This window comes from Sphaerodactylus townsendi, linkage group LG09 (assembly GCF_021028975.2).
Source record: "Sphaerodactylus townsendi isolate TG3544 linkage group LG09, MPM_Stown_v2.3, whole genome shotgun sequence".
Classification (NCBI taxonomy): Eukaryota; Metazoa; Chordata; class Lepidosauria; order Squamata; family Sphaerodactylidae; genus Sphaerodactylus; species Sphaerodactylus townsendi.
The window spans coordinates 13,029,744-13,151,639 of NC_059433.1; the positions used below are offsets into that span (position 1 = coordinate 13,029,744).

General features: G+C 45.4%; 1 protein-coding gene across 2 annotated transcripts; it reads left to right on the plus strand.

Moving 5' to 3' along the window:
* Positions 1-55,349: 55,349 nt before the first annotated feature.
* Positions 55,350-115,346, plus strand: LOC125439157 (cadherin-6). 2 transcript variants are annotated; one of them, XM_048508082.1, is made up of 9 exons: positions 55,350-55,472; positions 62,169-62,336; positions 68,788-68,975; positions 80,087-80,340; positions 96,998-97,134; positions 104,010-104,131; positions 106,993-107,110; positions 107,661-107,912; positions 113,668-115,346. In XM_048508082.1, exons 2-9 carry the CDS (start codon positions 62,195-62,197, stop codon positions 114,156-114,158), a joined length of 1,704 nt encoding a protein of 567 aa, XP_048364039.1. In that variant the 5' UTR covers positions 55,350-55,472; positions 62,169-62,194; the 3' UTR covers positions 114,159-115,346. The 2 variants fall into 2 exon arrangements, with proteins under 2 accessions (XP_048364039.1, XP_048364041.1); XM_048508084.1 differs by having other exon boundaries at positions 113,674-115,346.
* The last annotated feature ends 6,550 nt before the right edge of the window (positions 115,347-121,896 follow it).

A 121,896-nucleotide genomic window follows, 5' to 3' on the forward strand; every position in this document is an offset into this window, starting at 1 on the left:
AGCAGTAGCGCGCAGAACTTGGAGCAGTCTAGCAGGAGGTGCACCGGCGTGAGTGGCGGCCTGCGCCTGCATGCATTCATTTCCCGCCCAAGGACTGGCGCAGTGGCTGCGTCCTTACCGCAGCCCCGCCCCCAGAATGCCTGGCCACGCCCCCGTAGTGCCCCGCCCAGCCCCATTGGTGCTATGCCACAGTTTGAATCCCCCCCACCATGGGAACCTGTTACTAAAATGTTTGGATCCCACCACTGAATATAATGATGCCCTAGGAATCCAATCAGGGTGGGTCAATTAAAATGAAGGCAAAACATCCCTCCCAGCTCCTCCAGTCCACAACATGAAACAAAGTGGAAGGGAAGGGAAGCCAGCCAAGATGGCTCAATCCCTGTTGCTCTCCTCTTCTACAAGCCTGGTGGAACAGTTCTGTCTTTCAGACCCTGCCCTCCTCCTCCTCCTCCTCCTCCTCCTCCTCCTCCTCCTCCTCCTCCTCCGCCGCCGCCTCTTCTTCTTCTTCTTCTTCTTCTTCTTCTTCTTCTTCTTCTTCTTCTTCTTCTTCTTCTTCTTCTTCTTCTTCTTCTTCTTCTTCTTCTTCTTCTTCTTCTTCTTCTTCTTCTTCTTCTTCTTCTTCTTCTTCTTCTTCTTCTTCTTCTTCTTCTTCTTCTTCAGAGCCCTGGTCTCACTGGACAGTGCATTCCTCCAGGCTGGTGGATAGCTGTACACTTTTAAGGGTCACTAGATGCTGAGGTCATTCGTGAAGCTGAAGGGTGGGAGATTCAGGACAGTCAAAAAGAAATATGTCTTCACACAGCACATAGTTAATTGGTGGGACTAGCCACTGCAGACTGCGGCCGACTTAGCAAGCTTTAAGAGGGGAGAGGACAAATTACTCATCATGATTAGTAACGGCTACTAATCGCAATGGATATCCTTTGCCTCCAGTACCAGCAGTAGTATGTCTCCTTAAATCACTTGCTGGGGAGCACATGCAAGATGATGCTGATACGGACTTCTTGTTTGTGGACTTCCTAGAGGTAGCTGGTTGGCCGTTGTGTGGGCAGAATGTTAAACAGGAGACAGGCCTTGGATCCGATCCAGCAGGGCTCTGCTTATGCCCTTGCGTTCTTATAAATCTCTCCAACAAGATGCATAACACACTACAAACTGCTTAGAAAATGGAATAAAAGGTTAGTGACTGATAGTATTTTATTTGTTCGGATGCTGGCATCACTTGTACCTGTATTTTTTTCCCCAAGCAATAAGTTCATTTTGCATTAGAGATTTATAGACTCTGCCGCCTAGCTAGGAAACAATTCAACCACATATATAATATTCCGCTCGGCAATACTCAGAAATCCTCATGGACTGAGAAACAAAAGCCATTCCTCTGCTGACCAACGTCTAGTTTTTCTCTCAAATTAATATAGTCTTTTTCTTTGATTTCTCAATGGTACCGTGCTGCTGTCGCCGAGACTTCTCTTTTATTAATCTCCATAGCCAGAAATCAATGTTTTCTGTTTAGTTTATGGAGCTGGGTTAAATGGGAGCAGGGAGGAAATCCTGAGCTAAATCAAAGAAGTTTTCTGTAGAAGGATGCTCTCACACACAGAGCGACAGGGGAGTTCATATTCACGGAATCTGATACCATAAAGGTAGTGAAATTGTTCAACATACCATTTCTTTGAATGCAAAGTGCTCTCTAAAAACGGAGGGTAAAAATTCCATCAGATTCCCTCCTGTCTATGTAGATCTCTCCAATAAGCTTTTCCCTTACCTGATTATCTTAACTTTCTCTTCCTTTCTTGCCTTCACCGCATTCGCTTACAAAACACTCAGAATGTAAACAGGATAATTAAAGCTGGGTCTCTAACTGTTCTCTTCTGGAAAGAGTTCAGACTGATGGTGGTACAAAAATGTCAGCAAGAAAGCATATGCAATTATGGTTATTATTTACCTACTGAAATTATGAATATTCTGCTCGTTTGACTGATAATTCCTATGGCAATGCTTGAAGGAATCCAAAGAGGAATGGCTAGGTCAGCTGGCAAATCTTCTGCTGTTGATCGGACCTTCCTAAAATGCCTTATAAACTGGAGATTCTAAGTGCAACATGAACAGTAACCATGAAACTGTTCTAGGAATGCTGATGAGGTGATTTGCTCCTGTGTGAAAAACTTACACAGTTTTCATGATCTGGTCCTACTGTGGCCCGATCCTGACATATCTTCTGACCAGAGGTGGGATCCAGCAGGTTCTCACCAGTTCCCGAGAGTGGGTTATTAATTATTTGTGTGTGCCGAGAGGGCGTTACTAATTGGGTCTGCTTTTCCATTAGAAATTCCATTAGGTCCAAAAATCATAATGTCCTGTTGTTTCCTATGTGGCCAGTTAGCGAAGGTAGAAAACGGGATAATTCTCCCTGTTGGGCTGTTTTAAAAACATGTTTTAGAAATATGGTAAAGTTCCTTGTTTAAGGAAAGTATCCTTCTTTGGATTTCTAGAAACAAAATTAAGTATTTGAAAGTATTAAGTATTTGACAGGCAGTCAATTAGAGGAGAAGTAGTTGTTTCTGTTGGCAGTAGATGATAGGACTTGCTATAATGAGTTTAAATTATAGACTGAAAGATACCAGCTGGAAAATAGGAACTTTTTTTTTACAGCAAGAGTTTTTTACAGTAACAGAGAAATTATTAATGCCCCGCCCCCAGAATGCCCGGCCACGCCCCCGTCGTGCCCCACCCAGCCCCATTGGCGCTACGCCACTGTTTGAATCCCACCACCATGGGAACCTGTTAGTGAAATTTTTGGATCCCACCACTGCTTCTGACCCAGGATGGGATCCTGTCTTTTGAACTCCTGAACTGCTTTTCCTGGCTTGCTAGTTAGTTTCACTTTCCTGACTTATCTGGTTAGTAGACACCTTTTGAACTTCAAAGCATTGGGAAGTATGGGTTGTTTGGTTCTAGAGAAGGCTGTAGTGTCTCCTTTCCGTGAGAATATTGGGGGGGGGGGACGAGGTCCTATGGGAACTGGTGTTGAGGGGAGGTATTACGGGATGTGGAAGGGGCATGGATGGGGGTGGGGTATAATGGATGCTGTTTTGGTGCCTAATTTTCAGTTCTATCAATGGAAGTCTAAACGCCATATCCTGATGCTGTTTTCAATAAACGAAATCATCTGAACGCAAAGTCTCGTTATCGAACAATTCAGGGGCATGACAGTAGTGGATCAACTTTACTAAAGGTCAAACGATAAGAAAAAAGGTAGGAAGTCATCTCTGTGTACAATGTATTCTTTTGTAAACAGTTGAGATGGTTGTAGTTAAGGCAGAGGGATTACAAGCCAAGTAGTATTCTAGGAAAGCACTGATCTCGGTTTCATTTGTGTTAGGGACTGTGAGGGTAAAGTTCCGCAGTATGGAACTCACCTTTAAAAAACCACTTTGCCCAATTGTCAAGCCTCTCATCTCAGTTCTGGGAAAACTGTATGCAATAATACCTCTAATCCTTCCCGAGTGCTGTGTGGAACATCACAGACACTGTGTGGAACTGAGAGCCGCCTGGGAGAGCTCTCCCTGCTGGGCAGTTCCTTATCTGCGCAACATCAATATAAGAACATAAGAACAAGCCTGCTGGATCAGACCAGAGTCCATCTAGTCCAGCACTCTGCTACTCTCAGTGGCCCACCTGGTGCCTTTGGGAGCTCACATGCAGGAGGTGAAAGCAATGGCCTTCTGCTGCTGCTGCTGCTCCTGAGCACCTGGTCTGCTAAGGCATTTGCAATCTGAGATCAAGGAGGATCAAGACTGGTAGCCATAGATCAACTTCTCCTTCATAAATCTGTCCAAGCCCTTTTAAAAGCTATTCAGGTTAGTGGCACCTCCTGTGGCAACATATTCCACCTCCTGTGGCAACATATTCCAAACACCATTCACATGTTGCGTGAAAAAAAGTTTCCTTTTATTAGTCCTAATTCTTCTCCCCAGCATTTTCAATGTATGCCCCCTGGTTCTAGTATTATTCTCTCTGTCAACATTTTCTACCCCATGCATAATCTTATGGACTTCAATCATATCCTCCCTCAGATGCCTCCTCTCCAAACTAAAGAGTCTTCTCATAATGAAGGTGCTCCAATCCCTCAATCATCCTCATTGCCCTTCTCTGCACTTTTTCTATCTCTTCGATATCCTTTTTGAGACGTGGCGACAGGGGCGTACCTAGGCAAACTGGCGCCCGGGGACAAAGCCTGAGTTTGGCGCCCCCCCCCCCGGCCTGGCATATGGGCAGCCACCCTCCCCCACCATGACCAAACAATGATTTTTTGTACCAGCTCACAAAACACCTCCCACTCCCAGCAAAACATACATGGCTCTCTCCCCACCAACTCTTTTCCTAATTTCCTAATCTCAACAACCCTATGAGGTAGGTTGTTAGCCTAAGAAACAACTCCAAGCCAGTGCAAGTGGGTATTAAGCATGTAAATCTCTCACAAATCACCCCCAGCAAAACATTTACCAAACAAATGTCAGCATCATCTCTCACAAAACACTTCCAGTGGAATCCACCCTGAAACAGCATCACTTTCAATGTGGGAGCTCAGATTCTTCTTTTAAATCCACCCTAAAGGGAGAATCTGGGGTCCCCGGTTAAAACAAAATTGAAAGTGATGCTGTTTGGGGGTGGATTCTACCCCACCCTGAAACAGCATCACTTTTGAGGGTTGGAGATTCAAATGAAACAAATAGCTGATTCAGATGGAATCTGGGCAAATTTGCGCACATCTCGACAAAACGCCTCCGATTATGTCCTGCCCAAATATGAACAAAATGCTAATGCAAGGTATTTGGGTTTTGGGGGGGTATTTTGGTGTTTTTTCGGTCCTGCAAGGAGCTCATTTTAAAACTAGCTGCGCCATGATTTCAGGGCATCATCCAGAGACTGCCCTGATGATACCACCCGAGTTTGGCGATGTTTGGATCAGGGCAGCAAAGTTATGGACACCCAAATGGAATGCCCCCATCCCCATTGTGGGGATGGGGAGCTAACCTGAGATGGGGCTACCCATTTGAGGGACCATAACTTTGGTCCCCCTGAACATAACTTCACCAAACTTGGGTAGCATCATAAGAATAGTTAACAGATACCCTGAAAATTTGGTGTCACTAGCTTTAAAAAATACAACCCTTCCAGGCACCCCAAGAAATTTGGCCAAGATTCTTTGTTTTGCAGTGACTTTGCTCCATTGTAGCTAATGAGGAATTTCTGAGGCAGACTGCACATTTTTGAAGATAGAGGCTTCAGACTTTCAAGGTGGCTCCAATAGGCCTTTTGAGTAATAGAATCCAAGCTTGGTGAGCTTTGCTTCTGGAGGGGAGTTGAGAGAGTTCTGAGAGAACTTAGCCCATAGGCTTTCATATGCAGGAACAGGGAAACAAAATAAGTCTTGGGGGCACATAAAATTGAATCCAAGAAGCAAAGGTCTCTAAACCTGGATGCTATTACCAGGAGGCCCTCCTGGAGCCACCCTGAAAGTCTGGTGCCTCTATCTTCAAAAATGTGCAGCCTGCCTACACACTCAGAAATTCCCCATTGGCTACAATGGAGCAAAGTCACTGCAAAACAAAGAATCTTGGCCAAATTTCTTGGGGTGCCTGGAAGGGGTGTATTTTTAAAGCTAGTGACACCAAATTTTCAGGGTATCATCTGTTAACTATTCTTATGATGCCACCCAAGTTTGGTGAAGTTATGTTCAGGGGGACCAAAGTTATGGTCCCTCAAATGGGTAGCCCCTATCTCAGGTTAGCTCCCATTGAAAACAATGGGGATGGGGTCACCCTCTTTGGGGTCCATAACTTGCTGCCCCTGAACCAAACTTCACCAAACCTGGGTGGTATCATCAAGACAGTCTCTGGATGGTACCCTGAAATTTTGGTGCCGCTAGCCTTAAAATTGCGCCCCCTGCAGGCCGGAACGTGAAAAAACACTTTAAACATTTAAAAAGCACAAAACGACCCTAAAATGTTGGCGCCCCCCCACGTGACCAAATGGGGGGCGCCCGGGGACATAGGGTACCCCCTGTCCCTAGGCAGGAACGCCACTGCGTGGCGACCAGAACTGAACACAGTACTCCAAGTGCGGTCGCAGCACAGCTTTATATAAGGGCATGACAATCCTTGCAGTTTTATTCTCAATTCCTTTCCTAATTATCCCCTGCATAGAGTTTGCCTTTTTCACAGCTGCCGTGCATTGAGTTGACATTCTCATGGAACTATCAACTAAGATGCCCAAATCCCTTCCCTGGTCTGTGACTGATAGCCACACGGTGGTGGCCACACGGCCGCACACCCACACAACTTACTGGAATGTTGACTATATGCCAGGGATAGATTCTTTTCAGTTCTGGCTTCTTGCCTGAGTCATCCATCCCTATGAAATCTATTTGGCACTATCAGTGTAGTCATTTAGTATCCTTTTTTAAAAAAATCAGTGCCTGTTTGGTTGATTTTTTTAAATCTTGGTTTTTCTGATACTTTGCTATGCCATTTGGGTATGACACAGGAAGGGGTTTTTATTTGCTGTTGAAGTTGAACTGTTATCTGCTGCTAATCTCGGTTGGAAATGGTCCTGCGTTGTCTTTCAAAAGGATCATTTTTATTGTATCGTTTGCGTGACTTAAAATCAGGTAGGTGGCCAACAATACCATTTAAATCTTGCCCTCCATCCCTCTGATTAATCTGTCCCTTCAGAAATGGTGCCCTTGCTTGTGTTGGGAGAACCACACCTGGTGCGTGTGTTTCCCTTGCAAAAGTAGCAGAGCGGCACAGAGGCTGAACACAGGGAAGCTTACCTGGGCACACACATGTGGCTAAGCTTACTAGGGAGAACTTCAGACACAAAAGAAAGTCAGAGTCGTTTGTAGTTTCTAATCTAATAAAAAGAGTATTTATTAGTGAACTCCATTCTGGATAGAAAGATGGAGAGCTAGGTTCACTAACTATCCTATTCTAGCTGGATGGAGGCGGATGCTTGAGGCATGCATCCTCTCCCTAGCAGAGGCATTCCTCCCATTGGACAAAGTGGGCAACTGCCACATTGTGGGGGGCGCAAAAACTGCAGGTTCGTTTGTGGGATTTTTTGTATTTTCAATGTTTTTCTGTTTTCTGCCTGCAGAGGGCACAGTTTTTAGGCTAGCAGCACCAAAATTTCAGGGATGTTTTGGGAGACTCTCCTGATGCTATCACCCAGGTTTGGTGAGGTTTGGTTCAGAGAGTCCAAAGTTATGGACTCCCAAAGGGGGTGCCCTATCCCCCATTGCTTCCAATGGGAGCTAATAGGAGATGGGGGCTACACCTTTGAGGATCCATAACTTTGGACCCCCTAAATCAAACTTCACCAAACCTGGGAGGTATCATCAGGAGAGTCTCTTACTGATACCACCCAGTCTTTGTAAAGTTTGGTCAAGGAGGTCCAAAGCTATGAACTCCCAAAAGGGGTGATTCATCACCCATTGTTTCCAATGGGAGCTAACAGAAGATGGGGGCTACACCTTTGAGGGTCCATAACTTTGGACCCCCTAAATCAAACTTCACCAAACCTGGGTGGTATCATTAGGAGAGTCAAATAAAGATACCCTGAAGGTTTGGTGCTGCTAGCTTAACAATTGCACCCATGACAGCAGGCACCCCCCAAATTTCCCCAGATTTTCCTTTTAAATCCCCCCCTTTGGCATGGATTTAAAGGGAGAATGTAAGGTCTCCAGTTTAAACATTGAAAGTGATGCTGTTTCAGGGTGGGGGAGAATCAACCCCAAAATAGCATCACTTTCAATGTTGTTTAAACTGAGAACCCCAGATTCTCCCTTTAAGGTGGATTTAAAAGGAGAATCTGGGCTCCCTAGTTTAAACGCCATTGAAAATGATGCTGTTTGGGGGTGGATTCCAGCATCACTTGTTTATACTAGGGAGCCCAGATTCTCCTTAAAGGGAGAATCCTTAAAGGGAGAATCTGGGGTTCCCAGATTAAATAACATTGAAAGTGATGCTGTTTTCCCCAGTTGGGGGGACTGGATACAACACCATAAAATGTTTTCATAGCAGTAATAAAACATTTTGAAAGCATTTTGAAAATGTTTCCAATTTTTTTTATTTCTGCTGTGTGGCATGGCCTATTGCTGTGTTCAGAGTTGTGAGTTGGGGCATGTTCTATAATGTGATGGTGACTTTGAAACAACCTGGTGTAAAAAAACCACTGCTTGGTCACAGTGGGGGAGGGCGGTGCCAAACTCCAGTTTGCCTAGATATGCCACTGGGCGTAGCTACAAGGGGACAGGGGGTGTGCATTGCATTGGGCACGTGCCTGGGGGGGTGGGCATCAAACGCAGGTTTTGTCCAGGGCTACAATTTGCCTAGTTACGCCACTGCTCCCTAGGCATGGTGAAAGTAAGATGGAGAAGTTCTGAGAAGAAGGCGGAAGCAAGGGAGGAAGTCCCTAAGACTATCAGTCTACATCAAAGGGATAGAGTCAGCATGATAAAGGTGACAAATTCCTAAGTCCCTATCTAGCCACTAGCTCGCTAGTAAAAAAAAACCCCTCTGTAGGATGAGGCAGGAAACAGCGTAAAGTCCCTTTCTTCCAACAGCTTGCTTTGAAAATTTTCATGAAAACTAACAGCACTGTAAAGGCAGAAATATCCCACCCTGCCTTACGCAGAAGGTACAGAGCTGTGAGGGGGGAAAAAAGAGCTTTATAACTTAAGTCACTCCCATTACTGGGGGGAAATGGCAAATTGAAATGAATTTTAAAATTGACCTTAATGGGTAATTACTTGAGAAAGAGCATTCCACATACTGGCCAGTCATTGCCTTCATAACTATTTCCCCCTATAAAGATCCTGGATCACAGGTTTTTTTCCTCTTTGCATTCAGCTACACTCCCCACAGAACAACTGTGGATCTCGGCCATTTAAAATTCATGTACCAATTTTCTCGGCAATATTTTTCCACCCCTGTGGAATTTGTAAAAGCAGCAACCACACTATGGGTAATAAAAATGCTCTCCGTCTCTCTCTAGTCTACATATATTGGAGAGAGAGCAGTTTTCTAACAAATGTATTTCCCAGTGTATGCACCTCAGTGATCAGGAGTGAAAAGCCACATCTCCACAGACATAAAAAGCATACAAGTCATTTTCATCGAGGAAATGGGAGGAAAATGTTCCCTATAATTGAAAAACCATCCTCATAACCGAACAGTCCTACAGTACACACAAGTTAAAAGTCTTAAGTGCTAACTTGGGTTGGGGGGGATTTATATATTTTATCCTGCCCCATTCCAAATCATCATTGATTTTTTGTCATTTCCAAGACAGCACATATTTCGGTCTTCCTATTCAAGCACCAAATACAGACAACGGAAGCGCTGCGTTGTTAAAATCTACCAACAGCACTAAAGGGATGTTTTTGTATTGCTTTTGAACCTACAAAATGCCTTTGGGGAGATTTATGGTATATTAATTTCTTATTAATAACCAATTTTCAAGTTTAATATAAATAACAAACATTTGCAATTTAATTGGTGCACACGGATGGTTTGTCCCAGTGATACAATTAGCACATGAATCTCAGTTCTCCAGAACGTATCAGGCTGGGATGTTTAAGGTAGAAGGGGGAGTGATACAGGCCCTTTTCGCACATCATCTAAAACATTTGGAAAACGCTTTCAGTTTCCCTGCCTGTCTGCACTCAAGCTCTTGAAATGATTCATGGCCACCATTACAAGCCCCCCCCCCCTTTTTAGCTAGTTTAATCAATGCTTCAAAGCTGCACAGGTTCATGCTGTGATTCCCACACCTTGTATAATTGATACCCCCCCCCCCCAATGCAAATAAAAAAACCTCACAGAAATGATCAAATAAACAGGTGAGGGGAAATGGAGAGTGAGCTCAGAAAATGGCGTGTAGGAGGAAGTTTGTGGATGGCAGAGAGGTGTGGAAAACAAGACACTGCTCAGCCATGAAGACGTGTTGAAAACATTTCAGCCTCAAGAAAGAGAATTCACTGAAAACGTTTGGAGGTGGGAAATAAAACATTTTCAAAACCAAATGGGGGGAAAACAATGCGGAACTCCATGGAAGAAGTGTTTTATTTCCTGTCCCAAAACGTTGATATGGACATATAGTTGATGATGTTTTAAGCCATTGTATTTAATCATACAAGTTATATGCGAGTAATTGACTGGGCACCAAGCACTTCAGAAGCTTACTTTAGTTGGAAGAAACGAAACTCATGGGGCAGCCTGACACTGAGTTTTTCTGGTGGTTTGGGAAAACAGGGCCCCACCAAGGAGATAAGGAATTAGCAGAAGCTCACAAATACAGATAAAGGTAAAATAGAAATCAGTAGTTATAGAAACCTTTTACGCAAGGTGTTTTTGACTTAAGTTTCACCAAATATGGGAATGGGCAAGGTATGGTAAAAGGTGGGATGAGATGACCAGGTCCGTACGTCTTCTTGACTCAAACCAATGGTCAGAAGACAAGGAGGGTTGTTTGTAAGAGGGTATAAATTATGTTACGCAAGCAACAGCCCCTTGAACCTCCTCCCTGTTGCTAACAGAGGAGAGTTCCCTCTTCTGCGCAGAATTGAATGAAGACAAATCTCTGAACACTGAAGAAGCTTTTGGAGGGTTATTTTTGTAGCCGGTCAGAGCTTTTGCTCTGTGGACAGGGCCTTGCCCTGTGCCTATCAACGTTTCAAAAGGTTTGTGTGGAAATTGCCAGACATGAACTCATGAGTCAGATCACAGGTCCATCCAGGTCAATCGTGTCTACTCTGACTGACTCTCAGACAGAAGGTCTTTCATGCACTGCCTGATCTTCTCAACTGGAGATGCTGAAGGCTGAACCTGTGGTTTTCTGCATGCCAAAGAGAGCAGCTGCACCTGGTTGCCAGCTCCAGGTTGGAAAAATCCCTAAAGGTTTGTGGGTAGGGCTTGAGAAAAGTCCAGTTTTTTTGAGGGGGGGGGAGGGCATAATGGCCCAGAATCCACTTTCGAAAGTGGTTGTTTTCTTCAGGTGAACTGATCTCTGACACCTGGAGATCAGTTCTAAGCCCGCCAGCCAAAATCTGAGGGTTGGCAGTCCCTATGTACCACTGAGCTACTTGTGCCTTTGAAGCAACCAGACCCTGAGATAACTACCTGATGTAATAAGGAAACAGATAATCAAGGGTAGGATTATAGCAACAGTGGCGTAGCAGGTTAAGAGCTTGTGTATCTAATCTGGAGGAACCGGGTTTGATTCCCAGCTCTGCCGCCTGAGCTGTGGAGGCTTATCTGGGGAATTCAGATTAGCCTGTACACTCCCACACACGCCAGCTGGGTGACCTTGGGCTAGTCACAGCTTCTCGGAGCTCTCTCAGCCCCACCCACCTCACAGGGTATTTGTTGTGAGGGGCGAAGGGCAAGGAGATTGTAAGCCCCTATGAGTCTCCTGCAGGAGAGAAAGGGGGGATATAAATCCAAACTCTTCTTCTTCTCTTCTATAACCAGCTTCAAGATAGGCCCAAATGAAACAACTGGGGGGCAGGGATCGCATATAGCTCTCAGATCAAATCTGTTCAATGGGCCATTAATGACCTACAGCCAGTGGTGGGATCCAAAAATTTTAGTAACAGGTTCCCATGGTGGTGGGATTCAAACTGTGGCGTAGCGCCAATGGGGCTGGGCGGGGCATGATGGGGGTGTGGCCGGGCATTCCTGGGCGGGGCTGTGGCAAGGACGCAGCTGCTGCGCCGGTCCTTGGGCAGGAAACGAATGCACACAGGCGCAGGCTGCCATACACACCAGTGCACCTCCTGCTAGACTGCTTCAAGTTCTGCGTGCTACTGCTGAAAGGAGGGGTGTAACGAAGGCAAAAATCACGTGGCAAAATCACCCATTAGTAACCCCCTCTCGGCACACACAAATAATTAGTAACCTACTCTCCGGAACCTGTGAGAACCTGCGGGATCCCACCTCTGCCTACAGCCTATGCTGGACAATGATACTTCCCTCTCACAGGCATTGGGAGGCAAACCAGGGTCCTCACATGAAAGGCTAATAGAGCCAGACTGTCCTGCTGTTGAAAGGTCAAAAACAAACAATCCTGCTAGTCCCGTGGTGGCAAACCTTTGGCACTCCAGATGTTATGGACTACAATTCCCAGCTGCCCCTGCCAGCATGGTCAATTGGTCAAGCTGGCAGGGGCTGATGGGAATTGTAGTCCATAACATCTGGAGTGCCAAAGGTTCGCCACCACTGTGCTAGTCCTTGTGGTCTCAGTTGGATGCTTCCTTTCCTCCCTTTTTCCTCCTACAAGGCCAAGGGGTGAAACCTGACATCAGAAATATTTTAAATCTGCATACCTGCTCCTTGATTTTCTGAGGCTGGTTGGTTTTCAGCTCTATGGCCCCTTCCGCACACGCAAAATAATGCATTTTCAAACCATGTCCACAACTGTTTGCAAGTGGATTTTGCCATTCCGCACAGCTTCAAAGAGCACTGAAAGCAGTTTGAAAGTCCATTATTCTGCATGGGCGGAATGAGCCTAACGTTGGGAATATTAAGGGAGGAAACTCAGCAGGTGGTGTTTCAAGTCTTGTGAGGCCAGATATTCTGCTTCACATACAGGTCAAACACCAGCCGCTCTCATTCCTGTGATGCTGCTTGCCGGCACCAAAATTCAAATGCAGAATTAAAATTTCTTGCTTTATATCACTCAATCTGAAATACCTCTTAAAATATTCTTCGGTTTTTTTTCTCAGGGTTAAAGTGAAAAATCCTACCTCAAGACTCATAGATGGATGCCAGGCAACAAAAGTTCCATCCTTCTTTCAATCTCTATCTGGCTTATAGCCTTCAGTGTCTTTACAGGTGGCAACCAGTTTCACCTAATCTTTTTGGTATACCATAGAGCATGGTAGGGAAGAATTTACGCCACTGGGAGCTACTTAATTTTTTTTCAAGATCGTTGAGAAATACTGTAGCTCAGAAATTCAGCCCTTGACTATAAATGGAGATCAAATCGAGCGGGTGGCTAGTTTTAAATTTCTGGGCGTTACGATTAAAGAGGACTTGACCTGGGGCGTACAGACTGCCGCGGTGGTTAAGAAGGCCCAGCAAAGACTGTACTATCTGAGACTTCTAAGGAAACAACAACTGAATGGAAAACTCCTGGTGTCCTTTTACCGCTGTGCTATAGAGAGTGTCTTAACCTACTGCATCTGTGTATGGTTCTCCAGTTGCACAGTGGCAGATAGGAAGGTACTCCAAAGGGTGATCACTCCTGCACAGAGGATTATCAGCTGCCCTCTCCCCTCCTTGGTGCTGTAGGGAACTCCTACAAATTCCCCGCCTCCAAAGAAAGCCCAAAATATTCTGGAGAGATCCTCGGTCTCTATCCAGCACACTCTCTTTTGAACTGTTACCATCCGGCAGACGGTACAGGTCTATCAAAACTAGGACAAAGAGGCTTAGAGACAGCTTCTACTCTAGAGCTGTGGCGATGCTGAACTCCGCGGCTTCGTGTTGATGTGTTTGGGGCAGTGTAGGGATGGGTGGAGGAAGGGGAAAGTGAGGATGGGGTATGAGTCTGAAATTGTGTGCATTGAGGAATGCTGCTGTAAATTTTGTTGTGCGTGCACAATGACAATAAAATGCTTATGCTTATTAAGGTAGCTCTAGGAATCACTAGAAATTCTATGGTAAGCCAAAAGTTCTTACCATAGAATTTCTAGCGACTCCAACAATTACCCTTTGTTACTTCTGGGTACCTATAGGAATTCCCAAGAACTCTAATTGTAAGTACTTTCAGTAAGTAGAGGAGGACTTAGTTTGTTTGTTTATTTATTTATTTATTTATTTATCTACTTATTTATTTATCATATTTATATACCGCCCTCCCCCAAAGGCTTTCTTATTAATTTAGTTGTGAGGTACAGAAAATATATGCACACAACTGTGGATTTACTGTTCTGTGAGATCTCAGAATCAGATCACAGATTTACATACTCACTTCACCCTATCTCAGAACAAATTTATCCTGTATTACATAACTGAGGAAGGAATGCAGAAAAAATAAATATGGAAACAGAATAGTTGAAAGTATCTCCATTGTGCAAACAGTGGACCTTTTTTGCACACATCATTTAAAACGTGTGTAAAACATTTTCACACACACCCCTTACCACATTGTTTGTCAACGCTCTCCCCCTCAAAACAATTCATAGCAGCTGTACAGGGTTTTACCCCTTTTTTGGGGAGTTATTTGTTGAATTAACGCTTCAGTGCCTCAATACTTCTTAGTGCTTTGAACACCCCCCACCAAATTAAAAACACACAGAGAAATGATGAAAATAAGCAGGAGAGGGGAAAACGGAGTGAGCTCAGCAACATGATAAGATGGTGCTGCAAAGGAAGTTCGGAGGTTGCACAGAGGCATGAGAAACTTAGTAGATAGCACAGGAAGTGATAATGTTTTGAAGACATTTCAAGCTAAAGAACTGTTTTGAAAGAAGATTCATTTAAAACGTTGTGAGGCTGCAAATAAAACGTTCTTGGAATGTAAGGGGAAAAAACCAATGCGGAACTCCATGGAGAAACATTTTATTTCCTGCCTCAACACATTTTAAAAGGTTTGTGTGGATAAGGCCAGTATGTTCTTACCATAACCTTTCTGGTGATTCCTGGAGGCTCCAGGCTGGAGCTACCGTTTGTCACTTCTGGGCATGCTTATATTTGCCTGTCAGGGGGCCTTTCCCCACTTTTCCCTCGGCCGTCATCGCTGCGCGCAATTCCCAGCGCGCAGCATCCCTGGCTGGCTACTGGCATCCTTTGACGACTACTTCGCCATCAAAGGCTACCGCTTTGCAAGAGCTTGCCAGGGATGCCTCGCTTTGAGGGGGCGTGGATAGAGGCAGGCAGCGCTTGGGGCGGCTGCAATGTCGCCAGCCTCTCTCGTGTGGGAGTGCCGGGGCACCCTGGGCGCTTACTCTTCTGCGCTAAAGCGCGGGGCTTAAGGTAAGTGGGGAAAGGCCCTGGGTTGGGAGATCCCCTGCCCCAGGGTCCTATTGCCAGCCAGCACTCTTGCAGCCAGCGGAAGGGGGGGAAATCACTATCAGGTGATAGTTGTGGTACTTATGGGGTGGAGTTGGAAGTAACACAATACCCTTGCCCAACAGCATCCTTTCATGTGAAAACATTTCAGTTCCATTCCAATTCTTCACCAGAAAGAATGCCCATATAAGACAAAGAAAAGCACATCTTAAAAGGAAAAAACTCCACAAGAACCAACCAACCAACTTTGTTTCAAATACGCAGTAAGGAATCGTTCTTGCCATTAGGTTACACAACAGGCTGCTTTCTTTACAAAGAACTGATCAAAATATAATTGAAACGGATTAAAGAAACTTGTATTTACCCAACAATACCTCAGAAAAGACACCATATTATTCAGCCCAGTGGACACAATTTTGCATCAAAACTGATGAATAAAAGGCTTTAAAGATGCAAGTTGGCATTAAGTTCTGGGGTATGCATGCATAACTCCTATTAGTTTCAATGAGAGCTGGACAAAATAATTTCCCAGCGGACTGTGACTTCTTCTTTGGTGAGAAAAGTAAGTATCTTTCACACACACAACCCACTGAGTTGGAATATAAAAAGCCACATAAGAATAATGAAGAAGATGCACATCAGAAAACAGGTAAATGAGGGAAGATTAAAATTAGCTAGATTGAATGTTATGCTTTGCAGCAAATGAAACTAGTGATCCTTGGGTGATTGCCTACAGGAGGAGGAGAAGGAGGAGGAGGAGGAAGAGGAGGAAGAGGAAGAGGAAGAGGAAGAGGAAGAGGAAGAGGAAGAAGAAGAAGAAGAAGAAGAAGAAGAAGAAGAAGAAGAAGAAGAAGAAGAAGAAGAAGAAGAAGAAGAAGAAGAAGAAGAAGAAGAAGAAGAAGAAGAAGAAGAAGAAGAAGAAGAAGAGTTGTTTGGATTTATAGCCCCCCTTTCTCCAGGTAGGGAGTAATAATGCCTGAAGCTAATGTTATTTATCAATAGATTTTATAATGGATTTTAATTTATATTATATTTTTGTATAAGTGGAGTGCTATGTATTCACACGTACTCTGATTTTAAACTATTGGCTGGCCAAAAGGCCGTAATAAATATCTATTTATCTCCTGGTAGGGAGACTCAAAGGGGCTTACAATCTCCTTTCCTTCCCCCCCCCCCCGCCCCCCCAGACAAGAAACACTCTGTGAGGTGGGTGGGGCTGAGAAAGCTCCGAAAACCTGTGACTAGCCAAAGTCACCCAGCTGCTGTGTGTTGGAGTGCACAAGCTAAACTGGTTCACCAGATAAGCCTCCACAGCTCAAGTGGCAGAGAGGGGAATCAAACCCAGTTCTGCAGATAAGAGTGCACTTGCTCTTAACCACTATACCACACATAGAATCAATTACTGCAGGGCATGTATTCATGGTAGCACTTTGGGTGGAGATGGCTAAGCTAGCGGGGGGTGGGGGTTCTCCATATTACACTTCTACTCCAGGGCACTTCAATTTGACCATGGAAATCATGATGACAGCTTGTCGAGACTCCAGAAGTAGCCATTTACAAGTCCACGCATCTACATCAGGCTAAGATAGGATTGCCAGCTCTGACATAGGAAACTTGGGGAGATTTGGAGGGCAGCGCCTGGGGAGAGCACAATTTGGGGAAGGGAGGAAGCTCAGTGAGGGATGTGATGTCATATCCAGGTCAAATTGAAATTTTCCACCTCATATCATTTCCAAACAACATATATAACTTACAGGCTTTTAATGCACGTGCTCCGTACTAATCTTTTGATTCTTCCATTTTTCCTCGCTTCTAAGGTATACCATAGAGACTGATCTCCGATGCTGCCATTTCCTTTGAAGGAACTGAGCTCCATACTCTAGAGATCAGTTATAAAGCCAGGATAACCCCAGGCCCTCTTTTGAAGTCAGTATTAACTCCAGGCTTTAACTTGCTGGCAGGTTGTGTGCACCTGCAGAGGGTGAAAGACACCGAACAACAGGCAGATCTTGAGAGATTAGCATCCTTTTTGTCACCTGCAAAATCCAGATGCATGGTCTCCCCCACCGCATACCTTTCCCACTTGGATTTTGTCTGCTATAGGGAAGCTTTCACTCTCACCAGATGTCAGACACTACCATTCGGGGTACTGGAAGCAGTGGCGTACCGCTAATGGGGACATGGGGTAACCCATGTCCCCGGGCACCTGCCATGGGGGGCACTGGGCGCTGGCCGAGTCCCCCCAGTGCAGCAACCCTGCTGGCACCTGGCAGCTCTCCCATGCCAGCTGGAAGATGTCTCCAAACTTGCTGGCAGGGCTGCCAAACTTCGTCGCTCCCACCTCATCCTCCTCGGCCACCTGCAAGGTTAACTCCATAGTGGACTGCAGGACGCCAGCCACTGGGCACTCTCCCTACTTGGGCCAGCCTTGGTGTGTCGGCCCCAACCTCAGCTCCTCCCTCCAGCTGCTGCGGGAGGCTGCCCAGCCTGGCCCTGGAGCTGAGGGAGCTGCATGCTGCTCCAGGTCCGGGGACAGAAGGTCTGGCCTTTGTGGAGCTCCTACAGGGAGGTGGGGGGGGGGCTTGATGGCAGGCAGCTTGGGCTGGTCCACCACTGTGGTGCCTGCCATGGCACCCTACCCCGCCTTCTCGAGGCAGGAACCTCAGCAGTGGGTGCTGCAGCAGCGGGCTGTCCAGAGCTGCCCATCACAGAACCCCACCCCCACCTCCCTGCAGGCCGGCTCCTGCAGCTTCTAAAAGAAAGTGGTGTGTGTGGGGACATGGGAGGGGCACAGGGGTGGGGGGAGCACCTGGAGCAGATGTGCTGTGGGTGCCATTTCCCCCCTTTACACCTCTGACTGGAAGGAAAATACAAGAGCAGCCCTGTAACCAAAAGGCTCTGCCCCTGTCAGGTCAGGGGACAACCAAACTGTAAAACATGACTTGATTTGATGTTCCTTTAATCAGGAGGTCCGTACAAGGTTTCTTTCTCCTCTGATCTTGCAAAAAGAAGATTACAACAATGACATCTAACACTAACAATGAACATAAATGGGAAAAGGGCCAGGGCCAGCTGGATTTGTTGTTAGTTGAGTCGCTTTTAACAGATGAAAAGCCACAGGTCTCATTGCTGACCGCTAGTGCCTTAGCACTTAAAATACGCCGCACCTTGCCAGGTTAAGATTCAAGTCAAATATTTTAGCCTCTCAGAATGATAATGGAGTTATGTAAGTTTATGAGACATCTATACAATCTTTAATTGTTAATCTTGTACCATGTAATTGTTTCTCTTTTAATTACCTGCCTTTGCTGGCCATTGACCATAACAATAAAACTGAACCATCCTACACCTGCAGAGGATCACATGGGCTGCCCTCCAAAGAATAAGGAAGGTCTACCTAGCAGATGCACAAGAGACTTTTAGGAATGCTAGCTTTGCAGAAGTCTAACTAATTGTCTTCTATGGTTGCCAGATCCTCGCTGAGAAATTCCTGGAGATTTGGGGTAGACCCTGAGGAGGGGGACCGTGACAAGGTATAATGCCATCGAGTCCACCTTCCCAAGCAGCCATTTTTCTCAGGGGAACTCATCCCTGAGGCCTGGAGGGCGTTACAGATAGAATGGCCTTCTGCTGAACACTTTGCATTCCAAAAGGAGAAGCACAGCGTTCTCTTTAGTTCCCTACAATACAAGGCGTTTCCCCACTCAGCATGATCCCCCCTATGCCGCGCGCTGCTCCCTTTGCAAGAGCGCCAGGGATGCTGCGCGCTGAGGGGGTGCGACAGCGGTAGTGTCGGGGCGGCTGCGCTGTTGCCGCCCCTCTCATGGGGAGTGCCAGGGGACCCCACGCTACTCTCCTCAAGTAGCGCGGGGCTTAAGGTAAGTGGGGAAAGGCCCCCCTGTCAAGACTGTTATTAAGGGAATTGTTTGATTTATATATGTGTTGTGTACTTTGGTAGGGTGGAAGGTTTTGTGTTTATACTGTTCTAGATTGTTAAGGCACCTTAATTACTTTCTCACCTCACTGAGTAAATGGTTTTGTTCAACACAGGTACTGATGGATGAGTATCAATTCTAGTGGCAGTAGGACTGGCGGCGTTTTCCACATTTATAATTGCTAACTAGTATGCTAGTCCTGATCCCTAGACCCCACCTCAAAGTTGGCAACTGTCTGCATATATTTTGCTTTGCAGGCATGTTATGAGCCAATACTACTCCCTTATGCCCCACTCTTGATTATTGCAAAAAAGTGTGAGGAGAGGCAGGGCAATATGAATTTTCTTTTCCCATTTATGTTCATTGTTACTGTTAGACGTCATTGTTGTAATCTTCTTTTTTGCAAGCTACCTATTTGTTTGAAGATTTATTGGCAGGGTAGGAGTCCAGAGTGGGAGGGGACAGTGTGCTAATTATTTCAGCTAGTTTCCATACAAAGGAAGGTGCTCTCTCACTACCAGATATCGAGAACCTATGGTACTGAGCAGGGTCCAACCAAGCTGGGCCATCCATTGGTGAATGGACCTACTCACAAGGAGAGACTGTTCAAGCCCTACACTGCACCGCAAAATGACTCCAGGAAGAATCTATTGTCTCCGGGGCGGTGGACGTTGAAAGGAACTATAAATAAAAAGACATAACCGGAGTGGTGGATCTAGGATGAACTATAAATAAAAAAGCAACCTCTGGCCTAAAAATCTGCAAATATTTTCACTAGGAAGTGGCTGAATAAAACATTGTGTCCTTTCAGCAGTAGGTAGCAGATGCTCACTACTTCCTGACGGCTGCCTTTGAAAACAAACTCTCTTCCTGTGCTTATTGACAGAGGTGACCCGATGCAAGGCTGAGTGCTTGAGGCTGACAATCATGGAGATGTATGCATTACTTGTCACTGGAGAGGGAAGGGGAGGGGGAGGGGGGAATGTTGCTGGAGATTAAAAAGGAGGCAGATGTTGCAGAATAAGTCTCCGGCAAGTGAAAAATAGTTGCTTTCGCATACAGCCTTGTTCAGAAATGGCCTCCTCCCCCCCCCAAACACATATTTTCCTTTTTATTTGCAGCACAGCGTGTGATTATTCCAGGTGACATAAAAATAAGCAGTCTGAGTTGAGAGGGGGATCAGAGTTGAGTGGGGACTAGGGAGGGGGGGACATCTACAAATGCGCACATTGGCCAAGAGGAGGAGGTGGGCAATTCTAAAACATTTTCCAATGTAGGGAAAAGCACTGGCATGTCACAGAAAAAGGTATAGCGGAGCCTTACCTCCACTTTGCTGGTTTTCTACATGAAGGCAACTTTTTTAATTTTCAAAAATTTGACTCCTTGGACATTCAAAACGACAGATCCAGAATCACACCATCTTATTCCACACGACGTTGCAATGAGCCAGCATAGTGCACATCAACAGAGTTTAAAGCAGAGCTACTCTGGTAAGATGAGAAGGTCTATAGTCTTCTTGCACTCACTGGAGCCTCCCAGCTTGTCTGCCAGCCTGTTACCAAGTTTAACTGAAGGTGCTGTTATGAATCTGTGTGTTGCTCCAGACCCAGACAGCGGAGACTAGGAGCTGTTCCGGGACCAGAGCAATTCCCAGACACAGTTGCTGCTGGGCTCGGAGGCAACTGTGAAGGTTTGGAGCCATGCTTGTCTCAAAGATGGGGGGGGGGCAGAATCACTCTGGGAGTCTTGCTAACTTTGAGCCTCCTGAGCATTGCATTTTGGACTGTATTGGCTTTTTATTTTCGGAATACTGCCAGTGTTCATTATACTTGCCAGGGACTTTAGACCAATCACAATGAAGAGAGATGGTGTAACAAGACCAATCACAATGAAGAGAGATGGTGTAACAAGTAGTTTGCAATTAACACTCCTAGTTTGTCTAAGGAGTTACGACATATATCTAATTTGATGAGCTGGTATTTGATGAACTGGTATTTGATGTATCCTGCAATTCATATCACTATATCCCAGTGGCATAGCACCAATGGGGTGGGGGAGGGCGCGACATCCTGGGCAGCACTGTGGTAAGGGTATGGCTGGGCCACAGAGGGGCGTGGCAGGGGCATTCTGGGGCAGGGACGGGTGGCACTGTGGCGGGGTGCAGGAAGCACATGTCCCAGACACAGTTTTAGCTCCGCCCCTGCTATATCCTCTCTTTCTGGACAACATATTTGGTTTTCTTAATAGCACCTGACAGTATGAAATGCTCAGGCATTTTCTTTCTTTCTTTCTTTGCTCAGAATCCCCTTCCAATAATTGCTAACTTTTCAGTTGTTTGTCATTTCAAAAACTGTCTCTGCCCTGTCAAGATTAACAGACAATACAGTGAATTGACATCAACGCCTGAGATTTGGGAGAGGGAGAACAGAGGAAGTCAAATGAGTATATATGCTCAATAAAGGGAGCAGAGAAAGGTTATAGGAGTTATGGCATAGAACCATAGAATATTAGTGATATAAATAAAAGATCCCTGCTCTTTCCGCTTGCTGCCAGAAAAGCAAGCTACTCACAGTCTGCTGAAGGAAAAGAAAAAAATGTACCTCAAAAAAAACGAGGTTTATGGGAAGAAGGAAGGGGGACAAGAGGAAAAGACCAACTAACTGGCAACGTTCCTGCTTTTAAAATAGAATATATCCTACTTTAATGCACATTGTCATGACAGGCACTTGTAGTCCTCTGTGAGGACTCTTCTCATCAATTGAGCTGATAATTACTGTTTACTGTCTCAGGTGCCCTTTCTGCACAAACCTTTCGAGGCAGGAAATAAAACATTTCCTCCATGGAGTTCTGCATGGTTTGGGTCCCAAAACGTTTTATTTCCAGCCTCAAAATATTTTAAATGAATCCCCTTTTAAATGATTCTCAGGCTGAAACATTTTGAAAACATCTTCAGTTGCTGTGCAATTTATTGCCTGCATTTCCCACACTTCTCTTCTTTCCTGAACTTGCTCCTCGGTGCCATTTTCTGAGCTCACTGAGTTTGGACACCTGACCATTTGCAGCATTTCTCCGTTTCGTTCTTTTATTTAGGTGGACCAATCTTCAACCACCACCGCCGCCGCCGCCACCGCCACCGCCACCGCCACCGCCACCTTTATTAGGCATACAAAATAAGCTCTAGAATGTTTCCAGACATTTGTAATGTACCATATGAATATGATCAAAACACAGACAGAGACACTAGGATTAGATGTTATTTAGAAAGTTCCATCACTTGTAAAAGAAATTTTGCTACTTTTTCCAAGAGCATGAAGCCGATGTTGTTCAACAGAAGCCCCACAACAGAACTGTCAGAGTCTCTTTCAAATTTGCCTAGGGCCAGCCAAGGAGAGAAATTTATTTATTTATTTTATTTATACTTTGGGCTTCTAGACCGCCCCATCCCCGAGGGGCTCTGGGCGGTGTACAGCAGATAATAAATACAATTTTAAAACATCATAAATAGGCTAAAACTTATAAAAGCAGCGAAAACTAGCTAAACATTAGCATTTAAATGTAAAATAAATATAGGCATAGGTGTAGGTGGCGCCCGGTGCCTAATATTAAATTCTTCCACCCCCAGGGAGAACGGTAGGTCTAGATAGATGTTATAGGCCCAGATGTAGAGGCCGGCGGAAGGGCCAGCGAAAGGGGCCAGCGGAAGGGCTCGGAGTTCTAATTCCTAATGCCCATGTATCTCGGACAGCCGTGTATAATGTGAGCAAGAGTCTCCACTTGGTTTTTACAGTATGGACAAACCCGATCCTGGAGAAGGATAAATAGCAACCCTTTGTAATGGCAGATGGGAAAGTATTGCATCTGGCCCTTCATCTCCGGTCGAATCCCCGCTTGAAATTTGCACACAGATCCAAACCTGTTCGTTGTGAAACTGTGTCCTCTTCATCGGAGTTTCTCCCTCCCCACCGCAGCAAGCACACAGCAGACACACCCGGTTGCAGAACTCTTAGCAATCCCCACTATCAGGCGAGCTCGCTTCACCCGTCTCCTCTGATTGGCTGGTGTGCCTTGATGGGGTGGGACCTTTTCCCACTGTGGAAACGTATATTGTATGGGCGTGATCAAAAAAACCAGCGTGTAAAAGTTTAACATTTAACTGTGCAAACAGTTAATCGTTACCTGTGTAAACCATTAACAATTCAAAGTTACATGTTTGACTGTTTAACGTTTGCGTCCCCTTCTGCTGGCTGATCGCAAAATGAAACCAAAGAAAGGCTGCACATGCATCGCAGTGCTGATTGGTTGCCCGAATTCTGCATCACACTCCAGGGTGGGAAACGAGTCAGGGTTTCAACCCTTATCCCTCCCCTCGGATCAGCTCTGAACCGTGTTAATGGGGTCTATGCCACTTGCAACCAGGTCCTGCCGGAACGCAGATTAACGGGGAGAACGAGTGCCAGAAACGGCACTCTGCCACGCAAGCAATGGGGAGGTCGTCCCTCAAACCTAGTTAGTTTGTGTTCTGGCTAAGATGGTAGTGGGGATTCGACCTCTGTTGGGGTTCAGTTAATAGTTCAAGATATTTAGCTATATGCCAATCTTCAAAGCATCAAGTATACAAGGAGTACAGAGTGGACCACAAGGCTGTGAAGCACTGAAGTATCAATTCAACACAGAACTCAAAAACAGAAAAGCAAGAAATCTTGTACTGGCAGCCAGACATCCTTTCAAAGGGGTGAGTGCAGACAAAGGGGGAATTGAAAACGTTTTAGAAATGTTAGGGGATTTGTATGGAAATGGCCCGTGTCAGGCAGCAGTTTCTGACTTAATCTTTACTGCTTGGCACCGATAATACCCTGTTCAGGATAAAGATGAGAATGCACAGGAAGTGCACAGGAAGTGGTGCACAGTGGTGTACAGGAAGTGACAGGAGGCTGCTTCCACTAGAGAGAACAGGGCCAAATCTAAAGAACCATTAAAGAGTCTTTTCTATGAGCAGTGTGAAAAATGCCCTTATAAGGCATTCAGTTTCCAGGGTGAGAGTCTGCCCTGAAGGGGTTAAGCCCTGGCCAGCCCTGATTGGCTAGAGGGAAATGGCAAGAATATAAAAAGAGTCAGCCAGAGTGCTGAGGGCTTTTGGCTCTTTCTTTTGGTTCTGTGTGCCTTTTGGTACGTTTTTGGCAGAGTGAGCAGATCAAGCAGAGATCTGTCACTGCTGTTGGTCTGACAGGAGTCAGACAGTGTAATCTGAGGAAGCTTATCAGAGACATCAGGAAGCCCTGAGTTTGGTGGAGAGTGACCCGCCACTCAGGTGTTTGACAGAAAACCTCTGTCCAGACTAAAGTCTGTCCTCCACAGTACAACACCAGTCTTAGGAGGCCCAGTCCAGTGGCAGTGTGGCCAGTTTGGATGGTGGGAGAGGGAGGCTTGTGTGCCAGAATCCCACAGGGCGTAGACTGGGGTGTGTTGGTATAGTGTGGTTAGGTACAGAAGGACTAGTGTCTGACAGAAGAGGGAGTGTGAAACTCTAAAGTCAAACCTTTTACTGAAGTAAAATCTTTTCTCAAGTGACACCTGCGTGTGTCTATGAATGTTTGTAACTGAAGTGCCAACAACATCTCTGAAACCATTAAGCTCTTGAAACCAATAAGCTTTTGAAACCAACAAGCTTTAAAATCCTCTCAAGTTAACTGAGAAGCCTACATTTAAGCCAGTAATAAACTTTTCAAGTTTTGTTTTAAGTTACAACCGTTCCAGTCTATTTTTGTCTGTGTGTGTTCCTAGAAAGAGTGGTGTCCATTTATCAGTCTATGGGCTACAGTACAGATTATATTTTTGGTGGCAGCAAACTTTGAATATTTTTGTTTTTATTAAGGGAGATCCCTCCAGCTAGAGTGAAACCTGTTTCCTGAGGGAATATCTCCCTGGGGCTTGGCACTTTGAAATAGGTGTCAGGGAAAGGGGAATTTCTTTTTCTCTCCTTCTCCTTTGCCCCTGTTTGTGCTTTTGTGAATGTTCGTGACATAAGGGTGGCTTGCAAGTTTGGGACAAACGATTGCCTCAGACGTGGGCAGTGCCCTGAGTTGTCACACGCAGCTTTCCTTAAAAATATACTTTGGCACTATTAAACTTGGATTTTTGTTTTAAGAGCATTTTTATTGCCATACACAAGCACTGGCAATAAATTGCCTCTTTTCACTCGAAGACACTCCCCTCCATATAGAAAGTGACTGATTGAGCAGCAGCAGGAAAAATGGTGGTGAAAATGGCCAACAAGGAAAAGCGGGAGTTCAAATCCAGCCCCACAATTATTATCTGACGGTAGGAATGCTGTTCTATTGTTTCATTTCAGGGCTTGGCAAGGACAGCCACTGCTGCTCCATGGCTTGGGGCTTCCCTGCCCACTGGAGGCTGGGAGGGCAGCTGTTGCTGCTCTGGGTGGCTCAGGGCTTCCTCGGCCCCTCTGGAGGCCACTGAGGACAACCACTGCTTTCAAGAAGAAGAAAAAACAAATCTCAAGAGAATTCAGACACTTGCCAAAAAGTCAAATCATTGCTTTCACGTACATGGGGTCAGCAATAGACATTAAACAAAGTAGGCACTAGGACCACAGCGGAGCATTCGGCTAAGAAGTAGTTCCGGGAAGAGGCGGCAGACTGATCTACAATCAAACTGTCATCTTTATCCTGAACAGGATATAGACCCATTCCTTCTCAAAAGTGACTCATTCTGCCTAGAATCGGCTCCCCCAGTAGTTGACAGGGGCACCATCTTTGCAGATTTTTAGGAAGCACTGAAAAGTTGTTTTAATTGCAAGGGCTTTTATTGTTTAAGCCGTAGGCATTTTTTTGAGTGGTGATTGAAATGATTGAATTTTGTATATATATATGTGGCACAAGATAGCATACAGTCCCTACACACACACACACACACACACACACACACACACACTATATATATATATATATACATACACACATATACACATATATACACACACACACATATATATATACACACACACACACATATATAGTGTGTGTGTATATATATAGTGTGTGTGTGTATAGTGTGTGTATATATATATGTATATATGTGTGTATGTGTATATATATATATATATATATAGTGTGTGTGTGTGTATAGTGTGTATATATATGTGTGTGTGTGTATATAGTGTGTATATATATATGTGTGTGTGTGTATATATGTGTGTGTGTGTGTGGCACAAGATAGCATGTGTGTGTGTGTGGGGGGGGGGCACAAGATAGCACACAGTCCCAATATATATATATTTTGCTATCTTGTGCCACATGGAAAATGCAGGTATATTTAAACAAATACATTTCCCCATAAAAGTATACAAACACCATTCATTTATATGGGATAAAAAGTTTATTCTCAGGGGCACCACCAGAGCAGATGGCTGCACCTTTCCTTTGCCTCCAGTGGCCTCAGGGTGAGGAAGCAGTTTTGATTCTACTTTGTCCTTTAAAACGTACTGTAAGATGTTAAGAATTCAGTCTATGGCTTTTTCTGTACAAAGCATTTAAAACATTTGCCAAACGTTTTTGTGAGTTTTGCCAGCATAACTTGGAAAAATAAAGTGTTTCAGTTGAAAATGGTTCTTTCCTTTTTCTTTCTTAACACACAGACATATCTTCAAAGCCACAGAGACTCAAAATCTGAGCAGCCTTGTTGATTCAGACACTGCACCAAGTTTACCTCACACAAAAATTTTAAAAAGAGAAAAAACAGCACATTTACCTAACAGGTAGGCAAAAATGAATTTATTAATGCACAGCATGACGGGAATGGCAGGCAGCCACAACGCAAGATGAGAAAACATCCGTAAGAATCTTCAGAGAATGGTCGACAGAGAAAAAAAAGGTGAGAGCTTCAAAATCAGCTGGGAGAAATAAAATGTTTTCTGATCTTCACACAGCCAGTAGGAAACATTTTGAAAATGTTTTTTGGGGAAAAAAGACTGCTGGTTTACTGTATCCAAATAAAACAGTGTGAGGCAGAAATAAAATGCTTCCAAAACGTTTTGGGCTAAAGGCTGTGCAGAACTCGTCTGAGGAAAAGTTCTATATCTTTCCTCAAAATGTTTTATTTGTGTCGTGTGGAAAGGACCCATGCTTCTCTGCATACATCTCCATTAGTACAGCCCATGTCTGGGTTCAGCTTATTTATCATGCTGTGCTATGATGAAATTATACTATTATTATCATCTTACTGTGTACTCCTACATATACCAAGTCACTTGGGACAATATTCTGACATACCTGCACTTTAAAATCCAGGTGCCCATGTAGTAAAGCCCTTTAGGTGGAATGACTGCTATTCTAATAATATTAACAGATTTATTCAGAAACTGTATATGCTGCCATTCCAGAGACCTCACAAAATAAGATAATAAAAACAGTGACATGAGGATTACTGATATTAAAACCAGAGGTGGGATCCAGCAGGTTCTCGCAGGTTCCCGAGAGTAGGTTACTAATTATTTGTGTGTGCCGAGAGAGGGTTACTAATTGGTGATTTTGCCACGTGTTTTTTGCCTTAGTAACCCCCCTCCTCTCAGCAGTAGCGCTCAGAACTTGAAGCAGTCTAGCAGGAGGTGCACCGCCGTGCGTGGCAGCCTGCGCCTGCGTGCATTTGTTTCCCGCCCAAGGACCGGCGCAGCAGCTGCGTCCTTGCCCCAGCCCCACCCAGGAATGCCCCGCCCCTGGAATAACCGGCCACGCCCCTGTCATGCCTCACCCAGCCCCATTGGCGCTACGCCACAGTTTGAATCCCACCGCCATGGAAACCTGTTACTAAAATTTTTGGATCCCACCACTGATTAAAACGTGTCTGAAAATGTTACATTCAGTAATATGAAAGGACTCTGAACAGCTGGAGGAATGTTGTGAGTTTCTTGGGCTATATGGCCATGGTCTGTTGGTTTTAGCTCCTAACATTTCACCTGCATCTCTGGCTGGTTCCTTTAGAGGCCTGTCACGGTAAGAGGCATGCCATGAGGCGTGGAAAGGAAACATCTCACCATGACATATCTCTGAAGATGCAAGTCACAGATGTAGGTGAAACATTAGGAGCTAAAACATCCAGACCACAGCCACACAGTCCAGAAAAACCACAACAGCAGCTGGGATTGCAGCTGGGATAGCCTTGAACAATACACTGAATGAGAAATTGCAGCTGGGATAGCCTTGAACAATACACTGAATGAGAAAAACATAAAAACAGGGAGTATTATGATGGATTCCCACACAGAATCCATCTGAGGAGAGCTGTGACAGGTTTTACCTCTTTTCTGAGACCCCTTACATGTAACACCTGTAAAGGCACCTCTTTCTAGTGTTTTACAGCGAAGTGTATTATGCTGCCCTCTTGCATTCCTTATAATGAAGTTGCGCAAAAAAGGCACCTGAATAAAATTGTCTCATAAATCACCTTTACACATGTGTGTTTTATTTCCTAAAACTCACATTATATCACTAAATCCTAATATGCACACATAATCTCTCAATAGCACTCCACAAGCATTCAAATATGTCTGATATTAAAGTCTGCTTTCAATTTCTTGAGCTGTCTTGGGGTGGCCCCCCTGGTCCTGACCCAAGCTGGTTACTTCAGTGTTTCGCCCAAAGGCTTATTCAAGAAGCAATTTCAAATAAATGTGGATAATATCAGAAAATTGTTCTAAACTCACAAAATCTTACATGAAAAGTGTAACCTTACTTGAACGGTGCTATTAACATCGTTGTAATAGCTGTTCCTAAATTGAACTTAGACAGCCTTTGCTTTAGAATTCTTCGTTTGACCCAAAGGACAGAAGGCTTGTTTATATTTGGCAGAATGATGGAAAGCTCAGTATACGTCCATTAAAAGAGTTAAAAGGGGATCCTTTACTCTAAATATAACAGATTCCCCTTAAAAATAGGGTTAATTTAGAAGTATAAGAAGAAGAAGAGTTTGGATTTATATCCCCCCTTTCTCTCCTGCAGGAGACTCAAAGGGGCTTACAATCTCCTTGCCCTTCCCCCCTCACAACAAACACCCTGTGAGGTGGGTGGGGCTGAGAGAGCTCAGAAGAGCTGTGACTAGCCCAAGGTCACCCAGCTGGCGTGTGTGGGAGTGTGCAGGCTAATCTGAATTCCCCAGATAAGCCTCCACAGCTCAGGCGGCAGAGCTGGGAATCAAACCCGGTTCCTCCAGATTAGATACATGAGCTCTTAACCTCCTACGCCACTGAGGGTAATGATTTCATAAAGATAATAAACATAGTAGATCCATAAAGCTACAGTTCTTCTGTCTCTAAAGTTCTTCAAGTAGACCTAGACACAAAGGCTTATTTTCTCCCTTGCTACTTACAGGTTAATCACTTCCACAATAAACACATATTTCTCTCATATTCTGTAGCACCTCACTCTCTTCCTATCCATACACTGAACTAATTTTCTTTCCAGAGAAAATCTGGCCAACGCTGCCCTTTAAGGTACAGCTACTATCCAACAATAACACATTCCAATCACGCATCCAGTCCCCCTTTCTTACTCTAGACTGGAGCAAGGGCCCCTAACCTTTCTAAGGCTGTGCGCACTTTTGGAATGGCAATGGCAAAATGGCAGCAACAGCAGGCGGAGCGAACTACAAAATGACTGCTGATGGAGGCGGAGCTACACCTGGAGGAAGAACATGTGCAGCATAAAAGAGGGGCAATTAAAGAATGCACAGAGAAGACGGATGAGAGGGAATAAAACAAATAAAACAAATGATGACAGCTGCTAATGAAACAAAGGTCTGTTCTGAACAGCACAAATAAGACATCCCGAGGTCACCCAACAAGGTGTCTTAGGGAGGAACTTTGCACAGCTTTTCCCCCAAGGCATCCTCAGGACGCCTTATTTCAGCCCAAGCCACCTTATTTTGAAGACATTAGTTAGAAGAAGGACTTTTTTTCCCTTCTAGTCATCTACATGATGTCTCCTGCCTGGCCGTGCAGAGCTCAGGAGGCATCTTCTGTTTCTCGCCTGATCATTAAGCTCTCTGGTCGGTTTCCCTTCCAGCTGGTGCTCGCCATTTTGTGTGCTGCTGAAGGGATTCTCCCTGCCTCCATTTGCTGAAGGTTTCCCCAGGACCTTTGCTCTGCAGACTCCGATACTGGATGCCTTCTCAATCCAAAGAGTGCATCGCTGTACTCAGCTTGTCCTGCCAATTCTGGCAATATATAGTTTTCCAATGAAAAAAAAGTGTTTGGGAGGAGCTGGATTTAAAGATAGGCAGACATGCACACAGTAGACATGCACACAAGAATCTTAACCACTCAGAAGAATGCTCCACCACCCACTGAAAAGCACTGGGTAGACCTGTCCTCGGTGGACCGTTTTGTTTTTCTGTGCAGGAAGGTAGTAAAATAGGGAATGTCCAAAGTATATGAATTTAATACCCTTTAATACCCAGCTAAGTAGGTCTGTGTGGTTACTTTTAAAGCCTTCAACAGCTTAGTTCCTGTAACCCCACTGTAACCCCACTGAATTACTGGTTGGCCAACTAAGGCTGCATCCCTGCATGATGGAGTGTAAGTCAAGTATTACTGGCACAGTGATTACATTTCTGGGTAAAGACCCAGAAGCAACAATATTCCCTTTGTACTGCTTTAGAAATTTTCCCTATCTCTTTGGTGAAAACCACAGAGATTCGGGAAATTCCTATAGTTCTATCAGTTGTGGACACTGTGACCAGAAGTGATGTTGCCACATCTATGATGATGATGAAGAAGAAGAGTTTGGATTTATATCCCCCTTTCTCTCCTGCAGGAGACTCAAAGGGGCTTACAATCTCCTTGCCCTTCCCCCCTCACAACAAACACCCTGTGAGGTAGGTGTGGCGGAGAGAACTCCGAGAAGCTGTGACTAGCCCAAGGTCACCCAGCTGGCGTGTGTGGGAGTGCACAGGCTAATCTGAATTCCCCAGATAAGCCCCCACAGCTCAGGCGGCAGAGCTGGGAATCAAACCCGGTTCCTCCAGATTAGATACGCGAGCTCTTAACCTCCTACGCCACTGCTGCTCCTCCTCCTACGCCACTGCTGCCATCATCCACCATTTTCTGAGAGAGTTGGCAGGGATGGGAAGTCGCCCATCCCATCAAACAACCTGGTGGATAAGCCTTGCCTCAATTAATAACCTATTTAGTCCAGATGATCCCTGAGAGAGAATTTTGTCCCTGCTTTTGAAGTCCACTTAAGTGCTGTTTTTAATACTGTGATTTTATGATTAGATTGTGATCTGTCTTGGAAATGTTTAATATGCCAAAGCTGCACTAGCATGGGGATGCTAATGATAATAATGACAGTGACTGGCTGAGGCCTATAGTATTTACTCATGTTTATTTATTTCATTCATACCCACTTTTCTCCCCAAGAAGGACCCAACGAGGCTTACATCACCTTGTTCTCCTCCATTTTATCCCCACCATATACCATGGCGCAAATATATGCTTTCACCTCACAAAGAGCTAGAGGTCTTGAGCTAATCAGTTAATGGAGAATCCTGTATGACTGCCAGTGACTGGCTACACGACCTTATTCTTTCCACTTTAACAGTTCTGTGGTTCCGTAGCTTCTTGAATGATGGAATTGATGAACGATATTAAGGGGGAAAAAAGGGCTAAAGTATAAATGAGATAAACTCCATATGCTTCACTAACTTTTCATTATAACTTGTGCTTTCAAAATCACTGCAGAAGTCGCCATTCTGTAGTCTCTGAAGAAACCATGTGTACACTTTCTGGGAGCAACAACGGCAGCAGCCTACCCACTAACACAGTGATGGCGAACCTATGGCACGGGTGCCAGAGGTGGCACTCAGAGCCCTCTCTGTGGGCACACAGAGTTTGTCATGTGGGGGGTGGAAAATCACCCCCCCACACACACACACACACATCTAGGCTGACTTGGGCCACTGAGCACGTCGTGCGCGCACCACGGTGAGCAGGGAAGACTTGGCTGGCGAGCCTGGTACCTGTGCTTCAGGTGGCTGCTGCCCGAGGGGGCGGCGCAGAGGAGGCAGAGATGCTAGAGAGGCACAGAGCAGTGCACGCAGGACTTGCTGGAGGTTAGAGCAGACTAGCCCCTGCTCGAACGGGTGGGGCTGAGGAAGAGGGAGCCAACCGTTTTTTTCTAAACGAAAACATCAGCATTCAGGTTAAATTGCGGGGTTGGCACTTTGCGATAAATAAGTGGGGTTTGGGTTGCAGTTTGGGCACTCGGTCTCAAAAAGGTTCGCCATCACTGCTCTAAACAGGAACTCTACTGTGAATGGATAAAGGTGGACCAACAGGCAAGACTATCACACTTTGCTTTCAGTTTGCTTTTCCAAGTGGCAAGAACCAGCATGCCACAATGATTAGTGTGTCAGACCAGGGTCTGAAACACTGCAGTCTGAATGCCTACTAGGTCAGAGCAACTCTGTCAGGCTCTGTCCTCACCGGCGCCACTCCTTGGTCCTCAGCTGTGGTGCTGCTTTATTTCCTTGGGGGTCTCTTTAGGCCTCAGAATAGGAAAGGGGGCACAAGGTTGTACCATCCAAGTCTTTGGCTATTTATGTACTTGTAGGTTCTTTTGCATTGAGCGTATATTCCCTTCAGATTGGATTCTCAGTTACGCACATTTTCCCCTCTTCAAAACTCAGTGTGCTCCAGATCACAGAATCTCCATGGTTTCCAAAACCTACCACCCCCCCCCCCACCACCACTATCATAGGGAAAGTAAAGACCAAGGAAGCAGCTGGCGGGCAAAATGGTGGCTCAGTTGGGTTCATTTTGCTGCAGGAGCATCCTGTTTAAACAAAAAAATGCGGAAGACCCCAGTACGAGGCAGACGGCCATATGGGAAGCAGCAAGTGCACAAAAGCCCTCTGTCTCTGTCCTGGAACAGTGTTCTCGGGAAATATAGCACACTCCTTCTTTCTACTCCTCCCTAACCTGTTTATGGAGTCACCATTTATGCCTCCTTGCCTCTGCCAATAAGCTCAACCCCACCTCTCTGGTCCTGCTCCTTGGCTTGAGCCATTTTCTGGGCCAGGGGTTGGAATACCACTTGCCCACCCAGACTTTTCTTCCATCCATGCTGGCCTTCCATCTTTCTCTTACTGGCAGGTTCCCAGGAGGCCTTTAGCTAGGCCCTCCCAGGTTCTTGCATAGCTGGGCCTGTCCAGGGCCTCATGGTTGGCCTTCTGCTGCTTGCCTTCATGCCTGCTGACTGACTCTTTCCTGGCATCATCTTTGTTGTCCTGTCCCCAGGAGAGGACATCATCAGGCGCCACCATTGATATCCAAGGCCTATGCCCAGTTGCTGTGGTTAACCTGACATCTAGGGATGCATTCTGGGAATTCTAGTTCAGTCTTTCACCTGAAGAATCAATTTTTTGCCTATCCTGAATGAATTAATTATTGTGGAACTGAGGCTAAACCGATGTCTGGGCCAAAATATAAGCTCTCTTCTTGGTTTGCCCAGGAATATCATATGAGAAAAAAAGCTATTAAGGGACTTGTTAAAGGAGGCCGGTTTGAAGGAAGATTCTAGAAAGATTTTTTAAAAGTATATAGACTGTAAGATGATGAAGAAGAAGAGTTTGGATTTATATCCCCCCTTTCTCTCCTGCAGGAGACTCAAAGGGGCTTACAATCTCCTTGCCCTTCCCCCCTCACAACAAACACCCTGTGAGGTGGGTGGGGCTGAGAGAGCTCCGAGAAGTTGTGACTAGCCCAAGGTCACCCAGCTGGCGTGTGTGGGAGTGCCCAGGCTAATCTGAATTCCCCAGATAAGCCTCCACAGCTCAGGCGGCAGAGCTGGGAATCAAACCCGGTTCCTCCAGATTAGATACACGAGCTCTTAACCTCCTACGCCACTGCTGCTTGGATGAGTTTCCAAGATCTTATTTCAAAGGAAAAAAAAGATTATACTTTCAGGAAAGATGGAACCAGCTGCTATTTTCCATCAGAATTAATAACAGCAAAACATTCTGGTTGGCAATTTCAAGTCATACATGTAGCAAGCCTGCATTTTCTGAACCTTCAATCCCTCCTGCTCTGGGATATTTAAAATGCCCCTACCAATTCCCCAATTAACAAGGGTGATATTGTTCCATCAAGTATACCTAGGTGGCTACCTGTAAGTCCAGATGAAATTCTAAAGTTAATTTCTGAACTAAAATTTGGCCCCAATGGTTTACCAGCAGAGATTCTGAAAAAAAAATATGGTACCTGATGGATTCAGCTGTTGGCTAGTTTGTTCACCCTTATCCATCAGTATGGGATTGCACCAGATTCCTGGGTAAATTCAATAATCATTCGAATGTTTGAAAACAAAGGATTCAACTAGCCAGGTAATTTTTGCCCAGTTAGCCTCCTGTTCATAGTGGGCAAAATTTATGCCAACCTCTTGGAACACTCTATTGTCGAAGGCTTTCACGGCCGGATTCAACTGGTTCTGGTGGGTTTTCTGGGCTGTGTGGCCATGGTCTGGTGGAGCCTGTTCCTAACATTTCGCCTGCATCTGTGGCTGGCTGGTGATACACCTCTGAAGATGCCAGCCACAGATGCAGACAAAATGTTAGGAACAAGATCCACCAGACCACGGCCACTCAGCCCGGAAAACCCACCAGAACCAGTCTTAGAACACTGTTTAATGGACTGGCTGCATTCAAGCAACATCACTGGACTGGAACAAACTGACTTTTCAAAGGGAAAATCCACCTGAGACCATGATCTCATGCCTTTCTTCTTAGTGAATAAATATTTGAAAACTGGAAGGAATAAACTCTATGTGGCCTTTATCGATCGGCAAAGTGCGTTTGAAATCATTCCCAGTTATGGGACAGACTGGAGACCCTACGAATTGACCCCCATTTGTAATTCTTATTACGAAAAGTTCACGTTGCTACTACAGGCCAAGTTAAATATTCAGTAGACTGCTATCTGATGTCCAAAATTTCAATCACTAAGGGAGTCAAACAAAGTTGTGTTCTTGCACCACACTTTTTCAAACCTTTTTCTGAATGATCTGGCTGAATGATTTAGCTTTTATAGATGGTGGACCACCTAAATTACGATTCCCAGCGGTGCCTTCGTTGCTTTATGCTGACAATGCCACCATTCTTTCTTGTACAAGAAAGATATTAAAAACCTTTCTATCAATAATGTCAGTGTAAACTACCCAGTGGGGGGATCCAAAAAAATTAGTAACAGGTTCCCATGGTGGTGGGATTCAAACTGTGGCGTAGCGCCAATAGGGCTGGGTGGGGCACGATGGGGGCGTGGCCAGGCATTCCTGGGCGGGGCATTCCTGGGCGGGGCTGTGGCAAGGACGCAGCCGCTGCACCGGTCCTTGGGCAGGAAACGAATGCACGCAGGCGCAGGTTGCCACGCACGCCGGTGCACCTCCTGCTAGACTGCTTCAAGTTCTGCGCGCTACTGCTGAGAGGAGGGGCGTAACTAAGGCAAAAATCACGTGGCAAAATCACCAATTAGTAACCCCCTCTCGGCACACACAAATAATTAGTAACCTACTCTCAGGAACCTGTGAGAACCTGCTGGATCCCACCTCTGAACCTACCCCTAATTAATTATTCAAAATAAAAGATCTGGCAACCTCAGAAGTGGCATATTGGCAGCATGGAAATTGAACCAGTTAAGTGTTTTAAATATCTGGGCATTTCCTAACATTACAATCTTAACTGGTCATTGCATGATAGGAGAGCGATGCATTTGGCTAGATCAGGGGTCTGCAAGCTGCGGCTCTCCAGATGTTCACGGACTACAATCCCCAATTAGCCATGCTGGCAGGGGCTGATGGGATTTGTAGTCCATGAACATCTGGAGAGCTGCAGGTTGCAGACCCCTGGGCTAGATGCTCCTCCGCCCAAATTAGGCAATTCTACTTTTCTTAGAGGTAATCAATATGTCCAGGCTGCTGCTGGAACTTTCAATGCCAAAACCTTGCCACTAATATTATACATTATCTTCTTATAGATAGAGGCATTTAACGTTAACACGGAGATACCAAGGCACAGTTGATAACTTTCAAGCAATGGCTAAAGATACACTTTAAAGCTGAGTCGAGAATATCTTCAATATCTAACTTGATATCTAATATCTAACTTAAAAAGTGACCCTTATAATGCTGCTTGGTCTTCTGCAATTATATTAAAGCTTCACCAAATTGGGTTAGATCGAGACTCTCTTTTGCTATCTGATGAGTCATACATTTTTCATGTTATTAAACAGAGGCTTTCAGATCACGAACTCCATAAACTTTTTTCCCATGTAGCGATACTTGTGCTCATCCGCTAAATTAGGTATACAAAATCAGTTTGGGAAGCTGGCTCATTACTTTTATGATCTTGACATCCTCCTTCAACAAAGGCAGAGGTGGGATCCAGCAGGTTCTCACAGGTTCCCGAGAGTAGGTTCCTAATTATTTGTGAGTGCCGAGAGGGGGTTACTAATTGGTGATTTTGCCACGTGATTTTTGCCTTAGTTACGCCCCTCCTCTCAGCAGTAGCGCGCAGAACTTGAAGCAGTCTAGCGTGGCAGCCTGCGCCTGCGTGCATTCGTTTCCCACCCAAGGACCGGCGCAGCGGCTGCGTCCTTGCCACAGCCCCGCCCAGGAATGCCCTGCCCAGGAATGCCTGGCCACGCCCCCGTCGTGCCCCGCCCCGCCCCATTGGCGCTACGCCACAGTTTGAATCCCACCACCATGGGAACCTGTTACTAAATTTTTTGGATCCCACCACTGAACAAAGGGCCTCCATGTTGGCCAGACTAAATGTATTTCTCTCAAGCATATTGTTGGGGAGATATTATTGAGTTCCCTTTTCGGGAAAGACTCTGCCCTTGTGGATTGAATGTGCCTGATTCAATTAATCATATAGTTTTAGATTGTCACATCCTTGAGGGTCCCTGGAGAGAATTTCTTCCCCCCTACTCCAGTTTAAAGGATCTGTAAACAAGGAGTCTATGGCGGATTCCGCATTGGCCAAAAACAGCGGTGTGAAAATGGTGTAAACCCTTTCACACTGTTTTAAACCATTTTACACAGTTTTCACTCTGCTGTTTTTGGCCCATGCGGAATCTGCCTATCATTCAGTACATATTGAACGTTCATGTCCCTAAAACCACCACAGCAGTGGCAAAGTTTCTGGCAGGGGTCTATAAAGTCCTTGTAAGTATACTGTCTTGTATTTATTAGTATCTTGTTCATTATTTAATTGCTATCTCTGTGCATATTTGATTAAGAATGCCATATTTTAATTTCTTGTTGCTATACCTGTTGCTATACCTGTTGTTGTACCTTGTATCATGTGGTTCAGTGGTGGGATCCAAAAATTTTAGTAACAGGTTCCCATGGTGGTGGGATTCAAACTGTGGCGTAGCACCAATGGGGCTGGGCGGGGCACGACGGGGGCATGGCCGGGCATTCTGGGGCAAAGCATTCCTGGGTGGGGCTGTGGCAAGGACGCAGCCACTGTGCTGGTCCTTGGGCGCGAAACGAATGCACGCAGGCGCAGGCTGCCACCTCCTGCTAGACTGCTTCAAGTTCTGCGCGCTACTGCTGAGAGGAGGGGCGTAACTAAGGCAAAAATCACGTGGCAAACTCACCAATTAGTAACCCCCTCTCGGCACACACAAATAATTAGTAACCTACTCTCGGGAACCTGTGAGAACCTGCTGGATCCCACCTCTGATGTGGTTAATCTGTCTTGATGTTCAGCAAGAAAGGCAGGCTATAATGTAAATAAACAAATGCAACATTTCCTACACATTCAGTAGAATTTTGGGACGATATGCCAGAACTGAGCCCCGTGGTACAGAGTGGTCAGCTGCAGTATTGCAGTCAAAGCTCTGCCCCTGACCTCAGTTCGATCCCAACAGAAGTCAGTTTCAAGTAGCCAGCTCAAAGTTGACTCAGCCTTCCATCCTTCTGAGGTGGATAAAATGAGATCCAGCTTGCTGGCGACAAAGTGTAGATGACTGGGGAAGGCAATCGGTAAACAAAGTCTGTCTAGTAAACATCGTGATATGATGTCACCCCATGGGCCGACAATGACTCGATATTTGCACAGTGGAGTACCTTCACCTTTTAACTATTCCTGAATTATTTTGTTCCCTTTTTCTAAAGAAGTAGTAGCGGTTCCAATGTAGGACCAGATTTGAATCCCCTCTCTGCTATGGAGGTTCATTGATGACCTTGAGCAGCCACACTTTCAGTCGCTTACAGGTTTTTTGTGTGGATAACATGGTGGAGGAGAGAATGATATAAGCCGCTTTGGGGGAGAAATGTGGTACACAAATAAAGTAAATAAAAATACAGTAAGGCCCTTTCCGCACGGGCCTTTTACAGCGCACTAGGGATGACAAAAACACCGTCCCTAGGGAGCTGTTCGCACAGGGGGCGCTGCTGCATCGCAGCCGCGCCGCCCTTGCTCCCCCCCAGCGGCACGAAGTCGCTGTTTCCAAACCTCGCTCCCTGACCTAGGTTTTCTGGAAACAGCAGCTTTCAGCCACTGCTGTGCGAACGGCAGCGGCTGGAAGGCACCATCCCCCCTTTTCTGATCGACTTACCTTCCCTGCAACCTTCCGGCATGTCGCCGAAGCCTGGGAACATGCCAAACCTGCCCTGCGACTCCGGAGCAGTCACGCAGGGCAGGGGGGGCGTGTCCCCTGGCCTTGGCAACTCACCGGAAGGTCACAGGGAAGGTAAGTTGATCGGGCGACGCCGCAGCACTGTGCTGTCTTCCCTGTCTTTACCAGGACCGTTCGTGCGAACGGTCCCGGGGATGTGTGTTGGCATCGTATACGCGGACACACACCCCAGCGTGGCCGTGCGGAAGCGGCTTAAGTCTGTGTTAGGCATAAGGCACTCTGGGATGGTTTGTGCAGGTCCTGTTCTGGAAGCATCCACACTGAACAAACACTTCAGGAATATTTGAGTTGTTTAATGAAGTAATTAAATTTTGGTGGCCCAACCCAATTAACGACAAGACACAGAAAAATTCAATACTCAGTCAAAGAGATGCAGTAATTTAACTCTCATAGTGAGAATTGAAAGCAGATAAGTCTCATTGATAGTGTGTGATAATGAACTGGGTACTAATAAATAAGAGTTTTGATTCAGCATTATGCTACCTTCTATCTGTCATGTCAACCTGATAGACAATATGGATCCCCGCCATCCATGTGTTCAGGATATATGGTGTACCATGACATGGGAAAATACCGATATTTTAAAAACTTTTCCAAGTATTTTTTCTGAAATAACCATTGTGAAATATTGTGCTTTGAATCAAAACAGAAGACATTTGGGAGGTAAGAGGTTATTCCATGTTCACCAGTCATTCTGGGGATTGACTCTGAAGATAGAAGAAGAAGAGAAGAATTTGGATTTATATCCCCCCTTTCTCTTCTGTAGGAGATTCAAAGGGGCTTACAATCTCCTTGCCCTTCCCCCCTCACAACAAACACCCTGTGAGGTAGGTGGGGCTGAGAGAGCTCTGAGAAGCTGTGACTAGCCCAAGGTCACCCAGCTGGCATGTGTGGGAGTGTACAGGCTAATCTGAATTCCCCAGATAAGCCTCCATAGCTCAGGCGGCAGAGCTGGGAATGAAACCCGGTTCCTTCAGGTTAGATACACGCGCTCTTAACCTCCTACGCCACTGCTGCTCAATAACATCAGCTCAAAAATTTTTCAAACTGGTAAATAGTATGTGGAGGTCTGTGGTTGATGCCTGACTATGGCTCAATCAATACAGCAAAATGGTAATTTCCAAATATCCAGTGTGAATATCTGCCCCCCGCCCCCCACTGCAACCGACAGCTCCTCTGAAGAAGCCCCTGCTGCTCACATGAGAAAGGGTTAATGGAGGCTTGCAGAGAGATGCCAGATGAACTAGTAAAGCCTAAACCCACACAGGCTTCTGGCTCAGAACTAATCAGCAGGCCTAAAGACAATGCTAGCAGCTGTGAGTCTCCAGATGCAAGTCTGAGGTGCAGACCAAGAATGAGACTGACCTTAGAGATGCTGCTCAGCAAGACTACAGGCTAGGCATTACCGAGAGCCTTTGCAGGAGCAGCCCCAGGAAAGTGGCTCTTAGGAATAAAAAGCCTTGGGCAGGAACTGCAATTGTGTTTGCAAAGTGGATTCTACCTGACCTTGTCTGCACACCTCTGCTGTATCCAGACCTGACTGACAACAGACAGGTTTCCTGGATTCTCCTGGTTGCTGCAAGTATCCCTGGCAATTGACTCCTAGCATGATTGACTTCTCTTTGGATTCTCCCATGGACTTGGTAGTCTTGGACTTTATTCTTTGTCAAACTGCCAGCAGCCCAGCCCTCAGCCTCCTCAGTACTGTGTGTTGCTGTGGCAGCACATCAGCTCTGCCCAGCCAGCACAGTGAGTATCTGGGCCAGCATTTCCAAAACGTTTTGTCTAGAAGTGAAAATCACCTCCTGAGCAGTTACTATTGTAACTGCTCTCTTCCAACAACCGCAGGGACTCACGCAACCTTCCGTGATTTTGGGGAACCAGGTTTGTTTCAAACTATATGCTTCCCCCTCAATACCCAGGTGTTCTTATGATAGCAAGTGTGTAGGAATGGGTTTGGTGCCATGAGCTACATTTTGTGGGGTACAAGTAGAACACAGAGATCACTGAGGCAGGAAGAGTACATTTTTTTTTAAAAAAATGAAGATTTATTGGTGTGTTTCAAAGAGCAGATCAGCAGCACAAGTCTCCAGAAGGAGGAGAAACCTGGGTGAGGCACATAAATTTGAGCTAGTTATGGCTTCAGAGTGTCGCTTAAATTTTCTTTGGTGCTGCCACAAGACGTGTTTTTGCTGACGAGCTACTGGGTTAGATCCTCTTGTATACGCACAGGATGCCACCCACGTTGGCACGCCCTTTCCCAAGAGTCAGACAAAATGGCACAAGGTCTGCTCACTAGCATAGACAGACCTAACAACTGGGTACTCTATTCTCACCCAGAAAGAGAGTTAAATCACTCTCCTGCAATAGCAGGCAAAGCGTCCCTTCAAACAGTCTGTTCTTTTGCTGAGCTAGACAGCTATTCTCCTTTCTCTTCCTGAGGCTGACCTGAACTTTCTTCTCCGGTCTTCCCACCAACATTTCTTCTTCTGAACATTCCCTCTTATGACAGGAGAGCGGATGTTAGAGCAGGACTCTTGTGGGATCAGCTGAGTGGCTCTTCTCTCCTTCAGGGATAAGACAGGTGCCAATCCTTACAAAAAATCCTAAGCAGGGGCTCTGTAAGAATCTATTTGACCAATACAGGGGTCCCCAAACTATGGCCCGGGGGCCAAATGTGCTCCCCTGAAGGCATTTATCCGGCCCGCCAGGCATGGCAGTGATGGCTCCATTCATGTGCAGTGGGGGCTCGAGGGAGAGGAGGAACTGGCCCCAACGGCCGTTGATTGCAGTTACATGATGGCACCCCCAAATCTCCATGCATTTTCTGACCCAGAGTTGGAAACCTTACATGTGGCAACGCCTGCTCCGCCCTTCCCTCTCGGCTACTCCATGTGTTGCTCTCAGGCTTTCTGTTCCACCTCACTCCCATTGGCATCAGCCAGGCTGGCAAATCGCTCGCTGGCTGCTAGGGAGGAAAGAACCCAGGAAGATACCTGGAATGCTTCATTGGGAAAGTTCTGCTTTTTTTTTTTACAGGGGAAGGTATTCCACAGCCTCCCCAACAATATTTGGAGCCCACCTGTACTTGACATACTTTGGTCACTGTTCTAAAAATAGACCATGACAGAAAGGCTGAAAGGTGAAATCAAACATTTTACAATCATTTGTGCATAGGAATTTGTTCATAGTTTTTTTTAGTCCGGCCCTCCAACAGTCTGAGGGACAGTGAACTGCCCCCCTTTTTAAAAAGTTTGGGAACCCCTGGACCAATACATTCAATAATTATATGAAAACAAGCATGGGGCCATGAGATTTGTGTGTGTGTGTGGGGGGGGGACTCCCAATTCCACCATCTCTCTACACCAGCATGGCTTCTGGACTCTTCCAACTACTATAGGAGCAGCATTCTCAGCACTAACACAGAGAAAGTTATTTTACTTTGGGGAGAATCCCCCGCTCCCAACTATTCAGATATATTTTAAGATTTTTTCTGCAACCTTGAGAAGGTCCCTCAAGATTGCAGAAAAATCTGTTTTGTGTAAGTGTGCCCCCAATCTGTGGCTTTAGGTATCCGCAGATGGGGATCACACTTGAGAAACAGATGTATTGATGACCAACTACACTGAGCTATAGGTTGTATGCTGTAGGTTGCAGGGTGAGGCAAAAGTTTTATCACACACTTGCAACCATGCCTGGAATGAGGTAACAAACCAGAAATCTGATAGTTTAGTGCTGGACAAGGACCAATGAGACCTGGGTTCAAATTCCACTCTACCAAGAAGTTTACTGGAGGACCTTGGACCAGTCACTCTCTTGAAGCCTAACTTATCTCACAGGGATGAAGAGAAGAAGAAGAGTTTGGATTTATATCCCCCCTTTCTCTCCTGCAGGAGACTCAAAGGGGCTGACAATCTCCTTGCCCTTCCCCCCTCACAACAAACACCCTGTGAGGTAGGTGGGGCTGAGAGAGCTCCGAGAAGCTGTGACTAACCCAAGGTCACCCAGCTGGCATGTGTGGGAGTGTACAGGCTAATCTGAATTCCCCAGATAAGCTTCCACAGCTCAGGCGGCAGAGCTGGGAATCAAACCCGGTTCCTCCAGATTAGATACACGAGCTCTTAACCTCCTACGCCACTGCTGCTCATCAGGCTTCCCCAATTAAACCCTTTCTCAGTGTTGCTTTACTGCTGCCATATCACACACCTTTGCGTCTTTTGCAGAAGAGAGAGAAAAAGTTCCTGGTGTTATATGGAGGAAATCTCAAATTTTTAAAAAGATGTTTACACTATGCAAATGCAATTGCTTTTAAGACTACTTTTCAATCACCTGGGCTCATTCCGCACATGCAGAATAATGCACTTTCAAACTGCTTTCAGTGCTCTTTGAAGCTGTGCGGAATAGCAAAATCCACTTGCAAACAGTTGTGAAAGTGGTTTGAAAACGCATTATTTTGCATGTGCAAAAGGGGCCCTGGATGAATGATGGGTCGGTATAAGCAAAGTCAGTTCTAAACCACATTCTTGCTTGGCTCATAATCAGATTAGCTAAACTGGATTAAATCAATGAGATATTCACATACTGCATCGTCTTCCTAACACTTCACCCATATCCAGTAAAACACACATTTGTCTTTCACACCCTGTGGCTAATTGCTCATCTACAAGGATGTGAGAAACTCTGACACCTTCAAAGGCACCGAAGGCCAGTTGTGAGGTGCTCAAGGCTGTGGAATCAATGACATTTATCTACCATGTGTCCTCTTCGTACTTTGCAAAGTAACGTGCCATTCACACTCAGAAAAGGGACATTAAAATTAATTTCATGGCCTGTCACTTTTTTTTTAAACTGTGTCCTTCCAGTTCAGTCAGCTATCTCATTCATCCAACCTTTAGCTGGAAGGTTCTCCTAATGGTTTATGGAATTAAAACTTGTGCTGGGGACGATTTAGCTACACACTGAAATAAATGTGTTACAAATGCAGAGGTACCTTGAAGAACCATGTGAAGAATACTTTCCATGTAATAAGCGTCTCTGAACAGACCTGAGTAGGATTCAGAGACACCTTGAGAAAGAAAGAAACAAACTTTCCTGGGAGACACCCCACAGAAAAACCTGAGAAGGTTCAGAGCTTAGAACTGCTTTCATGCTGTGCCTCAACTCAAATTAACCTTGGTTGGGTCAGTGCAGGCCTGACAGTGGCTGCCAGTCTCCAGGTGGTGGCTGGAGATCTCTCAGAATTACAACTGGATTAAATCAATGAGATATTCACATACAAATACCTCACAAATGAGATATTCACATAAATCAATGAGATATTCACATTCACTCTATGGCCTCTTCTGCACGGACCAATAAACGTGGGCTAACCATGGTATAAAACCCATGTTGGGGGGGGGGACTTCACATGGATCCTGATCCTAACGTGAGTCTGCTCCGTGTCCAAAGACCAACTCTCACCAGGCTCAGTGAGCCTATACAAGATACACACCCTGCCTGCTACCGCAAACTTAAGTTAGTCACTCATGGCACCAAAGCCACAGAGCCAACACCAGACTTTTCTAAAGGTTTTCATCAAGATTTGGAATGACAAGGATAATGGCAAATACGGAGCACTGAAGAAGGCATCGAAAAGCTTTAGTTACGCAACTAGCTTCTGCTTGCTGAACTTTTTGCTTGCTGAATTTTTCTCCGCATTGCAACAAGGCTCCTTTAAATGGACTCCAGCAGGAGCTCACGTAAGATTTCAGCCACGTATCCAGAATAACAACATACTCTTGAAGAATAAGAACTTTGTAAATGTCAGGATAATATCCTATGACTATGGTTTTGGATACAAATATATGAAGAGCAGGACTAATACGTTGGACTGTTTTGAGTGTGCAGTACTCAAACTGAGAGTGAATCCTTCGTTTCAGCATCGCTGCGGAGAAAATCCCCTTCTTCGCCTCCTTCCAAGGAGGTCCACTTGGAATAGAAATACAAATAAGCATTGTTGCACTTGTATTTTATGTATGATTAGAAATATAAGAGGGTAATACATTGAATGCCACTTTAGCAGCATACGTGTGTCTTGTATAATTTTTCCGGTCCGTTTTTTGACAAACAGGGGAGAGCCCCAGAAGGCAGTGTGGCAGCCTCCTGCGCTGCCGTACTGCCTTCTGGGGCGCTCTCTGGTTTCCCTGGGGCACCCTGTTACAGGGTGGGAAACCAGGGAGCATCCCAAAAGGTAGTGTGCTCCTGCAGTTGCGCGTGCGCGCGCCCCACTTTAAAAAGGTAAAAATCTGGTCACCTTAACCAAGCACGTACTAGATTTGCAAGAAATTCTGCAATTTAATTATTAACATTTACAACTTGAAATACATTTTGCTGACTCCTGGCATCAAAAAAGCAAAGAAAGAAAAATAGAAATGTCTCACTATTAAAGCATAAGATCACCAAACAGCATATTAGATACAACATTGTCACAGAAGCAGAGCCTGAACGGATGCAAATCAGTGTCTCTCTATTGACATCAAGGGGTAGATGTTAATTTTTTTTTGCCTCCACATCACCAAAGAATTCCTTCATGGCACCGGATGACCTCCCTACTTTAAAGGCCAAGAACAGATCTAATTGCAGATTTTACTGTTGTTATGTAAATCAGACTATTCCCCGCTCCCTCCTGTTGTTAGTGCAGCTGCTGAATTTCACTCTGTAATTGTCTCACTGGAAGGAGCTATTTATTTATTTATTTATTTATTTATTTATTTATTTATTTATTTATTTATTTATTTATTTATTTATTTATTTATATTTTAGATTTTAGATGAGAAATCACTTCTCTCCCTCAAGGGCCTCGAGGCGGCTCAACAACATGGCTGTTATTAACAGCAACTCAACAACATAACGTAAACATTAAAACCCCGCAGCAATTACATATAATTAAACAATCCAAGCCATTCAACCCGTGATAAAAACAGTGTTCAAACAGGCTCTCGTTCCTAAGGCTAAAAACAAGGGAAAAGAGGAAAGAAGAAAGGGAGGGAACAGGTGGGCCCAGATGGAGTCACAGCAGGCCCAACCGAGATGACAAAGATGGAAATTCGGCAGAGTTTCAGTGGGGGGCAGTAGAACAGCGGCCAGCCTCTCCAAAGGCCCGGTGGAATAATTCTGTCTTACAGGCCCTGCGGAACTCACCAAGATCCCGCAGGGCCCGGACTGATGGGGGTAAGGTATTCCACCAGGCTGGGGCCAGAGCCGTAAAGGCCCTGGCCCGGGTCGAGGCCAGCCGCATCGTCGCGGGGCTAGGGGTCGCCAGCAATTCTGCCACTGCCGAGCGCAGTGGCCTATGTGGGACATAAGGGGTGATTTAGCACAACACCCTGATAAGAGACAGCCTTGGTAAAGAATGACCGTACTATTTGACTTACGCATAGCAGGGGACTCGAGAACCAGAAGTAACGGAGGGGCATCCTACCTTGCCAACATACTGATAGTCAGTTCCTGTGTACTCCTCTAAGAGGAAGAACTGGTTCCACATCCAACTTCTTTTGGAACGACTGAGCACTTTCCCGTTGTTTCTAGATAGATCCAACACCTTTGGATTTTCTGGAAAGCCATAAGTCCTTTCGGATAATGGAGCGGAGGAGCTTTGGTGGGGATGACCAACCCAGAAGAGAAGCCAGAAGCAATGGTAAGTTCTCATCCTGACTGTACAAAGCAAGGTTGAAGCAATGGTTTTGTTCTTCACCTTAATACGAGGTCTTTTTCTGTACTGAAGTCACTCTCATACCTCTGTCTTTCCTTCCTTAACGCCCTTGGTTTAGGTCTCTGTCGATCTCTGAAATGGAAAAGAAATGACAGTTTACCATGTGTTTTACTTAGCATGCATTGTAACAGAAAATATTACAAAAAAAGAGACATAATTGCCCCCATAAAAATAAAAATCCTACGAGGCTCTCTGTTCTTGAATGATGCAAGTGCCCTTTGCATAAAGTCAGCGCAATATCTATCATGAGTGGGAGGAATAACGACATTTCCATTTATTTTTACTCCTGATGCCACTTACTTAAAAATACTAGTTTGATTTTTAAAAATAATTTTACAGGGTTTTTTTTTAAAAAAAGTTTACAATATTTGTACTGTGGATAATTCTGCTTATTTTGTCAAAAATGTTGCTGTTTTTAACTCTAGGATTTTCCATGGTTATTTAAGACCACATGCACAGAAGCAAAGGACTTTATCTGCGGTTGCCTCCTAGCACGGCGACACAAATGTTTACTGCCTCGGAATCGCTGCAGTCACTCTGGTTAGTGGCCATTTTTGTCCCATGTTAAAGGCGCATGTAAACACACGACAATGTTTCATCCTGAGTCAAACTATTGGCCTACCAAGGTCAGTATCGTCTACTCTGACTGGCAGCAGCTCTCCAGTATCTCAACTGGAGCTCTTTCACATCAGCTGCTACCTAAACCCAACGGAAAGAGCTGGGGATCAAACCTGGGACCTTATGAATCCAAAACACAGGCTCCAGCCAGTGGCAAAATGCCATTGGGGATATCCGGGGCGGCTTGTCCCGGGCGCGCCCCTGCCAGGTCACGTGGGGGGGGCACAAAAATGCCCCCCACGCATGGGCAGGGAAACCCCTCTGCCCCAGGGAGCAGGCTCCGTAGGGCAGAGGGAGAAAGGAACTGGCGCCCTGCTTGATGCCACCAGCTCTCACGCCATGGGATCTGGGGGCGCCGAACAGGGAACCCCCTCTGCACCACGGAGGAGGTGGCTGCCTCCTCCGTAGGGCAGAGGGGGGGATGGAAAGGGTGCCTTGCTTGGTGACGGCGCCAAGCGGGAACCCCCCTCTGCCCTACGGAGGAGGAGGCTGCCTCCTCCGTAGGGCAGAGGGAGGAGTGGAAACCCCCACTCACCATCATACAGGATAAGATAAGTGGTGATGCAGGGCCAACGCGGGGGCCATGGGGGGGGGTTGCGGAAAACGCAGAGGCTGTCCCGGGTGCAGCTTTGCCCAGCTACGCCTCTGGCTCCACCACTCAGCCATGGCACTTCCTCATTTGCTGGAAGTACGGGGGTGGGGAAACACATTTACAGTTGAACCAGCATTAAATTTTCTGCCACGGCTGTCACTCTGTATGAGAAATTAAGAGGAAGTCAACCTCACACCTCATATGGAGAACTCAAAAATGGGTCCTCTTTTAATAATTCCGTCTGTCTTCATTCTTAGCAATATATTTCACAAGGTACGTTTCTCTTTTATGAGAAGTGATTTTAGTGGCAGTATAGGAAAAAAAAACCTCCTCAGCGTTGTGTTATGAAATTAATTTGTCATCAAAGGAAAAAAAAACCCCACAACTGAGATCCTTCAGACAAAATGAAGGGGGGGAAATAATGTAATAAGACTATTCTTTCAACAATAATGCACGATAAGAGACGACAAACAGCAACCTCTTTTTCTTGTCATCTATGTTGAATTAATTCATTTTTAACCGAAAGAAATGCAAAGGGCACTTTTTGATTGTGACGTGCAGAAAGTATCCTTCAAGCCGAGGCACTAAGAATAAGCGTATTAAACTCTTTTTCACATTAATGAGGCTTTCATGGGAAAAAAAAAGAAGCACAATACTGCTATAATTGGAGGGAATGGCATGCAGTGTGGCGGAGGGCAAAATTAATCCATAAATCATGTATGATATGCTAGAAGTAGAATGCAGTGAATGTGAGATCCTGGGGATTGAATTTGGGACATTCCACATGCAGAGCAGATACCTGGCCAAAGATACATGGCCCCTCCCCATGTGTACTCAACGGTCATCAATTTGGATGACTCTGGTTAGCCCTGATTCAGATATACGCATGAACTTAAGAAACTCTAAGTATTATTAGAGCACAAAAAACACTGTCGCCTTAACCATCCTGAAAAATCTGAAGTTGCAGAACACGTCTTAAACAAAACTGGACATAACATTTTATTTGAAAAGACTGAAATTCTGGACAACTTCTGGACTGCACAGGGAAACCATTGAAATTCACAAACACCAAGACAACTTCAACGGGAAAGAAGAGACTCTGGGAATTAACAAAGCTTGGCTACCAGTACTTAAAAACACCAAAAGCAAACCCCAAGAACATGCTAAGTTCACGAACAATGGACTCCACCCAAACACAGGATTTGCATTCACCAATACTGCTGCTGCAGCAGGACATGAAAATGTGAATCGTTCCCTGGACTGATAAACCCCACTCGCAATACAATACTATCAACCGCATCTTTGCAGAACAAGTTCCACCCAAACACTTACTGATTGGTTCCCCACCCTGGGACATGGACAATATATACCCCACTAAACATTCCCTTCTCTCTGGACACAGTGTGTAATAGACTTCACTCTGTGATACACCTCTGAAGATGCCAGCCAGAGATGCAGGCAAAACGTTAGGAACAAGATCCACAAGGCTACGACAACACAGCCTGGAAAACCCACCACAACCAGTCTAAGAATTATTATTTTTTATTTTATCATTATCATCAAACTTATATGCCCCTCTCCCAGTGGTGGGATCCAAAAATTTTAGTAACAGGTTCCCATGGTGGTGGGATTCAAACTGTGGCGTAGCGCCAATGGGGATGGGCGGGACACGATGGGGGTGAGGTCGGGCATTCCAGGGGCGGGGCTGTGGCAAGGACGCAGCTGCTGCACCGGTCCTTGGGCAGGAAACGAATGCACGCAGGCGCAGGCTGCCACACATGCCGGTGCACCTCCTGCTAGACTGCTTCTAGTTCTGCGCGCTACTGCTGAGAGGAGGGGCGTAACTAAGGCAAAAATCACGTGGCAAAATCACCAATTAGTAACCCCCTCTCGGCACACGCAAATAATTAGTAACCTACTCGCGGGAACCTGTGAGAACCTGCTGGATCCCACCTCTGCGCTCTCCCCCTTGGGGCTCAGAATGGCTATCTAGTTAGCTTTCCTATATAAGACCATTTAATTATTTAATTCCTAGCTGGAGGTGTGTTTCGGGTCCTTTCCGCACAACTGACCTAAATTTTTTTAAAATAATCACCCCTTTTACAACATCATATGTCTACAATCGCACCCTCAAAACAATTCATGGCTGCCATTACGTGATTTCCCCCCTCTTTTAGTTCTGTGATGAACTAATGCTTCAAGCCTATTCCTGTTATACTCAATGCTTCAAAGATTGCTTTCCCCACAAAATAGAACAAACAGAAATGATGCAAATAAGGATGTTTCATGTGGAGGAAGGTGGAATTGAACCCAGTTCTCCAGGTTAGGGTCTGCCACTCTTAACTGCTATCATAAACAACACACCAAAGTCCGTGCAGACACAAAATTACTACACCTTAATTATAGCAAATGCAACAATCGTTTGAATAGAAGTTACATACAGTATTGAGCCGCAAAGTAATGCCACTGTTCAAAGGACTCTAATGCAGAAAAACCAGACCCTAAAGGCAGATAAAACAATGTGAACAAATGCAAAACAATGTAAAACAAATGAAAAACAACTCCAAGAACAGTCCTCACGGGAGTCATGAAAATGCTAGTGATCCATTTCGCAAAACATGTCTGCTTTGACAAACTTTTCCCCTAAAGTCAACACGGTTACATATAAGGGAAGGGGGGGGGGGGGAGAGAATAGAGTGTTTCCTGTGTGCCATAGTTCGCACAAGCAAGAAGGAAGTGTCTGAAACCTGGGTTAAAGGGAAAATGTCACTAATTTAATGACTTTCATTTAACCTGGGTTCAGCCTAGTATAACAAGTTTGAAGCATTTGGGGGCAAGTTCTGTAGGAACTTCTCCCACGTAACCAGAGGTGGGGTCCAGCAGGTTCTCACCGGTTCCCGAGAGTAGGTTACTAATTATTTGTGTGTGCCGAGAGGGGGTTACTAATTGGTGATTTTGCCACGTGATTTTTGCCTTAGTGACGCCCCTCCTCTCAGCAGTAGCGCGCAGAACTTGAAGCAGTCTAGCAGGAGGTGCACCGGCGTGCGTGGCAGCCTGCGCCTGCGTGCATTCCTTTCCCACCCAAGGACCGCCGCAGTGGCTGCATCCTTGCCACAGTGCCGCCCAGGAATGCCCTGCCCCCGGAATGTCTGGCCACGCCCCCCTCATGCCCTGCCCAGCCCCATTGGTGCTACGCCACAGTTTGAATCCCACCACCATGGGAACCCGTTACTAAAATTTTTGGATCCCACCACTGCCCATAACATGTTTTTCATACCCCAAACCCATTATATTTGATCTATGCGGAATCCCCCATAGGGAACTAAGAATGTTCCCAGCATTTTCCAGCGATGTTGTACTGCAGAGGAATGGGATTGCTTATCTGACAGAGTTTTATAATAATCTGTGGTGTTTAATAGGTAAGAACTTCTGACATGCAGTGGTAATTCCTGATAATATACAGTAGCTGTCAGCTCATGAGAATCATTTTGAAAGCCTGCAAAATCTAACTAACCAAGAATTGGCCTAAAGTATTTAAATTCCAAAGCCTTATGAAAACATTTTCATATTCAGAGTAGGGATTTCTCATTCACAATCTGTATGGTGAAACTGGGAAATGGACTGAATCATACAGATTTGCAAATATTTAATTTGGCTCATAGGGACACAGAAATTCTTGACCCTTACACAGTGACCAGACAGTGTTTTGGTGAAAAAATTTTATTTCTCAAGAATGAAAGGAATTTACTAGCAGTTTGACTGAGTAAATAGAACAGAGAGCCAGCATAGTGTAATGGTTAAGAGCAGCAGACTCTAGGGCTCATTCCACACATACAGAATAATGCACTTTTAAACTGCTTTCAGTGCTCTTTGAAGCTGTGCAGAATGGCAAAATCCACTTGCAAACAGTTGTGAAAGTGGTTTGAAAATGCATTATTTTGCATGTGCGGAAAGGGCCTAACCTGGAGAACTGGGTTCAATTCTCCACTCCTCCACTTAAACAGCAGACTCTAAGCTGGAGAACTGCGTTTGATTCCCCACTCCACCACATGAAGCCTGCTGCATGACCTTAGGCCAGTCACAGTTCTTTCAGAACTCTCTCAGACCCACCTTCCTCACAGAAGGCCTGTTGTGGGGAGAGGAAGGGAAGGTGATTGTCAGCTGTGTTGAGACTCCTTATAGTAGAGAAAAGCAGGGTGTCAAGATACAACTCTTCTTTTTTAAAATCTACCAAACCCAGGACTGTTCCTGAAGGGGGATGGAGAATTCTATGGTATAGCTCAGGAAAGATTCAGAATTGCTACTGGAAGAGGAAACTTTTGGTGTATCACCAGAAATGGGATCCAGCAGGTTCTCACAGCCCCGCCCAGGAATGCCCTGCCCCCAGAATGCCTGGCCACGCCCCCGTCGCACCCCGCCCAGCCCCATTGGCGCCATGCCACAGTTTGAATCTCACCACCATGGGAACCGGTTACTAAATTTTTTGGATCCCACCACTGTGTATCACAAACCACATCCCATGCCATTCCAAAGAGCTTCTCTGCCTTCAAGAGGAGTGCCACAGCTTGGATGGGAAGATGGGAACTTCACGGCGCTGAATGCATAAACTGGAGCCACGAGAAAACCAATTACAAGCACACCCAGTTCATCTCTCACTGTGGACCACCTGATGCCAATTCATGTCTCACACACATACGCCCCACCCCGCAAGAATTCTGGACGTTTTAACCATGAGCTGCCATACAGAAAACATAAAGTAGTAACTTCTTCTTTGAGTAGTATGAGAGAACTTGACTGAGTTGACTAGATACGGTTGCCAGGAGAGGAAGGGAAAGGAGCTTGTGACCCACCTTGAGTCTCCTTACAAGCAGCAGTGGCGTAGTGGCTAAGAGCAGGTGCACACTGATCTGGAGGAACCGGGTTTGATTCCCAGCTCTGCCGCTTGAGCTGTGGAGGCTTATCTGGGGAATTCAGATTAGCCTGCGCACTCCCACACATGCCAGCTGGGTGACCTTGGGCTAGTCACAGCTTTCCAGAGCTCTCTCAGCCCCACCCACCTCACAAGGTGGTTGTTGTGAGGGGGGGAAGGGAAAGGAGATTGTCAGCCCTGAAGAAGAAGAAAGAAGAAGAAGAAGAAGAAGAAGAAGAAGAAGAAGAGTAGGAGTTTGGATTTATATCCCCCCTTTCTCTCCTGCAGGAGACTCAAAGGGGCTTACAATCTCCTTGCCCTTCCCCCCTCACAACAAACACCCTGTGAGGTAGGTGTTTGAGTCTCCTACAGGAGAGAAAGGAGGGATATAAATCCAAACTCTTCTTCTTCTTACAGAAGAGAAAGGTGGGATATAAATCCAAACTCCTCCTCCTCCTCCTCCTCCTCCTCCTTCTAAACAAAAACCCACCAGCTTCAAAAGAATTCACTTCCAAACCATTTTGTTTAAAGAATGTTCGATGGGTGATGCTGATATACAAAACTACCAGCTTATTTTAAACACATATGAAAGGGCAAAGCTCGTCCAGTAGCCTTTATCTTTTGTTACTGGTACCAGAGAAGGATGTGAGATAATAAACGTGACATCAGGGCATAATACCAACTTATTTAATGTGAGCAGTTTGACATTGTGGCAACATTGTAGATTCACTGGTACATGAATTTTCATTACAATTTGGGCGTTTCTTCTTCACTCAAAGGTGAATAATCTTTTTTGAAACAAAGAGAACCTATATTGCCAAATGCTGATACAGCATGTTCGTATGGGTTCACTCCCTCAACTTTTCTTATAAAGCTAGTTTCCAAATTTGTTCGGAATGTCAGAATTTAGCATCAACCAGCAAAGGGGCAATTTACCCGCCTGCTTCTACAGTATGCAAAACGCCCCAGTATTGAGTATGAACTGTAGTCAGTGGGCATGAAAACAGTGATAATAACTACTGTTGAAATGTTCGGAAAGGCTAAGTTGATATAAGGCAGTGGTGGCAAACCTATGGCATGGGTGCCACAGGTGGCACTCAGAGCCCACTCTGTGGCACACACAAACAGAGTCCCCCCCGCCCCCCACACACACATCTAGGCTGGCCTGGGCTGCATTAAACCTAAGATGTAGTTTTGGGGAAGCAGTGTAGGTGACCCTGTTAAGCGCTGTTAAACCTCACTGATTTTCATGCGAAGAACTAAAGTGTGATCCTTTACCAGGGAGTAAGCTCGGTTGCTGGCAATGGGGCTTGCTTCTGAGTAAACCCTCCTAGGGTCGTGATTCACCCATTGGAAGAGTTGCACGGTTGCTTCAAAGCAAAGCCACTGACGACCACCAAGCTTACTCCTGAGTAATGCACATCTCGGAGCCAACCGTTTTTTCTATACTAAAACCTCAGTGTTCAGGTTAAATTGCTGTGTGGGCACTTTGCAATAAATAAGTAGGTTTGGGGTTGCAATTTGGGCACTCGGTCTCGAAAAGGTTCGCCATCACTGATATAAGAGGACAGCAGAATTGACTTGGCAACATGACTAGCGTGCTCTGTGTTCTTTCACCTGTCACCAGGTAACTTCCCCTCTCCCGCAAGATGCTCTTTGTTAGCTTCCGGTGGAAACTCCATATACCGGTGCACTCAGTATTGGGGGGGGGCCCTTTCGTTACCGGGACCGTTCATGCGAATGGTCCCAGGGGGGTTGGGTCGGCGTCATGTTCGCCGACCCAACCCCCAGCATGGCCGTGCGGAAATGGCCCTTGATTCTGCACAGATAACACTTAAATGCTCTTCCACCACATTTGAGCCCACCAGATGTGCCACCACCAGCAACATTCAATACTATTGGGCAATGATACACGAGCAAGAAGCTACGCACATGGCAAGGAATGTATAAACATTACATTCCTCATGTGCTGTGTTACCAAATGTAAGGGCTCCCTGTGACTTGAATGTAGGGTGAATAGTGTCCAGAGTAGCTTCATGCTGGCGTAGCCTGGAATCATGCTCTCTTCACTGGGCAGGGAGAAAAAAACAGTGAACAGGAAACATATATTTGCAGGGAGTGTATTGCATGTACAAAAATACAGTAGGATACGTTGCCTCTTAAATTTCCCCTTTTTGCTATATTTTTTCCACTGAAACCATTTCCTCAGTTTGGGTAGCAAGCAAGTGGAAACTTAGAGGTGTCCTCTAAAGAGGGTCCCATGTTTCAGACTATGGGCTGGATCTGGGCAGATTTTCCCCACATTTTCTACTAATTCCCCATCTCACTACATCCCCATTCCCACATGGATTTGGTCCATGCAGGTCCCATGATCTGCTGCATAGCTTTATGGGTGATCAGAGGAGACCCTCTCCTCCACTTTTCCCCATTGGAAAAGCTAGTTGGATCCAACCGCTTGATCTCTGCAAAACAACATGGTCTGGAGCACCCGTCCCTTTACTTATGAGACATGTAAAATGACCTCATGAGAAACAATTTTATGTCTAAGAGTAGGCCTTAAGTTTGTTGAGAATCTCCATACACACACACACACACACACACACACACACATCTCATCTCCCCTCCCCTAAAACAGCACTGCCGTTTGAAACTGCATGAGCCAAGGACTTGAAGGCAGCTAGAGTCAAGGATGACAGTTTTAAATGATGGCGTCCGCTGGCAGAAAGGCATCTATCTCTCTGTCTCTTATGATTGCAGGTACATTTGTCGTGCAAGTCACAGCGACCGACGCCGATGACCCCACGTACGGGAACAGTGCTAGAGTCGTCTACAGCATTCTGCAGGGGCAGCCGTACTTTTCTGTCGAGTCTGAGACAGGTCAGAAGACCGCAATCTGTCATTTTTCTGGCAACCCCCATAATTTAAAATAACGTATTACGTCAAGAGAGGACATAGCAGGCAAATTCTTCAAGGAGATCCCATCTGGCTCAGTGAGGGCTCTGAGGAAAAGAAGCTCTCAAGCCCAGAGGCGTAGGGCCAACAGGGCCGGGTGGGGTGCAACGCCCGAGGCGCGCACCGTGGCGTGGGCGGACGGGACCGTGGCAGGGGCACAGGGCACGCGTGCCCTGGGCAGAGACCCCCTTGCTCCACCCCTGCTCAAGCCTCAAATATTACTGCTGAAAATGTTGTGGCCACAATTAGAATTTGTAACAGTATAACAGGGTGACAAAAACGAATGCTTCTATTACTTTTTTGTAGATAATTTTAAACTGGGATTTCTGATGAAATGTTTTATTTATTGCTACTGATATGTGTTTTAAGCTTTGGGGGGGGGGGGTTAGACTTTTTATGCCCTGTTATATGTACAACATATGTATGTTTATAACCAGAGGTGGGATCCAGCAGGTTCTCACAGGTTCCCGAGAGTAGGTTACTAATTATTTGTGTGTGCTGAGAGGGGGTTACTAATTGGTGATTTTGCCACGTGATTTTTGCCTTCGTTACGCCCCTCCTCTCAGCAGTAGCGCGCAGAACTTGAAGCAGTCTAGCAGGAGGTGCACCGGTGTGCGTGGCAGACTGCGCCTGCGTGCATTCGTTTCCCGCCCAAGGACTGGCACAGCAGCTGCGTCCTTGCCACAGCCCTGCCCAGGAAGGCCCGCCCCAGGAATGCCTGGCCTGTCGTGCCCCGCCCAGCCCCATTGGCACTACGCCACAGTTTAAATCCCACCCACCATGGGAACCTGTTACTAAAATTTTTGGATCCCAGCACTGGTTATAACTCTGTTTTGGCCTCAATTACCATTTAAAGTAAGCATACATACACCAGGCTCCAAGGAAACCAAGGAATAATACCTCTAAAAATGATGCATCGTTTGCATCTTAATTGCTTAATCAGCAAAATGTAGCTTTGATGAAAACTGTTGTATCAGTGGCTTTGAACTCATTTTGGGAACATTCAGGGATGTGTTCAGAAAGCAAGGCCCAGTTTGGTTCTTTGGCTTTGGTGAGTGAAAAAAGAATAAGGTAGAACGTGCTTAATCACATGTCTTTTTTCACTTTTGAACTAGAGCTGGCCTTCCCCCCTGTGAGTAAACTTGCAGGAAGCTTACTATAAGAGAGTTCCATCTTGGGCTCATTCCGCACATGCAGAATAATGCACTTTCAAACTGCTTTCAGTGCTCTTTGAAGCTGTGCGGAATGGCAAAATCCACTTGCAAGCAGTTGTGAAAGTGGTTTGAAAACGCATTATTTTGCGTGTGCGGAAGGGGCCTTAGAAGCAGTGTAGCCATTAAAATGGTGAGCAAGGAGTTGAGAGGCATGGGGTCAGCTCCTCAGCCAGGAAGCCCATATTGGGCCAGTCAGGCATCGGTGGTTTGTGCAGACGTGGTTTCCTTTGCGTTCTCTTTGGGTTTGGTTCTTGCTGACTCACACTCTTCCCCTTCTTCAACCCTCACCTCAGCTCAGAGAAAGACCACAGTTTCAGAAACCGCTTTCAGTGAGACTTTTCCACCCTCTGTTCAGAGGGGACATGAATGAGAGTAATGTGTGTTAGCATTTCCTCCGGTTTTCCTGCCCCTCCCCCCATCACATTATGTTACCAGCCACCATTTCCAGGGACAACTGAGGCAGGGTTTACTCTTGACTGCCTGCCCTTCCCGCTCTCCATTTCCCTCCGTGTTCCCTCCATCCCTTCCTCTGGAGTCCCCAGCAACACTGCTGTCGCTCTTTCCCTTTTGTGAGTGCCTGCAGTGCTGCTCTCAGCGCGCGGCATCTCTGGAACGCTCTGCGCGGGGTCATCAAAAGGCATCGTTTTGAGGAGCGCCAGGGATGCCGCACGCTGAGGGGGCATGAGAGCGGCAGCGTCGGGGCGGCTGCGCTGTCACCGCCCCTGTAGTGGGGAGTGCCCCAGGACCCCGCACTACTTGAGGAGAGTAGCGTGGGGCTTAAGGTAAGTGGGGAAAGGGCCTTAGATTGAACAAAAAGTCACAGAGAAACCCCATTTCGAAGCAATCAGATGCGAGATAGATGGCCCATGCATAAAGGGCCTTACTGTCTCATCATAACCATACCACAAAGGGCTGTTGAGAGGACACAGAAAGCCAAATTTAGACACACTGCCCTGTGCTGCTGAGAAGAAGGGTCAGATAAAAATGTAATCAATAAAAATATATTCCTGTTAAGAGCAAAATACGTTTGAAGCAGTATAGCCCTTACCTTTTTTAAGGTAAGGCTTCATCTGGACTTTTGTGCCTAAAGTGTGATGTAACCTTTGGAACTAGCATATATACCGGTGATGGCGAACCTATGGCACGGGTGCCAGAGGTGGCACTCAGAGCCCTCTCTATGGGCACTCGCTCACAGAGTTCATCATGTGGGAGGGGGTGGAAAATCACCCCCCCACACACACACACACACACATCTATGCTGGCCTGGGCCGCTGGGCTCAATTATTAGAATTAAACCTAAGACCTAGTTTTGGGGAAGCAGTGTAGGTAACCCTGTTAAGCGCTGTTAAACCCCACTGATTTTCATGCAAAGAACTAAAGCGCAATCCTTTACCTGGGGGTAAGCTCGGTTGCTGGCAATGGGGCTTGCTTCTGAATAAACCCTCCTAGGGTTGTGATTCATCCGTTCGAAGAGTTGCATGGTTGCTTCAAAGCAAAGCCAACAACTACCACCAAGCTTACTCCTCGGAGCCAACCATTTTTTCTAAATTAAAACCTCAGTATTCAGGTTAAATTGCTGTGTTGGCACTTTTTGATAAATAAGTGGATTTTGGGTTGCAGTTTGGGCACTCGGACTCAAAAGTTTCGCCACCACTGACATATCCGCATCCAAATCACTTTTTAAAAACCTATTCCAATACAGTTTCTGGGTTTTATTTTTTAAAGAGAGCGTCCTTGCTACATTCTTAATGAACTTCCGTTCAATTTAAGATTTCGTGCTGTTTTTTAAATGAAGGTTCGATGAAGCTGGTTTCACTGTTTTTTTTATTTCAACTGTCAAAATTTAAAAAGTGATTGAACGACGAAGCAGATTTTTAAAAAACACAGACACACACGTGCAAGGGAATATGACAGTGTGCCATGAAACAACCCTGTTTTCATTTCAGTTTCATAATTGGCAGCAGGGTGAATAGGCTGGTTTTAAAAGTTCTGCGATACAGCAGCTGTGGCAGAGGGCTAGGGGTTTTTTCTACAGTGCCTTTCACAGATACGATGCCAATACCTCAAGTAGTGTTATGAGACTGAGTTACAGAGTTAACAAATGGTGCACAGCAACTTGGCAATACTTAAATAGCTCTGCCACAGCAGTTGTAGTGATGGAACATCAAATGCCATCCAATGAAGAATGCAGCTCAAACAATACAAATCATCGGCCTGGAAGGCAGGTATCAGGAATACAGTTGAACCGCTCGGTGATCCGTGAATGGGCTTAGACTGCGGTAATTCTACAGAAAACTAATGAATCCCTCAATATATTTTGTAATCTTTGAAAGTGGCGGAGGTGACGGGAGATTCAACTGAGGCCACAACATAGGAAAAGTATATTTTCGTGCCAAGATTAATGGCATTTCGGGGTCCTTGATTTCCATTAAGCAAACAGAGTAGGGGGAGAGGGTTATATCTTTCCTCTTCCCCTGTCAGATTCCCCATTCAGACAATAAATCACTTGATTGGTTCAAGGTTTTTATTGACGACATGTCAGGAACATAGAAAGAGAGTTCTGGCAAAAAACTGCACCAAACTCTTGATAATATGAGTATAAGATCCCCACCCCCATATGAGAAGTAGACAGTTGGCATTGTTCGGCCTGGAGTCTCTTCTCAGCCACAGAAGTGATAATACTGCACCTGCAAAAGCGAAAGCAATCCCCCCCATTATGACATTCCCTCAGTCCCACATCCTCATCCGAATTCCTCTTTTTTGGGTAAATAATTGAATGTGTAGCTTCCTGCTTTAAACCCTCCACACCCATATACACACACTGGGCTGATCAGGCTCTAAAACAGACCTGAGGCTGCCAGCCTCCAAGGGGGACCTGGAGATCTTTTGGAATTACGATTGCAATTCATCTTCAGACTACAGTGGAACCTCGGTTTTCGTCGGTAATCCGTTCGGCAGCACCCGACAAAAACAAAAACCGACAAAAACCGAGGCTACGCATTCTGCGCAGGCGCAACGCAAACCACGCAGCAAATTTACTGAAAAAGTCGCAGCGAATTTCATCAGCCCGCCGACGAAATCCGAGGCGACCAACAAAAACCGAGGCAAAAAACAGCTGGCAATGATCGACGAAAACCAAAATTGACAAATTGATAACCGAGGTTCTACTGTACAGAGATCAGTTCTCTTGGAGAAAATGGCTGCTTTGGAGAATGGAGTCTGTTGACATTATACTCCACTGAGGTCCCAGTCCTTCCCAGGCTCCACTTTCAAGTCTCCAGGAGTTCCTCAACCTAGACCTGGTAACCCTTCCCTCATCTGACATCAGTGGCCAGGGGGTGGACCTAGCAGCCCTAGCTGGGCCCCATAAACCCATACTAAGCTGTGAACAGAAAGACACAGGGAAAAGGTATTTTAGACAAAATATAGTTTTGTTGAAATAATTTATGCATCCTAAGTTGACCTCATTCGTACTTCTTCCTCACCTTGTATCTTTGGTACTGTATCTCCCCATAATGCCCACAGAGGACAATTTGTTCCTCTAGTAGGAACTTCTTGGTGGTCCCTGGCCCAAAGAACATGCAACTGACCTCAACCAGAGCCAGGGATTGTTTGGCCAATGGGGCTCATTGTCATCTAACACCAGGGCCCTGTGAGATCCTAATCAGTTCCACAGGGCCTGCAAAACAGAAAAGTTCTACCAAGTCTTTGGCCATGAGTCCATTTCATCCTACCATGTTCTTCTTCCCTCACCTGAATAGCAACTGATTTTATGATGGGACATGGATGGATACATTGTGGATACCCAGTTAATCACCATCTTGGATTATACATATCTTGTATTTTAATGTTTTAATGGCTTAAATATTGTCATAGAAATTGATTTTATGGCAAAGTTGATATATTTTTAAGCTATGTTTATAAGCTGCCCTGAGCCCAGCTTTGGCCGGGGAAGGACAAGGTGTCTAATTTAGTAACTAAACAAAGTAAACCGTTTTATATGCCAGGAATGGTCAAGCATGGAGTTCCATTGGGGATGGGAGGCAGAATTCTTGCCTGGTCCATGTTCGGTCCATCCTTTATAGGGCTGATGACATCCTTGTGCCTTTGACTCTTCCCTAATTTTCTTCACCTCTTGGGTCCTTCCTCGTTACTGTCCAGTTGTGGCTGCACCCACATCTTGCTTGATGCCAGCTGCTCCTTGCTGCCATCTTAGCTTTTCAAACATTCCCGCGAGCATTCTCTATCACTAAACATGGCTTCGGAAATTTCAGGTTGAAGTTGCTGAATTCAGGGACTGAGTTTATTTTTCTTCTGCTGGAGCTCGTGCTCAAGCAAAGAGGCCCCCATCCTGATTCTTTCACGAACAGTATGGTTTAGTCAAAGCAAAGCCACATAACAGTTATGAAATTGCTTGATAAAGGAAATAGTTTCAGGGAGGTTCATGTAGAAGGAGGAGATATTCCTTCAGATGCCCTGACCTGGATGGCTCAAACTAGCACCATCTCTTCAGATCTTGGCAGCTCGACAGCCAACGTGGTATTGTGGTTGAAGGTGGCAGACTCTAGTCTGGAGACCTGGGTGCAGAGGTGGGATCCAGCAGGTTCTCACAGGTTCCTGAGAGTAGGTTACTAATTATTTGTGTGTGCCGAGAGGGGGTCACTCATTGGTGATTTTGCCACGTGATTTTTGCCTTAGTTATGCCCTTCCTCTCAGCAGTAGCGCACAGAACTTGAAGCAGTTTAGCAGGAGGTGCACCAGCGTGCGTGGCAGCCTGTGCCTGCGTGCGTTCATTTCCCACCCGAGGACCGGCGCAGCAGCTTCATCCTTGCCACAGCCCCGCCCAGGAATCCCCTGCCCCCGGAATGCCCGGCCACGCCCCCGTCGTGCCCCACCCAGCCCCATTGGCACTACGCCACAGTGTGAATCCCACCATGTTTGGATCCCACCACTGCCTGGGTGGGTTGTCTAGGCTGGAGAACTAGTTCCCTACTTCTCCACATGACATCTCCTGGGTGGCTTTGGGCCAGTCTCAGTTTTCTCAGCCCACATGGAGGCTGGCAATGGCAAAGCACCTCCAAACATTCTCTTGCCCTAAAAACCTATGAGGTTGCCATAAGTCAGCTGTGACTTGGCAGCAGTTTGTGACCACCACTAAGCAGGATTGGCCCTGGTGAATACTTAGATGGGAGACCACCATGGGAGTCCAGGATCACTATGTAGACACAGTAATTGGCAAACCACCTTTGCTCATATCTTGCCTTGAAAATCCCTTGAGGGGTAGCCAGAAGTCGACTGAGCCTTGGAAGCACTTTCTACCCACCGTTCCTTGAGATATTTTGCATGTTATCTATTTAATGTATTTCAGGCAAAAATTCAATGGAATCCTTCATTTTTTCATTCCCAGGCATCATCAAAACAGCTTTGCTGAATATGGATCGAGAAAACCGAGAGCAATACCAAGTGGTCATCCAAGCCAAGGACATGGGAGGCCAGATGGGTGGATTGTCAGGAACCACCACAGTGAACATTACGCTGACCGATGTCAATGACAACCCACCTCGCTTCCCCCAAAGTATGGAAAATTTAATGGTTATGCCTTATTTAGTAAACCTTGTGATCATTTCTTCAGTCAAACACTGTGGTCCTTAGTAGACCATATCCTGATAAGAGTGAAAATTGTTTTTTTTTTTTTGGCGGAGAAGTAGGGTTGCCTGCTTCCAGTTGTAAGACAAACACAAAAATGGAGTACCACAACTTGAAGGCTACTGATTATAATGAAGTTGTGCAAAAAAGGGCCCCTGAATGGAATTGTCTCATAAATCACCTGTGTGTATATAAACAACCTGGAAGCTAATCTGGAATTAGCTTATTTAGCCATATGTATTTACTATTGTTATTATGTATTTTGTTCAATTGTTGGAATGTATTGCCGCTGTATTGTTAGCTACTCTGAGCCCTTCGGGGGTAGGGCGGGGTACAAATACAATTGAAATTTTAAAAAATGAAACCTTTAATATATTTATTTTTAAAAATATATTATTTTTACAAAGCATAACAGAGAACAGAAAAAAAGAAAGCACAAGAAAGAGAATAATAATATAGAAGAAAGAAAAAATACAAAAAGCACCCAAAAAAGAGAACACTGAGAAAAAGTGAAAGTGAAAATCTAGAGAATGAAGGGATGAAAAAATGGAAAGGCAGCTTCTAAAAGCCGAACAGCTGACACACACATTACTGACCCTGTCCTGGGTTGTATCAGAGCTAGTGGGTAAAAAAAAAAAACTCAAATCAGTTTGCCTGTCAGACAGAAGGTCTCCAGAAGTTTCTGGAGAAGCTAGAACCAGACCGTCTGCCCTAATGCCAGCAATTGCCCAGCAATCGCTCCTTTCATGTATTGTGTTGCGCAGAGTTCCCAAAGGTTCATCTAAACACTATTTTCTCCCAAAGGTCCTCAACAACCCTTAAGGCCTTACGCGGCCTGGGACCCTCGTATCTTCGAGACCGCATCACCCCATATGTCCCTACACGGCCTCTCCGTTCGGTGGAGGCCAATCTACTGGTGGTCCTTGACCCCTCAATGATGCAGCTGGCCTCCACGCGGGCCAGGGCCAGCTTCTTTGACTTCTGGCTCGGCCTGAGTGGAACACTCTTCCTCTCCAGCTGTCCGGGCCTTCCTCGCGAGGGATCTTAGCCGGAAGTCTCCATACAGGGCCTGTAAGACTGAGTTGTTCCTTGGGACCTTTGGAGAGACCAGCCGTAGCTGTAGTGTGCCCCCACCCAGGCTCTTTACATCTGGGCCCTTTTTCATCTAATGGGACTCGCCGTCCCTCCCTCCTTGGGGAGGATTTAAAAAACTAAGGATTTTAAGTGGGGCGCCCTCTTATTATTTTTACTGCTGTTTTAAAGGTTTTAGCAATTATATGTATAACTGTATTGAGATTTTTATGTTGTACACCGCCCGGAGCCCCTCGGGAATGGGGCGGTATAAAAGTCTAAATAATAAATAAATAATATATTTTGTGATAATTTTCACAATCATGTCACTAATTCTTAGTTTACATACATAATCTCTAAACCATGCTTTTATAGGTATACAAATATGTCTTATAATAAGGTCTGCCTTCAATTTCTTAAGACGTCTTGGTGTGGCACACCTGGGTCCTGAGGCAAGCTGGTTACTTCAGCGTTTTTCACAAAGGTTTATTCACGGGACCATCTTAAGTAAATGAATACAATATGAGAAAATTGTGCCAAAGCTCCCAAAGACTTAAATAAAAAGAACTGAAGTTTATGCTCTACAGAATGTAAATTGCCTGATGGACACACTCAGTATTTTACCCCAATATCTTGCATTCAGGATGTTTAAACTCTGTATAAGAACAGCAAATACAAAAATATTAATGACACTATTCAAATCAAGTTTCATTAAACAAACACATTTTCAAGGTCTAGGATTATCTAACAATTACATTTTAAAAGTCAAAAGATTATCCTATTCTGGTTATAAATTAATAAAAGCAATAATAAATACTTTGTTAACATTAATTCTGACATAGAAAAAGTTAGTAAAATTAATGAACAGATTACTATATTGTCTCCCATCCCTCATTTGAAAATCAGAAGATTTGAGACACAAGTTTTCTGTTGTCAAGATTCCTCACAGAGGGTATGCTAGGGCTCCCATTCTTATTTGGAAAATGATTAGATAACATCTGTTACTAATTTACACAAGATCAAGGCACAATTTTCTGATGTTGTATATATTTACTTAAGAAGGTCCATTGAATAAGTCTTTGTGTGAAATGCTAAAGCACAGGTGTCAAACTTGTGGCCCTCCAGATGTTATGGACTACAGTTCCCATCATCCCCTGCCAGCTGGCAGGGGATGATGGGAACTGCAGTCCATAACATCTGGAGGGGCGCGAGTTTGACACCTATGTGCTAAAGTAACTGGCTTGCATCAGGACCTAGAAGTGCCACACCAAGATATATTTGTATGCCTTCAGAATATTGTTTGAAAAATATGCATGTATACTAACAGTTAGTGACATGATGCTAGTGAAAATTATTAAAAAAATAAAACACATATACATCAAGGTGATTTATGTGACAATTCTATTCAGGTACTCTTTTTTTATACAATGGATTGCAACGAATCTTCAGTTCACCTGGACAAAATGACTGGTGGTAGACTCTGATATTATATATCTGGTCCTGCCCAGTGGCATGGGAGGGAAATGGCACCCAGAGCAAAATGGTGCTCCCCATGGTGCCCCACCTCAATGCCCCCCCCCCACTTACCTGAGTTCAGCCAGCTAAAAAAGCAGCCTGGTGGGAACTACACTTCCCAGGAGACTTTGCAAGGCCCAACTCCTGCAGAGGCCTCCCTGGTGGGGGGGGGGGGGCTCGCAAGGTCTCCTGGGAAGTGTAGTTCTCACCAGGGTCTGGAAAAAAGGAGGGGCATGGCTGGGCCTTAGCATGACCTGCACATGCCACTCAAACAGACCCTGGCCCGGGCGGCCCGCACATTTCGCACCAAGGCCCAGTCATACCCCTCCTCCTTCCCAGAAGTGTAGGCGGGGCGATTTTTCCACCCCCACATGACTCCCACGGGGGCGCCTGGGGCGTTTGTCCCTGGATGTCCCTGCGGCAGCTACACCGCTGGTCCTGCCCCTCCCCAAACCCTGACACTCTCAAGCTCCTTCCCCCAAATCTTCCAAATTTTTCCCAACCCACAGCTGGGAACCTTATGGAGAAGTTAGTGTGTTTCTACCTCAGAGGGAATGTTAAGCACAGATTTTTTGTACATGTGCAGAACTCAGCTCCCCTCATTCTGTCAGCTTTCACTTTGAAAAATACATGTTGACCTTTACTGTTGCAAACATATGCTTGAAACGGAGAAATCAGGCATGGTTTTGGCACACTCTGTAGCATCTGGGTACTCCCCACAGGAGGTAGAAGCAGAATAAACAAGGGAAATGGTGCAAATTTATAGCAGCTAGAACATCCAGCTATTCCTAATGTTGAATTTGGGCTTCTGTGATAGAGAACACAGATTTCAAAGCAGACCCCTAGTTTTGGATAGTATCAGCTTGCTTCTTTGCTCTAGAGGTGAAAAACAACCTTTAATATTCATCCCTTTAAATATGCTGGTTAGTTGCCATATGCTTACAGCCATTGACCATTGTTAGTGACTCCTTCGCCGGTTTCTCCTTTGCTCTGTTTATTGCCTGTGTTACTGTAAAGTGTTATTTAAAAGGGTCAGAAGAACTTGCAGTAAAATCAATTAAGTGAAAATTGGATTACATTCTTCCCCCTTGTTACGCTCTGTTCATTAGACCCTCGTTATTTGTGTCTACTTTATAGTAACTAGTTGTTCTGAATGAGATTTTGGGCTATCTCGTTTTTCTTAGTTTATCCAAATCAAGATTCTTTTAAAAAAATGTTTTGCAATGAGGAAATATTAAGAAGGAACTCTTTTTAGCCTACAGTGTCATTTTAGGGTAGGGATGATCTTCCCTACTTAAGGCAACTTGCATATCAAAGAGAAGATTAGGAGCAGCAGTGGCGTAGGAGGTTAAGAGCTCGTGTATCTAATCTGGAGGAACCGGGTTTGATTCCCAGCTCTGCCGCCTGAGCTGTGGAGGCTTATCTGGGGAATTCAGATTAGCCTGTGCACTCTCACACACGCCAGCTGGGTGACCTTGGGCTAGTCACAGCTCTTCTGAGCTCTCTCAGCCCGACCCACCTCACAGGGTGTTTGTTGTGAGGGGGGAAGGGCAAGGAGATTGTAAGCCCCTTTGAGTCTCCTACAGGAGAGAAAGGGGGGATATAAATCCAAACTCTTCTTCTTCTTCTTCTTCTTCTTCTTCTTCTTCTTCTTCTTCTTCTTCTTCTTCTTCTTCTTCTTCTTCTTCTTCTTTATTTCTCTGTCTGTCTGTCTATCTGTCTGCCTGTTGGTCTTTTCAACAAGGCCACAAGGAGCCAGAAATTCAGTTCAACATCCTTACTTCAGCACAAAAGGATAGTGTGGCACAAGAGAACTAACCTTATCACCTGGAGGCCTGTTCACTCTCAGGCTTCACAGAGGAGAACGTGGAAGAAAATGTGGCTGCTACTACGGAAAAGGCCCTGTTCCCTAGCCTTCTTGTAGACCACAAAGGCACTCAAAGCAAATGCTAGTAGACACAATGTTTTGTTCTTTCTTCTCTTCAAGGAAGGGGATTCTGGGAATCCCACTCAAGCCAAGCTTTGTGTGTTAACATTTCATTCCTCTCCATTCAGGGAACAAAATATAGGGCAAACTTCTGCCGGGGGGTGAGGGTAGCAGAAAACTCCCATTGACATCACTAAGGCCATATTGTGAGGCTCCGACATCCATGTCCCAAAGAGAAAATGACATATCTCTGACTGCAGGCTTCTCACAAGCTCTGAAACAACAAAGGAGATGCGCAGTGATCAAAGATCCTCTCGGCAATGCCTTGGAGTTATTTACAGTGCAGTAGGTTTGTAAGAAGGGCTTTGTGCTTGGTTGTGTGATGCACGGTTCAATGCGGGGAGGCTATCCATTATCAAGAAAGAAATTCTAGGACAGCTGTAGGGTGCGGGGGGGCGGGGGGAATGCCTTCAAAAGGTTTGCTGCCTATGTGAATTAGGCTGTGTTTGAATTAGGCACTGGGCGAGCATAAAGGCATTTCCCAGCTTGGGTTCTGCAAAGCCCACTCAATGCCAATCAGAATTTGGAAGCTTGAAGGCTCCAGCAGGTGGGTATGAAACAGATCAGGCTACCAAGGGCTACCAAGGTACTTTTACAATGTATCTTCACCATATCTCCGACGTACCTTAATGCTAGCCCGACTGAAAGCCCTACCTTCAGCAGTCCTGAGTGGCAGATTTCTCCAGATCCCATACCAACAAAGAACGTGTCCCTGCTCACAAAAAGCCATTGAAACAATCGAGCACATCCTCCTAGATTGCGAACTATATACATCATCTAGAAGACAATCTATAGACCCATACACTGAGAACTATGCCAACTCACCAGACAAGGTCAAATCCTTCTTTCTGCTTTGTGACCAGTCTCCTCAGAGATCCCTAGACGTTGCCAAATTCCTGGCGCTGGCACAGCAGATTCGCCACAGATTTTAGTTCACTTATTTATTTATGGTTTTAACTGCAGGAAATGTCTGAACCTACTTATTTTAACTTGATTTTCCTCAACCTCCCTGTTGTATTTTAAACTTATGCCAATAAAAAGGTTGATGATGATGATGATGATCAGTGTTCTACAAATGCCTCAATCTGCTTCTGGTACAAGAAGTCGATTAGTCGGTGGAACTGGGCCCCATCCCAGGGGCCCAGCACCCGTGGAAGCTTCCCAGCAGCTTGGGGGGGGGGGGGGCTTGCAATATGAAAAAGTCTCCCTGCCCCCAGGAAGCCTTCTTTGAGCTTAATAGAATAGAATAGAATAGAATAGAATAGAATAGAATAGAATAGAATAGAATAGAATAGAATAGAATAGAATGAACTTACGCCAACCTTTTTGACAGTGCAAGTCTAAGGACAGACCACTGTTGCCAGGAGGGAGGCAACTAATGTTGGCTCTTCCCCTGGCCACGCCCCCTGACAACCCCTGATACAGCACCAGGGGTCACAGGGTCACTGCCACCACGTTCGGTACCACATCCCACCACCGAGGGGAACTGCTAGGGCCCCATGGTGCTAGATTTGCCCCTCCTCTAGGGCACGTGCCCTGAGGAGGGAAAATCTGCTGCCGCAGCAGTACACTACTCCCCCCAGTGGGTACACACACACACCTTGAATGGAGCTATAAGGACTCTTTATATATGTTGCCACAACACGAGGAAATAATTAATGGGCACTTGTTTAAATAAGGTTTTATTTATGTTATAATGAAACAGGAATATCTCAGTCAAAGTATGAAGGTGCACTGATCTAGCAACATGACTAAGTGGAGAATTATAAACCTTTGTTTAGCAAAAACAAACTGTGTGTACCCGTAGGTGCTTACCAGTTCAGAGTTGCAGAGTCGACACCACCGGATGCCCCGATCGGCAGGATCAAAGCGACAGATGCCGACGTGGGTGAAAACGCAGAGATGAAATACAGCATCACTGAAGGGGATGGCTTGGAAATGTTTGGCGTAATCACAGACAAGGAAACTCAGGAAGGCATTCTGACGGTCAAAAAGGTATTTAGCCTTCATCATTGCTGTAACTTATGTGTCATTTGGTGCCAACGTATCCTTACTCACCATGCTCATTTTCTCTCAGGTTTAATGTCCCTTGTCTTGACCAAGATGTGATCATAATGCAGCGAAAGTAGCATTTTGAGTATGTTTCACACCTCAGAGGAGACCAGCCCAAAGCCACCACTGCGTATGGTTGCCAGGTGCCTGGCAGGGGACTCCCCACTTTGGGGCCCTTCTCCCTCGCACTGTTCAACTGTCAGGGAGGGGTGGTTGTTAGCAGCAGCAGGAAACTAAACCTTATACTTCTGATATCAGCAATGTAGCAATGTCCCTTCCACTGCACACTGAAGTGACATCATCACGTCACTGGGGACACTCTGGTATTTGGGTAAAACTCTATGGTAAAAATGGCTTGCGCAAATATCAGAGCATTCTCACGCACAAGTAAAATCATGAGACCACTTTCAGTGCACATCAGAAATGACATAGCTGCATTGCAGACCACAGAAGCCTTCTGAATAGAGGCTGAGGAAGAGCTGAGCTATGAAAGAACCCCCCGAAGGGGAACCTTGGAGCGAGGGGCAGAGAATACTCTTTGGTCGATTCCGCACTTGCGTTATCAACCGAAGTTCGAGCTGCGTTCGACCTAAGTGCTCCGTGCAACCACTGGGATCGATGTGGTTTAGTACCAGCTTCGCCCGTGTAACGGTCAAATTTCTGACTCCAGTTGGGAACTACTACTTTTTCAGGGAACATCGCTCAAACTCAGCTCGATTCCAGTAAAGTGCGGAATCTCTGGTGCCAGGAGTCCCCCATTCAGCCAATCACAGCTGAGTGTTTCGGGCATGCGTACAGCTGGCCAATCAAAAAACACCACCTTCATCCCTCCATTCCTGTGGCAGTTTTTTTAATAACGTGTGTGGGGATAGACGGAACATGGCTGTAGAACAGTAGCCAATCGGAACGGAGCAGCGAAGAGGCACAGGATGATTCCGCCCTCTGAGCTGGGATCAAGCTGGTTGCCGTGGGGAACAACAATGGCTTCGACCTAGGTCAGTACCTTTCTCAGGGAACTGGGTCGAACCTATTTTACTCATGTGCAGAATCGCCCTTTGATATCATCTCCTACCCACTCTGAGGCTGGTAAATATCCCCAGAAGTCAGATGGGTCTCCTTACAAAATAAATTTGGACTTGTGGGTTACTATGCCAAAAAGAATGAGAACCACTTTCGAAAGCATTACCTAAATGCTAAGCAATGTTCAGCATATTACAAAATGTCATTCATTTTTATGGGAAGTAGTGAAGGCAGAGTACGATAGGCTTTGATGATACTAGCCATTAAAAACGACATGTGCTTCTGTCTGAATAATGTCATCCTAGATTTTCCCTCTTGATCATTTTAGAATTTGATAGAATAGTCGACATTCGTGCAAGATTTGCTGTCACCCAAGAGGTCTGGTACAAACAAAAAAATAAAGTCAAAATCTAGTGTAGCTGCTTACACCAAGTCAGACTTATTGTCTCCCTAATTGTGTATCTGCTGGCACAAGATTTTATGCCGCCAGTTTCTAGGAACTATAATAAATAGGAAGGAAAATTCTAGGTGTCACACAAGAGCCCTTTCCACACACAACTTTTAAAACACTTCCAAGCAGGAAATGAAATGTGTCCTCTGTGGAGCTCCACAGTTTTTCACCCTTTGGTTTTGGAAACATTTCAGTTCCAGCATGAAAATGTTTTATAACTATTATTTTGTTTGAAATGTTTCCAAGCCATCTTCTTACATGCAGAATAATGCACTTTCAAACTGCTTTCAGCGCTCTTTGAAGCTGTGCAGAATGGCAAAATCCACTTGCAAACAGTTGTGAAAGTGGTTTGAAAACGCATTATTTTGCATGTGCGGAAGGGGCCTCAGTGATCATTTTGAAAATGTTCTGTCTTTCCCACTGCCATTTTCTACACGTCTGTGGCCTAGCTCAACTTCCCCCTCAGTTCCATTTTTTCCTGTCCCTGAGTTGATCTTTCGCCCTTGTCTTTTTATTTACTATAGTTATTGGTGGTTTTTCTCACTCCTCTCTCCCTGTGGGTAAATTGACTCACAAGTAAACTCACAATTACATTAATCAAATTATTTTGTGGCGGCAGTTTCTCTTGCATGCGGGTAAATTTAGTCACAAGTAAACCTACAATTACAACAGACTCAGAGGCCCCTTCCGCACACGCAGAATAATGCGTTTTCAAACCACTTTCACAACTGTTTGCAAGTGGATTTTGCCATTCCGCACAGCTTCAAAGAGCATTGAAAGCAGTTTGAAAGTGCATTATTCTGCATGTGCGGAATGAGCCTAAGACTATGAAGCATCGCTTCCACAAATAATCCCCCTAAAAGGAGAAAAACCCTCACAGGAGTCATGAAACATTTGGACGGGGTGAATGTGGACAAACATCACGGTAAAGGCGGTGACTGAAAATGTTCTGAAAACATTTTAGCCAGCTTGTGCAAGATGTTGCATAAGAAAAAACTATGTTAAGTCCACTTATCTGTCATTACTGTTACTACTTCACATTGCATCTGTTCTACTGTACAATGCACATATTGTATACTAAATGGCCCTTTGGCTTCATTTACATTCCACACTACCTGAAAGATACGTTTATAAACATTTATTGGGCAACCTCTCCATCAGCCCAAGAAATGGCCACTGCCATTGTGTCATTTTACATGTTAATGCCCTTCTACATAATGTTGAGGAAATTTTGTATCCCATTCCCACATTTTTCCCAGGTAATGTGGTAATGCAATTAATAATTTTATTAACATGAATTTCCTCCCCGTTTCTCTCGTTTTTTTTTCAAAGAACACTGCCTTATTAGATTATGGAAGGCATCATCTAATTATATGGCACCTCTGTTGTCAGAAACAGTTTCCTTAATTTCATTTGTGAGCAACTTATCTGGCAAGCTTGATAAGGTTACGGGTATCAGCCGGCATCGTTCCGAGCTTAGTCGACACGAAAGAGATGTTGAGTAGATTCTCAGCAACACATTTTGCCTGTGGACAGCAGAATAATACCCATCATTACTAGTTCATACGGAAATGCCTCGTCGTAATTGATCATGATATCAGTCCTCTTCTATTCATCTTTGTGTGTGGCTCCGGAAAAAAAGAAATGCTTCAGCCAGCTTTCTGATAGCCCATGGAATTAAAATGAGGGGAGGGGGCTATCCACCTAAATCCTTCTAAGCGTTTGTGATGTACCCTCAAGATTGCATGATGTAGTCAACTTTAATTGTGACAAGATGTAGTGCCTTGCATGCGGTTCTCCACTTCCCCCAGCAATAGCAACGTCCAGGGCAGCTGCTGCAGCCTCTGCTTCCTCGTGAATTTCCCCCCAGATTATGGGAGAGCAAGCAAGTACTCCTGTGCTAGTCTGCAAAACCGCATCTGTTTCCCATAACAGTGTCTTGATCATAGAACCATAGAATATCATAGAACCATTGATCACCCTGCTCAATACAGGATCATCCTAAAGCATCTCTGGCTAGTCCAGCCACTGCTTGAAGACTTCCAGCGAGGAGGGTGCTTACAGCTTCTGTGGGCAGCTGATTCTCTACTGAACTCTACTGAACTCTTACTGTAAAAAAAAAAAACCTAATATCCAGCCAGTATCTTTCTGCGCATAATTTATACCCATCATTGTGAGTCCTCTGCTACCAATAGAGACAGCTCCCTGTCCTCCGCTGACTTGAATGTGTGTGACAGAATATTAAAAACTGACTTCCACGTCTGTCTGTCTGTCTGTCTGTCTGTCTGTCTGTCTGTCTGTCTGTCTGTCTGTCTGTCTGTCTGTCTGTCTGTCTGTCTGTCTGTCTGTCTGTCTGTCTGTCTGTCTGTCTGTCTGTCTGTCTGTCTGTCTGTTGTACTTATAACCCCTTCAAGTAGCTCAGGGTAGCTCTTCTTTCCCCATTTTAGCCTGCAAACAATGTTTTCAGTTACTTTAGAGTGAGGGACCCTGGCTGGGCCAAAGTCACTGTTACCCAGCTTTCACAGGTTGTAAACTTATTTCTAAGGAATCTCCACCAGCTGCTAAGAGTGTAACAGCGCACAAATATCTTAAAGTAGCAATGGGGAAAATAACTCGGCTTGGCAATGCTAGAGACAGGCTGGGTAGGGATCTTTTTAGACTATGTATACCAGAAACGGCTTGAAACGTATCTGCAGAGAATTCACAAAAGACCAAATTGCAGTTTAAATATTTTTATATAAGTTTTGGTTGCAAACAATCACACAGTGAGACGTTAAGGCACATACACACAGTTCCTAAGTATATAAATAGGGAGGAAAAGATAGGTGGGAAGATAGAATGGGATTTGGGGAAGCAGGGGGTCATACCTTACCTAAATTCAGCTGAAGAAGATCTTAGAGAAGGCAAGGATTCAAATGACCAGCATCTGAATCCAGGTGAAGGATGAATTCGTGTCTCACACCAACAAGACTAAGGGAGGTTCAGGTTAGCAATGAGCTTAAGGTGTGCAGGACTTTTATAGGGTGGATCGCTGGTTTGGCGGGAAAAGAGACCCTTTGCATTACGTTTCGTTTCTTGTCTCTATGCTGATTGCAGGGCTGAGCTAACTAGCAGCTCTATGTATTGATCTACTTCCCGGGACAATGGGGCCAATTGGTCCTAGATTACATCAGTAGCTCTGAAAGACTTTATGCAGAGGTACTTCTCTGCCTTAAGTATTTAAATTTAGCTGAGGCTTGAGTGATTTAGGACGAGATCTTGTTGTTAGGGAGATTGTATCTGCAAGGTGGGGGAAATGCAAGGAAGCAGCAATTGTTTGAGAAATGTTTTCTGAAAGGCACAGTGTCAGGGACTTCCAGAGAAACAGCTTAGCGAAGTGTGGTGCTCAGGAGTTCTACAGACTCCATTATGCTAACAGAGTACTCTGGCAGGGTGAGACAATCAAAGATGCATGTCCTTGTTATGAGATGTCCAGATAATGTTGCCTGGAGTAACTCATAGATTTGCACACAGATTGTTTTGCCTTAAGCTTGCTTTCAGCTTGGACACTCTGCTATCCACCCATACAAACAAGGAAACTGACATTTTGCAGCACATAGCATGAGAAACAATATGAAATCCAATATTTCATAAGGCAGGGTATACAGGGCAGGGTTACATCACCCAGCCAGCTTCATGCCAGTGTCGTCATTTGATTCCAAGTCCCAGATTTTAATCTCTCATTCTAACGACGACATCAAACTAATCTATATATGGAAAGTTGTTAATGCAACTGTAAAAATGATTATTGCTTCACATTCTATTGTTGTATACCATAGTGTCATATTATATTCAGTAGCAGTTTTGCTTCTTTTCCATACCAGAATTCTTGGCATGTTATGGGGAACACTGCAGTGTGTAGACTCCTACCAGAGCTCCCCCACATCCTTCAGCCAACCAGCTACAGTATTCATTACACATTTCTCTCTTATCAACGGCACTGCTACGATCAGCAGCTTCTCTGACCCCTGTTCAAGCATGTGGACTGTCCTAGTGTAAGCAGTCAGACCCCCTCCTCCTGCCAAAGGGTGCCACAAAGACATGAGAACAGAGGTGGGATCCAGCAGGTTGTCACCAGTTCCCAAGAGGGGGTTACTAATTATTTGTGTGTGCCGAGAGGGGGTTACTAATTGGGTCTGCTTTTCCGTTAGAAATTCCATTAGGTCCAAAAATCATCAAGTCCTGTTGTTTCCTATGTGGCTGGTTAGCGAAGGCAGAAAACGGGATAATTCTCCCTGTTCGGCTGTTTTAAAAACATGTTTTAGTAATATGGTAAAGTTCCTTGTTTAAGGAAAGTATCCTTCTTTTGATTTCTAGAAACAAAATTAAGTATTTGAAAGTATTAAGTATTTGACAGGCAGTCAATGAGAGGAGAAGTAGTTGTTTCTGTTGGCAGCAGACGATAGGACTTGCTATAATGAGTTTAAATTATGGACAGAAAGATACCAGCTGGAAATTAGGAACTTTTTTTTTACAGTAAGAGTTTTTTTTACAGTAACAGAGAAATTATTAATGCCCCGCCCCGAAATGCCTGGCCACACCCCTGCCGTGCCCCGCCCAGTCCCATTGGCACCACCATGGGAACCCTGTTACTAAAATTTTTGGATCCCACCACTGCATGAGAGCCAAAGACTGGAAAAGGAGCAAGACCCTGCTCGCCATAAAATGAATATCTCTCAAAGAGTTGGACTCTATCTTGGGTGTTGAGTCTGGCCAGGAAGGCAATTGGCAGCCGAACTTGGCCCTAAGATGTGCCCACCTGGAAAATGGGGCTAGCTAATCCCCACTGTGACGATCAGTTCTCCGAACAGACCCTACCTGCACCCATCCCAGAAATCAATCAGTATTCAACAGAATAGTCCACACAATTTTTTGGGTCCTGACGACTCAGCAAGCCTCTCCTATCTTTGGCGGAAACCCTGGAAAAGCAATCAATTCTTTTTCTACAGATTTCCTGTCAGCTTACCTCATACTGCTCAGGACCAATTTTGTGGAATGGTTCTTTGGCCATACATTGTGTATGTATGTATGTGGGTGAGGGCGTGAGTCTTGGATCTGTGTTTGTATCCCCCCACTTGATGAGGGCTCTTCTTTTTGCTCCTGGAAACACTGGTCATTTTCCTTTTCAGTGTTGCTTTTCCTGAAAGTCCCTTCAAGTCTGGTAAGAAGAAGAAGAAGAAGAAGAGGAGTTTGGATTTATATCCCCCCTTTCTCTCCTGCAGACTCAAAGGGGCTGACAATCTCCTTGCCCTTCCCCCCTCACAACAAACACCCTGTGAGGTAGGTGGGGCTGAGAGAGCTCCGAGAAGCTGTGACTAGCCCAAGGTCACCCAGCTGGCATGTGTGGGAGTGCACAGGCTAATCTGAATTCCCCAGATAAGCCTCCACAGCTCAAGCGGCAGAGCGGGGAATCAAACCCGGTTCCTCCAGATTAGATACACGAGCTCTTAACCTCCTACGCCACTGCTGCTTCTGCTGCTGTAACTACCACCCATCCCTGAAACCCTGGCCTGCTTCCTCCTTTTTCGCTTAATCAGCCCTTCTATGCTGTGTGTGTTCGTTGTTTTTAGTCTTTGCTAAAACCGTCTTTTAATTATGCAACTGCCTGCGCATTTGAAAGTTTTCACTCAGGACTATGCTGGTATACATAGGTCATAGGTCGCAGTTCCCCCCTCTCGCTCCCTGTTTCCAGCTAAGTCTCTCAAGCAAATTGGAGACTGCCCGTTCAAGGGAACATCAGCTCAATAACCACTAGAATCCAGTTCTCATTAAAGAAAAATCTAGCTATCAATACCTATTGAACAGGCATCTTTGGGTAGCTTTAAAGACCTTCCTTGACCCTCACTGTTTCATTAGCCAGCAACTGAGTTAACAAAACGATGATTCTTTCTTCACTTGTCTTGCAACACAACGGCGTTTACACTTCACTGACATTCCACTTTGCCAGCTTATCTGAGACTTCACACATATTATATTCAATAGTAGCCTGACTTCCATTATATACCAGAACTCTCTACATTATGCCCTACAGCCGTTTCAAAGTGAGGAACAGCCAATATCTAACAGACAGAAGTGGCCCCATTTTCTGTGAGGTATTTTAGAAGGAAAGGAACCACAATCAAAAAGTGAACAATTTGTTTTCTTATTTGCAAAGGAAGGTTATCTGTTATAGCAGGAACAGTGAGAAGGCAACACTGTTTGGCAAAAACGCCTGAGAAGTGTTGGTTTCTGAAAGACAGCCGCCTTCAGTAGTGTATCTAAACTTTATTTGGTGGATATCCAAATCTTGCTTTTGAGTTCACCATCTTTTTAAAATATGCAAGATGGGATGTATTGATGACAGAAAGCCTGTTTCCCCACAATATCACACTTTCTCAGAAGGGCTGTAATCTGAGTTTTGGACGTGGAGAGTTTCCCCAAATAGCATTTCATTTCTCATATCAGCTGTCTTCTACTACAAACCTTCAAATCAAGAAACAAAAATTAGAAGAAACCACTGGGTATCCTCTTCAAAAATTTAAATGATTTCTTAGATCATTCTTTGGAATTATCTGTCAGAAAAGAGACATAGTGATTCTCAACACTTCATTCAACCTGGTAATTTTACTTCAGAAGCAGGGCATTCACAAAGTAAAGTAAGGAATTTGTATAAGCAATAGAGACAGTTCCAGGCATTCCAACCCACGATGATTTTAAGTAAATATGTGAGAAATTGAACCTTGATTGCAGTGGCGTGGTGGGGAAAGGGCACTTGGGGCAAAATGGTGCACAGCCCCCTCTCCGTGGGGCCACCCCCACCCCCACTTACCTTCGTTCAGCGGCCTAGCTGGGCCCCCAGCTGAACTAAAGTAAGTGTGGGGGCAGGGGGGAAGGAGTACAGGGGGCATCCTCCACCCCCACGTTTTCTTTAGTTTCACCAGCTGGAAAGAGCGGCTGCCCAACCCCGCCAGGCTGCACCAGGCTGTGGGGCTTAGCTGGTGGGGCGGGGCTGGGCAGCAGCTTCTGCCGGGCCAGGTGGGTCAAAGTGGGAAGGGTGTGGGAGTGATTTTCTGCCCCACACATGACGCCCAACAGTGCAGGGGGCCCGCCCCGGGGTAGCTATGTGACTGCTCGACTGGTATACAGAAAAGCCATGTGCTCTGTCAGTGACACACAAGTCATGTGACTTTTCCAACACACTTGTGTTGTCCCTGCACACATGGGATTAGAAACATATCCAGAAGAGCCCCCTCATAAACAGCTAGGGAAATGCACTCAAATTTTCTGAAGTCTTCATCTGAAAGAGATACCTGTATGCAAGTGGGAAACATGATTTTTGGTGACTGGTGATTTTTTTTTTTGTGGAGGGTGGGGTGCCCTGCAACTGCTATTATGTAGTAGATTTCAAAGTATGTGTATGATTCCTAGAGTTAGGCCTCCTATAAAGGAAGGCCCAGGGGCAGGGAAACAAGATCTCCCACTTTGGTAGGAGATTCCGGAGCCTCACTCTCTGTAAGGGGCTTTCCCCACTACAGAAGGGAGCTAAGGTTGACTCAGTTCCCTTCAGTGGAGGGCAATTCCAGGCTGTCCCTCATTGTGCTAACTGGAGTTGGCCATTCCCTGGAACCTGCAAGCTAAGTGGGCAGGATCATCTTGGTGCCTGTTTCGCTCCTCGATCGTGATTGGCGCTTGTGTTACGGCAGGAAACGGGAGCGTTTCTTTTTTTTTTTTTTAACAGTTTTTACAGTTTACAGTTACATGCGCTTTTCTGCCCTTCATGACTCTCCTCCTAGCTCTGGCAATTAACGCCAATAAAAGCATGGCTTTGTGATTGGTTGAACGGATGAGGTGTCGTTTTGATGCTTCCCCACTTTGAAGCTGCATCGACGCTTTGTTCCCGGCAGAAAAGTGCAGTGTCTGGCGGTAATAACATGGCGATAAGGCGATGTCGCAGTTCTGGGGGTGGGGAACTGAGACAAAACAATGTTGAGCTCGGTGGCAGTGGGGATTCACTGAGGTGAACCTAGGTAGAAACCAGTTCAACTCTGTCAGTGGGGAAAGCTCCTAACTACCACTGCTCAGCTGGGTGCAGATGGTGGTTCTTTTCACCAGCCACACTGTGACATCACGTCCGGCATGAATTCAGGGCAAAATCTACAATGGTACTGGAAGCAATATCACTAAGTTGCCAAGGACATCCCATCACAGCCCTTCCAGATGACTTTCCTGTTGGTTGCCAATCTCAGCACAATAGAAATTACACTGAAGAAGACTCATGGCAATTGCTGTCTACTTTCAGACAAAGTCTTTGTTATAAGAATAATATTTGTCCAAATACATAACAATACAGCAGTACCACAAGGTATAACACTAGTAAAAAAAATCCTGCGTAATGCAAAGCAAAGATCTTGTGTAATACGATGAAAGTCTACTCAGCTAACTGGAACTCGGATGTGTGCTGGTCTCATATGAACTTCAAGGCTGGTGGGACAAAAATTCCGTACGTCTGAGCAACGGTTTGTATGAACGGGAATGATTTGAAACCATCAGGGGCTGCAGTCTGCTCTGAAAATTCCGGCTGCTGCAAAACGTCATGGAATTTAGGATTTGGACACATATTATACTGATATTAAATACTTCCTCTGAAAGTAGACAGCAATTGCTACGAGCCTCCTTCAGTGTGATTTCTACTGTGTTGTACTGTGGGCACTGATCTCCATTTAATTCACACGGTGGTTGCCAATCTCAGCCCCGCAACACTACTGAACGTAGAGCTCAACAATGGTTCTCGCCTAGGCCTGCAGGTTTTGCGATCTGCCAGCCTGAATGGGGACCGCCAGCCACAGCTAGTTAGCCTCCTGTTTTACTCCTTCTGTGCCTGCAAAAAAAAGTGCTTTATAAAACACCCACTGACTGCTGTAGATGGCTGGTATTCAAACCAGTGAGTTATCTTGAAGTTGTTACGGCGACGCAAGGAATAGGCGAGACGCAGCGATATCAGGAAACTGGTGGAGAGAAACCAGCGGTGCATCTAGCTGATCTGGATAGTCTGGATAGTCTGGCTAGTCTGCCGAGCTGGGGTCCCTGGCACCTTTATTAAGGGTTTGGGGAAGGCAGGAGAGCGGGAGAAAGTTGCGCAATTCATGACTCGGTGGAGGGCTGCGTACGTGCAGGGAGAAACGTTCCTGTCTGGGTCGAATCCACATTCAGGTATCTTGTGACCCGGGTGTCTGGGGGATCTCGTGATGGGCGTACGTGTGAGCCCAGGAGGGGACAGATGGCGCAGGCATTCCTGTGCACTTTCTGAAGCTCTGCTGGGTTCGCTAACATTATCTTACATAGGCCAGCCCTGCATTATCTTACATAGGCCAGCCCATGGTAGACACCAACCAAATGAGGGCAAAGGACGGTGAGCAGTTAGGAAAGACCCCATGTAGATCCCACAGATGTGTGTTTTGAATCGTACAAATGAAATCCGTCAAGGCAACTTGGTGCTTCTTTCAATGTCAAGCTTCACTGGGAAAATCCTTGAGCTTTCCTTGACATGTAGACTTTCTCTTTTCAGCCCCTGGATTTCGAAAAGAAAAGACAGTTTACCCTGAAAGTTGAGGCCGCAAACCCTCGCGTGGACCCGAGATTTGTCTATCTTGGACCATTCAAAGATGCCACTACGGTCAGGGTTCTGGTGGAGGATGTCGACGAGCCTCCAGTGTTCAGCAGACCAGCGTATGTGCTTGAAGTGAAAGAAGACGTCCAGATAAACACTGTCATAGGAACCCTCACTGCCCGGGACCCAGACATCGCCAAGAATCCTATCAAGTGAGCACAGACTATTTCTGCTTTTATCGGTTACCTTCCGAACATATGGTGGTTTTTACAAATTGTGACTCTCTTGAGAATGATGCAACTGAGTCTGTGTTTTAATTTCTGGATATATTCTGTGCGATTCGTTTTTTTTATTCTCTTTGCACGTTAATCATAGCTTTAACCAGAGGTAAATATAACCGTAAAGGGGACGTTTCCAATTTATTAAAAACAAAATGTAAATTTGGGCTTCCTTTATTGGAGTGTAGATTAGGAGTACTCTTGGGGAAACGTTATTAATTTGAGAAATAAATGAAGGCGAATGGATAGTGGGGTGTAATTCAGAGCGCGTTTGGCACTGCTTATGATCTTGAGACTGAAGGAGATGGTTAAGTACTTAATTCCCATTCAATTCTAAGGCCTTCGTCTGGCTCCTGAAGCCAGCAAAACTAGCATAAAGCAGGGAGCCCAAAATATATGACAGAAAATAATATATATTATTATTTATTCAGATGTTTATATCCCTCTTTTATCCCCAATGGAGACCTAGAATAGTTTACAAGATCATTCTCTCTTGCTCCATTGAATCTTCACAAGTACCAGACTGTGAGTAGGGTTGCCAGATCTTGGATGGGAAATGCCCGGAGATTTTGTGGGTGGAGCCTGAGGAGGGTAGGGTTTGGCATTGAGAGGAATTACAATGGGGTATGATGCCATAGATTCCACTTTCCAAAGCAGCCATTTTCTCCAGGTGAATTGAACTCTGGGCAATTCCCCACTGGCAGAGTCGACCTAGGTTTGACCTAGGTTCGTCCCAGCAACTCCCCACTGCTGCTGAGTTCGACCTGGGTTCGTTTCAGTTCTGCTCTCCTCAGAGCTGGAATTTCTGGTTCCAGTTCTGAGGTACAGCTTTTTCCATGAACCTAGGTCAAATTCAGTTGGAAACTAGACAGTGGGGAATCGACCACAGCAACTCTCCCATTCAGCCAATCAAGAGCTGTGTTTTGGCCATGCGCAGAGTCACGGAGGGGAGAAGTGCGCCTTTTAAAAAATTTAACTGCTATTTTCAAAGCTACGATGATGCGACCATGGTCTTAGTAGTTAAATCTACGTATCTACGTTTTGGCAGCTAACCCCCTCCTCCTTCCTCCTCTCCCTTGCGTGCCACTCCTCCCTCCCCTCCCTTTTCTTACATGGCACCCCTCCCCCTCCCTCTGCTAGGGTAGGTTGGGCCATGTCCAGATGCCGGGGACCCTCCCCCTCCCCTCTCTTGCATGCCACCCCTCACTCCCTCCCCTCAGGTTCCTTCTCTTCAAATGGCAGGAAAGCATAAAACTGCTACCACTTCCAGTGATGTAGTTTCCAGAGGATCTCAAACCAGTGCTCTTTTTTCTTCTCCCCAATCCCCCACAGACATGAAGCCCGCTGATGTGATCCTGGGCTCCCTTCCCAGCTCTCTCTAGCAACTTTCTCAGCCCCACCCTACCTCTACAAGGGTGTCTTATGGTGTGTACAGGAAGGGAAGCCGCCATTGCAAAAGCTTACATCTTTTGAGAATCCTTGCAGGAGAGAAAGGGGGGGGGGTACAACTCCAACCTCTTCTTCTCTCCTAGCAGAATAATTGTATGATGTCTGGAGTGAATGTGGGGGATAAACACAATGTTTTCAAAATTCTGGTAACAAAAGAGGAGGGATGGTGCAGTCGTTCAGGCGAGACATATGGCAAGCCCATGTGTAAGCAGCAGAAAGCATCACAAAATGGTTCAAACCCTGTAAGCAGTGGTGGGATCCAAAAATTTTAGTAACCGGTTCCCATGGTGGTGGGATTCAAGCAGTGGCGTAGCGCCAATGGGGCTGGGCGGGGCACGACGGGGGCGTGGCCGGGCATTCCGGGGGCGGGGCGTTAATAATTTCTCTGTTACCGTAAAAACTCTTACTGTATAAAAAAAAGTTTCCTAATTTCCAGCTGGTATCTTTCTGTCCATAATTTAAACTCATTACAGCAAGTCCTATCGTCTACGGCCAACAGAAACAACGACTTCTCCTCTAATTGACTGCCTGTCAAATACTTCATACTTTCAAATACCTAATTTTGTTTCTAGAAATCAAAAGGAGGATACTTTCCTTAAACAAGGAACTTCACCATATTTCTAAAACATGTTTTTAAAACAGCCCAACAGGGAGAATTGTCCCGTTTTCTACCTTCGCTAACCAGCCACATGGGAAACAACAGGACTTGATGATTTTTGGACTGAATGGAATTTCTAACGGAAAAGCAGACCCAATTAGCAACCCCCTCTTGGCACACACAAATAATTAGTAACCCACTCTCGGGAACTGGTGAGAACCTGCTGGATCCCACCTCTGCCTGTAAGAATCTAAGCTGGCATGCGAAAAATTGAAATCCAGATGTGGAGACTTAATGAAGTATAGACACGACCATTTGCAGAGTGATATAACTGGTCCCCGACTCAAGGGACTGACAGATTCCAACCGACTGGGGAGTCCAGAGGAGGAGAAAAGCCAAGAGCAATAAGGTTTGAATGTGAGCCGATGCAGTGATGTCTTTGGGCTCAGTGGTCCTTGAAGATGAGGAGGAAAGGGTTAACTCCCAGGCTTCGCAGAAAGACTTTAAGAAGGACTAGTATCCCTGCACAGAGCTCCGAATCGCATAAGGTGCGACAAAGGGACAGCATAATTATTTTTTTCGGAAGGTCTTCCAGAAGCTCAGGTGGTAAAGTCGGAGGAGTGCAGGTTGTGGCAAACAGAAGGCTAGAAGAGGACAGAAGCAATGGAGACTTTAACCACTTGAGAAGGATGCCAAAGAAGAATTGCAACAACAAATCACAAAAACTTGGCCTCCAGTCATGCACCTAGAAGCAGAACGCAAGATCAAGGAGGGGAGAAAGTCAAAGACGGGAGAGAAAGGGGGACTATGTTACCCCCCCCCCCCAACCTACAAGCCTGCAGTTAGGACTTATTCAAAAGGACCTTTTCTGTAGCAAAGTCTCCTAGGATCTTCCCATATCCATGTAGACAGATCAGGGCTGTATTGCCTTGACATTTGTGCTCCCCCCGCTCACAGACACACACAGAGCCTATCAGGAGTGTAAACACTAACTCAGACGTTCCCTCTGAGCTCAGGGGAAGATGCAATTAGAACACTATATGCACTACTTGTCACTTGTATGTCAGGCTTCCCTGACAGTTAGAAATAAAACCTTTAGACATTTGACGTTGCATTGAAAACCCTCCTTTTCCTTCCCTCCGTGGCTGTATCGTTGCAAAACAACACTGAAGCTGGCGGCGGTGTCACTTTTGAAAACCCTTTGATCTCCCATTAAACAACACTTCATTTTGTAATTATGAACGTGCTTAGCGGGGAGGGGAGGGGAGGATTCGCGCAGGCATTCCTTCGTGACCCCCCAACAGTCTTCATGACCTGCAGTTGCCTTCGACAAAGAGATGCCGTCTTTAAGGAACCAATTAGGAGAAGGTTTTCGAGAGGCAGGATTTGTAAAAATCTGCCTTTGGCACGAGCCGATAGAACGACACGTACATTTGTCAATTGGATAACATTTTAGTTGCTGATTCCCCTTGTCTGCTTGGGCTCTGGTTGACATTTCAGATGAATAAATGCATTTTGGTTCATGCCCTGGTGTGCAGTTCTCACAATACTGGAGTTGACAGTTTCCACTCCTGGCGCCAACGATGCTCTAGTCGCATTAAGACCTCGTGTTGGAGGACGCAATTCGGCCAAAGCAGCGCTGCCATGTGCCGCTACAATGTGCAAGGACAGCTTGGCTACCCGCTTTCTTCCCACACTTGCCAAACTGCAGATCTGCATGCCATTGAACCGTGGGAAGAAGGAACCTAATAATTTATTAGGAAGATGCCAGCCACAGATGCAGGTGAAACGTCAGGAGAGAATGCTGCTAGAACACGGCCATACAGCCTGGAAACCACACAGCACCCAAACCTAATAGTTTGTCCCCGGCATAGCTGGATCTGCCCACACCAGACTTACATTGCTGCAGTCAGATTTATGTGCCCCTCCCCTGAAAAAGAAATGGTTTAAAAGCTGTAGTAGGTTCAGAATTCAGCTGTAAGGCTGGATAATGGTAAAAAAATAGGGGGGATTTACCCCCCTCCCCCCTTCAATGTTTCTCCTTAGATCTTTGCCAACTTTGGCCCGAGATCCTTTCTCTTCTCGCATCAATATTAATGTGAAGCATTTCTGCAGTGTCTACGTATGTTTATTAACCTTCTAGCTTGTTGTTTTCCCAGGGTTTGAGGGGAATCGGCTCCAAATCTGACATATACGCCCCAGTAATTTCATTAAAGAAATGTAAAAAAACGAGTTTGATGTTGTCGACTTAATTCTTAATAGTCTTTGTGATCCGTGAAGTCAAAGTCCCCACAAATTCAACATTGTTAGCAAGCCCTTGATCAAAAGAGACCAGAGCCTACTTAAATAAAATGAAAGGGACGCTAGGATAGTCTATTAACCCTCACCTTTCTAGGTGAGGGTTAATGATATAATTAAAATATGTTTTAACTACTCTCTCTCTCTCTCTCTTTCTCTCTCTCTCTCTCTCTCTCTCTCTCTCTCTCTTGTTTTTAAATCAAGATTTTGACAAGCTGCAATGTTGCCTATTAGTGCTGTGTTAACTTTCTCCTCTGCAAACGATTCAGCGTGTTCAGTGTTTCTGGATCAGCTATGCTTCCCCATGAAATTAATATTAAAGTGGAGACCCATTAGAAGTCATATAAAAGAAGGGGATACTGCTTAGGTATTGTTGATCCCCAAGTAGGGGTGGGCAATCCCCTGACCCTCCCCCGTCCATCGCCTACCACCACTCTAAGTAGCAGCAAGAGTAAAAAATCGATTGTGCATCACCTCCAGTATAAATCGTGCTACCAATTCACAAGTTTCATTGTCAGAATTGTCCAGAAGGAAAGGGAGTCTACCTGATTCTCCCATTTCACTAGATATCCTAGAAAGAATATTGGAATATTTTGATCTGATATTAGCAAATTTAGGGCAGAAAAGCAGTTGATGTGCCAATGTTTCAATTTGTTGTTCACCACAAGAGCATACCCTTTCTCTCATTTCCAAGTTGTTAAATCTACCACGCAATAAAGGCTGGGAGGAAAAGCATTGAAGCTTGAGCAAGTGTAGAGCTCTTGCTTCTCTCTGCATAGGATTGAAGATCAAAAAAAATACAAATAGGGAGCCATCCTGTTTTGATATAGGGGTATTGAAAGATGTAAGGGTGAACAAGTTTTCATAGCAGCCCTAAATAAATTAATCCATTCGCTTCCCAACAATTTTTGTTTTAACAAGTTGTAGGATTCTGAACTAGATAGCGGGAAAAGCGAGTCGAGAGATATACCAAGTGATTCAATCTATCTTAAACCTTTGTATTTGTGTACCTTTTATCTCAGGTTATGCCAAATAAAGGCTTATTATTATTATTATTATTATTAAGAGTAAAAAATTAAAAACCATGACATCAGTTGTGATGTCACATCACTTCTGGTAAAAAAAACTGGAAGTGGCAGAGGGTAGCTCTAGGGATTCATGGAAAAAACTATGATAAAACCAGATATACCACTTTTTACCAGAAGTGACATGACACTACAGCTGGTGTCATGCTCCCTCCATATCCCTGCCCACATCCCTTTCACTAATTTCTAAAGATGGCCTGGCAGTGGTATCCTCAAGTAAGATGGGAGATGAACTCTGCTCTCTCCTGCACAGGAAGATTGCCAGAAGCGGCAAAACAAAGCCTTAAACTAGGCTGACCAGACGTCCCGCTTTTGGCGGGACAGTCCCGCCTTAAAACAATTTGTCCTGCGTCCCACGGGTTTTTTGAAGTGTCCCGATTTTTGGAAGGCTGCCACACTGCCTTCTGGGGCGCAAGGCAGTGCGGCAGCCTCCCGCACCCGCGGCCGCAGGAGCACTGCCTTCTGGGGCGCCCCCATCTGGTCACCTTACCTTAAACCCCCATTTTATAGTGTAATTCAATTGGCAGGAGAGGAACCAGGAGAATCCATCAACCTAGGGTTGTCAACCTTAGGTAGTAGTTGGAGACTTCCTGCTACTGGTATTGCAACTGATCTCCAGGTGATAGAGATTGTTCACCTGGAGAAAATGGCCACTTTGGAGGTCAGACTATATGGCATTATACCTTCTGGGGGTCCCTCTGTTTCCCAAACCCCATCCTCCCCAGGCTCCACCCCAAAAGCTCCAGGTGTTTCCCAACCCAGAGCTGGCAACCATACCAGAGCCCTTTGTCCTTTCAGAAGTGGCTGTTCAATAGGCTGGGGGATAAGAAGGCCTATTACTCTAACACGAAGAAGGTGATGAAAAAGAGGAGGAGAAAGAATTTGGGTGTATGCCCTGGCTTTCTCTCTTGTAAGGAATCTCAGTGCTGCTTACAAACTCATTTCCCTTCTTCTCCCCACAACAGACACCTTGTGAGGCAGGTGGGGCTGAGAGAGTTCGGAGAGAACTGTGACTAGCCCAAGGTCACCCAGCAGGTTTCATGTGTAGGAGCAGGGAAACAAATCCAGTTCACCAGATAAGAGTCCACCGTGCATGTGGAGGAGTGGAGAACTGAACCCTGTTCTCCAGATTGGAGTCCACCACTCTTAATCACTGCACCGTGTTGGTTCTGTACCACGAAGCCTAACACTTTTATTTGTTTATAGAATTTATATTCCAGATTTGCAAATACCTGCTCCAAGTACCTCACAGAGCAAAAGAATTACTATAAAATAATTAAAAATAGCGATGTTGGAACAATCCATGGCCCTTTCCGCACGGGCCAAATACAGCGCTCTGGGGATGGCAAAAACGCCGTCCCCAGGGAGCTGTTCACAAGGGGGCGCACCTGGGGACACGCCCCTTCCTGCTCTGCGACTCCAGAGCGGTCGCGCAGGGCAGGGGGGCGTGTCGCCTGGCCTTGGCGACGCACCAGGCAGTCGCAGGGAAGGTAGGTTGATCGGGCGACGGCGCAGCATGGCGCCGCCTTCCCGGTAGTTTCCGGGACCATTCGTGCGAACGGTCCCAGGGGGGTTGGGTCGGCGTCATGTATGCCTACCCGACCCCCAGCGTGGCCATGCGGAAATGGCCAGAGTTAAAACAGCTATTAAAAACAAGCCAGAAGCATAAAAATGTATAAAACAACACTGAGCAGCCTAAAGTTATATTTGTACAACAGTCTTCAGGCTAGAATAATACTGTAAAAACAGTGTTAAAAGATGAGGATAAAAGAAACGTTTTGCCCTGGCACCTGAAGGACCTCAAAGCCTGTTTCTGCGAAAAGAAGACATCCCCTGAGAATAAGACGTAGTCGAGGTTTTGCTGAAGTGCTAAATATAAAACATCCCCCGAAAGTAAGACGTAGCAAAGTTTTTGTTTGGAAGCATGCCCGTCGAACAGAACACCAGAGCATGCAGCTGTGGAGCGGAAAAATAAGACATCCCCTGAAAATAAGACATAGCGCATCTTTGGGAGCAAAAATTAATAGAAGACACTGTCTTTTTTTCGGAGAAACACGGTATGTACCAGCCAGCCTCAAGAAAGAGGGCATTCCAAAGGTACAAGGTCACCACTGCAAAAAACCCCACTCTAGTTGCCACTCATCCCATCTCTGCAGGCGAGGTATGAAGATCGGAAGTTGTGAAGAGGATGTTAACGAGCTGCCTTGGCTGTGTGCCCTGGCTGGTGAGGGAATTCCTCAAGTACTCTGGCTCCAAGCCACTGAACGGGTCATCAGTATTATAACAGTGCTGCCTATAGACCCGAGGTGAGCTGGATTTTGCTGCACGTGGGTGCTAAATGCCCGTCTACCTTCCCTGCAGGAGAGAAAGGGAACAAGTGGCTGTTTGGCTCCCATCCTATATGAGAGGAGCAGAGGCAGAGTGCTCACGGGAACATGTGGGGGTCTCATGAGCAGCAGTGGCGTAGGAGGTTAAGAGCTCGTGTATCTAATCTGGAGGAACCAGGTTTGATTCCCAGCTCTGCCGCCTGAGCTGTGGAGGCTTATCTGGGGAATTCACATTAGCCTGGGCACTCCCACACATGCCAGCTGGGTGACCTTGGGCTAGTCACAGCTTCTCGGAGCTCTCTCAGCCCCACCTACCTCACAGGGTGTTTGTTGTGAGGGGGGAAGGGCAAGGAGATTGTGTAAACCCCTTTGAGTCTCCTACAGGAGAGAAAGGGGGGATATAAATCCAAAACTCTTCTTCTTCTTCTTCTTCTCATGTCCCTGGGCAAATGCTAGCTGGTCACATGCGGGGCAGCAAATTGCTCCCCGCATCTCGGCCCTGCCCTGCCAGGCTTCTTCTTCAGCCGAAAGAGCAGCCTGGAGGGGCCGGGCCAAGGGGCAGTTCATGGCAGGTTCCTGCTGGCTAAAGTAAGTGGGGCACGCGGTGGGGGGGGGGGTTCCCTGGGCACCACTTTCCCCCCTACGCCTCTGCAGAGGAGAGTTGGGAATTAATTTGTCTGTTTGCTAAACATTGGCAGCCAACAACCCTCCTTTCTTTGCACTGGATTGGGGACCACTTGAGGTATTTCCTGCTCTCCATCATAGATCTGCCGCTGAAGAGCCACAGCAGTGAAGCCGAAAGAGTGATGCTCAGGTTGAAAATTAGGAATGGAACATAAATGGGTTTTCCTCCATTGCTTCTGTGTACGCTGCCTCATAGATTGGATTAAATCAGGGGTCCCCAAACTACGGCCCGCGGGCCATATCAGGCCCCCGGAAGACATTCATCTGGCCCGCTGGGCGGAAGCACAAATCCCCCTTCTCTCTCTCCTTTTCCTTCCTTTCCCACCGCTGGAGCGCAAGGCCACAGAGTCCCCCACTCCGAGGTATCCATTTTCTTCAGGAGAGCTAACCTCCGCAGCTGTAATTCTTGGGGGGGGGGGGAACCTTCAGGGGCCCCTGGAGCTTGGCACCCCGACCCCCAGGTTTACAAACACAGCCTCAAACACGGGCGACTCGCTGCTCATTCCAAGCGGCTGGAGGGGACTGTACCAATGCAGCAAGGGGGGCGGGGGGTGAGAGAAAGGCGGCTGAGCTGCATTCAGGCTCGGCAGCCTGCTTTTTCAGGATTGTTTCCAGATTATTGGCTACAACCCATTTTAAAAGGGAGAAAAATTTCTTCAGCACATTAGTGCTCAGTGCTTTAAAGTGCTCCAGGCAGCCCCTGGAGCTTGGCACCCCGACCCCCAGGTTTACAAACACAGCCTCAAACACGGGCGACTCGCTGCTCATTCCAAGCGGCTGGAGGGGACTGTACCAATGCAGCAAGGGGGGGGAGAGAGAGAAAGGCGGCTGAGCTGGGAGCTGGAGACCCTTTGCTGGGAAAGGGGCTTAGGCGGAGCCTCGGATCCTGCGACTGTTATGCTGCAATCCTGCTCTGAGTTTCTCCGGTCCGAGCCCATTGGAATGAAAGGGTTCGCCCACCATAATTCTCTTTAGGATTGCGCTGTGCACCACGTTGGGCTACTGAGACCGTCATAACTCTGTTTGGGATTGCACTTCAAAATAAAGTATGTGCAGTGTGCATGGGAATTTGTTCATAGTTTTTTTGAGTCCGGCCCTCCAACAGTCTGAGGGACAGTGAACTGGCCCCCTGTTTAAAAAGTTTGGGGACCCCTGGATTAAATCCTTGACGTTCGGATTTCAAGATATTAGAAGACCCCACACCACTAATCCTCAGTTCATGGAACATGTGAAAAGATGCTCGCTTGAATCTTATTAAATGACTTGCCAAATGCTAACCATGGCACTACTGCCAACTTTCAGTTTATCTGAGATACTCCTAATTGTTAGCCCCAGCTTGAAGTCCTTGTTTTTGCAACTCAAATAATTCTGTGAAGAGCTCTGCTGGCAAACAGCCTTTGAAGTCAACGGGCACAAAAATGATTTGTGTTCTAGGTGTTTAAAAGGTAACAGAGTGTGTGTCTTAGCTTTCACTTAGAAAGAAGCAAAAAAAAACCCCTCATGATCTTTAATTTAATTTAATTCATTCGTTTGAAAGAGCTGACTGCGGATCTTTTTAAGAGATGGAACTGGAAATTCAATCTAATGACATGAACTTAAGAATCTGTTTCAGTGATTGCCAGTGTTCATGTACAACACCATAGAAAAGCGTTGAAGGTTTCCATAGCTGTTGTGGGCTTTCTGGGCTGTGTGGCTGTGGTCTGGTAGTTCTTGCTCCTAACGTTCCCCCAACATCTATTGCTGGTGCTCTCAGAGGCACGTCATCGCTGTGAAAAGAAAACTTGGAAGGAGCACGGTGATCTCTTCTGCCCAACTGTTACAAAGAAAGAGAAGTGCATCTGAAAAGGCAGATGATCTTGCCCCAGAGATCTGAACAGGCCAGACGGGGGGCCAGAGCACAGATAGAAGCAGCTGATGAGTAGATCTAGGTCCGTGGTGGCGAACCTTTGGCGCTCCAGATGTTATGGACTACAATTCCCATCAGCCCCTGCCAGCATGGCCAATTGGCCACACACACACACACACACACACACACACACACACACACACACACACACACACACACACACACACACCATCTGGCTGGATATGTTCCCTGGCATCTAAAATATCTTGTATTGGTGCCGTCCATTAAGACTAAATCTCTTGCCCATTCTGCCAACGAGAATAGATCGGAACATCACTCCAATAATCTAGGCTGAAGTACATGAGGCAGGACAAGGTCTTTTTTAATGGCATATTCCCTTTGGAAGCTGGGTAGGTCACTTTTCTTGCCTGGCCAGACTAGAGGCATGGTCATTCTCTGGTTAGTTTACTAGGTGACCAATAAAATTGGCACCATCCGTCTTTAGGGTGACAGTAGGAGTCTTTCCAGGATGTGGTATCTGCCTTACCAGCATCCTGGGATATTGGCAATACATACAAACTACTTCTCCTCAGAAACAGAATGTTTAATGATTCATTATGCAGTTTAATCAAGAAGTATCACCTCTATCTTGTTATGATTCAGTCACTGGATAACAGCAGGCAGGCCATGTGGAAAAGCTGTTCTTAGATAATGTACAACCACAATTACAGTCACTAGAATAAAATCACAGAGATGTTTCAGTTTGATGAGAGATGCTAGATATAAAGAAATCTCTTCCTAACTTGGCCTGGGAACGAGAGACCATCAACTAATGAGGAATGAACTGGCTAGTGTACTGGAAATAGTAGACAATGTTAATCCCTACCTAGAGAGCTGAAGGCCTAGGGGGGAAAAATAGAAAAATTCAGAAGAAAAAAACTTTTCCCCATTTTTTTTCCTGACGCCCTTCCCCCCCCCCACTTTCTCTGACAGAAAAATTGGAAATTTCGGCAAGCACTGAACTATGAAATATTTTCTTTTTTAGAATGAGTGAAATGCTTTTCAAGAGTCTTTGTTTGGGAGCATGTTCAATGTTATTACCCATTTCCCTGTTCACAGCGGGGCAGGCAATACAAGACAGGCGTTACGGGGATGACTTTTTGCTTGCATGGGGGGGGGGGTGATATTTCACAGGTTCTCTATTGCACATGCATGCTTTTATTTTTAATATAATCTGTAATTTTTATCTTCAACTTTATCAATAGATTGATAAATATATATGAGGAGAGGCTGCAGCGTTTGGGACTCTTTAGTTTGGAGAGGAGACGGCTGAGGGGAGATATGTTTGAAGTCTATAAAATTATGCATGGGGTAGAAAATGTTGACAGAGAGAAATTTTTCTCTCTTTCTCACAATACTAGAACCAGGGGGCATACATTGAAAATGCTGGGGGGAAGAATTAGGACTAATAAAAGGAAACACTTCTTCACACAACGTGTGATTGGTGTTTGGAATATGCTGCCACAGGAGGTGGTGATGGCCACTCACCTGGATAGCTTTAAAAGGGGCTTGGACAGATTTATGGAGGAGAAGTTGATTTATGGCTACCAATCTTGATCCTCTTTGATCTGAGATTGCAAATGCCTTAACAGACCAGGTGACCGGGAGCAGCAGCAGCAGAAGGCCATTGCTTTCACATCCTGCATGTGAGCTCCCAATGGCACCTGGTGAGCCACTCTGAGTAGCAGAGAGCTGGACTAGATGGACTCTGGTCTGATTCAGCTGGCTTGTTATGTTCTTATGTTCTTATGATATATCAATATCAATATTGATATATTGATATATCTATAAATCTATCAATCTATCGATAGATCACTATATCGACATAAAAAGGAAAACGATTAAAGAAAAGGCTTGCCTGAACACTGATTGTCTTTTATGGTGGGCACAGGGGGCGGAGCAAGGTGAACTTCCCCCTTCCGCGACCCTTCCATGCCCTGCAGGGGTGCATGCCCATTGTGTCATGCCCCACCCCACATCCTTGGCACGACACCACTGGTGGTAAGTGAGGGGGGGAATAATGGCGGCATGCAAACTGCAAAACCACAAAAGGACCATGTGAGCTGTCATTTGGAAAGCTCCCCGGGTTCACGATCATCTGTCTTCCAAGGTGCTGTAAACCCAAGCATGAAGATCAGCAGGCTTTTCCCAGTGTGATTTGGAATCACTGACTACAGATGGAGAGAACAGGTTCTCAGACCTGCATACCTGAGGGACCGCCTCTCCCCATATTGCCCCGGTAGGCCCCTCCGCTCCTCGGAGGAGGACCTACTCGTGATCCCTGGCCCAAAAATGATCAGGCTGGCCTTGACGAGGGGCAGGGCCTTTTCAGCCCTGGCCCTTACCTGGTGGAACAGGTTCCCTAGGGAGATCAGGGCCCCGTGGGATTTACAGAGTTTCCGCAGGGCCTGCAAAACAGACCTGTTCCGCCAGGGTTTGGCCAGCCTGGTTAAAAAAAAATACATCTACCATGTCATCTGGCCTCCCGTGGGCACAAGGGGGGGAGGGGAGTAGCCAGACGCCATCCACATTTTAAAATGGGTTCTGTTTTTATATAATTGATATTTAAATTATGTTTTAATGTTTGTTTTAAACCTGTTGAGAACCGCCCTGAGCCCTCAGGGGGAGGGCGGTATATAAAACTAATAATAAATAAATAAAAAATAAATAAAACCACTAGGCCCGTGGTGGTGAACCTTTGGCACTCCAGAGGTTATGAACTACAATTCCCATCAGCCCCTGCCAGCATGGCCAATTGACCATGCTGGCAGGGGTTGATGGGAATTGTAGTCCATAACATCTGGAGTGCCAAAGGTTTGCCACCACTGCACTAGGCTGAAGCTGTCCCAGTTTGTTGATCAAATGCAGGGGCAATCGGGTGTTTGGACTGATCGACTAGTCTTATTATTTTTTAATTTTTTTAGTATTAGCATTAATATCAGTTTATCAATCCATATGGTTTATTATTATTATTTTAAAAATCTAAAGATCTGAAGAGGAGCAGGGAGACCACGGGCCATAGAGGTGATATGGCAGGACAAGAAGGGGGAAGTAGTCGGCAATAGGGAGGAGGACGAGGGGGGAAGCAGGGTGGGGTTAAGACTAGGCTTACAGACTGGGCCAGGTACAGATGGAGGGAACAGGTTCGAGGCAAAACTGGCAAATCTGTCCTGCTCTGGCAACAAAATTAATATCCTGCTATAAGTGGATTTGCTTGCCGTGGAGAAAGTGGAAAGTGAAAGTGGAGGAAATATGTCCATACAAGAAATCTTGCCGTGGCTGACATTCGCCCCACCACGCATCGAACACCTTGTGCCTAATGGGTCAGTGTGGAAGATCCTCCATTACAGACTCTCCCCAAATACAACGCTGCTATACCTCTGGCAGTTCGCTATATCTTCCAGACTGTACTGCCATTGGCTTGGTTTGGGACAGCAAGGCAGTAAACACCACTCTAAATTTTGGGATAGTAAGATTAGCTAGATAAGGGGTTCTGAGGGGATCATTTTTGAATAGTTTAAACCATGATTAAAATTTGGATTGTAGAATTGTTGTTCTGTTGATTAAACTATCTGAGCTAGCCCTTCAGTGGACCATTGTGGGATTTTTATATTTCTCTCCCTATTGGTCAGACAGTGGTTGGAATATTTCCCAGCAATGCAAAGAATCCCCTGACTCTGGTAGATTCTGCACAGCATAAATATAATGTCTTTAGGACATTATAAAAAGTTTTGCCAACCAAAACAGATTTTTTCCCTGCCTGCTGCACAGAGCTCTTGACACTTTCACAGTACCTTCCCCTCTCTTCTCGGGCCATTTTATGTGCTGCAGCAGATTCTCTGTGGAGATTCCCCATGGAGGTTTCCTCTGCTTGAAGCTCATTTGTTTGCTATTTCACTGTAAAAAGTAGATGGACAAAGTTTGTTTAGCCTAGTGATCCTGTGCACGTATCATTTTTCTTTTTTCTTTTTGTTTTGTTTTGAGGGGTACAGCAAATTCTCCAATCATGTCACTGTAGCTTCACTGATATCCCCCTCAAAACAAAACAAAAAGGAAAAAAAACGAAAGGGTGGGTAGCTCAACAAACTTTATTCACCTACTTTTTACATCAAAATAGAAATTGGATGAGCTGCAATCAGAGGAAACCTCCATGGGGAATTTTCACAGTGAATCTGCAGTAGCACACAAAATGGTGGGCGCAATCAGTGGAAACGAAAGTGAGAGGTTTGGGCAGGAGAAATGAAGTGTTCCCTGCCTGCTGACATTGACCCAGCAGGTGGAACTCGTCTTCAACCCAGGTTGAGTGAGAAAGATAGCTAATTTAGCAATCTTTTAAAAACCTGAGTTGAGAAGAATATAACAGTCTGAACTCATTTTGGGGAAGAGAGCTGTGCAAAGCTCTTCACAAAAATGCTATTTATAACATCCTAAAGATGTTACATTTGTACTTTGCAGAATCCACCATTAGTGTTCGTCTTGGGATCAGGAAAGTTAATTCCCCCCACTCCCGCTTATCTGTTTGCAGCATATGAATTGGTATTTCTGATGTTGCAATCTTGCCCAGGTGTATTTGTTGTTGCTGGTTCCTCACACCTTAGAAATTTGCAGGTCTTGGCATCCACGTTAAATACATATGAAACTGTTTTATTCTCAAGGCAGAATTTTCATCCTTAGAACCAAGCACTGGTTTAAAGAGAAAAGAAAAATCGCAACCAAAACACCACCACTAAATGTGTAGCTGACTCATAATTTCTAGGCTAAGTACCACGTAAGTGCATGTTTTGACTCTTTAAAAAAAGGGGGCAAACCTCCTCATTCTGTTCCGCTTGGAAGCTGAAGTGAAAATTACCGCTTTGGAGTTCATTCCCCAAGCACAAATTTGAAACAATACTTGAGTATATCTCTCCTTCCCCTAAATATATCTCCTTTAAATCCCAGTAGGTCAGGATTTAAACAGAAAACACATCTTTATTTCACTCATAGCCAACCATGCAGTCAGCACCAAGGATTATTTTCTTCCATTTCTCTCTCCTGTACCTCCCAGTCTGGCTTTAACAAGCAGTGAATGTTATCAGACCCTAGTTTCCCAGTGTGAGGGGTACCTCAGCTTCAGCTATTCTAGGGGCCATACACTTCTAGTGACCATATACCAATAGGATCTGCTTCCTCCCCCCTGAAAAAAGCACCCAAAATTTGACTCTTCATCAGAAGTGTATCGAGGGGAAATGGCACCCAGGGCAACACCTCTTCCGGATCCCCATTCCCCCCGCCTCCATGCTCAGGGGCGAGGGCAGGCACCTTCTAAGCTTTATGGGCCTACCCTGTTTTGAACAACTGCTAACTGGGGTATGTTAAGAGATAGGGGCAGGGGATTTGCGTTTATATTACCTTTGTTTTGGAAACCCTTGCTCAATCTGGTGCTGTGCTAAAAGATACTTGTGACTATTTTAATTTTAATAAAACTTTAGATGTGGAGAACAGTTTTCTGTACCACGAATACCCCACTGTCTTTGATAGGGTTTTGATAGGGCTAGCCATCATATAACTTGCCGTTGCAGTTCCTATGGGGAAAATAGCACCTTCAAGAGGTACTTGGGAGCAGAATTGAGAGTCTGGATCTTCTAAAATGGTTTTGTGCCTTGCCTTCTTTTAATGAACTGTAATTTTATGCTGTGGTGTTAATTTTGCTCTTAGTTTGCGAGTCACCTTACGCAGATCCTTGCAAAGGTATCATATGCATTTTCTAAATAAATGAGTAATAAATAAAATGGTTCACATATCAGGCTGGGGAGACCTGGGTTCGAATTCCAGTTCAGCCATGAAACTCAATGGGTGACACCCACTGCTCTCAGCCTAACCTGCCTCAGCATAGTGTTGCTGTAATAATAAAAGGTAAGAGGGAACAGCCAAGAGGGAATCTGGGGAAGAGGGTGGGATAAAAATGTGATAGATAGATGACCACTCAACCACAACCCTTTTTTGAATGTTATGCGCACTCACACACACACACACTCACACTTTTTATCTGCTTTGGTCCTTGTAAAAAACCACCCAATTGATCTTAATCACAGATCTCTAGGTCATGTCTAGATTTTTTTCTGGACATCCATTGAGATATTATAGTAATTTGCAGTACCAACATGTCCACAAATGTGATTTGTTTACTGAGGTGTCGTACCTGATCTCACAAAACCCTGTAAAACAATTGCGAAATAGCTCTTGAAACATCTGTTCCTGTTTTCAGGTATTCTGTGGATCGTCATACCGATATGGATAGGATATTCAACATTGATTCTGGAAATGGCTCGATATTTACTTCCAAGTCTCTTGACCGGGAAACGTTATTGTGGCACAACATTACCGTAATCGCGTCTGAAATCAGTAAGTTGCACATAAACCCCGTTGCTGTGACCTACGTGCCCTTTCAGCCGAGACTGGCGAAAAGAATGCCAGGGTCCACGCTTTTGCTTTTGTTGTTCATCAAGGACGTAAACCTGAAAATTTTCTGTGCCCCCCCCCCTTTCTTTCCCAAGGCTACATTTATGAAGAGGCAACTTTGTGCCAGAACAGAAAGGAAATTAACATGTTCCTATTTGCAGATCAAATAGACCTGAGAAAACCTCCGGGCCATTGGCTAACTAGAACAAGGAGTACGGATTTGTGAAAAGCCTACATAAATCGTACAAAATATATGTACAGAAGAGGGAGGGGGGTGAAAATTCCCAGTTCCTCAAGTGCCGGACAATTACCGTCCTGCATCCCTGTCCGAGGCATTTTAAAAGGCCAGCCACTTGAAGTCTTCTGCATAAACCGATTAATTTGATTAGCACCAGATTTAATGAGGAACCGGCAGCCAGGTATGCCAATCCGAGCTAAGCCTATTTACATGAAAGCTATTTCAAATGGGATCTACATCTGAGTATCTGTGCTTAGAGGTGTCGCCCGGGGCTCAAACATGACAACTGTTTTCTTGACTGAAAATAAAAAAAGGCAGTTCCACTTGAGCAAAAGATATGCAGGCTATAAGAGGCTGCTCAAATCTGGTCCTTTAAAAAATAGATAAAACTGTTCTCCCTAAGCTGCTTTGCCATCTGCAGGGAGAAAGGTATAACAGCAACCCTTCCCCATGAACGAAAAAGCAGTTTTTCAGGATTGCTTTGATAGGGTGTCCGGAGACCAAGTCCTGTGAGGAAAGATTGAAGAAGCCAAGTGTGTTTACCCTGGAAAGGAAATGACCAAGATGTAATATGATATGTTTGGAATATGCTGCCACAGGAGGTGGTGATGGCCACTAATCTGGATAGCTTTAAAAAGGGCTTGGACAGATTTATGGAGGAGAAGTCGATCTGTGGCTACCAATCTTGATCCTCCTGGATCTGAGATTTCAAATGCCTTAGCAGACCAGGTGCTCAGGAGCAGCAGCAGCAGCAGGCCATTGCTTTCACCTCCTGCACATGAGCTCCCAAAGACACCTGGTGGGCCACTGCGAGTAGCAGAGAGCTGGACTAGATGGACTCTGGTCTGATCCAGCAGGCTTGTTCTTATGTTCTTATGATAGTCATCTCCAGGTATTTGAAGGGCTGTCATATAGAGGATGGAGCAAAGGTGTTTTGTGTTGTCCCAGAAGGTCGGGCCAGAACCAATTAGTTGAAATTATATCAAAAGAATTTTCAGCTAAACTTTAGGAAGAGCTTCCTGACAAAGTGGTTCCTCAGTGGGACCAGCTTCCAAGAGAGGGACACTGGGACTTGTTGTTCTGGATACATGAGTCTAGAGAACACTGAGAAAACTGTCCATATCTTTACTGACTATAATTCCCAGAACAACTGGCCATCACAGTTAAAGCAGTCTCAAACTACCAGGCACAGACAGAATAATGGATCCATATGTACAAATTTAACATGGGTTACTTCTAAGAATGCAAATCTATTTTGTTCCATATGACTTTAGGGCTCACCAGAGTGACATTGTTTAATATTATTTGATAGCATACTGGGTGGCATATTTGCGGCTCTTTGGTTTAGCAGGCAAAACTCAGTCACAGAACTGTGTGTGTTAACGCTAGCTATCTAGCAACCAGGCAATTCAGAGTCTGTGTCAAGAAAAGCTGGATTCTACACCCTATATACATTATGCAAATCTGAGTCATTTAATCTTCAGCATGTTGCTGTTTTGCCAGAGTTTATTCATAGGGACGGCAATAAAATAATACTGAAACGCCAGCTGCTAAATATTTTAGTTAGCAGTTCTCGCAGCTTCTGGAATTTCCGCAAGAATTTCCCCACGTACGTACAAACTTGGCTGTGCAGTTATAAAGGCTGGAAACTCTCAAATAAATGCTAGCTAGCTTCAGAAGTTATTTTCCTATGCTTGATAACCCATGAAGGATCTCTGTACCCACACTGTTCTACTTAGCTCTTTAGTTTTTTCTCATGCATTGTTCTTACAGAATAGGTCACTGAATTCTCTCCAAAGTCACAGGACACATAATCAGATTACACATTTCACTCATTACCTTTATTAGGCATAGGATAAAACAACAATCAGACTAACAATAACAACAATAAAAGGTTGTTGATAAAGCTGTTGCCAAAAACTTTGCTACGTCTGCAGTCATCAGATTACACAAGACTGGGGCCTATTCTAATAAGTCTGAGGTAAATTATTTTTGGTGAGCCTTGAAGAAGGTAAAGAGAGTAATAATTCTGAGTGCCTCCCCTGTCAGACATCAGCTGAACCCTGCTTGTGCTGTTCTTTGCAAAAGGCTTTGTTATATCGATACATCGAAATGAGCATTAGAGAAGCAGGAAGGAGCAGGCAACATGAAACAGGGGAAGGGGGAAGGCATGGACCGCAGTGCGAGGAGTGGGAAGGGTGGAGCTAGGCAGGGATGACGTCCAGGGCAAAGCTACGCTCATAGGGAAATATCCCCACTCTGGCGGCAAAGCTAAATTTGAATTCGTACTACAAGTGGTCTCACAGCAGGGAGACTAGAAAGAGAAAGCGGGGCTTGAGGAAATACGTCCATACAAGAAATCTTGCTGCAATAAACATTTTCCCCCATCTTGCAGCAGATGCTTTGTGCATAATCGGCCATAGCATTGCAGAGGAGAGCAAGTGTGCTTAGCATTGTTGCTTTGCTGGGATTCTACCAGATGTAGAACATCCCTTATCTATACAGATCATTTGAAAATCCCACCATATATGATAGTTGCCATGGTGCTAGCATCAAAACTCTTTCTCAGCCAGTAGAATTTAAAAGCATCATTACATGAAAGATCATTACATTACATCATTACACCCTTACATGATAAGGCTCCATACTGGCTGAAACCACCTGCAATATGATAGCTGAGCTATTTCTTATCATTATTGTCCATATTAAAATCCACACATGTCACAGGGAGATGTTTCCGGGTTTATTGCACGAATATGTAGCCCAATGCTGACAAATGCACACCCGATTAAACACTGAAATGTGGGTCTATGGGACCTACTCAGGAGTCCAACGATGTCAGTTGAATTTTCCGCACAAGTCACATACGTTTCCAGAATGTTTTTTACCCCCCACTTTACCACAATGTTTGCCTTCACTCCCTCCAAGCATTTCATGGCTGCTGTGATGGCTTTTTTAAAATTTGGGGGGGGGGGGGTTAGTTATAGAAACACTGCTTCATTGATTCTCTGCCTTGATTCTTGTAGCTCCATTTAATCCATACTTCATAGGTCGAATCCCCACTACCGTCTTAGCCAGGTTTCAGAACACAAACTAACCAGGTTTGAGGGACGACCTCCCCGGTTGAATCCCCACTACCGTCTTAGCCAGGTTTCAGAACACAAACGACCATTAGTTTGTGTTCTGAAACCTGGCTAAGACGGTAGTGGGGATTCGACCATAGATTCAACCAAAACAGTAAAAAAAGAAGAAGAATCACAGAAATGCCAAAAAATAAATAGGGAGGAAAAAGGAGAAAGATGAGGGAAGTGAAAAAAACGATGCAGAGGGGCCACAGAAGCATGGAAAACGGCAGCAGGAAAGATAAAACATTGTAAATAAGACAGCACAGTGAGGGAAGACAACTTGGAAACCTTTCAGACAAAAGTATCATCGAAAAAGAGGTTTCAAATAAAGTGCAGGAAAAAGCTGCTTCGAAACAGTTTTGGAACCAAAGGTGAGAGAAACCACGTGGAACTTCACTGAGGCAAAATTTTATTTCCAGCCCAAAAACACTGTAAGTTTCTTGTGCCAAAAGGGCCAGTCACAGAGACAGAAATAGAACTCCCGCAGATATTTGCCTTTCTGACAGGTGTTCTGAAGGTGTGTTGAATGATGAAATTTCTACAGCTGAAAGCTGTGAAAGGTGAAACAGCAACTCCGTGGCATCAAGCACTTCAAAGCCGAGATCAAGAGAAATTTAAGATCCGAGTCCTTGCTTGATAGATGCTACATGAATAACTAAGAAAAGTGTGTTTACATTAAGCACTGAGAGGCTGCTCTGTAGAGTGACACACTTCTTCGGCACGGTGACAGCAAGTGTCATCGGCCCTGCTCCCCATCTGTGTTGTTATGTGCGTTTGTATGTTTTTGATGTTTTGTTCATTTTATACATCTGCTTTATTTCACATGCTGTTTTAATGTTGAAATGTTTTGATGTTCCCCATCTTGAGGACCCTGTTTTGGGTGGAAAGACAGCGGATAAAAGTTTGAAATTTAATTAGGTCAATTGATCCAGTAGGATACGCTGAAGAGACCAAGGTTAAGCAATTCCTTGGTGGGAGACTAAGGACTTGAAGAAAGAGACACGAGGATCTGTGAAGCTTAAAGTTTGCAGAGACTTATTGAGAAGCGATGCTTCTGATAACAGTCATCCAAGAAGCAAGTTTGTGATGCAGGAGTAGATATTGATAATGCATTTCTGAGTTAATGTCTACCATTAACTGTTTAAAAAGCATGTTGGGGGGGGGGGGATGCCATGATCTGTGTCACATTGGGGAAAGGCTAGCAAATCTTGGGCAAAATCCAGCCCCCCACTTTCTCATGGGTCAGGAATGTGTCACTGTAGCATGTCATGGCATGTACCTATGTAGATTGTCTCAAATGAAACAACTTTATTTCTACAAACCACAAACTCTGGGTACTACAAGAAACAGGGCTAGGTACACTAAGTTAAATAAACCAAAGGAGAGTTACTAACTGGGTACTTGCAATCTGTGGTATAGCTGATCTTTGTTAGTAGCAGGATGTCCTATCCCTGGTGTGTTTGCAACCCTTTTTAGCATCATTCCCCTGTGGTCGTTTCCCCACTTACCTGCTGCTGCGCGCTACTCTCCTCAAGTAGCGCGGGGTACCCCGGCACTCCCCACTACAGGGGCGGCGACAACGCAGCCGCCCCGACTCTGCCACTGTCGCGCCCCCTCAGCACGCGTCATTCCTGGCGCTCCTCAAAGCGGCGCCTTTTGATGACCTCGCGCAGAGCACGGGGTCGTGGGGACGCCCGGGAGCACGCCAGAAATGACGCACACTGGGAGTAGTGCGCAGCAACCTTTGGTCGAGGTAAGTGGGGAAACGACCACAGGTCATCCCTCACTGCAAATGCCCAGAAAAGATAGTTCCCAGTTTATGCCAAAAACTAAGTTCCAACCTTCACACTAAAGATCACTCCAAGTCCAAAGATCAGTGCCCATTTCAGGCCCCACCCCATGTGTGCCCCAGGGCATTTAGCCAATCTGGGTGCCAGGTCTTGGGGATGCCAGAAGATCAAGATGTGTTAACACATCAAAGAGCTAGTAGGTTTCCCTCTCCATTGGGAAAGGATGCTCTCTATCTTGGCAAAGAGCACCTACCCCCTCCCTCTTCCCAGGCACAAGGACTCCAGAGTCCCTTCCCATCACCATCACTGTCCCAGCATCTCTCCTTTCCTCCCCATACAAGGGAGGGGGAACGTTTAAATATACAGTCACTAGAAGTGTACGTGACAACATTTGCACTTTGCAGACCCAGCAATTAAAGAACAGAGAAAAGGACGGGGAGGTGGAGCCCCAATAACACAGAGTAACCACCCAAACACCTCAGCTGGAGAGAAGTAGCGACTACTTAATTGAAACAGCAGCTGTCAGAGCCTTGGCAAAGCCTGGGGCATGGATCCAGTTATGGAGTGACCACCCTGTCAGCCAATAAATACCAGGCAACCCCATCTGTCAGCTGATATCTCCCCTCTGCCCTGTGTTTGTGGTACACTAACAAGAGGAAAGTTCTGGGAATGTGGTCTCAATGGGCCTTTCCCCACTTACCTTAAGCCCCGCGCTGCTTGAGAAGAGTAGTGCGGGGTCCCCCGGCACTCCCCACGACAGGGGCAGCGACAGCGCAGCCGCCCCGACACTGCCGCTGTCACGCCCCCTCAGCGCGCGGCATCCCAGGCGCTCTTCTTAACGGCGCCTTTTGATGACCCTGCGCAGAGCATAGGGTCGTGGGGACGCCCGGGCGTGCGCTTGGGATGCCACACGCTGAGAGCAGCGCCCGGCATAGGGGGGATCGAAGAGAGTGGGGAAAGGCCCAATATTGAGCCAGGGTATAAACAGCTCTTTGCCTATGGCTCTCTCAAAAGAAGCAACTCAGTAGAAAAAGTATCCTTCAGCCCTTGTTGAGTTCAAAATAACAACAAAGCAATACCAGAGCAATCTGTATACCCTCCTGAAACCATTGATTTTAGTGGGCTTAGGAGGTTGTAGCACTATTTAAAAATGCACTGTGGGAACTCTGCTCTCATTCCGCCCCGACACACCTTTCCAGAAGATCCATTTGGAAACATTTGTGATTCAGCACATCTGATAGTATATTTATTTTTGTAACCTACGGAACTAACTACTACAAATGATATCACACACTGCTGTCCTCTGGTAGTCTTGTGACGTCACACCTGGCAGTGGCGTAGGAGGTTAAGAGCTCGTGTATCTAATCTGGAGGAACCGGGTTTGATTCCCCGCTCTGCCGCCTGAGCTGTGGAGGCTTATCTGGGGAATTAGCCTGTGCACTCCCACACACACCAGCTGGGTGACCTTGGGCTAGTCACAGCTTCTCGGAGCTCTCTCAGCCCCACCCACCTCACAGGGTGCTTGTTGTGAGGGGGGAAGGGCAAGGAGATTGTAAGCCCCTTTGAGTCTCCTGCAGGAGAGAAAGGGGGGATATAAATCCAAACTCTTCTCTCTTCTTCTTGTTCTTTGACTTTTCCTAACCCTCTCTTTTTGTATTGTTGCAGATAACCCAAAGGAAAGTAGTCGCGTTCCGGTGTATATTAAAGTCCTGGATGTGAATGATAACGCCCCGCAGTTTGCCATGTTTTACGAGACCTTTGTCTGCGAAAATGCGAAGGCCGAACAGGTACGTGGCCTGGCTTAAGTGAATGAATGCATGTGCATAAATACAGTCCAGTGATCCCTGTGGCGCAGAGTAGTAAGCTGCCGTACTGCAGTCCAAGCTCAGCTCCTGAACTGTGTTCAATCCCGACAGAAGTCAGTTTCAAGTAGCCGGCTCTGTATTGACTCAGCCTTCCATCGATAAATGAGTACCCAGCTTGCTGCAGGTAAAGTGTAGACAACCACCCCATAAACATAGTCTGCATAGTAAATAGAGCCCCCAGGGGATAGGGCGGTTTATAAATCGAAACAATAAAATGTTGTGATGTTACGTCACCCCATGGGTCAGTAATGTGACCCAGCATTTGCCCAGGGGATTACCTTTGCACTGTAGCCCACATCAGCTATCAGCATTGTACTCAAACACTGATGCTTTGCATTGCAAACAGCTACCGGTGCTGGCAAGTCAACGGAAAGAGTAATTTCGCTGGTGTGATTACAGCTGGCATCCTATTATTAGCTAATGTGATGCTGCATTTTTCAGTAGTTCAGTGTGGCTGCATCTTGCGTATTGGTTTTCCACCTCCTGCTCTCCTTTCCTTTGTTAAAAAGAGTTCTGTATCTGCTCTGCGTCGTCTCGATGCATCGGTTGTCGGTCTAGACCAGTGATTCCCAACCAGGGTTCCATGGTACCCTGGGGTACCCTGAGCACGTCCCAGGGGTACCATGAGAATGCTACCGCCTGCCCCCCCCCATTGGAATCAAATGGATTTTGAAGGAGGGGGTGGACGCCTCATAGGCTCCCTTTAAACAACATTGAAAAACAGCATTGTTTTATTCCCTAAATTCGGTGTGGATTGGGGGGTAGATTTAAAGGGAGCTCTCCCTTTAAATCCCCCCAATCCATGCCGAATTTAGGCAAACAAACAACGCAGCTGTCAACACTGCTTTCCCTCCCCTCCCCCTGCTTGCCACTCCCCCCCGCCTACAGGCAAAAAATGGAAAAAAATCCTTAAAAATGCAAAAACAAATCAAATGAACCTCAAGGGTACCCCGAGATACGAAGAGCGAGGTCAAGGGTACTGTGACATAGAAAAGGTTGGGAAACACTGGTCTAGACATATGGTCCAGAGCAGGAAGTTGCTCATTCAAGTCTGCAAGATCTGGTCGTTAAACAAACTGATAGACCAGAGATATGTTTTTTCTTAATTCAACTGATTGCTCATTTAAGACATATGGCCTTCCAGCTCTTTGGGAGGGGTGATGTTGCCTTAGCAGATAATCTGATAACCACCTCCCATTTTCTATACCCATAGGAACCTAGGCATGATTCACTGGTCACATCTCGACACACAGAGATGTGCATATTCAAAGGGTTTACCACCCTCAAGTGCCCTCTTTTTCTGCACAGCTGGTAGAACACAGGGGGGAAAAACCTGGGAATCCTGTAGACTCTTCAAAGCGAATTATTTCTTTTCCCCCAGTTGACTTGTGGGTTGAAAAAAATGCTACCAAGAAAGGTGGGGGAACAAGTACCATCACACACACTCTTGATGTATCACTTATCACAGTATTCAAAGGCCTCTTCTATCTTCCTCACCAAGTCCAGAGCGGCCCTATTGTTGGGCAGAGTGATTCCCCTCCCCCCACACACAGCCCACATTTCAGATTGCGAGCTAATATTAAAACAGGAGCAAGTTGTCAGTTATTTAGTTTACTATTTACCACCAAGGAAGCACTGTTTGGGTTTCCTGCCTGGGGCACCAAATGGCTTGGGCCATTCCAGGCCTCTACTTGGCTTAGTTACTGCCTGTGAAAGGGAGATTGTCCCCTATACAAATGGGCCAGTCTCTTGATGCACAAGGTGAGCACTCAGAGGAGCCACTTAACCTATTGCCCTCAGACACAATTTCTGCATAGCAGTCGACGACTTCAATGTACTTTCACTGCCCCTGTGCATTCAAGTATCTATTTTGTTGCTTGTAGACATGTTGAAAAGTAGGAGACAGGGACCATTCAAGAGGTGTGGTTCCCTTTGGCCATCCTACTTTCCTGGGGGGAAAACACTCAAAATCTTCCTTCAGCATTCTAGAGGAGCATGAGTAGTTTTCACCCATTCTTCTGCACCTTTCAGTCAAGGCCCAAGAGCACGGGCTGAGCATATCTTGCACAAGAAGGTGTGTGGTCTGCCCTGGAATGGGACAAGACATCTCCTGTGTGCATGAAGCCTGGAAGAATAGAGACAACATTTTAGACACTTGCTGTGCCTTTCTCATCACTCCTCTAGAACAAAGCCACTCTGGAAACCATTTTTTCCAGCTCTTGGAGAGCAAAAAAGGCTTTTAAAAAAACCAGTTGCTTGTTCTGCTTAATTGGCACATCCAGAGGTGGGATCCAGCAGGTTCTCACAGGTTCCCGAGAGTAGGTTACTAATTATTTGTGTGTGCCGAGAGGGGGTTACTAATTGGTGATTTTGCCACGTGATTTTTGCCTTAGTTACGCCCCTCCTCTCAGCAGTGGCGCACAGAACTTGAAGCAGTCTAGCAGGAGGTGCACTGGCGTGCTTGGCAACCTGTGCCTGCGTGCATTCGTTTCCCGCCCAAGGACTGGCGCAGCGGCCGCATCCTTGCCAAAGCCCCGCCCAGGAATGCCCCGCCCCCGGAATGCCCGGCCATGCCCCCGTCATGCCCCGCCCAGCCCCATTGGCGCTACACCACAGTTTGAATCCCACCACCATGGGAACCTGTTACTAAAATTTTTGGATCCCATCACTGGCACATCACTATTAATCTATCACTCCAATAAATTTTATTCAGGCTACCATGGTGGAGAGCAAGGCATTGGTGTCTGTATTCAGCAGTGACTCAATAACAATGTCATTTTCAGCTTATACAGACCCTCAGTGCAATTGACAAGGACGACTCTTTCAGTGGACACAAATTTTCATTCTCTTTGGCTCCCGAAGTCGCCGGTAGCTCCAATTTCACCGTTCAAGACAACAGAGGTAAACTCGCTGGCCTCCGTATTCTCATTCCTTCTTTGGGTTAGATCAGGGGTAGGGAACCTTTAACACTCAAAGAGCCATTTGGACCCGTTTTCCACGGGAAAAGAAAACACCTGGAGCCGCAAGTAATTTTTGACATTTATAGGGGGTTTTTTTTACCTTTTACTCCGCTCATTCTGAGAAGCACATGGATGCGCCTGCCCTATAACGCACCTGCAGGCGAACAGGTAGAGATGAACCAGCGGCTCGGTCTCTGCAAACCGTAGCCGCCCGGGGAGAAGCACCTAGCCAACTCAGCGGTCGCGGGCGAGAAGCCGATGGTGTGGCGGCAGCTGACCATGGGCAGTTGGTCGCCTGCCCTGCTGCCTGCAGGGCGAGGCAAGGAATGAGGGAACTGGTGGCTCGGCAAACAGTGGAGCCCACAATGGTGCAAAAGGGCAGAAGAGTTGCATGCGGCTCTCGAGCCGCAGGTTCCCTACCCCTGGGTTAGATGTTCGGAAGAAACCCATTCATCATGTATGAATACATATATTTTGGCGTATCTTTCCAGATAACACAGCAGGGATCTTCACCAAGAGAATCAGATACAATAGACACGAAATGAGTACATACCTTCTGCCTGTGGTCATATCAGACAACGTCTACCCGGTTCAGAGCAGCACGGAGACTGTGACCATTCGAGTGTGTGCCTGTGACCAACGAGGCAAGTTGTTGTCTTGTAACGCTGAAGCACTGATCCACCCTACTGGCCTTAGCACAGGGGCCCTGATTGCCATCCTTCTCTGCATCATCATTTTGCTAGGTAAAGACTCGCATGTGCTGGGGGGGCAGAGCGGGGTTTGGGAGGGGAGATGCGTTTTGCAACGTAGGGGATTTTTCGTGAGGCTGTAGTGATTCGGTTTTTACCGAATCACCACCCCTTAGCAGCTGATCCATCACAATCCGGCGAGATCTAGGCTTGATTTGAAACAGCCCCGTTAAGCCATTGGTCCCGGGTGCTGACTTCTTTCCTTGCACCCACCGAGTGTTTTCAGAAAGTGGGGAGGACCAGATGGGACTGTTGCTCATCAAGGCTTCCGATTGGCCACTGGAGATTTGATTGGCTGTGCAGCTGTTTAAAAGTGTTGTTTTGGCAACAACCTCCACCATGGCATAAGGATTTTCACTGCGTGACAGAAGGTAAGCTGCTGCAGCCGCCATTTTGTGGCTGCCTCTGCCTCAGGTGGCTGCCATTTTGTGGCTGTACCCACCATATTGTATCAGGATTCCAGAGGCGCCCACAGGTTGAAAAAGGTCGGGACCCCTGCATTACGCCTATGGATCCCTTTGAATCTAAGTTTGGGGGCCAGCTTTATAGGCTGGGAAGGGGGCTGCTGCCAACAGTGAAGGGCTCAGAAACGAAACTGTATTCTGTCTCACATAAAGATGTCAGTACAGTCAGTTGAGGTTCAGTAGTGGAGAAAATGATATGCTTCTGCATTAGAATGTGGTCCCAAATGAATATTGGAATTATCATTCATTTTGACACGCTGCCTTTGTCAAGTCCATTATTTTGTACATTATTGATACAAGACCATTTATAGTTCTTTGAGCAACTATCACCAGTACTTGCCTTTTGCAAACTGGTAGCCACTAGGACCCAGGCAGCGCATTCTACAACAAAGGAAGTCCAGCATGTTGAGTTATGTGGCAGAGGAATATACAACCCTTCTACACATCTTTTTTCTGAGACCGAGTATAGTTTGAATTCTAGCCTTAAAGCTGAAATGGAATTTGCAAACCATGCTAGTTTTCAATTAACTGTGGCTACATATTTATTTTCTTGGTGTGCTTTCAAGTTTTGCATATGCATTCTCAACAAACGTATAAAACAAAACCACAGAAGGATCAGAAGTACCATTTCCATTCTTAACAGTAACAAAAGCAGATAATTTTATGTGTAATGTATTGTCGAAGGCTTTCACGGCCGGAATCACTTGGGTGCTGTGTGGTTTCCGGGCTGTATGGCCGTGTTCTAGCAGCATTCTCGCCTGACATTTCGCCTGCATCTGTGGCTGGCATCTTCAGAGGATCCTCTGAAGATGCCAGCCACAGATGCAGGTATGCAAATACTATTCTGCGAGAGAATGCTGACTATTCCACGGGCCTTAACTGAAAATTCAGAAAACCTCACAGCACTAAATTTTATGTGTGTTATGTGTGGGAAGGAAGGGGCATGGTTTGTTGTTTTGGTTATGTGTGGTAAGACGATTTTATATGCCAGCTTGAGAAAGTTTCCAGATCTCACTTATTGCAAAAAAAATCCCAAAACTGCTAAAGGGGTTCTTGAAGGAGTCGAGACGAAACACATCAGCCACTCAGCTTTACATTTCTTTTAACTGAGCATCAGGAAGGTTTATTTTACAAGCTGCACTTTAAAAGAAAAGCAGACTATCAAGAGTGCAGCTATATTTAGACCTAAGTCACTTAACTGTTTTGAGCAAATCCTATTTGAATATTCATTTCTTTCAGTGAAATCTCATTCAGACTGACATTAAAAAGATAGAATTTAAAAAACAAAAACTCAAAATCCAGCTCACAAGTTTCAAAGCTATGTTGTTGTACCTTTGCTGACATAGGGCATGCAAACATTTCAGTAAAGGCAGTTTCATGAGGCATTGGGAACGCAATAACCAATGATGGTCAGCAGTGAGACATAGTCACGTTGCTCAGTCTCCGGACCAGGTAATGACTATAGGTACTGCAAGGCTCCCAAAATTTACCAACCCTACAAAGCTGCAGAATGTATGTTTGCATAGATCCTCCCCCCCCCCCCCACACACACACAAACACTACCATTGTATGGAGCAACCAAGAGGAATTGATAAGAGAAGTCTAACTGAACCTCCTCTTCTGGTTGCTGTGTGGTGGTGTCAGGGAGACATTGAAGATCCCTAGTGTGAGATTCCCATTGTTCCCACGGTTGGCTCCCTATCAGGATGTTGTTCCCCCAGATGAAAAGGGGGTAAGGGGGAGGTCCTCATTCTGACCTCAGAATTGGGAAGGAGACGGGGTACTTTTGACCTTTCTTCCCTGACTGGCTCGCCCTGGCCTTCTCTCTCTCCTTCTGGGAGCTCAATTCCCTCCTTCTTCCCTGAACAGGGTGGGGTAAAGTCAGGACCAGGGTTTGGTTCCCGACACCTAAGAACCTCAAAAAAACTGGTACTGATCAAGGCTTTAATATTTATTTCTGTGGGAGTCAAAAAAGTAAGAAAAATTCATATGTTTGTCGAAGGCTTTCACGGCCGGAATCACTGGGGTGCTGTGTGGTTTCCGGGCTGTATGGCCATGTTCTAGCAGCATTCTCTCCTGACGTTTCACCTGCATCTGTCGCTGGCATCTTCAGAGGATCTGATTATCCTCTGAAGGATATTATTACTTCCAGTGGAATAATGAATTCTATGAACAGAAAGATGGGGTAGCCATGGGTAGCCCTCTTAGCCCTGTAATAGCAAATTTTGGAACACTTTGAGAAGCAAGCCCTGGAAACAGCACCAAAAAAGCCCACCATATGGTTCCGTTATGTGGATGACACATTCATCATTCGGAGCCACGGAAAAGAAGAACAAGTTCCTGGACCATATCAATAAGATCCACCCAAACATCCAATTTACTATGGGAAAAGAAAATGAAGGAAAACTGCCATTTCTAGATGTCCTAGTCAGCTGCAAACCAAACCATCAATTGGGCCACACTGTATACAGAAAACTTACGCACACAGATAGATATCTACACAAAAACTCCCATCATCATCCAGGACAAAAAAGGAGCACCATAAAAACTTTGGTAGATCATGCAAACAGAATCTGTGAAGCCCACCTCCTTCAAGATGAATTGAACCACCTAAATTGAGCTCTACAGGCTAATGGTTACTCTACTACAGACATCAGAAGAGCTGCAAGACCAAGAACGAGCCACATGAACAAAGATAAAGAGCCATCTAGAGGGAAAGTGTTCTTACCATACATCAGGGAAACCACTGACCGCATAGGAAAACTGATGAAGAAGTATAACCTACAAACAATCTATAGACCCACTAAGAAAATTCAACAAATGCTACATTCAGCAAAGGATAAGAGGGATCCTCTAGTTCTGTGGTGGAGAACCTTTGGCACTCCAGATGTTATGGACTACAATTCCCATCAGCCCCTGCCAGCATAGCCAATTGGGCTGATAGGAATTAGCAGGGGCTGATAGGAATTGTAGTCCATAACATCTGGAGTGCCAAAGGTTCGCCACCACTGCTCTAGCTACTGCAGGAGTCTACCGCATACCATGTAGCTGTGGACAAGTCTACATAGGAACCTCCAAACGCAGTGCTCAGACACAGACACGAATCAAAGAATACGAAAGGCAATGAAGACTATTTCAGCCAGAAAAATCAGCAATAGCAGAACACATAATAAACCAACCTGGACACAGAATATTAGTTGAAAACACAGAAATTCTGGACCACTCTGACAACCACTACGTCAGACTACACAGAGAAGCCATTGAAATCCACAAGCACATGGACAATTTCAACAGAAAGGAAGAAACTATGAAAATGAACAGAATTTGGCTGCCAGTTTTGAAAAACGCTAGAGTCAAGACAGTGACTAATCAGCTCCACACAGACACAGGATGACTATAGACCAGGGGTCTTCAAACTATGGCCCTCCAGATGTTCATGGACTACAATTCCCATCAGTCCCTGCCAGCATGGCCAAGTGGTAGGGCTCATGGGAATTGTAGTCTATGAACATCTGGAGGGCCATAGTTTGAAGACCCCTGCTATAGACAATCAAAGGGAACAAAGGCTAGACTACTTCTATTCAGATGCCTCACCTATTGACCTTGCTATCTCCATTGTTACTTACATGCTACACTTCATTGTTACTCAGTTGCCAGGCCACTCCTATTCAGATGCCTATTGACCTATTGACCTTCAGACCTATTGACCTTCACTCACAGGTATATATACTCCACTTGCTTTCCTTTCCAACTATCAGATCCTCTGAAGATGCCAGCCACAGATGCAGGCGAAATGTCAGGAGAGAATGCTGCTACAACACGGCCATACAGCCCAGAAACCACACAGCACCCCAATCCATATGTTGCTTCTGAGCACAGCCCAGCATTATTTTTCCATGTTCAAAGCTTAAAGATGAGTTGAGAAGAAATGCCCAGAACAACTTGAGAGCCAAACATGACATTAGAAAACCATGATCAGAGTCCCCCGATGTACAGTTTAGCTGCTATAAACCCACGTAGGGGGGGGAATGAAGGCAAAATTATTTTTTTCCTTACTAGGGTGTGAAGCTGCTGCGTATATATGGATTCCCAGGAATCCATCTGGGAAACAGGATGGGAAAGAGTCAAACCCCCTTTCCTCAATGTTCCATCTCCTACGTGTGTCCCATCCCACGACACAGTTTTTCACAACTCTACTACTTGTGGGTATCAAATTAGGGATCGACTATAGGACTATCCCTATGTGGATTGGTTGCCCTGCTGATATTACCATTCTGCAATTAGCTGGAAATGAAATCACAATTGGGTTCTATCCACTATCTAATATAACTGAACAGTGTCCCCAAAACTCTGGCAATGTCTCCCCCCTCCTGTTTATAATGTAATGTTTTATGCTTCATGCAATTGGCTGTCCAGGCATATCGGTCCAGACTATGAGGCATACTGAGCATATCAGACTGGGCTGGGGGGGACTCCTTTCAGATCTTGGCTCTGCCATGCCGTTCACTGGGTGACCTCGGACCAATCACTGTTTCTCGCCTAACTTACCTCGCGGGATTGTTACGAGCATGAAATGAGGCCCACAAGGAAAGTGGGTGCCGCTATCCAAAGTAATAGCTGCTGATACTTTTTTTATCCTTTGGAAATCACAAGCGTAATTCCTAATCAATAGTTTCCTGAGTGCCAAGTCATTTTTGCAGCACTCAGAATACTGAGAAATATAGGGCAAATTAACTTTAGAATTACAGGCTCCACATTCTTTAAAAGAGAAGGAAGAGAAGGTTTCTCCCGTTTATAATACCGGTAGCACACCCTCTCATCTTGAAAGTGCCAAAGACCCTCCTTAGAACAAATTCCAAAGCATTTCAGGAGTTTAGCACTCATACACTTTAGAACACCATCATTTTGCCAGACTGGTTTCTTTCTTTTTTTTCTTTTTTGTCGGCCTTGAAACTACATTTGCGGTTTCAAAATGATAGCTACTGTGCAGCACGAAGTTGTTGTTGTTGTTTTTTTTAAAAAAGAAGATTTTAAAAGACCTGTGCTTTGTCTTCCTTTTTGCTTGAAATCCCTTTTTCCAAGTAATACTTATCCTACTTTAAATTCACGTGGTGATTTTGCTAGGACGGGCTACAATTGGAGAGTGCCGTTTGGCTGGGCTTCATCAAAAAGATGAGGTTCAAGAAGGGCAGGTTTTATTGTGTTGTTGTGAGTGTCCTAATTGGGTGCCGGATTAACTCCCAACCCCTTCCCCCATTTTGCTTCATCTCCCCCCTCCTTTTCAGTTACAGTGGTGTTGTTTGCGGCGCTGAGGCGACAGCGGAAGAAAGAGCCTTTGATCATTTCCAAGGAAGACATCCGAGACAATATTGTCAGCTACAACGACGAAGGTGGCGGAGAGGAAGACACCCAGGCATTTGATATCGGCACTCTACGCAACCCCGAAGCCATAGAAGACAATAAATTGCGCCGAGACATTGTGCCGGAAACTCTTTTTGTGCCACGCCGGACTCCAGTGGTGCGAGATAACACTGATGTCAGAGATTTCATTAGCCAAAGGTTAAAGGACAATGACACAGACCCCACAGCACCCCCTTATGACTCACTAGCAACATATGCGTACGAAGGCAGTGGCTCTGTGGCAGAGTCCCTCAGCTCTTTGGAGTCAGTGACAACGGATGGAGATCAGGACTACGATTACCTCAGTGACTGGGGACCTCGGTTTAAAAAGCTGGCCGATATGTATGGTGGAGCAGACAGTGATAAAGACTCTTAATAGGTTGCCTTTTTTCCCATTTCCAAGACACAGCATTGAAATGTGTGACATTGCTATTTCTTTCTACGTATTCACAATTCTTTGAAAGGGTTCTCTGTTCTACCCATTGGAATCGTTTCCGTGACTGCAGTCTTTTGTGGACCCGGTGCCATTTCTTTTCCTACCCCCGCACAGAACGTGGCGCTTCCATGAGGAGAAGAAGGAGAAGAAGAAGAAGAAGAAGAATGGGGAGGGGTGTCTTTTATTTTTTAGTATCCCGTTTACGTAGGCAGTCGGAACAGGCGCGTCAGCAAGAGAATTGAGGGACAACAGAAACAGAAATGGAATAGTAGTTTTAACATGTTCTGCTTATCTTGTAAATTGGATTATCCTACTGGTATAGTTCACTAAATAATCCTACTGTATTTTAGTTATTTAGCTCAGACATATTTTCTGTAGTTGTGTATTGTAACATCCTATTGTAAAGGAAGTGCCAGGGCTTAGCTTAACGATTCTAGTAAAAAGAGCGAGGCGGGCGTCCCTCGTTCTAAAGCCACTACCAGCCAATCAGAAACGAGGCTTCTGAAGAGTTAAAATGGTCCAGTAGCCACTCGGAAACTCGTGTGAATCTTGAGTTGGCTGCTTCTTCAAAGCATTGGATCGCACTAGTGGTAGACAATCAGGAGGAGGAGGAAGGAAAAAGCATGTGTATGAAGGATGTTCCTAAAGGGTTTTCTATATGTAATTGGAGCAATGCCCCGCAAACACTAGAACTTCTAAGGTGTTGACTTCCAGGGAACAAATAAAGAGAGAAACAGATTCACGCCCAAGAACATCATAAACGCTATGTGCAACATTGCAGTGAATACTCAGTGGTCCATAGATGCAAACAAGCTCTGTCTTTGTATTAACATCCCGCCTGAAGCTCGACGGCATAGACAACCCTAGTACATTATTCTCTCATGGCCTGGTTTGTCTGCCTAGTCTCTGCTATTGCCTTCTTCTACTGAGAAGCAAAGTGCCCAAGTCCTGCATTACTGAGGTGAATTTGACAATGGAGGTCTGTATTTCCTGGGTATTTGAGGGAGGAAGCTAGAAGGCAGCCAGAGCATTTTGATAGTAACTTAAATAAAATAAATACTGACAAGATAAATAAGGAAGCCGGGAAGAGCAAAAGTGACCGATCCAGATTGGATTCGTGGATATGTGTTAGACCATAGGTGTCAAACTTGCGGCCCTCCAGATGTTATGGACTACAGTTCCCATCACCCCCTGCCAGGATTGTGCTGGCAGGGGATGATGGGAACTGTAGTCCATAACATCTGGAGGGCCAAAAGTTTGACACTTGTGTGTTAGAGGTAGGTATGGAAACAGTTCCAAGCATGTTCACAGCTGAGCGGTCCCTCTTTGTGCAGGTTAGCTATGAAATACAGCAAGGGGCAAGGATGATAACCTGGCCAACAGGTATTCTGCAGTCTCTGCAGACAGGCACATTGTACATTAAAACTGGAAAGCAAGAGTCAGCCATGTGGTTTGGAAAGCTTTCCGCACTGACAGAGTTGTACTGGTTTCTATCTCGGTTCACCTCAGTGTATCCGCACTGCAACTGAGCTCAACATTGTTTTGTCTCAGTTTCCCCACCCCCCTCAGAACTGTGACATCCCTGTCGCAGTTATGAACTGCACCTTTCCGCTGGAACAAGGTCGATACCGCTTTGAAGCTCCGAAGTGCGGACGCATCGAAACGACACCTCATCCGTTCAACCAATCACGAGCCGCTTTTGTGGCATGTGCAGAACAGGAGAGTTGTGGTGGGCATGTAACTGTAAACTGTAAACTGTAAAAACTGTTTAAAAAAGAACGCTCCTGTTTCCCATGGTAACACAAGGTCCAATCACGATCGAGGAGCGAAACAGGCACCAAGATGATCCCGCCCACTTAGCTCGGTTCCAGGGGGCCAAGTAAGTTGCTGTGCGGACAGCCTGGAATCGCCCCCCACTGAAGGGAACCGAGTCGGCCTTAGCTCCCTTCTGTAGTGCGGAAAGCCCCCTAGTGAGGCTTTGTCATGCATCCTACATGTATGAACTGCTGCGTGCTTTTTCATCAGCCCGTTGGCAAATGGCATTGGAGTGCATTCGCACAGTCAAGTCAAGAGCAGTTGGCCGGGGTGTTGCCCACTCAACACTCTCTTGAGATTCTGCAGGCCGTAGACGTTGGCGTGCCTTAAACCGCGCTGTGCCAAATAAGCCAGAGAGGCTTAGACATTGAGTGGATTGCCTCAACAAGCACTGATTGTTCTTTTCTCCTGATACAGCAAATTCACTTTGATAGCTTAAGTTGATTTAGCGAGGATTAGCAACACTAATTCTGTGACACTTTGATGCTTTTAAGTACAGATATATATACATATATTTATTACCAAGCTTAGTGACACTAAGTAGCGGGCTATTCAAGCGAGAACTTTGCATTTTATTGACAAAGTGTTTCGTCTTGTCAATAAAATGACAGTAAGCCACCCACAGCTTGAACGTAAATACTACAAAAGCTATTTAACATACCAGCATCAAAATTAAGATGCCAAACTGAATGAAAAATGAATCTGATGCTGTCACGAGGCTGAGTCATTATTCATTAATCACCTGAAGGGTTTTTTTCCCCCTTATGTTGGCAATTTTCGAGTGTGGATTTTTCATAGATAGGATTCTTTGCCATCAGTTTATGTCTGTTTGACGTATGGGCAGGTTTGTTATACTGTATGCACACCACAATGTAAAGATGGCCACTAACCTGGATAGCTTTAAAAGGGGCTTGGACAGATTTATGGAGAAGTCGATCTATGGCTACCAATCTTGATCCTCTTTGATCTGAGATTGCAAATGCCTTAACAAATAAGGGAGCAACCAGGTGCTCGGGAGCAACAGCCGCAGAAGGCCATTGCTTTCACCTCCTGCATGTGAGCTCCCAAAGGCATCTGGTGTGCCACTGCGAGTAGCAGAGAGCTGGACTAGATGGACTCTGGTCTGATCCAGCTGGCTTGTTCTTATGTTCCAACTAAAAGCAGAGGTCCTGTAAAAAGAAATGTTATTTGAAGCGTGAGGCTTCAATTGGGAGTGGAGGACCCATTTGCGTAATGGCAACATGGAAGAAAGTTTAAATTGATCAATCGAATGCTGAACTCAAATTGTGTTAAAAGATGGAGGGTATTTGCACGCTCTCACTGGTCGACCAGGCGGTGGTCATGTACAATCAGGGACGTCAGCCTTCTAGTTTCAGTGACTGCAGCTGACCCTTGTCTGGCCAACTAAGAATGAATTAAATCAATTCATTCATTTATTGGGTCCAGTCATTCATTGGGTCCATTCATTCAACCAAGTCTGCTGTCTTCATTAAGAACTGTGGAAGGCAGAATCCTAAGCGTTTCTGGATTCTGTCAAAACCAACAGCGCTTTCTTCTAAGTATCTATGCTTAGGTGTTACCTTTTGGAAAACAGCTAAATCCTCATGAGTCGGTATAGAAGTGTTGGTTCATGCATATTAAAATTGGAAAAATAGTAGGATTGCTATCGGCCCATCGTTTAAAAAGAGCTCCCTTATTTGTGGGGATTGTCCTCCACCCCAGATCATCACAAGCCCCTGATTCTTAAAATGTGACCACACTATAGACAAGGCAAGTCTCTCCTTTTGGAATCTTTTCTGTGACAGCCTCACTCACTCAGTGGCAGCCAGGATCTCAAAACGTGTCTTTATGTTGCAAAGGCAGGGCACAGGGAAAGGTGTTGATGAAATACAGCTGCTAATAATAAACAATCGGGAAATAGCAAAGTAGGCACGGCGAGGTTTGTGTAACCACGAAGAGGGACGAAAAGAAAAAATGGTGCTTCATATTACATGTGATGCTGATATCAGCTGGGAGACTTTTGACAAGAGAGAAATGCGCTAGATCAGTGGTGGCGAACCTATGGCACCGGTGCCAGAGGTGGCACTCAGAGCCCTCTCTGTGGGCACTCGCAAACAGAGTTCATCATGTGGGGGGAAATTGCCCCCCCTCCCACACACACACACATCTAGGCTGGCCTGGGCCACGGGGCTCCATTATTAGCATTAAACCTAAGGCCTAGTTTTGGGGAAGCAGTGTAGGTAACCCTGTTAAGCGCTGTTAAACCCCACTGATTTTCATGCGAAGAACTACAGCACAATCCTTTACCTGAGAGTAAGCTCGGTTGCTGGCAATGGGGCTTGCTTCTGAGTAAACCCTCCTAGGGTCGTGATTCACCTGTTGGAAGAGGTGCACGGTTGCTTCAAAGCAAAGCCACCGACTACCACCAAGCTTACTCCTGAGTAACACATGCCTCGGAGCCAATAATTTTTTCTAAACAAAAACCTCAGTATTCAGGTTAAATTGCTGAGTTGGCACTTTGCGATAAATAAGTGGGTTTTGGGTTGCAATTTGGGCACTCAGTCTCGAAAAGGTTCGCCATCACTGCGCTAGATGGTATCAATATTATGAGTGAACAGAACACGTTATCTTGATATTGCTGGGTCCTTGTATTTCCAGCATCAGCAGTTTAATTGGGAAGCGGCTGAGATAATCTTCAACACACCAATACCTAACAGTCAGAAGATCTCATCCAACATTGATTGTAAATAAGAAACTCTAGGTTGAATCCAGCCAAGGTTTTGTCTCACAAAGTTCTCCTCATCACTACAGCCCCTGCCCCCTATGGTTTTTGTCCACGATTGCATGATTCCCAGCACAGCCTTTTGGGGTGGGTCCTTCCTTTTCCACTGGCAAGGAAAGGTGGCTGGATCCAAGCTTCTCCTTGAAGCCCAAGAGCTGAAGTCAGAGATGCTCTTGTGTTAACATCAGAAGCATTTGGGGGAGAGTAATGGAAAATGCATTGTAACCTTACTTTTAAAAGTCTCAACACAGAGTTGCCAACTTCTTTACTGGCCTCTTCTCCTTTGTCTTTCACCTGAGCAGGTACTAATAGTTGCCTGGAATTTTGTTCCCTGAACAGCTGACAACCTAAGCATTGGCAGAAAAATCAGAAAATGCCACTGAGTTTGAATCTAAGCTAGAATCTGTGCATTTGTTTTGTGCTCCTAAGAGAGGCTGGAAAGGTACTTTCCCATTTTGTACTTGTTTTTAAGGTTGCAAAAGTAACTTTCTTGCTTCTGTAAAACTGAATTTTTAAAGAATATACAGCCAGAACCCTTTCTCCACCCCTGGGCACTTGGAATTTCCTACAGGACTGCACTATTGATGTATATACATCCGGAGACAGTTTCTATAAGCTTTTAGTTTTCTAAGATCTATTAGGTTAGTGTTTATTAAAAATGTATAGACTTATTAGGTATTCAGGTAAAGACATTTAAAATGGGGAGGAAAAAACCCATGGCAAACACAAAACTATTTTGACACGGAGAAAACTAAAAAAAAGAAAAAAAGACACTTCTAAACCACTCTGTATTACTCTATTTTGTGACTCTCTTCCTCTTAGAATTTATATTCTTTCTGTTTTCGTTGCCTTATTATACATTCTACGTGCATCTTAACCACAAACCATTGGAGCTCAGTCAATTTGGCAAATGCCTATTGTGATTTGCGGTTTTAGAGCCCTTTAAAATAAATGCCTTTTTCTGTATTGATTTCTTTTAATTAAATAAATATGCCTGAGCATAAATTAAGGCCGTTGCCACCATCTGGCAAGATTAAGTAGCAGAGGTGTTCTGTATATGTAGCTATTTTCAATCACAATCCCGTGCTCGTTTCGGAGAGGGAAAGATGGAAGATCCATGGAATCGGCACAGAGAAACGTTAGCTTTTAGACTAGCCGTGTCCTTGTTAAGATGTGATATTGCTACCCATGTGATTTCCATGGTATGAAGTAGCTCCAACAAGGGACATAGAATTTAATTTATACCAGGGATCACCACTGGCATCCAATTGCCATCAATTATCAATCCTGGAACATACAAATAGATGTAAGGGACTGAAGAATGCGCTTATCCACGCACACACCCTGATATCCACGTTATGGACTATGGAGGATGGCTTTGAGATGTGGTGGAGGGTATTTGCGGACAAACTAGAGACCCGGCTTCTGTTTTCTAGAAGTTAAGCTACAAATGGGTAGGAATGTTATCCTACAGTCTCTCAGCTACTGAGATCTTTCCGCTCGCCTTTCCTTCCTGTGTTGAATTGGTGCTGCAGAAAAGAAAGCCCACTGAATTTTTTTTATTACACAAAAACTGGAAGGTTACCTGTTGAAGTTGAGTGACCATGATTACTAAATTCTAAAATAAGTGTTTATAAATCGCAACTCCAGCCTCATCAAAGCATTTGGGGGAATCCAGAGGAATCAAACTGCAAATCAGGGCTGCTGGAACTATTTCCTTATTCCTACATAGCTGAATTATTTATTTGCTATGATAGCCCTTCCTTAAACCTACTTTCCTGTTCTATTTCTTGTTCAATGTAATGGCTTACTTTCCCTTCTTTGTTTGTTTGAAATGTAAAGATTGAAACTAGCATACAATTCAAGCGGTAATTTCTCACATGTACACACACACAAAGTGAATTTACCTTTTTTGAAAATCAATTTTTGTAACAAGTTATTTATATGATATTACTAAATAAACTGGGTTTTTTTCTAACCTGATTTTTTTAAAATAAAAATTATATATGAGGTGAATGTTAAAGAAGGAAGAGACGGGGACAGCAACTGACAAGATACTGAAAGATTAATTAAAACTGGATGCCTCTTTTTCAAGTGTGTGTGGAGCCAGCTGAGTAACAAAAAAATCACAGGAGGTGCTCTTAGGATACGTCAACTCTTGTGGGGGGGAAATGCAAAGAAAAATATCCAACATAAATATCCAACATAAAAATATCCAACATAACCAAGTTTTGGCAAACTTAAGTAGATCCCTACTTGAAACTGTGATCCATGCCACGGTCACCTCTAGATTACGCTACTGTAACTCGCTCTACACAGGCTTACCTTTAGCCATGATCCGGAAACTGAAACCCGTGCAAAATGCAGCAGCCAGGCTCCTTTCCGGGGCAGCATCTAGGGACCGGATTACGCCGGTCCTATACCAACTACACTGGCTGCCAATCGAGTACCGGGTCATGTTTAAAGTTTTGGTACTGACCTTTAAAGCCATTTGCGGCCTTGACCCTGCTTATCTGAGGGACCGTCTTTCCCTATATCGCCCTTCTAGGCCCCTCCGCTCATCGGAGGCAGACTTACTGGTGATCCCTGGCCCCAAGGCGATCCGGCTGGCCTCTACAAGGGCCAGGGCTTTTACGGCTCTGGCCCCTACCTGGTGGAACAGGTTTCCGAGTGAGATCAGGGCCCTGCGGGACTTACAGAGTTTTCGCAGGGCCTGTAAAACAGACCTGTTCCGCCAGGCATTTGGCCAGCCGGGATGATGTCAACTTCGCCATAAAGGACATCTGGCCTCCGTGGGTACACAAAGGGGGGAGGGAGGGGTTGAAGCCATCTGCAAGTTTTAGTATTTTATGTATTATTATATGTTTTAATTTGTTTTTATGACTGATGGACACCGCCCTGAGCCTTTGGGGGAGGGTGGTATATAAATATGATAGATAAATAAATAAATAAATAAATAAATAAATAAATAAATAAATAAATAAATAAATAAATAAATAAATAAATAAATAAATAAATAAATAAATAAATAAATAAATAAATAAATAAATAAAACTCAAGAAACAGCAGACTCACTTTCAC

Coding starts and splice junctions, on each gene's coding strand:
- LOC125439157 (XM_048508082.1), top strand. CDS start 62,195: ATGGATCGAGAAAACCGAGAGCAATACCAAGTGGTCATCCAAGCCAAG. Junction 62,337..68,787: donor CCCACCTCGCTTCCCCCAAA/GTATGGAAAATT, acceptor GTGTACCCGTAG/GTGCTTACCAGTTCAGAGTT. Junction 107,111..107,660: donor CACCGTTCAAGACAACAGAG/GTAAACTCGCTG, acceptor GTATCTTTCCAG/ATAACACAGCAGGGATCTTC.